This window comes from Lytechinus pictus, chromosome 7, assembly GCF_037042905.1.
Source record: "Lytechinus pictus isolate F3 Inbred chromosome 7, Lp3.0, whole genome shotgun sequence".
Taxonomy (NCBI): domain Eukaryota; kingdom Metazoa; phylum Echinodermata; class Echinoidea; order Temnopleuroida; family Toxopneustidae; genus Lytechinus; species Lytechinus pictus.
In genome coordinates, this window is record NC_087251.1 from 22,799,028 (window position 1) to 22,924,454 (window position 125,427).

At 35.8% G+C, this 125,427-nt stretch overlaps 5 protein-coding genes and 1 non-coding gene across 11 annotated transcripts in view; 4 read left to right on the forward strand and 2 right to left on the reverse strand.

Annotated features, from left to right (window-relative positions):
* LOC129264739 (uncharacterized) overlaps positions 1-11,086 on the forward strand; it is a 25,251-nt gene extending 14,165 nt beyond the window's left edge. For both annotated transcript variants that reach the window (XM_064102232.1, XM_064102231.1), the window contains exons 5-13: positions 875-993; positions 1,490-2,065; positions 2,649-2,778; positions 3,187-3,249; positions 3,696-3,792; positions 4,546-4,588; positions 6,693-6,772; positions 7,372-7,518; positions 8,811-11,086. In XM_064102232.1, the coding sequence (XP_063958302.1) occupies positions 875-993; positions 1,490-2,065; positions 2,649-2,778; positions 3,187-3,249; positions 3,696-3,792; positions 4,546-4,588; positions 6,693-6,772; positions 7,372-7,518; positions 8,811-8,921 (1,366 nt within the window). In that variant the 3' untranslated portion in view covers positions 8,922-11,086. The remainder of the gene's footprint in view (positions 1-874; positions 994-1,489; positions 2,066-2,648; positions 2,779-3,186; positions 3,250-3,695; positions 3,793-4,545; positions 4,589-6,692; positions 6,773-7,371; positions 7,519-8,810) is intronic.
* Positions 11,087-18,952: 7,866 nt separating this feature from the next.
* On the reverse strand, positions 18,953-19,041 carry TRNAY-GUA (transfer RNA tyrosine (anticodon GUA)). Its single transcript is given in 2 exon segments — positions 18,953-18,988; positions 19,005-19,041. It is a non-coding gene; the product is annotated as a tRNA-Tyr (tRNA).
* A 94-nt stretch (positions 19,042-19,135) lies between these two features.
* On the forward strand, positions 19,136-78,767 carry LOC129265385 (zinc finger FYVE domain-containing protein 26-like). 4 transcript variants are annotated; one of them, XM_064102236.1, is made up of 45 exons: positions 19,136-19,211; positions 24,171-24,439; positions 25,405-25,489; positions 26,534-26,620; positions 27,277-27,954; positions 28,763-28,930; positions 30,013-30,104; positions 30,464-30,633; positions 31,062-32,324; positions 33,991-34,071; positions 37,493-37,677; positions 38,079-39,210; positions 39,773-39,893; positions 40,527-40,768; positions 41,519-41,748; positions 42,580-42,749; positions 43,310-43,395; positions 43,986-44,086; positions 45,837-45,929; positions 46,445-46,673; positions 46,996-47,603; positions 48,499-48,723; positions 50,505-50,660; positions 52,138-52,371; positions 53,144-53,209; positions 54,079-54,258; positions 55,209-55,304; positions 55,906-56,068; positions 57,149-57,211; positions 61,178-61,437; positions 61,973-62,112; positions 62,903-62,955; positions 65,574-65,761; positions 66,214-66,374; positions 67,174-67,350; positions 67,734-67,899; positions 68,594-68,686; positions 68,987-69,049; positions 69,541-69,690; positions 70,538-70,735; positions 71,460-71,704; positions 72,421-72,640; positions 72,913-72,972; positions 73,352-73,585; positions 74,006-78,767. In XM_064102236.1, the coding sequence occupies exons 2-45, from the start codon at positions 24,195-24,197 to the stop codon at positions 74,234-74,236; spliced, it is 9,888 nt and encodes a 3,295-aa protein (XP_063958306.1). In that variant the 5' UTR covers positions 19,136-19,211; positions 24,171-24,194; the 3' UTR covers positions 74,237-78,767. The 4 variants fall into 4 exon arrangements, with proteins under 4 accessions (XP_063958306.1, XP_063958304.1, XP_063958307.1 ...); XM_064102234.1 differs by lacking the exon at positions 57,149-57,211 and adding an exon at positions 57,848-58,045; XM_064102237.1 differs by lacking the exon at positions 57,149-57,211.
* Positions 78,768-79,423: 656 nt separating this feature from the next.
* On the reverse strand, positions 79,424-97,487 carry LOC129264738 (galectin-8-like). Of its 2 annotated transcripts, XM_054902676.2 has the most exons (8): positions 97,313-97,399; positions 89,385-89,595; positions 88,520-88,648; positions 87,488-87,520; positions 86,567-86,593; positions 82,966-83,054; positions 82,253-82,430; positions 79,424-80,732 (listed from the first exon to the last, which is right to left on the reverse strand). In XM_054902676.2, the coding sequence occupies exons 1-8, from the start codon at positions 97,366-97,368 to the stop codon at positions 80,586-80,588; spliced, it is 870 nt and encodes a 289-aa protein (XP_054758651.2). In that variant the 5' UTR covers positions 97,369-97,399; the 3' UTR covers positions 79,424-80,585. The 2 variants fall into 2 exon arrangements, with proteins under 2 accessions (XP_054758651.2, XP_054758652.2); XM_054902677.2 differs by lacking the exon at positions 86,567-86,593 and having other exon boundaries at positions 97,313-97,487.
* A 4,504-nt stretch (positions 97,488-101,991) lies between these two features.
* LOC129261661 (V(D)J recombination-activating protein 1-like) lies at positions 101,992-103,092 on the forward strand. Its single transcript, XM_064102239.1, has one exon. It carries the CDS (start codon positions 102,085-102,087, stop codon positions 102,994-102,996), a length of 912 nt encoding a protein of 303 aa, XP_063958309.1. The 5' UTR covers positions 101,992-102,084; the 3' UTR covers positions 102,997-103,092.
* A 491-nt stretch (positions 103,093-103,583) lies between these two features.
* Positions 103,584-107,913, forward strand: LOC135154736 (uncharacterized). Its single transcript, XM_064102238.1, has 8 exons — positions 103,584-103,929; positions 104,737-104,943; positions 105,675-105,751; positions 105,872-106,056; positions 106,328-106,645; positions 106,790-106,939; positions 107,153-107,345; positions 107,541-107,913. The coding sequence occupies exons 1-8, from the start codon at positions 103,658-103,660 to the stop codon at positions 107,822-107,824; spliced, it is 1,686 nt and encodes a 561-aa protein (XP_063958308.1). The 5' UTR covers positions 103,584-103,657; the 3' UTR covers positions 107,825-107,913.
* Positions 107,914-125,427: the final 17,514 nt, after the last annotated feature.

Genomic DNA, 125,427 nt, shown 5'->3' on the forward strand with positions numbered 1-125,427 from the left:
TTTCTCACTTTATCGAGTAGCTCAATTAAGCATCTTACAAGCAAAATTTAGTTTTGCAGATATGTTGTAATTAAAAGGACACAAAATTTATATTGTTCTCGTACTCTATTTACATGCAAAAAAAGGCAGCAAGCATTATTTTGCAAGTAGTGAGATGCCAAATATATTTGGGTAGAAAATAAGTGAATAACTCTTTATTCTTAAACGTTTTACATTGTAGTGTGTTGTTAACAAATCTACAATTTTAAGAAATTATGTAACTGGCAGGAACCTCAAGTCAAACAAAAGATGCCAGATATTAAATTTTAGTTCATGACTGACACTTCAAGGACATTCTCAGCTTTAAATTACAAGTCTAATGGCATTGGAAGGTCCAGAGACATTATAGTCCCACATAATGTTTCTTTTCTTTGTTTAAAATTCAAAAGGTGCTTCAAATTTTGCAGGCTATTCAAGCACCCTGTGTAATGATGTATTGAGTGTAGATGACAAAAGGTAGATTAGTACTCAAAGGAACAAAACCTCTATGAAAGGATTATTTGACTGACCTTATATTTGACGCTGTAATGAGGCACATCCTGTTCATAACAACTTTTAATTGAATGGTTGTTCAAAGAGAGAGAAGGGTGAATGGTTGTGAAGACAAATGTAGTCTTTAAAAGGTTAGCTGAAAGATAACTTGTAGGGTACTTCCCTCTAAATAGTTTTTTAATAGAACAAAGCATATTCTGTCAATAAACCTAACATTTCTTCAATATTATTCTTTACCTCTTGAAAGTGTTGAAGGGCAATTGCTCAGAGTTTGGTTAGCATTGACAAAAAAAATGTGCGGCATTACTCCTTTGACAACTTTTTATCTTTGTGTCAACATTAGATCTTGGAAGATGGAAGGAGACTCATCGGGTTGGATGTTCAGTCGGACAGTGTCTAAGGGCAAAGGTCACTCACTTGATGAATTATGGAGTTATACACTAGTACAGTCATCTACAGAAGGTGCATATATTGGTATAATAATTAGTATTCACATTAAAAAGATTTATATAGCATATTTTTCGGAGAAGATGAGGTGCTGTTTAAGACTTGGGCAAATTAAGATTTCTTATACTGTATATAGTATGTATGTTTCAAGTGCTTTTTGAGTAGGTCAAGTGAGGTACTGTTGCATGAAAATCGGAGGGTGTTTGTTCCAAGATGTGGGGAAAGAGATGTTCTATTTGTAACTTCTGAAGGTTTCCATGGCAAAGACGAATTGTCTAGTTTGGGTCAGCCCACAAAAGTAAGGTGTATTGTGAAACTACTACTCTCGGGATGTTCTTTGTTGTTGGAAGAGTGAAGACTTGCATCGAGGAAATGTGGTTGATAGAGATTATTATTTAAGTGTGAACAATACCTAGTGATGAATTCTCTTAGAAAAAATAGTAAGTTTAATCCATCTCCTTTTCTGCTAGTGTGATTGCTTGTTTTGTTTTACTCCCAATATTCCCTCTAGATACCAATAAGAGTCTTATACATCACCTAGCCTGCACCATGCTATCAGATAAGAACGCTTCACACTCTGAGAAACCAGCCTCAAGACTATCTGCTCTCAAACAATACTTTGAGCTGAAGCATCTTAAAGTAGGCCCACTATGCCATTGCAGCCTTAAACATCTCACCAGCCACACTTTGCAATCCAAAGCCTGCATCAATGGCACCTCCAATAAATACTCTTTGAAGGAGTCACTTCCAGATAGTGTCATGCCTATATACAACGCATTGGATAGTCTGAGCAAGTCAGATAGTCAAGTGATGGAGAAACTGAGTTTGAGTTGGCCGAATGATACCAACAGGCCAAGAACTTCCAGTCTAGGTGTGTGGCAGGATAACTCTTCCAGTGATGATGCAGGGTTTTACAGCGAGAGGCAGTACAGGAGTCGTAGGCAGAGAGCCAAGAAGACTATGAGTGCCGATGTAACGGCAGGAGGCGAAGGGAGGAAGAGGAATTCCTTGGAGAAGAAGACAAGGTCATTGGATAGAACCACCAATGAGAAGGAATTAGGAGACATAGAAGACAGTGGCGTTGCAGGTAGCTATATCATTAAGCAGTTTTAATCATACCTGAGGCCTTTAACACAAAGCTTAATGATTGATAATTCAGTGTATTTTACAATGAATTTCACATAATAATCAGTTTAATCACTTGTAAATATCAGCGCTACATTCAAGTACTAGGCTTTCTGTTACTGGGTCTTATTCTCCCATTTGATAAAACTTAATATTGTCTGATCTATGCCCCATGGTGACTACCATGGTAACCAGGCTGAGCAGCCAATCAAGCTAAAAATTTCCATGGTAATTACAATTGTTAGCCGCACAGAACAGTAAGCCCAGTCACATCTTTCAGATTGTGAAATCAAAACATTTATTTCATTTTGTAAGTAATGCATTGTTGTAACATTAGGCATTGCTGGCACATTACCTGTTGTAACAGGGCCTCTGTAAGCACATTGTTAGCGCTAACAACGTTTCTGTGCGGTCAGTACATGTATATAATGATAATGATACCATAATTAATGTAAATCAGTCATTAAAATAGTATTTTGCTATCTCATATCATGCCTCAACGTTAACTGAATGATACCATATGCAATTTCATTTCTTGGTAATAGACAATATGGTTGAGTATCAAACATTAGCTGATCAAGGAGCAGAAGTGGTATTGGAGGAAAGTATCAAAGCAGCAAGAATCAATGTTAATGGTTCTGAGGATGATCAGATGCAGCAGACAGGTGGATGGTCGTAAGTCATCAATGTCTTGTCATTTTTTTTTTGTAAAATGGTTAGCCATACGTACTGTATTTGTTTCTTTAGCATCTGCAGGTTTTGAAGACTTCAATATGGTATTGAGATCTTAAATTAGTTATATGATATTGACAAAGATGATATATTTTAAGCACATATGTTTATAATTTCAGACTTTTCTTAGCAAGAGTGAATGTGATCTTAAACTAATTAAATACGTCAAATAATATTCCTTGAATATAATGATAAATGTGCAAGATCATTTGATATTACACTCTATAAAGTTCTTTCAAATTTCACTTTGTATTTTTAAAGTGAGTGTAAATGGTCACTTTTTACATACTGTATGTTTGTACATTGTAGGCTTCAAGTTTTCTTTCATATTGCATGATTTGGTCCTAACAGCTTTCATTGTCTTGAGAAGGATGTGGTAATACTGAAGAAACCAAAGAATGGAAAGTATTACAGGTAAAACTTCTCTTTTTTTTTCTTTAAAATTATCAATTTTTTAAATGAAGATGAAATCAAGTAAATATAATTGCCCCAAGCAAATTGAATATTAATCCTCTGTGTCAAGCATTTATTAGTATATAAATTTCAATACATACTGTAGCAAGACTTAAGTAATGCAAGTAAGTTGACCCAAAACAGGGAGATATATGTATCTGTATGGGGATTGTTTTCCTAATCATATTTCTTCTATATTACATTTTTCTTGAATTCAGTAGCAATCAAAGGGGTTCTTTTTACAATTGGGGCTAAGAAAAGTGCTCCATTTATTTTTTTCACTGATCTCTAACCAAGTTCATGAATATTATATGATTGATGATAGAGTTTTTTCTTTGCTTTCTGTTTCATCGCGTATGTTATCTTTGACTTAAAGTAAATAATGATTGTATACCTTTCATAATTAGCTACCTTGGAAAGGGAGTGATCAAAGCATCTCCTGCTGCTGTCTTCAAAGCCATTAGAAACCCAAGGACTAGATTCACCTATGATACAATGTTGAAGGTTGGTAGAATTATTGGATTGAGAAGGGGTTGAGTAGAGGGAGGGGCTTGGCGAGAGTGCAGGGTTGTGTTTCAAGCTGTTTATAGGTTACACATGACTTAAGACATGGTTAGTGTCCCTTTCTTGGATGCTAAATCAGATTCTCAATAATTTTTATTCCCATGAGCTTGAGTTGAAATCTTTGGATTGAGTTGAAGTATTTGGATGGTAATAAAAGTATATTTCAAAATTTTATTATGGTGATAGGAATTGCACTCTTATTATGTTAAAATGGGATAAATATTCAGGGATGTCATTCAGCAAAGGAAATCTTCAGTCCTGCATAAGTTTATGCAAAATTTGTAAATAGCTTTGTATCCATTCTGAAGTAGGAAAATAATACGAATTTCAACCATTATTAGCTGTAAAAATAAATATACATTTCTGAAACATATCCTTATGTTAATCATTTATTATTGGTCCCCATTTGTTTTTATTTGCCAGCTAAATAGGGGGTGAATCCTTTAGAAATCAATTCCATTTGAAGGGAGATAAACATTTTTCTTTTCCAGATTTGACTGGTCTACTGATTCTGCAATTTAGTTTTGTGAATTTCACCTTCCCCGATATGGCAGTGCTTTTATTGTACTATTCTGTATGTATATGTATGCACTTCAAGACACATGCATCCAGATAATGCAGGTACTGAGTAGACATCAAGGATGAACTTTTTGTAGGTTTGCAAACTATTTTCATTTCTTTCTCCTTTTGCAGAAAATGGACATTGTAAAAACCTTCTCAGATGATTTGTGTGTCTGTAAGTATTATTCATATCAAGATACCAGTATATAGTTTCATAGTTTCCCAATGGGGTTGAATATTTGCTGCTTTCTTTATAAATTTGCATTGAATTGGTTGTTCACTGTTCCCTTTGCAACATTTTAAAAGAGGGGTTATTATGTAGAGCTTTAAGGCCACCGCACACCTTACGACCCGACTGGTCGGCGACTGGCTTGCGACTGGGTGAGGGGAAATGAATCGCAAGGTAGTCATAAGCCTCGACACCGCACATCTTGCGATCCGATCTGCGACTCACGCATGCGCTTTTTGGCATAGCAACTGAGAAAGTGCACTTACTACTGTGTATGCGCGTTGTTTATCATATACGCGTTGTGCAACTCTACTGTCTGATTGGCTGGAAGTTGGATTGAGCTTGCGATCCAGTCATAAGGATTCGACATGTCAAATCCTTACGATTTTTCTTGCGACTTGTCTCTGACCGGTCTGCGACTCGAAGCTGACAAGAGCTGTGACGTCACATCTCCCCTCACCCAGTCGCAAGCCAGTCGGCGACTGGTCGGGTCGTAAGGTGTGCGGTGGCCTTTAGAGGTCTTGCAAATAGTCCACTGTCTTTAGTAACATGATTTGAAATAGTGCTGAACAATGATTTATTTATAAAAATATATAATAATTTGATACATATTTTTTAAAAGAGTTTCCAGTAAGACTATGAATTATAATATCATGTAATTCATAGTGTTCCTGATATAATCTTCCAGGCATTAGATTATTTTACAAGGTTTTGGAGCCCATTGCAGATCATGCTATCTTGTACAATACCATTTTAGGGACTGGATTGTTTGTGCACAATAGTTGTTCCATTAAAACTATTTTGTCTAAACTGGCTGGATCTGTGCCTGCATTGACATGCATGAGTTCGTATGGTAGAGGTTTTTTGTCTCACCTGCATAGCAGAGTGAGACTATAGGCGCCGCTTTTCCGACGGCGGCGGCGGCGTCGTCAACACCAAATCTTAACCTGAGGTTAAGTTTTTGAAATGACAGCATAACTTAGAAAGTATATGGACCTAGTTCATGAAACTTGGTCATAAGGTTAATCAAGTATTACTGAACATCCTGCCTGAGTTTCATGTCACATGACCAAGGTCAAAGGTCATTTAGGGTCAATGAACTTAGACCATGTTGGGGGAATCAACATCAAAATCTTAACCTAAGGTTAAGTTTTTGAAATGTCATCATAACTTAGAAAATATATGGACCTAGTTCATGAAACTTATACATAAGGTTAATCAAGTATCACTGAACATCCTGCATGAGTTTCACGTCACATGACCAAGGTCAAAGGTCATTTAGGGTCAATGAACTTTGGCCGAATTGGGGGTATCTGTTGAATTACCATCATAACTTTGAAAGTTTATGGATCTGATTCATGAAACTTGGACATAATAGTAATCAAGTATTACTGAACATCCTGTGCAAGTTTCAGGTCACATGATCAAGGTCAAAGGTCATTTAGGGTCAATGAACTTTGGCCAAATTGGGGTATTTGTTGAATTACAGCCATAAATTTGAAAGTGTGTTGGTCTAGTTCATAAAACTTGGACATAATAGTAATCAAGTATCACTGAACATCCTGTGCGAGTTTCAGGTCACATGATCAAGGTCAAAGGTCATGTAAGGTCAAAGAACTGTGGCCACGTTGGGGGTATTTGTTGAATTGCCATCATATCTCTATAAGTGTATTGGTCTAGTTCATAAAACGTGGAAATAAGAGTAACCAAGTATCACTGAACATCTTGTGCGAGTTATAGTAGTTTTCAAAATCAGCACTGCTGCTATATTGAATCGCGTGATGCAGGTGAGACGGCCAGAGGCATTCCACTTGTTTAATAGATGCACAGTCGAGCACTTTTCTTTTTTATTTAGTTCAGTACTGGGCTCCGTAGCATAAAGATTAGCGATCAATCAGCTTTAGACTCGTCTACCCTCCAGATTTCATGTACAGGCTATTATGAATAGCTTTATACTGCCCCCCTTTCATGGATACTATAGTGTGACTGTGATGAGTGCTCAGTTTAATAGTTATATCAGAATAATCATGTATTTATTCCTCTCTTGCAGATCACATGGTCCATGAAGTGCCTCAAATCTTGAAAAAGGAATCAAGAGATTTCTGTGTGCTACAAGTCTGTAAGACAGTGGTAAGTCTTCCCTTTTTACTGATTTTTTTTTTTAATGAAAGCAGAAGGTTAAAGAATTGTGATTTGCAGAAAGTCTCCCAAGGTCATGTATTCTATCTCTAAAAAAAGTATATATTTAAGTTATTCAGTTAAGTAGGGATCAGTTCTCTCTGTAACGGCTGATCCAATGTAAAATAGACAATGGACCGGGATGGAGGAGAGGAGGGTGTCCTAAACATTTAAACTCCTCTTTCATAGAGCCACATACACTTACAGAGACAGAGCATTTATATGTGGTCAGCCAATACTTTGAAATTTTCTCTTGTAGTGTCTACATGCCGTGACTGGCACTGAAGTTTTTAAGATCGTGCTGAAAAATGAACTTGGTTGAGTGTTTGTTCGAATGCTTTTCACTCTGTTGAACATCCTCTAGGGGCCCATGACACAAAGATTTGCCTTCAATCGCAAACTTCTAACAATGATTTTGATCGGTTGATATGGTGTCTGTTGAACAAAATTACATATCTAACTGAATATTTGATTGTCCATGATCAATCATTACTTTTGGGTTATTGATCCCAATTATGATATTGATACTGTTCTTTTTTATCCCATTGTAGGGTGAGCGTTACATTGTGGCTTGCCAATCCATTGATTGTAGAGACTGTCCAGAGGAAGGGTTGTTGGTCAGAGGTCATATATTACCCAGTGGATGGGTCATTGAACCAGTGGGAAACCAGTACTCAATGGTCACCTACTTTACTCATGTAAGTTATTATATTTCGTACTACAGTTGATTGCATAGTTAATTTCTCTTTATCTGTTTTCCCTCACATTTTTTAGAGTTCAACTTACATGTTAAAAATCAATAACATCAATATGATTTTGAAGGAGTTGTCAGGGTATTCCCCCTCTTTCAGATGAGTTTCAAGTAATTGCATCATATTTCAGTGTACTCCAGTTTCTTTTCCATTGTTTTCTAACATTTTTATTGAAATATTATTGAAATAATCTGACAAGATTGAAAAGAAAGGAAATGTTGAAAGTTCCCAACATTTCTTTCTGATCACTTTTAATGAAATCCATTACGGGGTACTCTCAAGAAAACATATTCAAGAAGACCAGTATAAGGAGACAAGCTAAAGCTTTTTTAATTGAAAACAAAAATAAATAAATCTGGGGCCGTATTCTGAAAATTGTCTTAAGAGAAATATTCTTGTATCTTTAGAGTTACAATAAAATCTGTATTCCAAAAATTCTTGTATCTTTTCTTGTAAATTTTCTTGTAACTTTCGCTGATCCCGTATGATGCCAGAGCTAGAATTATGCGTAAAGTTAAAAACGGCGCATAAATATCCCTTTGCACAAGATAACATATCGAGATAAAAGGTATTCCGAAAATTCTCTTATCTTTGCGTTCTGTAACTTCCTTGAAAAATACAAGAAAATTTACAAGAGGTAGGGGGCTATTGTAACTTATTGTTGCATGCAATATTTGTCCGTCTGCAATAATTATTTCTTGCTGCATCCCGCAAGAACATCATGTTTTACAAAAGGAGACATTCCAAAGACCTTATAACGACACATTGGTAGACTTTTCAGCAATTAAAAATTGGTGTTTGAGACGATGAATCTTTTCAGAGAAAATATATCTTTGAGAAGAGCCACGTGTATTTTTAGTACAGAAGCGCACAAGCATAAGCGTTGGGGGGGGCAAGGAAATTACGCCTCATATGCTATTGGTTGACCTAAGCATATAACAAGCTTAATGATTGGTTGATGATGAAATATTGGGCGTGTCAGAGATAAAATAGGGGACGTATTTACAGAGATAAGACAATTTTCAGAATACCAATTTAAGAGAATTTTAGCGAGCTGTTATCTTGCTGATTTACAAGAAAAGTGAATACAATTTTCAGAATACCACCCCAGGACTTTGTTTGTCACTGTTTCAGTTTCAGTTGAAAATTCCACTTGTTTCTTCTGACTTTCAGAATTGAACTACAGATGATGATTCTTGTTTACATATTGATTCTACAACTATTTTTCCACCAACTAGGTTGCCTTGTGTGGTAAAGATGTCCCAGTCGCCTTCAATCAGTTCCTATCTGTTCGCGTGCCACTCAGCATTGCTTACCTTCGTCTCTTCCTGGAAGCACAGCTGCCTTGATCACTCTATAATGCCTGTAATATCATGCCTTCAGACATTTCATCATTATGTTCGGAGAAACCAGCATAGAATGACAGGAATGGGACTATTGGAATTTCTTATACCTTTCATAAATGGTAACTGTACATAGTAAAATTTTCATGTACAGGTATTTTGCAGATTGTGATGATTGAACATTTTCATGCTTCCACCCACCAAGTGTGATTGCTGAGGTGTTGTGTATTTGGGTCGTCCCATTTTCGTGGACAGATCAACTTTAAACTTGGCTCATGTGTACATGGGGGATGGGTATCAAGGTCAAAGTTGAAAGGTTACAGGTAATTTTGTACCTGAAATGTGTTTTTTGGCGAGAACTAGAAGAGCATGTGATGGATCAAATTCATAAGTTGGCTCATGTATTTGTATTGCAGTGGTAATATTCTGATATGATATGAGGTTCAATCAGTGATCGAAGTATTGATGATGGACGAGACATACATTCTGACTATGTTAAGTCTAAAATTCTTTGAGGTTGAGTTGTTGGATTTTTTTAGTAATATATTATACGGCTGACTTTTGATGAGTGTGTTTTAACAGTCTTTACGATTACCCATCATGAACTTTAGTACTGTCGTGTAAATATTTCATCAGACAAAATGGCTGAACACTCTTCAATCGAAATGGAGAGTAGTTTTTCTTAAAGCATAAACATCTTGAGATTGAACTTGTTTGACAGAAACTGTATTTATTGAAAGCACTTAATTAAACCTAACTTAAAATATAAAAATTGAAACCTCTCTTGATGCACATCTCTTGTTATCAAATTCATATTTCCTGAATACAGGGTCTTTGAATAATACAGGATATCCTCAATTCTCTAGTTAGTTTCCCTTTGAGTTTTGGTATCAAGAATTTTGAGAAATAGATTATGAGAAAAGTTCATTCTAGAAGGAAAGGAATGAAACACAAAAGGGCGGAAGTAGACAGAAGAGCATTATCTTTCCTGCTTAACATGGTTTTGACTTTATTAACAACACTCAAAACTTGGTAATGTCTTGTCTTAGTCTTCTTCCTTCCCTGGGGTAAGGGATGTGGCCAGAAATTATTTTCAGCCAATTGAAATGACAACTACACATTTGTCACTGGTAACTCAATTTTTTTCTTGCGATATTATCAAGTTATTACCTATTCACTTGCAAATATACAGTCATAGGCAAGAATTACAATTGATTTTAGAACTTCCTTTAGGTTCACATTTTATTGTATGTTGCTTACAATATTCCCTTATTCAGTGATGTAATTACCTTCTGATTCTCTTCCACTTAAACATTTCTTTGTAGTATTTCACAGATATATTACAAGTATGCTTAATGCAATCAAAGTATTTATTATTTACATATTTCCCGCTGATAGTGAGTGATAAAGGCATATTATCTTGGGGGTATGTTTTTGTTCAGAGAGACATGCCCATAGTTGTATTTACTTTTTCAGGTGAAGTTTGGTTGAATTGACTTTAAATTTGATTCTACTGGGTTAGCAATGAAGATAAAAGTGGAAGGACACCATAGATTCATGAATGAATTATGTAGATTTCACTTCATTTCATGGTGTGTTATTCTCTGAAACTGATGCTAACAATCAGTAGGAAAAACAGAAACTTTACCAAATGACCCAAATGGGCAAGTATTTCTGGTAAACTGAAGGAGGAGGATTCATTATTCATTTTTAGATTAAAGTATAAATTGTCATGAATTTCATTTTTATGAATTTTGAGAAGTTGTTACTCCATGTTTGCCCTTAGAAAAAATGAAATTGCAAATGATTTCATTCTTCACATTTTTTGAAATAGTAATTTGTATACATTACCCCTAACTAGACTTTCTAGCTCCCCCTTTTTGACCTAGATAGGTCCAAATCGGCAAAAGATTTTGCCGCATCTCCTGACTTTTTTCTTTGAAGTCTGAGGCCAATTTGCGACACCCAGGTACGTGGTTCCAAAGAAATGTAACATGTTAATGCATGTCTGACCAAACATTGCTCAAAAACATTATTTCATGAACAAATCCAATGCAAGTTCTTTTTCTTGCCAAAATTCATAAATGTATCCTTATTTTTAGATTTTGTCTCGCCTGAATGAAGTTCGGCAGAGACCTAATAATTACTTTTCCTGTTGGTCCGTTGATCTGTTTTAAAATGTTAAAGCTTTTGTTCAACTTGCTTTTCTTTATTTTTGCATCAATTATGTTTGTACTTGGTACATATGATCCTTGGGTAATACCACATGTGACCCCATGAGAATGATGGGGTCAAAGGTCATCTAGGGGTCAAAAGGTCAAATTATATGAGGTCATGTTCATCCTTTTTTTGAAGTTTTTGTTCAACTTGCTCTCATTTCTTTATTTCTGCATAGATTTTGATCACACTTGGTTGAAATGATCATTGTGTTATACCACATGTGTGTTGTTAAGGAAGGTGGGGTCAAAGGTCTTCTAGGGGTCAAAAGGTCAAGTTTTTGTTCAACTTGGTCTCATTTCTTTATTTCTGCATCAATTATGTTCACACTTAGTGCAATGTTCACACTTAGTGCATGTGATCCTTGGGTAATACCACATGTGTGTACATGAGGATAATGGTGTCAAAGGACATCTAGGGGTTAAATGGTCAAATGATTTGAGGTCATGTCCATTCTTTTTTCAAGTTTTTTCAAATTCCTCTCATCTGCATCAATTGTGTTCATACTCAGTACAAATAATCTTTGGGTAATACCACACGTGTGTTCTTGAGGATGATAAGGTCAAAGGTCAAAAGATCATATTGCATGTTTTATTGATCGTGAAATCAGGCGAGACTCATGGTTCGGGAACCACCTTGTTTTACTTCTACTCATTTAAATCAATTAATTTCTATATCATTTATGATACAAATAGTGTAGGTGGCACTATCCATTGAAGAAAGAAAAAAAAAAGGAAAAAAAAAATGAAATTTATAACACAACAAAATAAATAAAAAATTACTTTTGATAACACAAACTTTTTCATATTAGAATAGAGTGTCTGACCCCAAATTATGATATATGGACCTTTATTTTGAGCAGAACCGTATTTCATGCATTAATTATGAATACATTAGCATAATCAATGGATGGAATCATTTTTTTTTTTCAAAAAAAGAACTACGCAATTTTGTTGATTATGCCATGGACAACATATGTGCCAATTATCGACAGGATCGCACAGTTGATGGCCAAGATCATGAGGAGGGCTTGTGAGGCCCCTCCCCAGCTTTATAAACTATGAAAATAACTTGGTGTAATTAGGGTTAAGACACTAATCATAATTGTATGTTTGTTTCAATTCATATTTAAAAAGTGATTTGCATGTCTTATTTCCTGTTGATATGCAATGTGATGATCTAGTTTGTACTTCGATAAGAAGCAAACAATTTTTATTGTATTTTGATTGAACTGAACACCTATTATACTGAAATATTATTTATACCAGAACTTGGTCATAACATTGTAATATTTTGCATGAGGCTTTGAGCTAAAACTAACTCCTTAAAATGTTTGTGTAAATGAGATGAATTTCTATGGTTTTGCATATAGTTGTTAACATGATACTTGTTATTTTTGCCTTGTTACGAAATTTCACAGTTATGTGAATGATGTACTAGTAATACATGATAATAGAATGTCCAGAGCTCGACATTAGCAGTGTCCCGATGGCCCGGGGCAACCAAAAATTAAGGTCAAGTCACCGAAATTCAGTAAAAGCCCACACTTGGTGGCCTGGTTGGGCTACCAAAGTTTTGATAAATTGTATTGTTTTCTATTTTAGGGCCACCAAATTTGCTTTGCAGGCCACACTATATAAGAAAGTACTGATTTTGGTGGACTAATCAGGCCACTATGAAAAAAAAGTTGGCGTGGAGCCTTGGAATATCATCTGAAATCTACCCCATCATGATCAATTTAGATCATGATGAATCTTTACAATAGTGTTATAGATATGGCATTAATAGCTTATAAGTTTATGGCGATGTGAACTTTTTTTTTTGCAAACCACACCATGAAATCACTTTTTGTTTGGAACTATTTTCTCCTACTTGTGTGTGATGTCTTGTGACAATAATTTTCATGTTTCAAGTTTGAAATATTTTGTTAGAAATGTTTAATCTTAACAATATTTTCATTCATTAATAAACAACAGTTTATGTTGACATTTGAAAGATAATCATTTAACTGGCTCTTATCAGTTGATTGCATGGGGCTGTGTTAAGTTTTAACCCAAACTTAAATTTAGCCATCCCATGTCAAGGTGGGTAGACCATTTTGGGAATATATTTGTGGTAATCTTCAAATGGCCATGTCCATTTAGTCAAAGCTTGTTTTAAAAATAATCAGGCAAATATAGGGTCTGGGGCCTGTTGCAGAAAGTGTTGTGTTTAAAGCAAGTCAAAATATCAAGCGCAAGTCCCGAATGCGGGTGCTTCATTGGCTGAAAATCAAGTTGCGCAAGATTTTTTGAGTTGCGTTTGATTGCAACTCTTTCTGCAACGGGCCCCAGGTCTTGTATCTCAGAAACATTTACTTTTGTGAAAACTGCCCCTTCATTTATGAACTTATGTAGCAAACATTTTTTTAAATAAATGGGGCTGTTTTCCCAAAAGGTCAGGTTTTGAGATTAAGTGACTGCTGGTTCAAAGTTTGTGCAGAAGGAAGACAAGATCTCTCTGCCGAAAGCGCATTTGAAACATTTTCTCCTGTGCGATCTTACAGTTTATATGTACATTTCTTTTGCCACATTTTGGACATCCTACATGTTCCCAAATACTTATTTGTATGTGCCATGTAAAAAAATACACCTGATTGTTTTCTGTAAGCTGTGTGGAGTGAGTTTGTACCCAGCGTTGGCTGCAACAAATTTTCTATAATTTCTATAATCTTTGAAGCACAAATATCTGCATTCTTCTATTTTGTTTTTTATTGTAAATTTATAAATGCTGCTTATGTTATTTTTTTTATATATTTTTTTTAATATCATTTTCTTACATGGCCATGCAATCTATTGTCTATGCATGTTCTGTACATAACACTCAAGTAAATCCTTTGTGTGTGCATTTTTTATTTCTCACCTATAAGGTAATACTCTCAAAATTTTATCGACAGATTTGAAGAACAAAATAAAACATCTCTTCATTCTATTTTACACTATTTTGTTGTAAAGTTAATGTAGAATTTCTGTAACTTGCAATAAGTTTTGAAATATTTTTTTTTGTATCTGTACAATGTGTATTGAATAGTTTTTAATACTGAAATAGCCACACACAAGAACACAAACGTTTTGCCATGTGTATCCCTTAAATTGTAATGTGTTCAATAACCAAGATTTCCATGAAAGGATTAAAAAGGTGCTCTTTTACATTCTTAATCAAAATATCAAGACATAATTTATTCATCAATTTACCATTGCAAATCATATATTTTGTTAAGCGTTTATGGAAACAGATTTACATGGTTTGTGTGCTTCATACATAATTTTGATGTTGATTAATTTTCTGTTACTCTTTTGACCAACCTGTACAGTAACTCATCTATATTTAGGTATTTGTAATGTTAATACCATCTCTATCTGTCATGCTATTCAAGGGGGAGGGGAGTTGGTGACATGAAAGGTCAGCTAAAATATTTAAACTCTTTTTTTTTAAACAGATATGGATCATATATTTCCCATGGCATCACTAATTTACGAGTGCTTAAGTTATAGCCCTGATAAATAATTTGTTTATTTGGTCTTTAATGATAGTAGCCATTATCATTTGATGTATTTTAAAATTAGTATCCTTGGGGTCATTTGGGTTAAACAATGGGGAAACTGTTATCTTGCAGTACTAAAGTGCAATAAAAATCAAACTTGTTGCATATAATAACAAAGTTTTTGTTTTACTCATTGCCTAGTGGATTTGCCTTGTTTTTGACGATTTGCAATTTGTTACTTTGCACCAGGTTAATGAGTGAGAGGGAGAGAGAGAGTAAAAGAGAGTTGGGTGAGATGGGGCAGAGAAGATGAATTTAAAGAAATGAGGGGTTCAACAGAGAGAGGGGGAGAGAGATGGTGGGGTACAAGAGGGGTGGGGGAATAGCAGACGAGAGAGATTTAATCATACATGAGATTTGTATAGCGCACTTTCCATCTTGATTAGATGGAAAGAGAAGGAAGGGGAGGAGGGAAACCCGAGAGAGAGAGAGACCAAAGTGAGAAAAGAGAGAGGGGAATACCTATGTATAGAATAACCATTATACCATGGCTATTGATGTAAACAGATATTCAGCATACAGGGAATAATCAAATCTGAAATAGTCATTTTTAATAAACCTAGACTTCGTGTAAGCCAAGTTAGCAATTTTGTTCATTCATTATTAGCCCAAGTTTCTCTTACTTCAGAATATCTTAGTCATCTGATTTGATTTTCACTCATTCATATCATTAGTCGAGATTAAAAAGCCTAATTTTTGCCTAACTTCCGAATCTCTGTAAGTCACCATGATATCATTCTCACTATTAGTCGAGATTATTAAGTATACAGTTCGCGATATTAAGCGCCTCGGATGTCGAGAATTTCATGGTTCACGACCGAACGGATTCCTTATATCTTATTACCAATAATGGGCAGGCACGTTCCAATCAGGGATCCAATACTAAAATATCCTAAATATTCAGAGTGCTCGTTACAGTGGAGCCTTGATGAAAAACGATACAATGCAACTTTGAAACAAGAAATCACTTTATACTACAAGCATCCCGGTGTATATGTACTGTATGTTATTTTTTGTTCGATGATTATTTAGCCAATATATTTTGAGTTTGAGACATGAGCTTTCAAATCGGAAACACCTATTTCATTTGTGCAACTTTACATGACGGCATTGAAGACAAACGTCGTAATCGTGAGCAACCTTCCATCTATTCTAATCGCTATCAGCGAGCCCTTCGGCTGAATGAGATGGAAAATGTTCGTTTGGAAGCTAGAATCAGGAATCTGGAACAACAACATCGTCAGAGTATTGATAAGTTGAGGGACGATAAAAAGGAAGTCCGACAGCTTTTCCGAAAGATAAGGACTAAGAAAGGCCATACTCGAGAGGAAAGGAAAATATTTTCTATGAGAATCAAGATTGGAAGTGATTCGTGTAGAGTCGAGGAGATTTCAAATGTTGGAAACAGTCGAAGTAAAGAAGAGACAAAGAAAGATGTGCTTAAATCACGTCGTGGCGCCAAACTGCATCATTTGTGGTGTTTAAAAAGCGAAGATCTCAAACAGAATCATCGTGAATCATGTGATAAAAGGGAAAGTGATAAATGTCATCCAAGTATCAGTGTACAAAAACATTTGACTCTGCCAACGCAAAACCCACTTCAGCCTCTGAGAAATCTTGATGGCAAACTTAGCGAGATCAAAAAAGAAGGTTCCGACCGATTCATCACTAGGGGTTTACCAACTCTCCTTAAAACACAGTTTGGTTTTAGCGATCCCGAGGTCGGATCTATCTCGCCACCTGAATCACCACTACCACTTCGAGGTCGACAAGCGAAGGACGCACAAGGAGTGACACGCATGATGATCGCAGAAGCGATGTCGTGGAATCAGCGAAGATGGAAGTTCAGAGTATATCATCAGTAATTTCATCACAGAATCAACGTGGAACAGGAATTGATACATCAAATTATAAGAAAATTATCAATTTCAAACAATATACAATAATTATATTAATCTGAGTCAGATATTTATGTGCATTAATTAGTTGATAATTAAAGCATGACCCTGTCAAAGGATGCGACTTGCCTTTATTGTCGGCATGATGATTTGAGCTCATAAAGAAAGGGGATTTTAGTTAGCGATGGGCATAAATATATAAAATGAAAATACCATATTTCAATACCATTTTATATAGGCACATTGTGTGTTATTACGTCTAATGACAATTTTATTTTCATTAATACAATGTATGATAACATAGCGCTGGAGGCCTGACATCATCAAGGGCTTATAGGCGTCATTTGGCCGACATCGAAACCCTAACTTTCATTGTCTCGCATGCCTTAGCCCACTCGTTCACGAAACCACCACTACGTCACCGAACTATTCAGATACCAGACAGAACTGATGTTGGCCAAGGATTCATGTGGGCAAAATACATTCATGTTGATTTAGCTTCTAGTAATCATGCGTGCATCCCCTTCCTTATAATGATTTTTTTTTCAATTCTAAATATCAGATTTTTAAAGAAATTTCATAATTGGATTGTTGACTTGTTTAATAAGTCATATTTAAAAACGAATCCAAAAACCATACACAGATACCAGTCTAATATTGAATTCGTAGTAAAATGTACACTGTCACGGTCCATTCAAATTTATTTTACAATCTTCGATATATTCAGAGTGTACAGACTGATTCTATGATAAAAAGGGATAGCACCGGGCCGGGGAATTCTAATGGGGGGGGGGGGGGGGCACGGGAGACAAATGGGACGTCTCCCTCTCGATCATAAATATATGAACACGGTGGTGTAGGTATTAGACACACCTCTCGTTTTCATTTCCCCATCCTTCCTCCCTCTTTCTCCTCATTCCCCCAACTATAAAATCACGGACGGCGGTCACAACAGCTCCCCTATAGCAATACCCCTGAAAAGGAATAAACGATTTGTTTATTATTTCAGTTCTTCTATTTGTGTCTTACGGACTGCTCTTTTTTTTTTAAGAAGAGTTTGATACCTGCATGTAGGCCTGTGCTTCGGTACTTTTCTGTTTACGTATTCTTTATTGTTCTGTCCGTTCTATGTACATTATTTGATTTCTTGAATGTTCACCACCTTTACTTTCCTATAGTTAACCACTTTTTCTTTGTCACAAAGTTTTCATATAAAATATGAGTATCTTTCAAACAATAAACAAAAGTGGGTCGACATATTAAAATATGGAGATGCCGACCCCCCTGAAAGCGAGTCGCTTTATTATCAGGCTATAGTTTATAAAAGGACAAAGCTAATATTATGAGAGAAGTGACAAAGCAGATAGGAGTGACAGAGAGTGTACAGAGGGAGAGACGGGTAATAGAGAGTCCGAGGGTGGGCAAAAAAGAGCGAGTGGGAAAGAGAGAGGGGGGGGGGGGAGAGAGGGGGGTTGGCATTGAAGGGAAATTCGGGATGGACGAAGTTTATCAAGAAAAACATCAAAATTTGGGATAACAAGAAAGTTATAGTTTTATAATTATGTTAATAAGAAAGTAAAAAAGGGGCCTAAGCTTTCGATCCTAGCAGAATCTTCGTCGGAGGCAAAATGACAAACATATAACACAGTAAAAATTCTGTTTATAACTTTTTATTCAACGCTGTTAATTATCAACCTTACAGTAGTTATTTTTTAAGTGTTTAAACCGGGGGATTAAATAAGTGTTTAAAATCTTAAAGGATATATTTTCTACATTATTTTAATTCTCAATAATTTAAGCATGCATGGTTGTTTCATCTGCTAAACAACTCAGATGCTCTTTTGAATTATAGCCTACTAGGCAAATAGACTGATAATTTATATAGGGGTCAAACAATAACATTTTAAAAGCACAAGCTTATTTATTTTCCAGAAACGGAATTCATAAAAATTCTTTATAAAATAACCCCACCCCCATGGCCTTGCAACTAAAGTGACGTTTGCTGCTGATATATGCTCACTCTCGCATCACGAATGAATCTTAATTCGCATAGAACTTATAGTAAATGAATGGAGCAGAATTTCTGCTAAATCAATTTGCTTAAAACTCGAGGGGTCGAAGGGCGGGGTCCCGGGTTTGCTTCTTTTTATCTGTTATGGATATCCTCGGTCCCTCGCCTTTACGTACACGATGCGGGTTATTACGGGTATTGTTCAGTATGGTATTTTTAGTCAGATTGTAATTATATTATCGTAATTATTTATTATTATTGTTGTCATTTATTTCTTAATAAATATATAAATAACATTCCAGTTTGATAGACCGAAAAAAAAAACACATCCACCGAGCCGGATTCGAACCAGCGACCTAAGGATAACAGTTTTCTTTCATCTACAGTCCTCCGCTCTACCAACTGAGCTATCGGTGGTTGCTTGTCAGAAGGGTGCAAGTAAAGTATATAATGGAATGATCGTTACATACGTCTATTATCGTCACGTGATCATGTTGTTATCACTAAATTTGCATAATTGAACAGTTTACACGGTCATGACGGTAATGGAAGTCGACTCAAAGCAGTACAAGGGCCACAATTTCAGGGTAATGTTACCAAATATCATGATTTATATGTCCTTTAATATACTTTATCGAGGTTGAAGTACAAAAATGTTGAGTTTTAGTTGTCCTGGGAGGCTAGGACCGAGAAATGGTGCAACATCAGTTTGGGATCAGTCCCATCCATGTCAATCTATGTTAGGCGCCGTTGGTACATCACTTCCACTCAAGCCTAACCCAGAGAGCTCCCGCCCGCACAGCGGGCGGGAGCCCAGAAGCTTACCGTGTATTTTACCATTGTCACCGGACTAGGGTGATTTATGGTCTAAATATTTCTCCAAATGAATTGTGAAAACGGAAAGTATACAATTACCACGATTATATGGATAAAGGTCTAACGAGTGGCAGATTCCTGACATCTGGGCACAGTCTGGAACCTCAAAAAACCGAAAAGTTCTCTCCTTCTACCCAGTCTCGATCGGCCATTTTGTTACGATTTTTAACAAAAATGGCCGATCGAGACGGGGTAGAAGGAGAGAACTTTTCGTTTTTTTGAGGTTCCAGACTGTGCCCAGATGTCAGGAATCTGCCACTCGTTAGACCTTCATCCATATAATCATGGTAATTGTATACTTTCTGTTTTCACAATTCATTTGGAGAAATATTTAGACCATAAATCACCCTAGTCCGGTGACAATGGTAAAATACACGGTAAGCTTCTGGGCTCCCGCCCGCTACGCGGGCGGGAGCTCTCTGGGTTAACTCAAGCCTAGCCTCATTACATTTACATGCCGACGCGCACAGAAAAATCAAGCCATAGAAGTCGTGTGTTGTGGACACCAGAAGTAGCCAGGAGGCGGAAAGAGTTCCATATGCACCCCCCACCAAAAATAACAAAAGATTGTTGAGACTTCCACTGTTCCAGTTCGTTCACTTCTTCAGATTTTTCTATCATTTTTTTTACTGCTGCTTACCTTAGTTCACTCACACTAATACGTAACCCAGAGAGCTCCCGCCCGCGCAGCGGGCGGGAGCCCAGAAGCTTACCGTGTATTTTACCATTGTCACCGGACTAGGGTGATTTATGGTCTAAATATTTCTCCAAATGAATTGTGAAAATGGAAAGTATACAATTACCACGATTATAAGGATGAAGGTCTAACGAGTGGCAGATTCCTGACATCTGGGCACAGTCTGGAACCTCAAAAAAACGAAAAGTTCTCTCCTTCTACCCAGTCTCGATCGGCCATTTTGTTACGATTTTTAACAAAAATGGCCGATCGAGACGGGGTAGAAGGAGAGAACTTTTCGTTTTTTTGAGGTTCCAGACTGTGCCCAGATGTCAGGAATCTGCCACTCGTTAGACCTTCATCCATATAATCGTGGTAATTGTATACTTTCTGTTTTCACAATTCATTTGGAGAAATATTTAGACCATAAATCACCCTAGTCCGGTGACAATGGTAAAATACACGGTAAGCTTCTGGGCTCCCGCCCGCGCAGCGGGCGGGAGCTCTCTGGGTTAACTAATACGAGGTTAGTATATATGTATATATATATACGAACCTCGTACACCGGACCGTGTTTGACCGTAGATTTCGAAGTAGTCGGCAAACATTGCTTCATTGCTGAAGTAATATTTGCCGAAACTCCTTCTCGCTACGCACCGGGGCTCTTTCCGGTAAGTAGCAATACATAAAAAAATAATACATATGATGTTTAACTAATTTCATTTAAAAAGAGCAAATTTCGCTTACCTCGGCCTAGCAAGTGACTTCGTTTGTCTCTTCTACGGAAATACAAGGAAGCCCGTTGGTGGCGCTAATAAATTTCACAACCTTGATTCAGCTCCTAGCTCGGTAATTTTATAACTGTGTCTAAATTCTTTGAATGCGCAATTCTTATGATTAATTTATTAATTATGGGCACCAATAAATAAAATACCTTCAAAAAATTAATTCAAGATTACTATTGGCGATGATAACACTTTTGTTGCAGTTAATTTAAAACGATGACTAATATTTAAAAAAAAATTAAATACACATGCCTGGAACGAAACCAGCAGTTCAAGCAGTATTAACGAACGTCACGGTATACCAGAGTCTATACAATGAAAAGATTGGACACTTCACGGACTTCGCGTAATGCCTTGCGTCGATTTGCGTGTAAAATAGTGTAGGTTCCTAATCTTTCCCTTGTCGTGTCTTTGATATGAATATAAATCGCGCGCCCTCTTTAGGCGAAAATTGATATCTACGCTGACCAAACTTTATCTCCGTGAAATCTTCACTAAAGATCAAGAAAATATACATATTTTTAAAAAGAAACTTCAAGGAGAAGTCACGGAAGGATCTAAATGATTCGGTAAGTGTCATAGCAGAATGTGAAATACCATCATTATTGGTGATATTTTATGTGGGCAAAAGCCCACTATCTTTTAGACTTGACGTGTGTGTCGCGTGCATATGACTGATATTCCTTCGCACTCGAGATGATATGAACCCATGGGTGACCTTAGTTAGACTAGTTGGGACTCGAACTCACCTCAGTTGATCTGCAGTCAAGACCTTTCCCGCTATGCTAGCGAGAAGCGCTGATACCGGAAAGGGTATTTTTACGATTATCAGCCGATAGTTCGACTAGTCTGGACTCGCAGACCCTTTACTGACTAAATTAGACACTTCAGCCGGGCGGGCGATCGCGCGGACACAGCGCTAGACGTAGATTTTTGCATTGCAGTGAATGGCGAGCGCATATCTAAAACACACAGTTCGCTCCGCTCGGCACTTTGGCCGAGCGCTGGAGTTGCATTCGGCATTGCTCGAAAAGACAGAGTCAGTTTCTTCCTTTATTCCGCTGATTTTGATTGGTCAAAAATTCCTGCGGTTGCTTCGTACATCTTCGGTAAACATCGGAAATATACAAGACGGAGTATCACTTACCTTCATGCGAGGGAAGGACCTAATATTCAGGTATTTATTTTTCTTTGCTTGAAATCACCTTCTTGTAATCATCGGATCTCTTGTAAACTCGGTCAGTAATAAAATTGTATATTTGAGAACATTTTGTTAAATTCTAATCAAATTTGGTCCGTAGAGAGCCTGCGGATATGAGCTTCAGTTTTTTAGTGTCATGAGGTGTTTGTGAATCTGACTCGGCCGATCGAGCAGGGTTGTTTTGAGCGTATACGAACAGCTGTGAGTAACATCATCCCCACTGCGTTGGGCCTGAGATTAGTCTTGGTATTCAGACACAGTATGTTTCAGCCGTTGTTTATTTTTTTTTAATTACGATTTGAGCTCTGTTAATTAAGAAAATCAAATTTTTATTTTGAAAATAATTTTGTAGAATTCGTGTGAAATAAGTATTAAGAGCAAAACTGCAAGTAAACTTCAAGAATTTTGTTTGATAAGTGATTTTTTTTGTTGGAATGCGTCTGAATGTCTAGAATATGGTATTGTTAATGAAAGTCGTATTTTTGAATGGCACAGAAAGCTCCTTTCATGAATTTAATTTAGAAATAGGTTTACATACATGAGATGTGTTTCATGAATTTGATATCTGATTTATGGACCTTTGTTAAGGTGTTAGTTATTATTTTGAAGATATTATGAAAAAATAAGAGAAGACAATAATGAGGCAACAGTGATGATGAGACATTAATAATATGAGACAATAAATATTGATACAATTATAATAATTATTATTACAATAATAATTATGATGATTATGATTATAATGATAACAATTATAATTATAATGATAATAATTATAATTGTAATAATTATTGAGACAATGTTAATGAGACATCAATTATCAATTATCGTCCAGGGGTAGTTGCCCTTGAACCAAAGAAATCATATGCCAATACATGTATGTCAAATCAATCTGAGTACTTAGATTTAAATAAAAAGCTTGTACAATTCCCCATAAGCTATGTATTATAAATGTGCCATGCCCAAAACAAAGAGAATAATAAGATTTCGCAATCTTCTTTTGTCCACAAAAAGCCCTGTTTTTTCATCACAAAGATGACAATAACTTGACTTCTAGATATCTGAATTTGAAAATTCAAACAGTTTTGTGAATCGTAGATATTGAGCCTCATTGTGAGCCTATAAAATATGCTGGAACAGCCTTTCCTAATTTTCACCTTAAGTGCCTAACTAAATAAACCGATGTCTATGGACAATTACACGCACAAGATCTCGCTCGAAATTTGACGGAATAAAGCCATATTTTGGTATGTATTTCCACTTCCCCATCATATATGTTCGATATTAGGGCTAGATATATTATTCTGAACCTTCTCCATGTTTTTATTTTCAATTTTAGTGGGGGGTGCATATGGAACTCTTACCCAGGAGGCTTCTAGAATGTAAAAATCATTTACTAACGTATGCTTACTCTCAACGAAGCCAGGTATTCCTTCCCATTCATCTCCACCAGTACTCATGTCCATGTACCGCCGCGCTGAAAAACCTGAAACTTTCGCCCCCAAGATTTCTACTTTCCTTCTAGAAGATCTAGCCCTAAATCATGTATGTACATGGGATAAATCTTCATTTCCGACTTTTCTACGCTCTCGGTTTTATTTTTAAACAAGAATTCATAAAAAAAATGAGAAAAATATTGTGAAAAGACGGAAGAGACTTGCCCGATGTTTACGCCGCCATCTTGTTTCTTATTGAGTATTGTACTTCCCCAACGTTACGGACGCGTGCGTCGCGTAACGTTGGTGAAGTACCACTCACACGTATTGCGAGGTTAGTATTAGTATACTAACCTCGCACCATGAACCGCGTTTGGCAGTGGATTTCTAACTAGTGGGTCGCGCGTGCTGGGATCTTACTTCTGGTGTCCACAACACGACTTCTATGGCTTGATATTTCTGTGCGCAGCTGCATGTAATGAACCCTTTGGTGGTGAAGTACAAAACATAATGCTGTCATTTATTAATGTGATGTGTTAAACTTTACAAACAATATATATTTCCTAATACAGATATAAATTCCTGAAAAGCTTTTCATGATGGCTACTTCTGGTCAGCATGTACCTGATTGTTCCAAGGGCTCTGGAGTTCATCCATTTGGACATGAAGTATCAGTCACACGGGATCAACTCCTCACTGCTTTCTTCAACCATCTATATCTTGGCCAATGGGAGTTAGCAAGTGCATGTGCTTCAAGCTTGGAAAACTTACAGGGAACTAAGGATCAAGTTGACATTAGAGCTGTACTCCGAGCTATCGTCAGACATCCGCACGGCATCAGGTATTTGGATTTCAATTGATTTAGTCTTTGTGGGCCTATTGCAGAAATGGTTGTGTTTAAAGGATACGTCCACCCCAACAAAAAGTTCATTTTAACAATAAGAGAAAGTTCCAACAAGCATAACACTGAAAAATTCATCAAAATTGGATGTGAAATAAGAAAGTTTTAACATTATAAATTTTTTTTTAATTTCACAAAACAGTTACATGCACATCCTAGTCGGTATGCAAAAGAGGGGACTGATGAAATCTCCCACTCAATATTTATTTTGTGTTTCAATATATAAAAAATATTTTGATTTTCTCATCATGTGAAACAAAGTTTTATTCTTCCCTAAATTACCATTGTTATAAAATGTTATTCTTCAGTCACGTTTTGTCCTTATTGTGAAATCTATGAAAATTGAAATATTGTATTTAATTCAAACAATAAAACGCAAAAGAAATAGTCAGTGAGGGACATCATTGACTCTCATTTGTATTATTTGAGTTGTGCATAAAATTATTTTGTGAAAAATAAGTGAAACTTTAAAATGTCATAACTTTTTTTATTTAACATACAATTTTGATGAAGTTTTTTTTCATTACAATTGCTTGTTGGATTTTTCTCTATTGTTTCAAGTCAACTTTTTTTTTCTGGAGAGGACATGACCTTTAAAGGCATCTAAGTCCCATATGCGTTCATCTGAAAATCGGGTTGTATTTGATATTTTGAGTTGTATGTCATTGCAACTTTTTAGGCAGCGTTCTTTTATGCTTGGGATAATCTTGACTTTGTGATTTTATGTTGTAGTTTTGGGATAGTTTTAATAATAAAAGATGCAATGGATTTCAACTTTGAACTTTAGAGACAGGTGTATTGTCTTATATGTACATAATCACTGAAAATAGCATCTCAGTATAATAAGAGGAATATTTACAATGGGTAATGGAAGTTTTTGTTCTATCTTAAATCTCTCTACGCAGTCTTGGTTTAGACAGTATTTCGTCTCCTCATCAACTGGCTTGGTTAGCATCACTTCATTTGAAACAAGATAACAAAAAGGAAGAGGTAAGAAAGAGGTATTTCTTGTATTAAAGAATTGTCTAGCAATCAGTTTTCATTGGAAATTTTGACACCTGGGGGCCCCGTCTTACAAAGGGTTACGATTGATCTGATCAGCCTCAACTATATGGAAATCCATTGATGTCGTAAATTTTTCTACAAGAAATTTGCACAATGTTCTTTGTAAACAATGATGAGAACACTGAACTTTCAAGAAAGCGATGGATGTATGAATATACATCATATCTAGAAAATGTTTTGAACAAACAAGCATTTGGGATGTTGATGTTGCTGGCTTTCCATAGTTGTGGTTGATCGGGTCTATCGCAACTCTTTGTAAGACAGGGCCCTGTATACCCATCAACATGTATTTTCATTTATTCTGAGTGGAGGATTCATTACCAATTTATGACCAATAGATATTGTGTAGTTGTATATATATTCTTCTCCTTGCCTAAAAATATGGTTAGTCATCTCAGATTACTACCCCAGTTCCACTATCCCTGAATCAAGCAAATGAATGTCTATGATTGGATCCAATGGTAAAGTTTAATTGGTTGAGCAAATTAGAGACTTTTCATGAAGCTTGATGTCAGCAAATGGAAGTTGACTTTGCATGAATTCTCTTTGTAGACTGACTACAACATAGACATTCAACAAATTTAAAATTCATTTTCTATTGCTAATGTGTAGCTCTAGGATACAATGTGTAGTTTGATTCATTTTTTTTAATGGTACATGTACATATAAGCAAAACTAATTATGATACCATTGAATTGTGACCAGTGAATGATGATATGGGAAAAGCATATAATGCATTTATTCTAAGAATTGTGTGATACAAATGTGTGTAATGCAGAACTTGCTTCTGTAACACGCTGAATACAATGATCAATAATATATTGTTTGGATTTTTTGTTGTTGCAAGTTTGATTTTTTTTTCTCATTTTGAATATATACTTTAAAAAAAATATGTTACTCAAGGTGAAGTGAGTGAAATGGTTGCTATTAAAAATCAAATAAACTACTATATTTACTTTTAATTTATAGGATTTATCTGCTGAGGATTACAGAGATGTTGAATTCAGACTGTTACTATACCTAGCACATTCTGATAGTGACCCAGCAGTTTTGCAGGTGAGATGTTTAAGATTTTTTTTGTCTCTCTGCTATGAGTGGCATTACAGCATTACATTGGTTAACTGTTGTTTTATCTGCTGTAATTAGAAAATAAATGCATTACCATGTAATGGTTAGCTTCAGACACCAATTCACATAAAAATTACATTTGTATTACATTTGTGTAAGTGTCCACTAAATAGCCACATATTTGTTTTTTGCTGTTTATAAAGTTGATGTATCTTTTATCAATGTACTTCATAATATTATGTTATAAGCCCAGATGTATTTGATGTTTAGTATTTATCATGATGGAAATGTCTACAATGTATGTTGTCATACCAGTGTATTCAAAGTATGGATTTCTAAACTATTGATGAAGTTTATTATGATTAAATTTTGCTGCTTTGATTAAAAAATTGCTTAAATTATGTATTATGAATAATTAACATACTCATGAAATAAGAAAAGTGACAGGAAATAATTTTCATCAATACCTTTTGTTTACCTGCTTGATAGAATACTTCATCCTGTCATTAATTGATTATGCATAATTGCTTATTACATAAAATTTCCAAGCATGTATTGAGCATTTTGTTTATAGGAGTGATTGCGAATAGATCTTTTTTCACTATTATTTTTGTTAATTGGTTTCTATCATAATTTTATTGCAGGAGGTATATATGTACTCAAAAGCTGTTCAGTTGCAACTCGATGCTGATCATCAAAAACTGGTTCAGAAGCAGACTTCGCTGCTGCCCCATCTTTCCAAAGACTGCCTCAAATTTCTGCTTTCAACTCTGAGCAAAGATGTCACACTGGGTCATACTATCATCCGGCGCCTCCTCCTCCCGACTCAAGACAAGATGGAAGAAAACAACTTAGCACTTCATCGGGTCTACGTCACTTGCCTAATGGAATGCGTGGTATCGTTAGAGTCCATAGATGACAGAGAGAGTGTTGTAGAAAAGGATCAAAAGGTGCAATCCATTTACAGTCTCTTAAATTATTTAGATCCTCCTGCGTCTCTACTACCTAGACTCCATATTGAGGAGCTGTTCACCAAGTTGCTTGGTCACCATCCAGGAATGTTGGATGAGGCTATGCTCACTGCGGTCTTTATGGGACGGGACTCAGACTTGTTGCTGCAAACCTTTCTGAAGGTTCAGTCTCGCATGAGATGGGAGTGTGTTGAGCAAGATGTGAGTAAGAGACATCCCCAGCTGAAGAGCATGTGTGCAGAGTTGAGGATCAACTATGCCATGTCAATGATGGATGATAGAGAAGCTGCCTGGAGGAACCTCCTGTATTGGGTGTTAGAAAATGATCAACACGTTCTGAGCAAGATTGTGGTGAGTCTTATCTCTTGTCTAAATAAAATACATTCAGTGTTACGTGTGCAGAAAAACATTTTTAGAACAAAATTATGTGAAAATTAATACTTTCATAATTAAAATAAAAAATGCACCCGCTCTACAGAGAAGAACACTAAAATATAATTCAAGATATTATTCAGAGATCACGACTACAGTTTCATTGCAAGACTAGTGAATATCAGTGAACTGTTTGCATGGGATAGCTGATAGACCATGAATTGCATGAAAGACCATTGAGAAACTGTTAAAAGATCAATGGTTTGTGAATGATCTTATAGGGGTCCTTTTACAGAGGCAAAGTTTTTATCTTGTCTTGGAGATGTCTGGGAGATCTTGCTATTTCAGGGGCTTTCATTGGTCTCTCAAAAGCCTCTGTTCTGTGGAATAGAGGCATTGAAGGACTTAATAGCAATGTTGAACACATTTGTAGCTATTCTTTGTAATCTCATAAGTTTTTTACTTATGGCAGGATACATGTTCAGGTATGGAAAATATAAATGTTGATTCATGCAAGTACCTGTTAGACGTATTATTGTGTATTAAAACTGTGAGATTTTTTTTTGGTAATGCTTGCCTCATCTCTATAGATGTTTTTATCATCACTGTTTGTGAGTTCGTTATATGTCATTCCTCTTCACTTTGATGTATTATCATTAGCTCTCTCAAACTCTCCCCCTTTTTTCTCTCAATCTCTCTCTCATTTTATCTATTCTTCCTTTCATATATTTTTTCAAAATTCTTCTCTCTCCTATTTCTTCACTCTGTATCTGCTTTTCTCCCACAGGAATTATCCTTGACCCTAATTCGAGAGAGGATGTATGATGAGCTTAATAGCCTTCTCCAGCCCAGTGAGTTTGCGCCCCTTAGACCCCTCATTTTACTGCTTGGATGGACTCATGTCGATGGCTGTTCAGCTGCTGAAAATCTCCTTCAGACACTATGGAAAAAAAAAGTAAGTACACAAGCCAATGACATATTTAATTTGGATTTATCATCTTTGAATACATAATATCCAACACACGCTTCATAGATTTGTGCCACATTTGGCTACTCTTTCTGAGACCACTGATTTTAAATCATGGTTTATCTTTGTAAACTCTTTAAAAAAAATTGTTATATTGATGATGTACAAGAGTTTTGTATAGGTAACCAATTCAGAGATTTATATCAAGATGAAAAAGTGCACAGGCAATGAATGTTTGAAGAACAGCCTCCTTTTTAATTTTTGTATCGCCTGCATAGCAGAGCGAGACTATAAGTGCCGCTTTTCTGACAGCGGCGTCAACATTGAAATTTTAACCAAGGTTAAGTATTTGAAATGTCATCATAACTTTGAAAGTTTATGGACTTAGTTCATGAAACTTGGACATATGGGTAATGGTGTATTTAATACTGAACATCCTGCCTGAGTTTCAGGTCATGTGACCAAGGTCATAGGTCATTTAGGGTCATCGAACTTTGGACATGTTGAGGGTATTTGTTGAATTGCCATCACAACTTTGAAATTTTATGGATCTAGTTCACTGATCGTTTTCTTCAGTCTTAGGTCACATAAACAAGGTCATTGAGAGTCAATTAACATACATGTAGTATTTTATTATCATATGAATGCTGTTTTTTGTGAATAATTATTCAATAGTTGTTTTCAAAGTCAGCACTGCTGGTATATTGAATCAAGTGATGCAAGCGAGACTGCCAGATGCATTCTACTTGTTGTTTAATACACAATGGCTGAGATGAAACATTTAATCTGTGCAAAATATGTAATGAATGTAACTTAAAAAAATATATCTAAAAATCTTGTGATTACTATCTATGGATTGTGTAATTTGAATTTTCAGCATGATGTTAAATACAGATGTAAACTAGTTTTGATAGTTAGGGTATAATGGTCTTGGATGTCAGAGAACGGAACCAGGCTAGGCAATCGTTTAAAAGAAATGAGTAACTTGTGTAACTTTTTAAAAGATAATTAACAAGATATGAATTAGTGTTTTGTATGTTTCAGGTTTCATTTACTATATTTTCTTACAGCCCATGTACAGTGAAGATGATGCATTGCAGCAGGCCTGCCATAGACTTCATCATGATGTACAACTTATCCAGTGGTGCTTGGACAAAGTCAAGTAAGTCTGTAACTTTCATGGGGATAATAATAAACAATTATTCTTCCTGGAGAAGTACATGTAAATACATGTATATTACTCAGTATGTTGTAGTTGTCTTCAGGTAAAATCTCTTACAAGCAAATGGTTGATATCAGGGTTTTAAACATTGAATAATAAACAATTAGCTAAGTTGTTCTTTTTTTTTAGGGGGGGGGGTGGGTGGGGATGAATAAAGCGCTGTTTTCTTGCATGTGTGGATTTTTATCAATAAATTGTGAAACTTGAAACTTGTTGGATATTAGACAAAATTTAAGTTATTGTCTTGTTACCTATTTTATTACCCATTTATCTTTTCTCAACCATTGATACTTTTGTAGGCCATTGATAGCCAAGTATGATGGTGATCTTTGCCTAGAGCAGAAAGCTACAGCCATGTTTCAAGGATCAGATTCTCATTCAGTACTGACGTTGCTTTATCACTTCACAAACCTCTCAAAGATAGATCACATGGAAGGGTTACAAATCTTGAACTCTACACCTCAGCTGGGTAAGTTTCCTCTTGTAATTTTAGATATTTTACAAGAGAAAAGATGAGATGGAGAAGAATATAGAAAGAAATGACTAGATAAAAAAGGAAGAGGAAGGGAAAGGCAAGTATAAAAGGAAAGTACAAAGAGTACACTGGTAGTATGTGCATCAATGTATTATTATCATTATGATTACACATATGACAATTATTTATTCAGAGGGGAAAAAATATATATTGGCAACAATCTGAACTGCATTTATTATTTTATTTATAAATTTAGATTTTGAAAATGGCTATCCCATAGAATTCACCCTTAGATTTCTACAGTAGGGATTAGATACACTCTAATTTAGATTTATTATTATTGCTGTTGTTGGTAATATTATATGTAATCTGTGTTAATGTGTATGAAAAATGTATTCTCTGTCATGACATTGCTTTTCCAGAATGGACACGGGGCAGCAATGGTGATGAAGCTAAGACTGTGAGGTTTGCTGACAGCAAGGAGCGTGTTGACCAAAAGCGAGATTGCACCATCTACAGGAGTTTCCTAGCGATGTGGAATGTTACGTTAGCATTACTGCACAGTGCTAATCCAATGAGTAATCACAAGGACCGTGCAGCCTCTAGTCCACCTGCGATATCTGTAGTGTCTCCTGAGGACCACCATCGATCGAGAACAGGAACTCCTGGAACAGTTAGGAATGGTCATTTGGGGTCTGCAGATAATGCCTCTTTGGAAACAGCAAAGTCTGTAGATATTGAAGATGATGATACGAGCTGGCAGACTTGTGTTGTTGGTAGGCTGAGATCAGCAAAGGAACAGATTGCAGAGATTATACCTCTGACATACAGGGTTGAAATTATAGAGAATCTCTTCTCTGTGTTGTTCGCAAGATATGAAGACATCCAAACTCTTGAGAGTGATGCCATGATGTCTGATAGCGGAGGAGAGGAGGGCCATGTGGATGAGGAGTGGAACAACATGAGCTTTAACACCAGTCTTGAAAGTGTGGAAAGCCCTCTCAAGGAAGGTTCACTCCTGACTGAGTTCACCTTCTCAACAATTCTTGAGAAAAGTTCGTCTGTTAGTGTCGACCAGCCTGTAATGAATGGCCAGATTAAAGACAGAACCCAAAATATCATTGAGGACACACTCACACCTACAATGATTGCTGACAGCAATGTGCTTAAAAATGCTGATATGCATCAGCTGAAATACGGAAAGAGGACCAGCTCTGAGACTACTAACAGTTTGCAGAGTTATCTGAATCACTTTGAGTCGTCAGTCAACAAGGTCGGTTTCATCACGAATCGAAGGTTCATGCAGGAACTCTTGACAATGCTCAAGGAATGTATTGAGGATGTGAATACTGCCAAACTTGCCAATATTGTGTCGAAGGGACAATCCAAAGGGTCATCTGACGAGACCCTCCAATCACATCTGTTGACATCGGTACCTCAGGCACATCTTGCCCAGCGTATTGCCCAGCTTACCAAGAGAATCAATGAAGCTCGTTGGCGTTTTCAATTGGTTTCCAGTCATCAAGCCAATGTCGATGATGAGGACAAGTTTGATGAGAAAGTAGAGGAGGAAGCAGTCATCAAATCTTTCTTTGAAGCCAGAAGCGATGAAAATGGGGAGGAAAAGAAGAAGAGAAAAAGAACTTCATCTAAACGAAATGGAAGTAGAAGCAGGAGTGCATCAGGTTTGAGATTTATTTCATATTTAACCACCAAAAATATTTTGGAGATATTTTTCTCAAAGAAATCAAAAGATCCTAAATATATTCATGGACTTACAAACAATTTGAACATATATTTGAATTTCATTATGGATATATGTGTATCTTAAGCCAGAGTATAGGATAAGCCAGGATATGGAGGGATCTATTAACTTTGGAACTCAATATTTGTGTATATATATACTAATATTATGCCCATTTAAATTGATATGCACATTTTGTTGATGTTCACATGAAATCAGTTAAAATTATACTCTAATCAATACGCCAGCTGAAGCTTATCAAGATAGCATTCCTCTGTTGGGGCAACCAAACATCTCTATCAAAGAGTTAGCTGCTCATGTTCAGCTTATTGAAAAGTCATGGTTGCCAGTGTCCCCTTAAATATAGTATGGTAACTTTATCTTTTTATATTTGGAGTTCAGATTTAGACAGGACAGATTATTTCAAAGAAAAAGTGATCTCCCCCCCAAAAAATTTGAATTTCAAAGATCTTGTAACACCAGTGATTATGTGTTATGCAGTATGATGTTCATTACTAGTTAATTAGGAATTATAAAAAATTTGCCAGCTTACTTAGATTTGTTGTGGCTAAAATAATCTTTGTATTCCACTTGAATACATGTATTTCACTTCCAGTAATTTCTTTGCCATTACTAATTTCTTGAAGTATATTTATTCATATGTCATCAGCATGCAAACTAACAAACATTACACATGACAGAGATGGTATATTACACTTATATTAGCCTCTGTCATAAGACAGTGCAATTAACTCTAATCAATAACCTCACCACATCTTTTTTTAAAGCAAATGAATGTTAAAATATTTTTTTTTATTTCTAACAGTATCACTTGTTCTAAATGCCTTGTCTTAAAAACCTCATACAATATTATTCTAGGTAAATTTTTATTTAAATGAAATGACTAATAAAATGCTAATTTAATTGGCTTATTTAATGTATATAGGTCTAAATTGATTGAATTCAAATAGGGCGAATAATAATGACATTCACCACAAAGACTTCATCTTTATGTGAATAGGATGTTCATCTAAAATATGTTATAGATTTAATACAAGGCCATATATTACATGTATATCCTTAGATTTGATAGTTGCATTAAAGGTCCAATCTTAAAGGCATAGACTTTGCCACGACTCATACAACAAACAAAAAACAAAACATGCTGGAAATGACTGTGATATCTTAAAAAAGAGGTATCTCAGACATGCCTAATTTGTGAAAGCAAAATAGATTAATTTGTCTCGTAAGTCATGGCAGCATATTTACCAATAATCTTGGGCCTTAATACTGCATTCATTTTTCATATTCATATAATTTGCATCGGTTATCTCACTCATAAATGCATGCCTACAATCTTTTTTATATGCAAACATGTCTCCACCAAATTAATATTCTATTAATTTTTTTTATGTTTTGTAATGTTCATCAATTACCACAGTCATGCGTGCACATCCCACAATTTCTTTCACACACACCCCTACATGTATATCACCCCTATCAATAAATGGCTTCTGCAAGTTATGTCATTTAGTTGTGTTCCCATGTACTGTTGAATGGACGCTGGAGAAGATTGGTATCACATTTGTCGTACGTCTTGCCTTTAGGCTGGAGTAGTTCTGAGCCGGGAAGTGGTAACATGTCAACGCAATCCCAGACACACCTGAGTGCAGGTCCGATGTCTGCAGGTTAGCCATATGTGTCCTGTCATGTCTTGTCTTGTCTTGTAAGAAGCTTTAGTGCAGTCACTGCTTGATAGTAACAATTAATTTCAATTTGGCCAAAATTCAAAGTTGATAGATTTGCAGCACTTAAATTTTATTTTAGTCTGTAGAATTAATTGATTTATATTAATTGGAATATAGAGTTTCATTTCTGCTTATTTAGTTTTTTGGTCTTACAGAAACAATTTGTTAACTGTAAAGTATACATGTATACATTGTATGTATATCTATGCCAATGTATCAAATATTTATCTGCAAAATGCTTTGGTATTTTTTAAAGGGAACATAATTTTGATCATGAATACATCACACTCTTGACACTATAGAGCCTTGCCTCTCTTTGGTACAGTATAGTTACATTTAGCATTCACACAAAAACAAGAAAATGTGGCAAAATAATTAATAAAGACCTGAACATTATTATGCCTTAGGTGAAGGGTGAGCTCATGATATATTTTTGTAAAGTAGTATACTTTACTAACCATGATATATACACAACAAAAAAAGTAAGTCCCCCCTTAACAAACAAACATCAATAATTTCCGAACCAATGCGATTTTTCAATATATTTTTACATGAGCGTATAGGTAATTTTATAAGCTACCCTCTGAGTAAATGTTATGGACATATTTTACGTCATGCTTCAGTGAGCACCGTCAGAAGGCAAAAATGTCATTTTTCAAAAGTCACAAGCCAAATATCATGACTTTGATTCCATTTTATTGGAACTAATTCTACATTCTCATCATGAAAAATAGTCAGAAGGCTTGTAAAAGGTACTTCATAAAAGACGATACAACTTTTTTGGCTAAATTTCACGGTTGAATAAACAGAAGTCCAAATTTGCTATGATTGGATTTTTTACACATTTTTATCAATAAAAATGATAGAATATGATGACAGTTATTTTGGGGAAGAGTATCTTCAACAATATTCATTGTTTCACGGTTCAATGAACATTTATTGAAAACCAAAAATACGACTTTCAAATATCATAGGCAAGTATTTTTTCATTTTGGTAACTGAAACTGATCTTTTATCAACTTTTTTGTTATGTTCATGACCAATTAACATGCTTCAATGATTCAAAGGCGTTTAATTAAACATTCACGCTTGAATGAACATGTATAATGTGATTAACTCTTTTTTTACGTTATTGGAAAAAATGCAATTTGTAACTATGGATATCTGTCACAAACCTCCTTGCATGGTTCATTTGATTTGATTTTTACAAAAATCCAGATGATTAATGCATCAGTGAGCACACAATATTAGAAAATTATGCAAGTGATAAGAAAGTTCAAGGCCTTGGCCCCACTCTGTGCCGTATCGAATTGTTATTTTGGTGTGCGCACCATTTGGATAGTGTTACTCCGAAGCCATGTGCGAAGTTTTATGAAATAACTGTTGGCAGAAGTAACAAAAACCGTCCATGAAACAAACCCTCATTTGTTAAAATTTTGACTTCCTCTCTCATAGACTTGTGTACATTATGGGTGCATATGTTTAAGAATAAGTAACCCCTTATTCAATATGGTGGAACTTTTTTTCAAGGCTGTCTTTAGCAATATCATTTGGCAGTTATGTTTATCAACCTATCGGCAGAATTCTGTGCAAAAATGAAATCGATTTGTTCATTTATGGATGAGTGAGCACGCATCAAAGTGGGAAAATGGGTATTTTCAATGTCACAGACTCATTTTAAAGGGTAATAAGGTGAATATTGGGGGCAACTTCGGTTTCAAATGTGACTTTAATTTCTGTTGCTTTATCATCCATCATTTCTATCACCACACACTTTCCGAACTTTTAACATTTTCATGGTTGAGCGAGCACATTCGAATGCTTAGGAATGAATACTCTTTATACTGCATAAATGTATTATTTTCCTAACAATTTCTCACGATCAGTTAGATTTATGTACAAATCAGTGGTGGATCCAGAATTTTAAAATGGGGGAGGGGCCTATAATAAGGGGAGCCACCAACATTTTCAAATTTTAATATGACCTAACAAGTTGTAGAGGATACTACCAAAAAACCTTATGATGATACGTCACAATACAGGGGCCGCGGAACGGTTTTCAAAGTGTGGGGGAGGGGCTGAGCCAAAAGTGGGGGAGGGGGCTGACCATGCAAAAAATTACAATTGTATGGTCATTTTTACATTTTTGTACATGCTTTTGGAAAAAAGTAGGGGCTGAGCCCCCCCCCCCCCCCACCCGCTTCCGCGGCCCCTGCAATATTGTGCCCACTCAACCATGAACATACGATATCAAAATTGTGTGTGGAGTGGCTAAATGATGGATAGTAAAACAGCATTAACACCATAAAATTCACCTAAAAACAACTTTTGCCCAACTTTGTATTTGCACAATCTGAAAAACGACTCTTGTGACTTTCAAAAATTGTCATTTTTAATTCAATCTTTAATTACTCATGCATGACTCAACCGATGAATCTCATTTTCCCCCAGGAGTTGCTTAATGAGTGCAGAAAACCACCTACGAAATATCATATCTCAAAATAATTCCGTTCAAAAGTTACAGCAGTTTGATTTAGGGGGGACTTACTTTTTTTGTTGTGTATAGATCAATCATCTCTGAGAGAAAGCAGAATATGAGAGAAGCAGAAAGGTCATATTCTGAAGTTTGAAGTAAAATGAAGTCAGAAAATCTTCGGCTGTCTGGCAGACTTGCCTCTTCTATAGTAATCATAATGCTATCCCCAAAATATTTTTTTTTTAAATGCTGAAAAAGAAACTTTGATTAGTAAAGAGAAAGGCACTATAAGAAACATTATCTTTTTCTCTGACTTTCTCACACTTTATTGGCCAAATGTGATTCTTTCACATGTATATTTGAAACGATTGTCAATAAAAATCCCACAAAAATTGAACTGATCATTCCCTTTTCCCATATTTTTCTGTTTCATACAAGTTCAACTAGATTACACGTAGATTCCTTTTAAGATATTGCCACTTTTAATAGTACATGTAGTTACATTCAAGTTAAAATTCAGCATTGCTTGTAGATGTAACAGTTTCATAGGAAATAGAATCCATTGCAAACATTTACCAAAGACAAGTGAATATTTTCTTTTTGTAAATGGTCTCAATTTGTTTAATTCATCATAAAAAAAGAAACAAAATGCAATAATCATCCATACCCTCATTCGATATCATTATTGATATATTTTTCAAACTGACTGAGCAATGTAAAATAGCTATAGCTGTAGAATAGTTATAACTTGAGTTGCTGATTATTATAAGATCCAAAATCCAAGTACATCCTCCGCCAGACTTGCCAGGACCTGTTGACATACATGTATTTTCAGTCATTGTTACTTGATGCTTGATTTCTGAATCATTATCATGGCTTTGTTAGGTAATAGCAGCGGCACCGAAAGAAGAAAAAGAAGGAAGCATAAGAAGTGTAGCTCCCATCGAGGATCCATCAGTCCTAAACCTTTTCTTCATCATGACAGCAGCATCGTGGCTCAGATGCTGGCCTCAGAGGATACCCTGCTTAGGATGTGCCTCAGAAGGGGAAACTTTGCACAGGCACAACAGGTTATGATAAAGATGATCCAACATTTTAATTTCAGCAGTAATTGCAACTTTCTTAGTTCCTTATCCAGAACATTGGTTTAAACCTATAACTATAGTCTTGTAAAATATGAAGTTTACCTATGGGTAGCCATATGCGACACAGTGGTAGATGTTCATTTTATCAGTACATTTGGCCATCAAACTATTAAGAATGTTTGGGAATGAAGACTACTTGATTTTTTATCTCTGTTTTGAAATGGGAAAATAGCCCAGTAAACTTAAGAAACATACAGTTAAGATATTTCGGAACGAAATTATACCGTGGATTATTAAGATAAGGGTTTTAGGGGATATATATCTGCTTTAAGTCCTTGAATATGTAAGATGAACGTTGTTAGTGTATATCCTTTGTTTTGTTGTAGGTCATCAAGATATTTGACATGAAGGACAAACCAGAGGTATCTGAAGTTCACTTTGCATCGCACTGGCAGCAGGCTGTTGGAAAACTCAAAATCCTGGATAAGTCCAAGAAAGGTTCCTCCTCCAGCAGCACTGTTACCTCTACACAGCAGCCTAAGACTGGAGGAATACTTGGAAGCATCGCATCAATTGCTGCTGCTGGTATTGCATCACTATCTTTGTCCGGTGTCATTGATGATCTACTGAACAGTTCAACCTTACCGATGCTACCTCAGATTGAAGACATCAGTGGAGGAGTGGTAGCAGGTGCTAGCCCTGGCTCAAGAGGTGGTAGCAGTATGCTGTGGCAACAACTCAATTCAATTAACATTTCTTCTATGATCATTTTTGATCTTGCATGCACTGCCAGCCATTCTTGGAAAACCTGCAGCGAGCTATTGGATGTGGCTATGAGTCGTCTCAACGTGGATTCTGTTCCAGAACATGGCAGTCCTGGACCTGAAGTGAAACTTACCAGTTCATCTCAGGTTGTGTCAAGCCCCAAATTGGATCAGTCGCAGTCTCTGCTTGGAATATCAGCATTCCTTGGACAGCTACATAACCTGATAAACCCAATCTCTTCCAGTTCAACCGCTTTAATTCGTCCTGAAGTCATGGAGTATTTCCAGCGATGTGCCTTGGATGCTCTCACAACTGTCTCTGCTCCCTTGGAGCCTTCAACCCTCCGTGCTCATGTTAACTTTGTTCTTGAAGTCCGTAGAGGACTAGAGCTTATGACCAAGGCCCTTCAAGCATACCAGGCGGATGAAGAGTGTGGCCTCGCTGAACTCTCTCTCAAGTTTGGAGATAGCCCCAAGCATACCAGTAGTCCTAAACGGGGTGCTCGCCACCCCAGCCCAAAGCAGAGTCCTACCAAGACTAAGACTAAGCAGAAGGTTTCTGATATTAATCATTCAGTACACCAGCTACTCATTGCTCTTGATAAGAATGTGATGCCTAGTTTTATGATGGCCTTTCCAAAGAATCGAAGATCTGATGATCAACCAGTTAACCCAGCTAACTATCTTCTGACTCTTTATAACCATCTCAATGTCTTGGCTTCTCTTGCTCAGGATGCACAAGGTTGGCAACCAGGTAAGACAGTGTTTGGACTGCTAGGGATATATAACAATGTATTTCCAACATTCAAAATGTGCATTCATGCCTTCAACAAAACATGAGAACCTAAGTTATTTAAACATAAAAAAAATATATTTATGGTGTCCATACTATATCAAGCCTGAAATGGCCACCTTATACAAAAAGTTAATAAATGAAATGATTACTTGTCTTAGAAGCTAAGTATAATTCATTCACTTATAAAATTGAAGTGATCAATCTAACTGTTTAACAGGTAATATTTGCTCCTGATTCATGAGAAGTTTATTTCTGACTCTGTTATGCCTATATGACACACATAGATTGTAGACTTATTGGAGTGTTAATATATATTCTTCATTTCAGTGATGTGTAAAATGGTTAAAGTGTTATTTTATTTTGTTAATTTTCATTAATGCGGTACATTCTCGCTCACTTTCATCAGATAAGCCTAATATATATATATACATTATTTATATGAAGGATTGATCAATTTCTTATACCGTCTCGGGAGACAAACCATTTATTTGTTTATCCAATATCATCCTTTATATTACAGGGAGTGAGAGGCAGTTAAAAGTGGAACGAGACCTGTGTCAAAACCCATTTAGTATCCTAGCAGAAAGTCCCAGTCTCTTACTTGGTCGGCTGATGTTTGCTAATCAGATTCCACCTGTCAGGTATGTACTTGAACTTGACCTTTTACACTTAGTTACATGTACATGTATTTCTATGTTTCTATGTGCAAAGTTAATTGAAAATCAAAGGTGAATATTTTAAGATACCATCTTTTGGATTTGTGTTATTTAGCTGTCCATCAAAATTATGTATGACCCTTCAAATAATTTTGATGTGAAGTAGAGTTCTTCTTACTTGTAAGTAAATGTTACTCTATTTGGTTTTCTAATAATTGCAATGTAATTGTGGCAGGAATAATTGTCGCATTTGAAATATGCACTTACAGGTTACAAAGTTATTTTGTGGGTAAGAATCTGTTTGGCTCTTCGAATTCAAATGGAAACTTAAACCTTACCTTGAAAATCATCACTAGTAGGTGTATAAAGGGTCAGTCTTTGCTGTTAAAATATAGGATGTGAATCATATGCCATGCAATTTTGCAGGTACTTTTAATTTATTCTTGTGTGACTTTTATCCTTGTGAATATTGATTAATTAGCATGATGACATTTTCTTTATCTCCTCTCTACTCCATCCCAAACCAATTCATAGCTTATACTTCTCTATTGTTTATGTTTGGATTACTGTGTTTTAAACAAACAATGTTTTACTCTGTTTCTCTGTATACACTTTCAGGTTAGAGAGTGTTGCTAGTGAATTGAGGTTAAACCTGATTCAAATCATCATGCAGAGCTGCTGTCCTGCCATCCCTATGATGCCCCACTCTTCTGTCATTGATACACCTGCCCCACCCCATACAGTAGATAATGTGACTGTACTCAATGAAGGGGGCGTGGCAGGGGAGTGGCCTCACCCTGTGAGGAGACCATGTGTGGTCGTTGAAGAGCTTCTCACCAAGATCATCTCTCTCATGATGAGTGAGTTACACATTTCTTCCAGTGTGTATTATTCATCTAAACTACCTTGAAGTGGTTTCATTCCATTCTTTTTAATTTGATTGAGTGATGGTAATAAATCTTCTACATCTCTCTGTCCTGTCCCATATTATTATCAGTTTGGGCAACATGCTTTTGCATTCAGTGATCCCACTCATGAATAATATTCTTCTACATATGTATCACTCCACTTCTCTCGAGTCCTTCATAGTACTTACTGAAAACAAAAGTTTGTATCCTTATTTGATGTTAGCTGTTTTTAGATTAGGATTTTTATGCCTTCGCCCATTGTAGTTAATTGTCAGAGGCATAATGAGTTATCCATTTATCTGCATGTCCATTTTCATTCACATAATAATTGAAGAACCCTGTTACAGATCTACTTCTTACTTGGCTTTTGTATCCATGGTGATCTGATTTAATTTGGGGTCATGTCAAAGGTCATGTTAAACCTGAAAATATCTTGTTGTTCTTGTTGTAATTAAATAACCATTTGACTCATCCATAGGGATTAATGATCTTATTACATTTTTGGCCCATTATGGTTAAAATTCATTTTGTAATGAAATTATCTTAGTCTCTTGATAAGTGAAGAACATGCTGAGGATTCAACTTCAGACTTGGCTCATGTATCCACATCCGTAATCTTCACAACAACTGTATTAAACACCTCCCTTGAGAATAATCCTTCTCTTCATAATTAATTTCTGAATTCCTCTCTCTTTCTTTCAGAGCATGTATCTGGTGAGGGATCAGATGCTGCCTTTGAGCTGAGTTCTGCTGCTGGTGCATGCTCTACCCCTGAGTACTGGGACATAGTCATGTCTACAAGGGAACTCAAGCATGTAGACATGGATCTCCTACAAACCAATGAAGATAAGCTGTGTTTCTTCACCAATCTCTTCAATCTCATGCTTGCCCATGCTGCTTTGCATCATGCCACACTTCAGATGAATGAAAAGGTAGGATATGTTATCACATAACTCATTATCATGGTTAGTAAGAAGGTATTGTTACAAGCTACTGAAGTAGGGGAATTATATTGGTTGAATATTGGTTGAGTGCACATTTGTTGTAGAATCCTATTAAATTGTATGATTCTTTATCAGGTGCCCTGTTATATAGAACTTGTTATCAATGGTTATTGTTAAGGGCTACTGAAATGGTACAATTTGATTGGTTGAGAGAGGATCATACGTTTGATTTAAAATTTAGTTTGTGTGCTTTATAGTGTGATCGAGCAGTGATATATACAGAAGCGCCATGGTGTAGCGGTTCTGACTCTCACCTTGTATCAGAGGGTCGTGTGTTCAAATTCCGCCATGGCCTAGCATCCTTTGGCAAGGCGTTAATCCACACTTTGCCACTCTCACCCAGGTGCTAATTGGGTACCGGTAGGAAACAACCGTCATTGTGGTTGGTTTAGCAAGTGTGCGCCTAACAGGCTGCTAGAAAGCTATGAATCCAGTGACAGGGTAATGATAATTGTGAAGCGCTTTGAGCAGTCGTAGATTGATAAAGCGCTATATAAAAGCCAATTATTATTATTATACCCAGGGGTGTTGTGCTGGCCTAGCCCCCTGGATTCCCATTTCCATTTAGACGTAGCACTGTATATTTTGATATTTTAACATACTTATTTTTATTCACATCAACTTTTTACAGGGACCATGTGGTTCAAGTTTGCAACAGTTCAATCATCATCAATTATATGTATTATTCTTCTTATTTAATGCAGTATATTATGAGTTTTTGCCAAAAGAGTATTATTTTTTATATCTCTTATGATTCAGGGCAATACCTTTACACTGGGTCATACGCGGCATTACTCTCTTGGGCGTGGGGCTACTAACCCTGGGTCTATCATGCTGACCTCCCCTGGTATCAATAGTGGAATGGTCCTTGACCAACTTAGTTATCTGTCTAGCATGGCTTATAGAGTTGGTCAAATGGGGGTCATCAGGTAAGTTTCTGAAAATATGCTTATGAATTCACCTACAAGTATGTCAAGATGTAGTTGAAAATAAATCTTGTTATGGAATAGAGTGAGGTTATTGGTGTTGACTGGGATATACCTACTTACTGCACAAGTCTATAGATATTTCAGAATTCAGTAGACAACAGATTAAGATTATGGAATGTTAGTATTAAGATTAGTATTGACTGAACACATTTGTTTTATGCATGTTTCATCCACTTCTATTTTCATTTGAATATTCTGTGAACATCTGTATGATCTAGACATTTCCAGCAAGTAAAAAATGGGTCAATGTCTTGTTTGATTGGTTTTGCAAATTCTCTTGAACACTGTCACTTGCATGAACAGGTAGTCTGTTGGAATGTATATTGATTGTTTTACGTATTGGTTGAAAGTTTACTTTTCACATGCTTGCCAAAAAGAATTTTAGGAGTTACATGTTCCAGTTGCATTTGTTCAGTGAAGACAACTGGTTTGTGTAATGCATGAATGATGTAGCCCTTATGGACATCTATTAAAATATCTATTTTCTCTGTATCTCACAGTGCATTTGATCTCCATTATGTCATTCTGCGATCATCATTACCTGTCCCTTTAGTCTTTGGAGATATCTTACAACATAGACTTCATGGTATGTCAATAGAAAATGTAATTGTCATGTCAATTTGAAAGTCTGCCCTGTATCTATTTCATTTAAATTTAGTAAATAGTTATATGTGCATTTTCCAAATCTTCACTTGTAAATTTGAAAAGCACCATAAATTATATGTAGCAGGGCAAAGGTCCTCTGACAAAGTAAACAAGTAAATACAATAAACTGAGATGAAAATAGGCAGAATATAAAAATATACAGAATGTGGTTTTGAAATGATGGTGATTTATATTTTAGTTATCCACACAAATGCTCAGATTTTAATCTAAACCAATATGCAGAAATTCTATATCTACTTATTCTCATTGACATTCAATCGTCTTTTGACAAAATATTTGTACTAAAGTGTTATGTCGCAATTATTCATCTTCATTCAAGATGTCCAAGTGTCTGTGATGACAGCAGTTTCTAACTCATAGCAACAGCTAGTTTTTAATCCCCAGCTCCAACCCACTGCTTTGGTCATGGATTTCTTGTTTGCATGCATCGTAATGATGTATGCGATGGCATTGTCACTGAGTAATCTATTCTTTTAGCATTACTAGTTTTAATACATGTTTCTTTTCTAGTATTGGGAGAGGATGATCCATGGTTGAAGTACATCCCATCCCCTGACTCTAGAATCACCTTTGTGTTTTGCAATGGGTCTGCCTCATCACCACGTCTCAGGGTTAGTTCATTGCATACTTTGTATTTATCCTCTTGTGATTTACTTAATATCTTACATGTGATAATGTATACCTTCCATTTATTTTATAAGAATAGATTTTAAATGCGACTTTCCATGTTCATCAAAAATTAACAAAGTGGTTAATTTTCGTGGAGTTTGGTTTTACTATTATTGTCTCGCCTGCATAGCAGAGCGAGACTATAGGCGCCGCTTTTCCGACGGCGGCGGCGGCGGCGGTGGCGGCGGCGGCGGCGACGGCGGCGGCGGCGGCGGCGTCAACATCAAATCTTAACCTAAGGTTAAGTTTTTGAAATGACATCATAACTTAGAAAGTATATGGACCTAGTTCATGAAAATTGGACATAAGGTTAATCAAGTATTACTGAACATCCTGCCTGAGTTTCAGGTCACATGACCAAGGTCAAAGGTCATTTAGGGTCAATGAACTTAGACCATGTTGGGAAAATTATTTTCAAAATCTTAACCGAAGGTTAAGTTTTTGAAATGACATCATAACTTAGAAAGTATATGGACCTAGTTCATGAAACTTGGGCATAAGGTTAATCAAGTATTAGTGAACATCCTGCTCGAGTTTCAGGTCACGTAACCAAGGTCAAAGGTCATTTAGGGTCAATGAACTTTGGTCAAGTTGGGGGTATTTGTTGAATTACTATCATAACTTTGAAAATTTATGGATCTAGTCCATGAAACTTGGACATAAGTTTAATCAAGTATTAGTGAACATCCTGCCTGAGTTTCAGGTCACATGACCAAGGTCGAATGTCATTTAGGGTCAATGAACTTTGGCCAAGTTGGGGGTATTTGTTGAATTACCATCATAACTTTGAAAATTTATGGATTTAGTTCATGAAACTTAGACATTAGGTTAATCAAGTACCACTGAATATCCTGTGCGAGTTTCAGGTCACATGACCTGATGACCATGGTCAATGGTCATTTAAGGTCAATGAACTTTGGCCGTGTTGGGGGTATATGTTAAATTACCATCCTAACTCTGAAAGTTTATGGATCTAGTTCATAAAACTTGGACATAAGAGTAATCAAGCATCACTGAACATCCCCTGTGAGTTTCAGGTCACAAAACCAAGTCAAAGGTCAGTTAAGGTCAATAAACTTAGGCCATGTTGGGGTAATTGTTGAAGTGCCATCATAACTTTGAAAGTTTATGGATAGAGTGAATGAAATGTGGACATGGGTGTAGTTGACAGTCTTAAGTCTCTGTTCAAATGTCATTTATGGTCAATGAACGTGGTATTATGTCATTATATGAATGATGTTTTTGTTAATGATTATTTTATAGTAGTTTTCAAAGTTAGCACTGCTGCTATATCAAATTGCGTAATGCAGGCGAGACTGCCAGAGGCGTTCCACTTGTTTTATAATTTGTTATATGTTATTATGTAAGATCATTAGTTTATTTTTTTTTTATTTTTTTTTTTAGAATAATAATCCTCAAAAGATTGTCACTGTCTCTCTCTTTTTTAATCCTTCCTTATGCAGTAATTGATTGCAAATATAATCTATATTATTTGTGTATCAGGCCTTTTCTGAATAATTGATGATTTAATTTGGAGAGTTTGTGTTTGTAAGATTAGAAATGGTTAGAATTTATTTGATGTATAGTTACTACTTTGATTATTTTCATCTCAAGACTCAAATATAAATAGAGTTCATAAATTAAATTAATTATTAAAGATTTAACTGTTGTCTCTTGATTGTATCCTTGTAGGTACTGAGAGTAGATGATTTGGATGAACAGTTGACTCTAGCAATGCAGAATCATCTTGAGGCTGGAGTAAGGGTGGATGAAAAACTGAATCAGGTATGAATTGATATTTGCCTCTTCTAAGAATTTAATGGTTCTGATAAGGTTTTATTGTTCAAAGTAATATGAGAATTATGTTAGGATTAAGGTAGGTTTTTTTGTTTTTTTGGGGGTGGGCATTATTTGTAATTTTCCAGGGGAGCAATTCTTGCTGAACCAATGATTTGGAATCTACATGTATATGATAAAACCTGACATACACCAATGTTCATGTTGAATTAAACAGAGGAGGTAAATAACAATGTTAAAGGATCTCAAGATCTTTTACAAGGTAATCCTGCTTTTGGAAATGAAGTAATTTTAAAGCTTCAAAGACATTTTACATTGTGATATTTCATAATCTTGAAATGAAGGCAACATTCACTTATATATTGCTTATGAAAGTAGGCCTGCTCATGATGAATAACTTTGCAACCCCTCTAAAGTGGTGAAATAATTCAGTCTATTTTTTAGAAGTAGTAATGTTGTATGCATTTTTTTAACTGATCATTCGTGTTTGTTTGTCTGCATAGATTATCATTCCTCAATCTCTTGAATGGTTCCGCAAGGACTTCACTGGTTCCACCCTACCAGTCAATGTAGATCATGGTAATATCTACATGGGTCTACTGAGGGTAATCACTCCTCATGTGTCTCAGTATCTAGGTGATAAGCTAGAGGATTATACCATGAAGTACCTACCAAGGCATATTGAACTTGAGAGCAAGGCAGAACTGGTCAATGGGGCTGAAGATGGAGCAGGTATTTGGCGAAGAATTTATCTAAACATTAGGTTTTCATTGTTCAGTAAGTCAGGGAAAAGTGATTTGTTTTAAGGAGCCTCAACAGGTTTAGTGTTATGTGCAGCACTTTGTAACCACAAAGGCACAAATTGTGATATAGTGGTTTTGACAGGTATGAAAATGACATTTAACCTTTTAAGATTGAGGAAAATTGTAACTGAAATTCATATAGATATTATATTATCTTGATAGATTATATATTTATGCGTTATTTATTTATTACTTTGATTGATTTCACTGTAATATTTTCTATGGTCTTTCTACTCAATATTTATTGACAGACTATCCTCCAAAAAAGAAACCTCCATTTCAGCGGTCTAACTCAATGAGGTTCAAGATAATGGTTACACCTTATGACCGAACCTTCAGGTATCGCTTCTATGGTCCATCCGATAACGCAGTACAACCTTTAACACTGAAACGTAGACTCTCTGTCCCAGATAACTTTGACTCCAGTGGACTTGGCTGGAGTTTGATAGATGCACCTGCAGCCGAACCTCCTTTCTCAATGACAGAGCCAACCTTGAAATACCTTCACTCAAAGTCCAAACTGGTGGCATCGCTGGCAGGCGTGGTCAGTGCAGGGATCGGTGAGAACACTGATGCCTTTGCCAAAGATAAATCCATTGATGAAGATATGCTGTCCTCTAGTGTTGGTAGTCCTGCAAGTCTTGTTTTTGAGGATACCTTTGGGAGTGATAGGACATACAATCCTAAGTTATCAACCATGACCAAAGTCCTCCAGCATTTGGCTGGGTATCCCATCATGCAATACTATGTTCAGTCATTCTTCTCAGAAGTGTTGTCCATAGCGGGTAGCTCAAAAGGCAATGACTGTTTAGATGAGAAGGAGGTCAGAGCGAGTCTTCTTGCCGATACACGCTCCAAGGTAACTTTAATCTTACAATCCACACAGTCTTTTGATCTGTTTTCATGTTCAAATTTATGAAATTCACCATTGATTTATCATTTATAAAATACTCATAGATAAGTGTAGCTTGTAGAAGCAAAGGTAAAGTAATGTGCACATGATCATTCCTATCATAGTTTATTATTTTTAGGCAAACTGGTAAATGCATTTGTTGATCCATCAATATATGGAATGTGTCTGCTTGAGGCAGCACTGCAGCAGAATATATTCAAAATTTCACTTCTTTGATATTGTATATGAAGTATAACTTTTGATATATGCAGTCAGAAAGAAGTCTTAGAACTCTTGTATTGCTTTGTCAAACATTTGGTTCACAGATTATTGGCCCTTAAATTACATTTTCTTCTTGTTATTTTTACATGCAATATTATTGAAATCAAGTGCCCTGGGTCTAAACGGAGTTAATTCCCTGGTGTCCTTAGGCAAGGCATTATCATCTATCATGATCCTTGAAGAAAACCAGGGCCCTGTCTTACAAAGAGTTATGATTGATCCAATCAACCGTAACTCTATTGAAATCCATCAGTGTCATAATTTTTTTAAAGGAAATTTGCACAGTGTCCTTTGTAAACAAAGAGAAGCACAATGAGTTTTCAAGAAAACAATGAATGCATGAATATACATCATAGCTGGAAAATATTTTGAACAAACATGCATAATAGATGTTGACGTTGCTGGCCATCCATAGTTGTGATTGATCGGATCAATCACAACTCTTTGTAAAACGGGCCCCTGAAGCCATCAAATCTCTGGTTGCTTTGATAACAAGGCGTCATGTTTTTTTTAACATTCAGGTGATAGTTACCACCTTTGAACCTCAAAATCCTTTTCTTTTTATGACATTTTTCTGAAGGAGGTTCTAGGTGTCCTGAAAGAAGCAGTAGAGTTGCTTGTATCCAGCTGCCAGTGGGAAGCAGTCATGAAGCTTGTGGATACTATACATTGCATTGGTGGGACTGAAAGCTACACTGTCATCAGGGACTTTGCTGCATACTGTGCTGGTAACCAGGTCAAGGCAGGTCAGATGACATCATGCTCCAAACCAACATGGCAGTGTTTGTTGACAGTCAGGAATAAGGTATGATTAAAGGTTTTGGTGGAAGTAATACTGGGATGAATTTATCATATTGGTTGGAAGATTTGATGTATTTTCCTGAGTTATTATTGGATCATGATTGTGGTTATTAGTTCTGTTCATCCGTTTTATGATATATTGTAACCATTTCTTGATTATTGGTGTAGTGACATAAAATAATAAATTATGAAAACAAGTCTGAAGTTTGAGACTATCAAACCAAGAAGATAATTTAAGCGCATTTTTGTTCCACAAAGAGGTAGAATTAATGTTCATTGGTCAGTACATAGAATATCTGCCTCACCAACAGGCTCTATCTATGAGTCAATCTCTGGTTGGTTAGTGACATCCAACCCACCTACATGTATAACTATGACCCCATTGGTGAAGACATGGGGCATGTATGCAAATCAATTTCCAGGTCTACTAATTCCAAGAAGTACGATGAAGTGCCAAGCACCAATATTGCTTGCATCAGAAAGAAAGAAGAAGTTTCACTGTTGAGAAAATATTCATACTGTAAGGATAGAAAATTAAAGGAGAATGAAACCCTTGAAACCAGCTGAATCCATATTAAAGAGAAAAATCAAAGAAACATATTGTTGAAAGTTTGAGGAAGATTGAATGAATAATAAGAAAGTTATGAGCATTTGAATATTGAGATCACTAATGCCATGTAGATCCTCCCATTGGCAATGCGACCAAGATCTGTGATGTCACACACGTACAACTCCCTCATTACTTTAGTACTTATTTCACTTATATTCTCAATTTTATAGAGTCTATCACAAGGTGAGGTGTTCTCTTTATGAGAGGACAAGTACAGAGGTTTCACAACATTATATCATTGATGAATCGTTTGTCATAAGATTAGAATGAGCAAAAAGAGATGTTTTGGGGTATATTTTCAGTGTCCAAAAGGGGAGAGTTGTTCATCTGTGACATCATAGATCTTGGTCGCATTGCCAATGGGAGGATCTCCATAGCATTAGTGATCTCGACATTCAAATGCTGATAACTCTTTTATTGCTAGTCCTATTTTACTCAAACTTTTGTTGATCTTATTCTTTGATTTTTCGGCTTTCGCAAAAGCTAACTTGCTCCAAGAGTTTCATTCTCCTTTAAAGAAAGTTGTGGAAATTAGGAGAGGTTAAACAATCGCAAACCACTCGCTCAACCACTTGTTCATTCACTCGCTCACTCACTTAATCAGTACTCTCAGCTTATGGTCCTCACTCAACTTATGATTATTTCTTACTGAATCACTTATTACCGCTCAACTTGGATATGGTGTTATTCTTATGAACGATTAATGTCACATTCCGCATTTATGTCAACAATATTTGTGAATATACTACGAGAGTGAAATAAACGAATGTTCATGTGTCATACAAAGGAGTGATTGATTGATTTATAACGGAGTGCGTTTCGATGTTGACTAACGTTTACCAAGTTTCTGTAGCTTAATCGTGCAAGAAGCTACAATGGGCTTTTTTACCACCAAGGAATCTTGCGATAATTGATCATCCCTACACTATTGATTTACTTTTTGATATCATTACATTACTGACTCAATGTTTGAATAACCCAAGTACTGTCAATCTGTTGCTAAAAACATCTCTGTTCAGCTGTTTGCCAAGCTGCCATCAAGATTACTTCTGCAAGGTGCATGAAATAAGGTCCAGAACCTGCCCTAGCTTGGACTATACCAAAATTCAAAACTAGTATTTTTATTATAGAACATGTATACCTATGTTGATTGTTTTCCTATTTTTTGTCATTAGATACTGAGAGACAGGGCAGTGCTTGCTTCCTTAGATAGTCTCCCTATTGAAGATGCCCTGGAGTTGCTAGAATGTTGTGTGTTGGACAATAGGAAAGACTCTCCCTTGAACAATATCCTGCACACAAAATTTCAGCAGCTGAAGATGTACAGAAAGGTAATTAGAACTTATTGTATTCATTAATGGCTATAATATTATTTTTTCATTCTGGTCAGTGGATTATATCAGTCTTACAAGCACACCAAGTATTCACCTTTCGCCATTTCCTGGGGGCTTTTCCTTTCTGTAATTAGATGTGGTTCCCATGATGGTGTTCAAACTATGATAATTTTTCATTATACCAGGCATCCATTCAACACTTGGGACCTGCTTCATAAACTTGTTACAAGAATAAATTTGCAATAATAGATAGCTATTGATATTGTTTGATTTTGATTGGCTGATTGTAAATTTTTAATACAAATTGTGCATTTGTTATTAATAACAAGTCTTTTTAAGTGGGACCTGGGTGAGAAATTGGCAAATATGCAATATTTTTTAGCCAACATTGCAAGAGACAGTCTCGGGACTTATAAAATGATAAATATAAATAATGATAAATCCATAATTTATTGTTCGAAATAGACATGAAATGAAATACTCCGAAAATTTGCTTTACCCACTTGATCGTGGGCCCGGCAGCCGCTGTGCAGCGCCAGATCGACGAGGCTCTATCCCTTTAATCGTTGAACGCCAAACAGGGTAGCAGCAACTCCCATCTTTTAACGTCTTTTGGTCTGACGTGGCCGGGGTTTGAACCCCCGACCTCCCGGTTGTGAGACGGACGCTCTACCAACTGAGCCAACACACCGGTTATCCACTGAGCCTCTTAATTTATGCTTCCTTGTGATTCTTTTAGTATTGTGTGACTACATGTTAATACATTGATTGAAAGAATTTCTAATGGGTGCGGAGGGGGAGACTGACCAATATTCACCGGTGTGTTGGCTCAGTTGTTAGAGTGTCCATCTCACAACCGGGAGGTCGGGAGTTCTAACCCTGGCCACATCAGAACAAGACGTAAAAAGATGGGAGTTGCTGCTGCCCTGTTTGGCATTCAACATTTAAGGGATAGAGCTTCGTCGATCTGACACTGCACAGTGCCTGCCGGGCCCATGATCAATTGAGCAAAATGAATTTGTGTAGTATTTCTATTTGAGATTTGTATTTTGAACAATAAAATATGGATTTTCGTTTCATTTTCATTGTTTTTTATTCTTTACAAAACTAAAACAATAGAATGAAAATTAATGAGTAAAGGGCTCTAAATTATACATGCTATTCTATTTTAGGGGGGGGGGGTGTAGGTTAGGTATGTTCTGTAAGGTTAATGTTATAATGGCCCTGTAGTATTAAAGATACAATTGATTGTTCATTTAGTATTATTGTCAGTTCATGTCAATCTTATTATCAAAGAGTTACAGTTGATTGAAATATCAATTGTATTTATTTTCATGCTACAACTCAAAGATCTAGTACTTGAACTTTGTGCCAATTGGCTTGAATGTAAGGGTTGGTGTACAATTTATTACCATAAATTTGCTTGATTTTTTTCTTATGTTATAATATGGTCACTAATTTGTTTACCCATTAGATCACATTCTATGCTATGCAATACTCTCCACCGCTCTCACTTGGAGTTCTTCAGGGAGGAAGTACTCCCTCTGACCTCTCGGAGGTCATTCGACCCCTATGTACATGGCAGGATGTCCAGGATGCTTCTAAAACCAGTCCTGATAGTGTTCTCAAGCTGCTGATGTCTGCTTCAGACTTTGATCTGGCCAAGGATTGGGCAGAGCTCCATGGAGTTATTGATGATTACCAGCAGGTATATAGGCATTTATGCAAATAAATCCTGTATTATTAGAAGGGGTATTTTAAATTTGATCGAGAGAAACACTGAGAAATCATAAATAAGCATTGGAATTGAAATGTATTTTGAAGATGATTATTTTTGCTTTGTGATTAAGAGTGGCATAAAAAACATGATTATCGCATTGGATAAGTAATATATTTTGGGGAGGAGAAGTTTAGTATCAATTTAGAGTGATATATATAAATGATAACTTAATAATTGAGTGATTAATAGTTTTGTGATGACTTCTTGTAAAGATATTATTTCCTGTGAGATCATGTGAAGAGGCTTGTGAGTGGATGAGTGGATGGAGCTATAAGGAAATTAGATTTTTTTTTCTTGACAACTTGTTGAGCATGTATATTAGTAAGTCATTTTGGAATTTCTGTGTGCAAGTGTATCTTACATCATTGAATGCTTTATTTTGTATTTGCTATAAGCCTGTAATGACTTTATGTTTCATAGGTAAAGACAAACATATATGATAGGGAAGGAAATGCAGACATATAACCCTGTCCTTTATATCATTGCCTTGGTGCAACAATGCCCTAAGTGCCAAATTTCTAGGAATCACATGATACATTAGCACCCTTACTCAGTTTTCTAATGTGTGGAGCCTAAGGATTCTTATTTCAATGTGTCAAATTGATATGTGGTGCCAATGGCATGCTTGCTCCATCACAATGTTACCATGCTTGTCTAACATCAATGACATGTGAATTTCTCTCTCTCTGACCTCTCCTAGACTATCCTAGTCAACCAGTTGGAACATTTATTATGCAACAGTTGTAACAACCTTCAGGTTTACCAGGTATGTTCACATTCCATCATTGGACAAGACAAAAACAGTACAGAAATATTGAAAGAATCACAATTTAAAAATTACAAGATAATGAAATCATAAAGAAGATTGAAAAGTTTATTATAACAGAATGGCAGACAAATATATATTGGCAAGAAGATAGAACTGCACCAGTGGATCTCCAGAGGATGGTGATGATGGTGACATCAATTTTAGTGATGTTCCTTAATTTTGGGGAAAATAGGTATAGGTATGTTGTTCAGCTGCTGCGGTAAATGCAACCCTGGCTGTTGACATTGATAGTTTATATCATTGAGTATCAGCTATATGCCATACAGAGAATGATGAATTAATGATATTCATATAAATAGAAATCCATTAAAAAAGTGCAGAACTGTTTACAAATATGTCTGAACCCATATACATGGTGCATTGCTTAAATTTGTTATCAAATTTATATGGCTTGAAATGTTGGTAATGTGAAGTAAAATTTGAGAAAGATGTGGGTTTAGAAGATTATAGAATTACCCAATTAGTCGCCATTTCAGAATTAAAGTACATTAATTGCATGTGGTACAGCTGTGAAAAGGTAATGCAGTCTTGACGTTGAGTTACCTCTCTTCACTTCAGCCTGCTACTAAAACCATCGCTACTCAAGCCATATTTAGCTCATCTCATCTGGTTTACAGATCTGGTTTACAGTCCTTCTCAGGACTTCACTCACTTTCAAGAAAAGAATACCTATAATTTCTCTTTTGCATCCTTTCTCGTCTTTCCATTTCAATTTTTCTGCCTGTATTTCCTGTCCCTTCATATTACACATGGTGAACCCTAAACCTTCTCCATGTAGTCTTGATATTGTTTTTATATCTTTTAAGATACTTGAGGATGTTTGTAGCAGTGAAGAAACAATCGCCATTTGTACTCAGTTGCTTGAGTCCCAGAAGATAGCTCTACCCAGTGTAGTCTTCTTGGTCCATTATCTCCTTCATAATTGCCTTGATGAGCTATCTCTGGAGAGGGCTGGAGGACTACATGATATCAGTATAGGTGCCAAGGTTAGTCTCCGTAATATTGTCGTCTTCCCACACAAAGGCCGTTAGTGCAGACTGCTTGTCGCCTTCCGGCATAAGGGCCGTTAGCGCGGACTGCGTGTTGCCTTCCCGCACAAATGCCGTTAGCGAGCACTGTTCACTGCACGCTAACAGACTTTCTGCAGGAAGGCAACGTGCAGAGTGCGCTAACAGCCTTTGTGCGGGAAGGCGACCGCTAACGGCCTTTGTGCGGGAAGGCGATGATATGTTTCTCACCAGCATTGGAAATACAAGCATGTTGGCAAGAGGGGGAACAGAGTTTCTTAAATGTTGGCACACTGAAAGTGGTGGGTGACCACAGAATTTCTCTCAACTCTCCAAAAAATATTATCCCTTTAAAAAAGGAAAGCACAGTGTATGAATTTTTGGCAAATGTTGTTGGGCACTCTCCCTCTGTGACCGCTGGATCTGCGTCTGTAAGTAGGAGCCAACACCAAAAAGTGAAATGGTGACTGGCTAACACAGGATTGATCTGTGCTTGTTTTTTTAATCATATGAAATTCATCTATTGCTGCTAGGGCCACGTGACCTTAAAAAGTTGATGGTGCAGAAGAGTGAAATGAGCCATGACTGTCATTTAATCCAGGGATAATCTTTTGTTGACATGACATGATGGTTTCATTCGTCAATTAATTCTACTGGAGTTCAGACATGGTGTTATCTGTCAAAAGATCTTGCTCCTTTCTTCCCAGCATGATATATGTTGTAGGGAATATCTTGTGTATACCTTGGAGGGAATGAATTTACCCCCTCACCTAAAAAAAATATCTAAATATATCTTCTTTTTTTTAGAATTGGAATGTGATGTAGCAGGTTGAGCTTGTCAAGAAAAGTGTTTAGGGGTAAATTTTGTCAGTAATTATAACTATCCTTATTTAGGTATTTATTTGTATGGTTTTATTTTGTTGATATAGGTTCTGCTTTGTTTACCTGAGAGAGTGAGGGGAGAGTATCAACATATCATGTCTAGACCAGACCTGTTGCTGGAACAGCTACTGATGAATCTCAAGGTTGGCTTTCTCTTAGGCTTCATATGTCAGTGAAACTTAAAGAATATTTGAAGACACTTAAATGCCAAGAAAATGGAGGGAGCCATCATTCTTGCTTCTTTTGATTATGTCTCATCTTGAAACTTTCACATGATTTGGAACATGAGTTGCAAAGTAATTTCTGTTTCTGGATAGGGGCTCAGTTACAGTATATTCTTATTAAATTACAAACCAATTGAAACTTAATTCAGAATCAATGAGGTTACATTTTGTTTGTTTTTCAAAGTTCATTCATCCTGTTTTTAAGCATTTTTACACTCTTCGTTCATGATATTTTTGACATGGCTATGCGATATTTGGTGCATGTTCAGAAATTATGTGGTGCGACACAAAGATAATTCTCCACCTCCTCCCCTCATCATCATCAGTACCACTGTTGTTGTTGCCATTGTCTTCATTATGTAAGTCATAGTCAATCATCACAGTCATCAAACCATCATCATCACCATCTTCACCACCACATTCTTTTCTTCATCACTCATCACCATCACCTTATATTCACATTCATGTTTCAAACATCCAGTTCACAAACATTATCCTAAAAATTTGTTATTTTGTTTAGATGAACCTTGCATCCGATGTGCAGGCGACACTCCAAGAAGAGCTCCAGTCATCGCGTTTCCCTTCTGCAAGTCTATCTGAAAACTCCATCAATGCTCTCATCTCCAAGTATGCCAGAGAAGCTATCCAGATCCCAGTTGCTCTTCTCAATACTTCTTTGTCAGGTGAGTGATGCACCATGAAGCTGATCGATTCTATGACACTTGCTCCCATTAAAAATATACACATCAAGCCTCACATAAACTGAACCTCAAACCAAACTCTTACCTTAATATTTACCCTCATTTTATTAAGAGCAAGAAAAGGAATTGATTTTAACTCAAACCTAACCCCATGTCTTTCAAGAAGTTATAACATTACATATTGTTTTGGGAGTAAGTGTCATGTGTCTTGCGTGCTTTGCTTATCCATAGCTCAAAATTAGCCCCCAAACCAGTTATTTCAGTTCTTAGTGTGTTGAAAGTATGCTTGATATCTGTTTTTTGCTGTCAGGTTCTTACTGAATTAGCCAAAGTTTGATTTGTACAGTGTCCTATATTACTGCCATGTAATAGACCAGTTTATGAACATATTCCAAGTCTGTGCATAATATTCAAATTATTCAAATTCTATGCATCACTAAATTTTCTGAGTGATATTCAGACTTAATATAAAATATATTGTGTGTCTCATCTTCGCCAGAAAGATGCATATACAAATTTGACTATGTTATAAACTTGGTTTATGTTATCCTGCTTGATTGTGCCACCCTGTAGTTGAGGTTTGTGTGTCCATTTGCAAAACGTCAATGAATTTTAATAAGACCAATTCCAACAGGTTTAGTTGTATTTTAAATGCTATATGGTTGTTTGATGCAAATTTGTCCCCGTATGGAGAGATTTAGTAGGATGCTTGTAAACTCACCAAAGAAATGTATGCCAAAATAGCTTGGATTATATTTCCATTTAAATTAGATTGTTTTCATGCAATATTGAAAATCGATAAGTTGTGGTGCTGGTCGTATATCATATTGCTTGTTTAGTTCATAATGCAAAGTGTGCTTTCTACAATATCAAAATTATTTTATCAATTTATGATATAAAAAAAGTTTGGTATCACTTAAAGTAGCATTTGATTATTAAGATACTAGGTATCGTATCATATTATCATATATTTTCTATACACATCATTAGAAATATCTATTTCATGTATAAAATGACATGATTATAATCCTGATTTATTTATTATTCCATCATTATTCTCAGACTTCGTTGTAGTAAATGATTCATGTTGTGAGATGGGTGATCTGCCAGAGTCTCATTATAAAGGTATTAATATATTTTTAACAGCTACACACAGATGCCTTTATAGGGATATCAATGGTATATAAAGAAAATCACCCAAAGGATATTCTATTGGCAGGAAGGAAAGCATGTAGCCACCTCCATTATAGATATTTAAGTAACATTTAGAGGACTCTAGTTGCATGACACTTTATCATCGATGTTAAGGTTGCCATCAGTGGTAGCTACCGTGGCAACAGGGCTTAGCAGCCAATGAAAATAAAGATTACCATGGTAGATACCATTTATGACAAGATTATCAATATTATCATGGATATCAAGTTTATTTATTTGGAATATAGATGGGCAATTCCATAATGTAAGTACGTCTGACCCCCGATATTTGGGAAATTCCTGAAATGATTTTAAAATTATCCTGGCTTGACCTGTTCATGAATTAAAGTAAAAATTGTTGAAAATTTGGGTCTTACATGTACATACAAAAAAATGTTGATTATTTTATGGAATTGCTCAGATGTGGTTTGCTTCATAATTTTTATTTTGTTCATCTATGAAATTCTCCCATGCATGCCTGCATTCAATATCCTCAACCCCGACACACCCACTTTCATTGCACAAAAAAATCCTTCTCTTCTGCCCACTCACCCACAACGCACGCAGACACCGACTCCGCCCTGAACCAAAGCTTCGCCCTAGCCTCGTATGCCTCGGCCCTGTCACCTCTTGGCCTGGTGTCTGCCTTGAAGGGACGTCAGTTCTTGGCATCAATGAGGGGTCGTGCCCCATCCCCTTCCCCCTCCTCTGTCTCCTCCTCTTCTTCTATACCGGTCCCTGAGAGGAGAAGGCAAAGCACCAGGGGTGAGTTGGTTTCATGTCCTTTAATGTTTCATGTCCCAGATATCTTGGTAGTGTTTCACAGACAGTTTAGTGTGGCTTAAAGTCATGCTTAAACACCAACGTGTTCATGACATTTAAAGCTGAAACTCGTTCATTAATTTACAGTAGCAGCTATTTCCTGACTATTATCTGGAGCCCCTAACACAAAGCTAAGCAATGATCGTAGAACAAATTTTCACGATTGATTGCATTGACTACAATGTACAATCAATCGTAAAAATCAAGCGTACGATCAATTGTCATGCTTTGTGTTACGGAGCCCTGGTCTGGTCTTATACAACTTGCAATTGGAAATTATGTGCAATTTTTAGTCACACTCAAATCTTTGTAAAACACCCCTGGTATCTTAAATATTTGGTGTCCTAGAATTTACCTGGTGAAATTTATGTGGTTTGTGTGGTAACCTTTTTTTGTTTGTTATGTGTCCTTTTAGTGTCAGTTATTACATTATGTCTGATCTCAATTTTCTGTCGTTTCAAGCTTATCACCTGTAATCTTTAGAATACTTGGACCGAATGGTGATTACTGTTGGGTTGCTATAAGATCAATGGCATCTTTTTGTAATCCTGAGCTCTGGGGTGTTCCACAAAGATGTAAATTGTGATTCAACATCTCACTTGATTTCCCATTTGCATGTGTTATATACTGCATTGCATCACTGCATTGGCCAGATCATGCACAGGAGGTTATGTTCTACTATCTATCCATCAATGAGATTTTGAGTTAAATAACATTGTACACATCATACTTCAATCTTTGTGGAACACCACCCAGGGATATCTTTCTAACTCTTGTCTACAGTCTTCACTATGCCATTATTGAATATTTATCAATTAATGAAAAACAAAGCAAGATGAAAAAGCTAACAATATTACCAAGTCACTGGAAGGTTGCCACAATAGTGTTTGCCATATTTTAGTGATTCCAGGTTAGATATTAGAAAGTATAATAATAATACTAATAATAATCATCAGCCAAATCGCACTTGTCCTATTGCTTCTGCACTAATCACTTTCATTATTAATGCAAATTGCCTTTTGAATCCTATTCAAACGATTCCTACAAAGTATCAAATTAACAGTGCTTCCTATTTGGTGTTTTAAAAAGACAGTATCTAGGTTAGGTACAACTCACCTCTGAACTTTCATGAAAGGGTAGTTTGTTGGGGATAAGTGGGGATAAAAATGTCATTTTGTTTTTACCTGTCCAAAGACTTAAATTGTTGATCGAACCATTCTTGTATTGTAATAACAGGAGGGTGTTTTATACAGTTATTTCAAAAGTTATGCATGTCTTCATAAATGAAGAAAATAATTCTAAACATGGTTGAGAAACCTACAAGAATTGCCATATTCCAGGTAGCTCACATCAGAGAGTCTAATTCTATTTGACAAGAAATAATTTTCAAGTCATTCAGCTTTTCATTAACTTTGAGTGACAGCCTGTATATTACACAGGAAATACTATAGGTGAAATCTACAAAAACAGGAGTAGATTTCATGACCAGCTGGTGATATGAACACTTGTTGAATTGAGTAATGTACATTAAATCAGCTAAACTGGAACTAACTGGCAAGACTTTGTGAACAAAGAGGAATGTAATTAACCATTAGCCAGTCTCCTTAATTAGCAATCCATAAGTGAAGACTTTCCAATATCCCTGCTTATATACACACTTGTAATACTGTCATGTTGCAATATTTGGACTGAGGCGTATATGAATTAAGGTCAGTCAAAATGCTTTAATCTACACAGGCAGTGTTTGTCATCTCACTAAAATAGAGCATCATTCATATACATCACATTGGAAGTGATTGCAAAACAATTAAAATGATTGCGCATAATGAGTGTGTATTATTGATAATTAAAAAAGCATGTAATGTATTGCATATATATGAGCAAGGTATGAGTTTGCTCTATATAAAATATGAAAAATAAACATCAAAGACAGGAAGCAAAATACTAATAAATTCATTGACCCCTGTTTATATACGATACATATGCTATCAAGAGGATTACGTCCTTTAAATAGACACACCATTTATTGCTTAATTTCTAGATAGCTTTTATACGACCAGGTTAATTGAAGCATATTTTTTCCAAATTAAATTGTTGTTATACCTTAATCTCCAAAAAGTGCATTTTCTTGCCTGTCATCAGTAAAGAGATAAAAATCATTAAAAAACACCAGGAACATTTAAAATGGTCTGTATTTAGGAATTAAGCAGAGATGAAATTATGAAAAGGTATGTGACACCTACATAGGCTTTCATATGAGAAGTATGAATTTTTATGAATAAAGTATAGAATGCATTTGATCACTTTTCTTTTAACAATGATTTCTGTCATTGCACTAAGTTGGGGTTTTCAACCACTTTTCTTCATTTTTGTCTGTATAGATTTGTTATGTATGATTTTAGAAAGATACATTATATTTCATTATTTTTTATTCTATGAATATGCATGGACTAATATAGACATTACAATAAGTGCTTATACATGGCATGGCTTTTATTTATTAATCTATTTACAGTAAGTATATGTTGTGTTTATTGTATTATTAACATTCTATGTTTTATGTTCATTACATTTACTGTATACAGGCTGTTAAGTAATTTTATTTGGTGCATTGTCGTTTAGTTATTTTAATTGTTTGATTTATTTATTTATATATTGATTTATATATTTACTTATATATTTGTTTGATTGTTTTATGTATAATCATTTTAATTATTCATTGAATTAATTAATATAGTCTTATATTTTTGTCATTTTTCATTTTATTTTTCTTATTTAATGATATTTTTTTAATTTCCTTGAAACTAATTTTAGTACTTGTGGAGCTCAGAAAATTAGATACGTATTTGTTTGAAATGGCTCTACTAAATAATATACAATAAACACAGAATTCAGTGGTCGGGATGTTTCAAGGTACTCTGATGAAATACACAAGTTTCAATAGTTAAATTTATGAATAAAAATATGACAGAATAAATCAGATATTAATTTAATTTGCTTCAAAACATTCACAATTTCTTATCTATCAAAGTGATGATGATATCTTATATTCAAAGATTTATTATCTCCGTATAGGTCAAAGTCCAGGACTAACAAGTCCTGGTTTAACCAGCCCACCATCCCGTCGGACAAGCCGAGATGGTCAGAACTCTGACCAGTTGGTATCGCCTCCTAGTTCTGCCACCAGACCCCCTCCTCTTCCAGAGGTACCAGAAAAGCCCCCGGGTGTGTCTGTAGAGGGGGGTGAGTTACCCGCTGTACCCCCTACTAGGGATCAATGGGTACCTGATGATAAGGTCTCAAACTGTATGGTGTGCCAGGATAGGTTTAGTATGGTGAGTGAATAACATGAATCACAGGTGAAAAAAAGTGAACTGGAACTTGAACTTGAATAGTAGTAAAGTTATGATTTGGTCTACTATTTATTTTAAAAATTTGTATGATTTTTTTCTTTCAAAGAAAGATTTTGTTCAAAATCAAATATGCACACAAAAAACAAAAAACTAATATTGCATTTTACAGATGTATCCTACACTCTACAAGCTCCACAAATTTATCAACCTCCCCCATCTTCAACCTCTTTCCATAATTCTGTCGTATGTATTTCTGGAACATTTGTGAATTTAAATGAAGTTTTAATAGTTTTGAGAAACAGCCCTTCGAGTAATATATATAATATAACCTTTTTATGAAAAATTAGGAAAAAGAATTGATAAAATCAATTAATTCATACATATATAAATATTGAGTAATTATGTTAGTAAAATAATTACTGTAAATACGTTGGCTAATATCACGGTGTTATCTTACCAAACAAAATAGATATCTATTGATTTTAAAATAGATTGTATCTATTCATATCTTGAACAGTTTAACAGAAGACATCATTGTCGACGCTGTGGACGTGTTGTATGTTGGAAGTGTTCACAGTTGCGTGCGGTGGTTGATGGATATGGAGATACGCCTGTCAGGATCTGTGATCAATGCTATGAACGTTTTATCGCTCCTAGGTAGGTCTTCCTCATCATTTATATTTAGTGTAAAAATAAAGAAAGAATCAGGAAAAAAAGAAACATTTCTTTCTTGAAAAAATTATTTTGAATGCCTTGATTAAAATCTATTTTATGTGTAACTGCACTGGAATTAGTGTGTCAGCTTGTTGGCATGTTAGTCTGTGCTGTGTCTTTCACAGCCCTTTTCTGCATTTCCCTTTGTTTTATATATCCCGACATGGAGAATTAGTATGGAAACGATGCTAATCAGGGCTCCTGCAGAAAAAAAATGGCTCAGACTTTGTTAGAGTCACCTTAATATGGCTCCAGCAATAATGTGATGAGTAGTAAGAATTAATGAAAGTGATTTTTACCTTGGCTATTTTCACAGAGTTATTGATATTCTGTTTTATCAAATGGGTGTCAATGTCGTATGAATGTTAGAATATTGTGTTATATATAGCAGAGTAATGAGTAATGATTTATTTTGGGCATGGGGCTATAGAAACTCTTGTTGGAATGCTCCCCAGGGAGTGGATAAAGTGCATTCATTGTGTGCAACCAAGCCAGGATCCAATGTCCAGGGTAGTAGTATATCTGGGCTTAGAGATTTTATTTAATAAAAGCAGAATATTATTATTATTAATGATTTGAAAACTAAATAATGAAACAGAATTTAAAAAATGCTAGAAGAAGATGAAAGGCCTCTGAGAAACTGGTTGTAGATATTGTTTATTAATTTATGCTACTGATTTGATTGATTGATCTTTTTAATTAAATTTGTAATTATATTTCATGTAATTTTAAGATCATATGGAACTCCTCAAGCACTAGAACAAAGAATGAAAGGCAAAATGTCAGGTAAGGTTCATTATCCTATTTATTTTGCTTTAAACATACTTATAAAAGTGTGCAAGGTTATATTTCAAAAAATGTAAAGAAAAATTATTCAATGGCAAAGACTGATGAAAAATGAAATGCACTTGATTTAGTGATCGATCCATACAATTTAATTCTTAATGCTCGTGGCATTAATGCTGTCACATGTCATTGGAAATATTTTGGTAATTAAAGGACAAGTCAACCCCAACAAAAATTTGATTTGAATAAAAAGAGAAAAATCCAACAAGCATAACACTGAAAATTTCATCAAAATCGGATGTAAAATAAAAAATTTATGACATTTTAAAGTTTTGCTTAACATCACAAAACAATTTTATGCACATCCTGGCTGGTATGCAAATGAGAAGACTATGACATCATCCACTCACTATTTCTTTTGTATTTTATTATATGAAATTTGAAATATTCTAATTTTCTCCTCATTGTCAAGTGATACAACGATTAATTCCTCCCTGAACATGTGGAATTAGCATTGTTAAATACTATATGGTATATTCAAGTTGGTCCTTATTGTCAAATCTATAAAAAATGAAATATTGTGTAATTCAAACAATAAAAAACAGAAGAAATAGTGAGTGATGGACATCATCGACTGACTCACCTAGTTGTGCATATCACTGTTTTGTGAAAAATAAGCGAAACTTTAAAATGTCATAACTCTCTTATTTTACATCCGATTTTGATGAAATTTTTAGCACTATGCAGTCAGACTGCAGGTCCCAAGAAAGTGGCTTCTTTCATCCAAGTGATATTCATGACTTGAGATGTTTTGCATATTTAATGAGCTTGATGCGGACCAAAACACCTCTTTTCATTCGGTCATTGCTGCTCTAATTATGCATCGAATTTCATGAATTTGGTACCATTGTAAAGAAGAAGAATCATTCTTTCAGGTCATGTGTTTGAATTTATTCAAGGATTTTGTAATATAGGTTAAAATTTTGATCTAAAATATGCTACAAAATAAATATTTTCACCTGACAAAAGCTGCTATTTTCACACTTTATTTTTGTTTGAGCCCAAATGATTTTTATATCATGATAAAGCTGAATATGTATGCTTTGAAATGATATAGGTTTCAAAATAAGAATTGGTTTAATCGGGTCAAGATCACACTTTTCATTTGCCAAGTACATAAAGCAGCTTGAAATCAAGTATACTGCACTCTGATTGGTCAAAAAGACCACACAATGGCAAATTCCAACGGTTCCAGTGCTTGGGTTCGTGGGAAGGTCACACTTCCCATGTGGTAATCTCCTCAAATACCCCGCGCCTGTTGTTCTGTGAACCTTATCCAGCCAATCAGAACTCTGGATTTCATGCAAGTACAAAATTTTAGAAATCTCGTCTTGTACCTTGGTGGGAAAAGTGTGATCTTGACCCGATTAAAAGGTGCCGCATATCAAGAGTGGCATTGTGAGAAAGTACAGAAGTTCAGCTTTATGGTGATATAGATATCATTGAGGCTCAAAATAAAAAGTTTTGCACAATTTGCCAAAGAAAACAGAGGAAGAAAACTCAGTTTTGAGGCACAATTTCAGGCCAGAAATTTACTTATTTAACAAAATATTGTATACAAAATAAATGACCAATATGAAAGGGTAACTTTTACTCTATCTGATGGTGCAATAATATTTCATTTAACTTGAGGTTAAAACAGGTAAATTCTTAGAGAAAGAAAATCTCACGAATCACGAGATTTTGCAAGGAGGAGGATTCAGCCACGAGATGATTTGGATGAATCTGGCCTTTTTGCTCATTAGCATAGGGACCTGCGGTCTGACTGTATGCTAGTTTGATTTTTCTCTATTTATTCAAGTCAGCATTTTCCTGGGGTGGACTTGACCTTTAAGAAGTTACAAGTACAATTTATCATTTGAATGCAAGAATACATATTAGATTATCTGATCTGTATTGTTTTGTTACTATTTCCATTCAATTTGTTTTATTACCTTATCCAGATATTGCATTTCAAGTTTGTAGATACCTTAATCTGTTTTAATTTTTTCTGTAATTAAAATTTTGAAATTTTTCCTTGAAATGTATGTAAAGTTTAACTGTTGAAAATTATGCTATCCCAAAACGTGCAACTATAGGGACCCATACATGGTATGTGACAGTACTGTGTCTAACATTAAGGAGTGCGTTTTCTCATTTCTCACACTTTATTTTGTTGAAAGTTAGGAATCAAAGTTCTAGGTATACAAGTCATACACCTTTTGGTTCCTTTTTTTTTTGGGGGGGAGGGGTGTTTATAATATATGCTTGTTTTTTGTCAATGAAAATAAGTGAATCGTATTTCCATATCTTACTGACTGGACATGGTGGCTCAGTGGTACAGCGTCCATCTCAAGAACAGGAACTCACGGGTTCGATCCCAGTCCAAGTCATACCACAGACTTTAAAAATGAGACCTTCTGCCGTCTTGACAGGCGCTCGACATAATGAATGTAGAAGTGAAATAATAACATTATGTTATGCAGGGCTCGCTGGGAGAACAGTTCATAAGAGCTAAAGTGCTACCCTGGGTAAATAGAATTATTATTATTACTGTAAAGATTCTTTTTTATATACAGGAGGAAGAGGATCTGGAGGATCGGGGACCATGCCATCAGTCTCACAATCCTTAACACCATCTCAGCCAACCCCTGAGCTAGGTATGGGAGGGGAGGGGTTGACAGAGTATGGTCCTGTCACTGATTGGAGATTATCATTGGATGAAGAATACTGTAGTATGGTCAGAGAAGATTTCTACTATGAACAGGTTTGCACTTTGCTTACAAACGGTTGATATTTGTAGATATGTTAGTAGAATGTATGTACTGTACACTCTGTATTATTAGAGGAATATCAAACTTGATGGACAATTTTGTACAAGGTAGGGAAGTTGGCATGGGTTTTATTTACATTTGATTCACTTTATTTAATTTATTGTTATATTTCTGTGTCACAATCTCCTTTATAATAATAATAATAATGGAACCCATGTCCCTCAGATTGAAAGACGAAAGTCATAACCACTAGACCACTATGCCTACACGTCATATCCACATACCTCACATATAGACAACCTATTGAAGTTGAAATGTTCACAAGGATCATCTTGCAAAATTCTTAAATTAAACTACTGTCTACCATTTGATGTCGTGTTTATCATACTAATTTGGATGGGAGTATACAGAATGAGATTAAAGTAAAAGTCTTTGTTCTTTGCAGGCTCCCAGTACATCCCTATGTCTATCCATCTTGGAGCTTCACTCTGACCCAGGGGCATGTGGTCACCTGATTCTTCTACTGTGTCAAAGGTTATCTGAGTATCTCAGACCGGTCAGACCAGGTGAACCAAACACTGAGGTGGACTATAGTCTTGTTCTCAGGTAAAGATTCTCTTCTACAAATGTTAATGTTCTGTCATTTTTTTTAAATCAAGAATATCCTGTTGAAAGAAAGGGTGGAGGTGGTGCAGAAAATGTTGTAGATAAAAGACAATTTTTGTAAAGTTATCTAAAACAGAGGGGAAAACCTTTGAACTTTATTCCAGGACAATTGAATAGTACCAAGCATTGTTGCTAAAGCATTACTGAACAAGAAATGATTGTTTGGAGTTATGGCACTTGTTGGTCTTGATACTATAATAGTACAGTAGGTTGCACCCCAAAAGTCTGAAACCGAGCCAAAATGAGTATTTTGTAGTTTTCCAGCTTTAGAGTGGTGTAGATTTGGCTAGATTACTTTGTAGGCTTTCTATATTAAAAGTGATTTGGTTAATGCTGGTTCGGGTGAATGATGTAAAGTGTATGGATCCGTCCATGGTTTAGAATTGGTCATTATAAAGAGTTTGCCACAGAGTAGATGCTTGCACACTAAATACAGTCTTGGTTAGCTTTAATGATTTATAAATAAAAAAGTGAAAATGGCTTGTTTATGTGTACTATTCAAATAAAGAATGTCCACACTAAATGAATGGCCATTCTGGTTAGCAAAACAATTACCATAACAGTTATTATGCAGTTGTTCTGCAAGTAGTTTAGTATGATTGGGGACATAGTTACCCTGACCATATGTATGTAGGCACCTTAATTGTTTCATTTCATTTCCAGTGTAGTGCTTTACACATAGGAAAAGACTACATTCCTTCATATGACTTTGACCATGTCTGATTCTTTTTTACTCCAGCATGATGCGTACTTTATTGCTGAACAGCAAGCTGAAGTTCTTAGGTTCAGGAGACAGTGCTAGCCTAGAGCTGTGTGATACCTATCTTGGTCATGTGGATCTTCTTAATATGTTTGTTTCAAGTAACTGCACGGATATACCAAGTATTCAACAACTCACACAGATAGATACTGCAAGGTATGAATGTGCATTTTATTGAAATTTATTCATCATTAATCATATTGATATATTGGTTTGTTTATAAATCTATTCATACTTTTAACTTTATTGTTGTTCTTTTTTCTTTATTCCTCTTGTATTGTTTGTTTTTGTTTTGTTTTGGGGGTGGAAGGGGTAGGGGTCAATATCAATAAAGAATCTTCAATTACTACATATCCTGATTGGGTGTCAAAGTTCATCTTGAGTTTATTAGTTTTATTTAAATGGAGATGTCTGGAAATTATGGATAGATACTGCAAGGTATGAATGTGCACTTTATTGAAATTTATTCATCATTAATCATATTGATATATTGGTTTATGCGGATCATATTTCAATTTTTCATTGATGTCACCCCCCAGACGTATCCGAGACAAGCTTGTCCTGTCAGAGCGTTTGTCCCTTGCCATGGAGGTCTCCACCAAGTGTGGGCTGGATCCTGGAGCTGTGTGGGCAGCCTGGGGACTCAGCTGCCTCCAGGCTGGAGATTATGAAGGAGCCAGGGAGAAACTCAGTAAAATACTGAAGGTAAAATATTCTGAGGCAAGGAATTTTTCAAATTTATGATGCACTTAATCAGTGGGAGGTAAATTATAGCCTGGTATCACTTGAATGTAGTATTTGTAAAGCTATTTGGATATCACTTTAATATGTAGTAAGTGCTGTATTAAATTGGATTAATTTATATCACTATCCTTATCTTCATCATAATTGTCATCATCATCACCATCATCATCATCATTACCATCAACATCATTGTCATCGTCATCATCATCATAATCATTATTATCATCATCATCATCATCATCTGCTTACTTCTCATCATCATTACCACCATCATAAACATAGTCATTAAAATGATTTAAAATATGATATATGGTACCAAACAGAAGATACTCATATCGTTTTTCATACTCTGTTATCATACCAATTACAGTACTTATGTTCTGATAACATCCTGCACTTTTTAAAAGGTTCAATGTATTTGATTAATAACATTGAAATTCATATATCCACTAAAAAAATAACAACAAATGCATATGTCATGAAAAACTCATGTTGAGCATAATGTCATTATGATTCCCCAGTAATAATCACTGACTATTAAATGTAACACAACAAGTTATCAGTTATCCCCAAATTATGTATTTAGAGTATACCTTGCCAATTTGAGATGTGTAATTATTATTTTTTTCAAATTTACTTTGTGTTGTGTTATTAGACCCCTACAGATAGGAACCAAACTCAGGGACCCAATAAACTGTTACAGGAAATCATCAAGATTTTGGAATCCTCAGCTGGTCAAACGATTAAGGTAATCCATTGCTCAGTTTATGGAATATTGTAAGTGTAGTTCTTGTATTCATTTCAATACCTAAATCAATTTGGATGTAGTTTTTGACAGGTGATTGGAAGGTATGAGTCAATAATTTTTCATTATGAAACTTGATAGCAAAAAGAGTAAGCAAATATTTGTATCTTTTCCAGATTGTATGATTTTTTATTTCAAAGAAATCCTCCCAACTAAAAGTATTCTAGCAGTCTTTTTTCTTTTTTTTTCACTCTGCCTTGAATTTCAAATGTGTATCATGTTACCCTTATTTGTGTTTTGTAGGTTCAAGACATCTTGACACTGTCTGCTAGTTCTATAAAGGACTTTATCTCACAGCCGTACAAGGTAATGATCCCGAACTGTATACTTTCCAAATGAAAATCAGAGAACATACATTATTTCTCCATTGCTTCAATGTATTAACATTTGTAAAATCCTAATATGCCTTCTCCCATAAGTGAGATGATACTACAAATATAATCAACTATGTCTTCAAGTAACTCTTAAGGAATCCTTGGCAAAAATTGTTATAGAGCTCTTCATATAACTGGCCACAACTCACTCTGATCTGTCTAGTTATATTTTATTGCAGTCAATTCAAAAGATTTTGTGCAATTTATTTGCCAGTGCATGAAATATGGAACCAGAATGTGTATATTTCCTTTACTACATTCTGAACAAGCAGGGTGTAACTTACATTTTTTTATATCGGTACACATAATGTATGGTTCCAAGAACATCTTTGGTGGAATATATTAAATATTCTTAGTAGATTTCTACTTGATTTAGTGGTCAAACATTGCATTTTTTTGCTCCTTTTCCTTTCCTTTTTACAGATTGTACCAGAGTCAGATAAGTTGACAGAGAATCGTGCTCTTAAAGAATGTGTATACTACATTGAGACATACAGTTCACACCTAACGGCTATTCAGTTCTATAAGAGACATGGGATGTTCCCAAAGGCTGTTATCTATATTCTCCAAGAGGTATCAAAATCATATAACTCCTTCTTTCAATATATGAATAGTGTGAGATGTTAGCATTGAAGTTTAAAGATCGTTAGGCATCATTCTTCGTGGAGAGTATGATACATGCAGTGTCTTTATCTATTTACAGATGTCCTTAATTCAGTGGAATTAAGTTTCACAACCAATAAATGTTGTGCAATTTTTTCTGGATAATTTTTGCTCTCCTCGCCTGAAAAAGTCATCATTTCCCCATCTCTTGACTGAAATTTGCCAAATCCAGGAAGGGGATATTTGAACAATTCAAATGTGAAGTATTATAGTTAAAATTTGGTATTTTCAAGTATTTGGGTATTTATGGTAGTGTAGAGATATAGATCCAGCAGATGAACTTCATACATGTATATCTAGTGCCCTAGTTGGTGTTTGTTTTACACCAATACAACACCTAATTTGAAATCAAGGATTGTTATTACATTAGGGCCTTTCCATATACAGGGTTATAGTTGGGTTGATTCAAATCAATCTCAAATTATTTTTTTTTAATGTATGTTGGTAATGTGTGATATGAATTGCATCTCTTTGTGAGATAATACTGTTAAGATTTGTCCTCTCCTTCAGAATTAAAACAAGAAATGAGCGGATGGGGGGGGGGGGATGTTTCAAGTTACATGTGTCTCAATATCAAGTTAGTATTATATTAAGAGTTGGGAGCAGGATGTAACACATCGTTGGATTTGCCAGATCTTGTTCATGGGAGGCACACTGCTGGGTCATCTCTAAATTAGATTATATTTCAAATATGTAAGCACATTTATATTGCTTTGTAGCATTCAGAATACAATGAATCTTGTATATATCCTTTCAGCAATGTTCTAATGAGGTATTCCTAGAGGGTTTGTTGGTGCCAAGCATAAAAGAAGGACAGTTTGGGCAACTGCAGGAAGGCATGCTGAGAGTAGATCCCTCGTTAGTTAAATGGCACCCTTACCTGACAGCATCCTGTCGTCATGTCAACCGTCTAGGCTGGAGCCACATCCTCTATCAGATGCAGCTCTTCATGAAGGCAAGTAACTAGATAGCTTGAATTAAGATTGTCTTAATGGAAGACTTATAAAGGCAAACATAAGTTCATGTCTGAGTAATTACTAGCTTACTAGTTCTGCTGCTGCTAATGGTGATGATCAATAATGAAGGGAATGTTGGGAATGATGATGATGGTGATGCTGGTGATGATGATGGTGATGATGATGATGATGGTGATGATGATGATGGTGATGATGGTGGTGATGATGGTGGTGATGATGGTGATGATGATGATGATGATGATGGTGATGAAGAAGATGGTGATGAAGATGATGGTGATGACGATGATGATGAGGGTGATGGTAATGGTGGTGATGACGATGCAGGGGTGTGAGTGGTCACAAATAAAAAGATCTGAAAAAAGCTGAAACTTGTAGAAAAGGTCTGAAATAGAAAGAGCTCCCATACTTTTTGTACAGAGGAAAGCCAAAAATAAGCTGAAATTAAGCTGAAAATCAAAACGAAAAAAATCTGAAATCAGATAAAAATCTGAACTCTCACACCCCTGAGTCGATGATGATTATGATTATTATGATCATTATTTCCAAAGTAAGCACTGCTGCTACATTGAATCCCATAATGCAGGTGAGACTGGCAGAGGCGTTCAACTTTGTATAGTATGGGCTCTCCAGTACATTTTTATATACATGTAGCACTTTTAAATAAAAATAATTTTTTCCTCTGTTGTTAATCCACACCCTTAGGACTTTGTACGAGCAGCCATGACATGTATCAAGTTCTTCCAGACCAGAGCTACCTCATATTCGGACCTCTTTGAGCGTCTTCATCATGTGAACAGGGCTAAAGATCACATGACTGCTGTGATGGATGATAAACAGTGGGGAAGCGTGCCCCGCCCTTCCCCTGGTAGCCCATCATCAAGAGGGTGGGGTGGAGCCACAGCAGAGACTAATATCAGACTCACTCTTACTCCGTCAGAACTTACTAAGTAAGGGTTGATAATTCAAATTCACTTTGTAATTAACTATGTGTTTTTGTTGGTCTCTTCATACCTGAAGGCATTTTAGAGATTGGTCTGTTTAATGTATTTATTCATTTTGGTTATTTATTTATCATTATTTAATTTGTTACCAATATTAGATTATGAAATCATACTCTCACTCTGTTAGGTTTTGTATTTTTAAAACAGAAAATGGCATCACTTATATAGACATTTACCGGTACATGTATTTAAGAATAAAAAACTATAGGCTTCTACTAAATGGGTGTGTCATGGTCTTGTGGTTCTGACTCTCGCCTTTCAAACAGAGGGTTGTGGGTTCGAATCCAAGCCATGGTGTGTTTTCCTTCAGCAAGAAATTTATTCACACTGTGCTGCACTCAACCCAGGTGATGTGAATGGGAACCCAGCAAGATAAATTCCTTGAATGCACTGTGCGCCGGTAATGGTAGCTCGAGCTAAAGCCTGGATAATAATAGCAAGCGCTTTGTATCCTCAGACAAAACACTCTATATAAATCCAGCTATTATTATTATTATTAAATGTGGCCAGTGAAGGTGATGAATAATAAAAGGTGAAAGAAAATTTTAAAAATTATTATGAATAAGCATTACATGATGATGATGAGCATATGTGTGATCGTGGGTTTTTTGTCTTTGCCATTCTTTGTATAAAACGTGAAGTATATGTCTTTATTTCCACAGGCATCTAAATACGATCAGCCTGCAGATAGAAGTCACTACATTCCTCCATCGTCATCTTGGAAAGAACAGTCTGGTTCCACCCATATCTCCCACTCAGACCTCCTCAACTCAACAAGCTGGTCTGACTAGAAAGCAGTCAGTGGTTGGGGGTGGGGTGCAGTTATCAGGGCTACCCACACTGTTTGGCAACAGCATGGAGAAAGCAGATGTCGTTCACAAGGTAAGATATAAACACGACTTCATTTCTTAAAGGTTTTTATCACTTTTTAGTTGTCATTGGCCGTCGTTTAAGTGCTTATCTGCCAATCAGAACCAATTACTTAATTGATGTTTGAAAACTTCAGAAGTTGGTGTGTAGTATTCTTTGTCTGGCAATGGTGTAGACATAATTTCAACTGTGTGCATTTTAGAAACCATTTTAGTTATTCATCTGTTCTCCATTTGCTTTCTATCTTTGCTCGTGTAAGAAACATCATGTTATTTAATTTTCAGGTTCTGTTAGCTGGTACAACAATACAAGAAGGGTTCCAACTGGCGTTTAAAATCATTCAGGTACAGTCTTCTTTCCTATGTTGATTTTATGTAAATTTATGCTAAGTATGTGACAAATTTGATTCGTCTTTAGGTGATTCTATTATTTTCATCCAGTTGTATGCTAGGTATCCTGTACAATTATTAAAAGTATAATTGTATTATACTGAAGTTCCTATTAATCAGGAGACATAAAGGTTAGAGAGTTTTGAGAGGTCAGGGAACTAGTAAATTTCTTTGTAAAATAAATAATCTTTTTTTTTTAAACATAAATTGTTATCCTGCAGATATAGGAATCTAGCTCAGGTTATCCCTGCTTTGCTCGATGCAAATATTGACAAATTATACATATTTACTTTTTCTGCTTGGAAATGTCAAAGAAAATTTCTTTCTTCAATAGGACTTCCGACTTGCCGAGACTAAGATCTACAGTCGGGCAGGACGTCGTCTCAGTCTCCTCAAGAAGTTCAACGAGGTCAAATTGCTTCTCAAGTGTCATAAGGACACTGGATTGGCTAGCAAGGAGTCATGTGATGAGATCCTTGATGCCAGTGTGAGGGCGCTCGTTGGAGACAAGACGCAGGTCAAAGGTGCAGAGGAGTTGATCAAGCTAATGCAAGGGGATACAAGCAAGGTGAGTTGTAATGCTAATTTCAGGGGAATTCTCTTCATAAAGTTGTTCATATTTGATTTTAGAAAAGCCTAAGTATTTTGTGCTAAGTGAGAATCTATTTGTATGAGAATGTATTTCCCATGATCTGAATGGAATTGTTCATTTTTTGGGGTAGCATTACTATTTATAATAAAATGATGTACATACATGTAGATCACCATTTAGTTTTAGCCAATATCATAAAGCATGAATGAAAAATTGCATTTGAATTGTGCAATTTAAAATATCCTGAAGTCTTTTAGAACTATATGAAATTCTTATGAAACAATTTTTACTGTATATGTTTGCAGACTAGCTGAACAGTGAAAATTGTTTCAAGATATGAGATAGTTATTCAGAATAGAATATGCAATTCATTCACTACTCTTATGTTTGTGACAGATCAATGCATACATTTTGATTGGACGACTGAGGCAGGCCTACTTATTGGCAGTGAAGGGAGAGAGGGAGGATGATGTCAGACGCATCGCCATGGCAGCAGAACAAGCCGAGGCATCAGGGGTTAAACTGAAAGCTATTTGTGACCAGTGGCTGAGGGATTACGAGGCTAAGAGGAGAAACGCTGAACAAACCAAGGAGGTGCTAGCAAGGAGTAGGGCAACCAGGTATTGAGGGAGAGTATCAGGATGCACCGTTGAAAACTCAAAGTTTGTGATCAATTTTTACTCAGGTGTTTCATGCAAAGCTTCAGAAGTCCCAAAGAGGAGTACCATTAGAGCTCACTATTCTTAACGTATATGCTTACTATCATCAAGCTGTGTGCTATTCAATCTAATGAAACAAATACGCAGGTCATGGGGGAAGTACATGTAACAAGGCAAGTGTGTATGTACAACTCGTCGTTGGCTGAGTTAAGGGATAGCTATATACCTCAACATCTCTTTATGTATTGGCATTAGTGGGTCGGTACAGTCTTATCCAGTCTCAATACTTTCCTACCAACACATTCCAAAAAAATCAGTAAACGTGACCAGAGTGGCTTAGTTGTAGGATGCCTGCCTCATTTAAGCCCGGCTCACACTATGCGATTCATTGCAATCCGATTTTCAAAGAAATCATAATAACATTTGACATGAACTTTCCACCAATAAAATCTTAGCGATCCGTGGTCAGAATAGTCGTAGGACTACTGAAATCAAAATTTAATGTAGTTCGAGCCTCAATGTAGGAATAAAAGCAAATTCAATTTCAAATCGTAATGACGTCATCATCAGCTGCGACTTGAAGCCAATTTGAAACTTTTAGGGCATTTTGAAATTTCTAGCTTTGTGTCCTCATCGAATAAATGTCAAATGGAAATGGGAAAAATTCTAAAATTTGAATTTTCAAGATTCGGAAAAGTTCTTTTTTACTCGTATTCCGATCTCATAACTTTGGATTTCATTCATTTTGAAAAACTGTGTTAACTATCCGGGTCTACCTCTTACCTCCAAACATGTTCAGAAAGGATTGAGAATAACATATTCAACAGTTGAGAATCATACACCACCCCCAAAAGAAATAAATGTTTTAAAATGATAGAACCCATCTATCCTACATTTTGAGCCATTTCAATTAAGTTTCAGTGGGCGCCAATTCTGAGGCTGTTGAAACAAGTTTAGACTGAATATGTGCTTAAATCCAAATATGGAAACGATCTTATTGATTTTCTTGAAAACTCCTGACGATCATAATTACATGACATTATAATTCAAAACTTTCTGATATTTTCACTTTATTTTTAAAAGATTTTCCTCTTTATTATCGTTTGTTCTCCATCTATAAAATGCTTGTATTTGGCTTGTATTGTGCACATTGAGTATTACCCATTTACATGTACATCTAGTCATATCTTTTCCTTTCCATTTGATGTAAACATGGAAAGAACACTATTATGTAAGTTTTCTCTTCAAATTACTGTCGGTATAACCTGGATTTTTAAATGCCTACACAACTCAAAAATACATGTCAAGTGTTTCTGATCAGGTTTATCCATGTGGTACAGTGTATATACATGTATAGCCTTGTGGTATTCTCAGCTGTGTATTTACGATTGAATAGAATACAAAGAACTAAATAGGATTCTGATATTTTTTTATTCAGAGGTTTAGAAAGAATGATCACTTGAGCAAATCTGACATTCTCCATATAACATGCATTTCATGGGGGATTTATACTTCATGCATAAAATCTTGCCAAATCAAACTCTCAAGAACAGTAATTTTATATTGATAGATCATGACCACCTTGGGGCATTGACTGCGCAAGTACCAGCACGTGTTTCATGGGATCATAAATTAAACACGACTAGGCCAGTATGCATACACTGTGTTTGTATGGCCTCATATGCAATTGAAAATACTACTAGTATCTTACCGTTTCCTTGTATGTTCATGGAATTGAAAGAGTTGTTGGAACTTAACATTCCCAGTACTAAAACTGACATTCTTGTCATATTTTCAAACTATTGTGAATGTATATTGTGAAGCTGAATATAGCAGCCGAGGAGTAAGAGGGCATTAATATCAGTTCTAATGAATTGAAATTATGTAACATATGTTAAAGTATTTAAATAATGAAAAAAAAAATCAACTCAAAGTGTTGACCTTGTGGAAATACACCAAACTAGGAGGGTGATGTGCCTTAGATTTTGTAATATTTGTAGCATTGATTTAGAATTTGATTTTATCGCTACCCAAGAAGTAAAATGCAATATCATCATGTATGCAATATTTGTATAATGTATGTCCAATGTATTGAGGGTAATGTGAAAATGTATGTGTATGTAGTTTTATTAGATGGCTTATTGCTCCCACTTATTGATGAAATTAATTGCCATATCATACAGCTGAAAACCCTGTTTCACAATTAGATTCTTAGTACATGTAACAAGTGCCATGCAAACTTATATACTCAGTATATGTTTGTTTTGTTCCAAAGTACGTAGTTTCTAACCATTAACAAATTAAAACTGGCATCAGAAGAATTGCTGTCACTTGGGCATTACGGAATATTATTACAAGATATTTGGCTGTGAAATGAAAATTGATAACAATGCATACTACTTTAAGTTTCAAACTTGAATGGACATTATTTGCCATATTGCCCCTTCCTTCTTTGTGTTATGACCATCTATGAAATAAGGCGGCGATGCTCTACCATATACCATCCTTTCTGTTCATGTTCTTGTGTAATAATATTGACCAAGATCTGTACATTTATTATTGACAATGGAGTATAACCTTTGTAATACAGTTTTGGTCACTATTTGTGATACCTATTAAGTTTAGCCTGAATATTCTATACATAATCATTTGTTGTAACTGCTTTAGAAATGCTGAATACTGAATCTGTAGAGAAAAGGTGCCATTTACTCAAATTATTTTTTTAAAGAAAAATTCAATGATAAGAAGTCAAGTAATATTCTTGCCCCCAAATGATATTATGGATATTATTGCAATTTGGGCTTATGTTATGTTTGTATGTTGAAATGAAAATGAAAATCCATATTTTATTATGAAAAATAGATATGAAATGAAATACTCCGAAGATTTGCTTTTCCCTATTGTGGGCCTGGCAGCCGCTGTGCAGCGCCAGATCGACGAGGCTCTATCCCTTTAATCGTTGAACGCCAAACAGGGTAGCAGCAATTTCCATCTTTTAACGTCTTTTGGTCTGACGCGGCCTGGGTTTAAACTCCCAACCTCCTGGTTGTGAGACGGACGCTCTGCCAAGTAAGCCAACACGCCGGTTATGTTACTGTATGTTTGTAAGATAACAAGGAAATCCACAATTATGTTATCCATTTTATACATAATTCATGATAAATCTGAAAAAGATTTGAATCATTGAAAATCAATATAGTCAATGTCACATGCATCGTATATAATAGGATGTTTGAAATATATCTGGCATGTCATCTAGACAAATTTGACTTAATATATGGGTCAAATAACACAACAGAACAGAATACCGGCTTCAAGTCATGTGATTTGAAAAAGCAATGGTTTTAGATATCAGGTGACCTTTAAAACTGAATTTATTTTAGAGATATTCAGTTGATAACTTCAGTGTATGATTTCGTCGATGATTGACTTTATTTTAAAGGTTTTAGCATAAAAAAATGACCAAAATATACTATCCTACCAAGGAGGCTCGTGTGATAATACTCAGCAAGGCATATACGGACCATGCGTAAGCTATTGTTGAAATTATTGTTGTGATTTTGAGACAAAATTTGGGATTATCATTAGTACGGGAAGCTAAAGAACATCAGCCGGGCCAGGCCGGGTACCAGCGGACTGAGGTGCTGCTGACATGGCTGGGCTCGAATCATGAGAATAGGAGACTATTTATTTCAAATGTCACATGTTCTTTCATTTTGCCAATAATGCCCAAATAATAAGGTGACGGTTTTGACTGTCCCAATTAATTCAGGGTTAAAGGGGTAGGGGTGCCTTGCCTTTTCTTAGCAAGCTATCAATATTTACTCGTTTCATGTCTAAATACCAAAATGTAAAAATGGTCATTCATAATCTTTGCATCATGGATGATTTAAGTACAGATACATGTAGCAGCCAAAACTAAAGTGAGCTTTAATTCAGGTTTTTATTGATTCATTAATCCAGAATGACTGCTTCTTGAAATGTTCTCTGGACCATTTTCTAACATGAAATAATCCATTGAATTGCAGCAACATTCACATAATTTTTCACATCTAACATATTTATTGTCTCTTGTTAACTGCACCATTTTAAATGCTGATAGTGTGTAATGGAGATATGATGTAATGTTTCCCGACTTTTTCAAATCGACAAGTCCATCTATAAACTGATTAGACATGTACTGTAGAACAGTCATATGTTGTGATATAGCCCATTGATTTTCAGTCATGTCGGATTTACAAGGCTATTCTGTGCAAATGCATCCAAAAGGTAATCAATAATTAAACTTATCAAATACTGGAATAAATCAGTATTATGAAGTATCATTTTGGATGTGTTATTTCCATTTGATTTCTTTCAAAGAATGTCTGGAATATGTCTTTCTTTTATTTGATTTATAAAGATATTTTACTTTTATATATTTATATAATGGCAAATTGTATATGAGAAAACATAGATATACAAGTATTATACAATAAATTTTTTTTATTAACATCTTATCACTTTTGTGACTAGCCCGTTTATATTTAATATTTTGTTTACCTACATTTTCATCTATCCATCCATCCGTCCTCCATCCATCCACCTATCTATCTATCTGTCTGTCTGTCCGTCTGTCTATCTATTACAGAAACTTTAAAGTGCCATTGACTTGTAGAGATGGCGAGATAACTTATCTTGCCAAGTCAACATAATTATGTCAACATTGCAAGATACATTTTCTTGCCTCGTGAATGTACAAAAAGTTTATTTTAATATGGAAAAATATGGTTTCTCATCAAGTTGACTTATGAAAAGTTGTAAGTTAACATGGCAAGATATGCTATCTCACCAAGTCGACATAAAAACAATTGTATGTCAACACGGCGGGATAAATTATCCCTCCATCTCTACAAGGCGATGGCACTTTAAAGCTTCTTCCTTCAATCCACCCACCTCACCCATCCATCCATGTATCTATCTATACATATATGTATTATTTACTGATTAAATTCCTTCCATGGGTGCTCCTTTTTACCAATATTAATAATAATAATAAGAGGGGCACCAATTGAAAATACGGAAATGGAGAAAGAGCAAAATAGTAATATGAAACTTAAGACAAACAATTAAGGACAAAGCCAGTAACAACATTTACATTAAAAAATGATAAGTGTTTCAGTGGTAAGTGAATTTATTGAAAAGATAAAATTGAATCAACTGCATATTAAATTAGCACAAAACATCTATAACTACATGTATAGAAATAAAGTTGATTATATAAAGCAAGATTATTAGAGATTATAAATCTATATGAAACATAAGTAATGCATTCAATATCAAATCACAACTGCAATTTGCATCATTGATTGTTCTATAAGTTCAGAGTAAGAATAAACTCAAACTACACATACTTTTAAAATTAATCATAGGCAAGATCAATAAAAAAAAAATGATTTGGCATAAATTGGCAGAATAGAAATCAACTTAAATATCATTTGTGCTTATCAATCCTGTAATGAAGATTTTGGAAAGCAGGAAAGGCTAATTTGATAGAAAAAAATAGGCTAAACTATTTGATATTTTGTTTTGATTTTATCACCAACGTCATTGTTATCTCAAATCTCATCAAAGTAAAAGCTGATGAAATGAAATACAACCATGCACTATATGTGGAGAGGGTTAAAGAGTACAAAGTATTACCCAATTATTGGCTGCTATGATGGGCAATTGTATGTACCCAGAGGTGATTTATTTAATCAGTGCTAGTAGACCCCAAGATTAATTCATGATGCGTAGTACTGATGAGAATCACAGAGAACAAATAGCACTACTATGAACTACTACTACTACAATCCCTTAATGCTTTGAATATCTCAACTGATTCTGAATATCTGTATATTTTTTGATAATATAAGTTCAACAATATAAAATAGTCACTTTCTAAGCATAGATTCTTAAACAGAAAACTATGAAATAAAAATCAGCAACATGATAAGTATACAATTTAAGTAATTATGGTCAATGAGAGATAGTACTTGATACAAAAGACATTACATTAAAAGGCACCAATGTTAGATGCAAGAATTTTTTTTGAAACACATGATTAATGACTACAAAGTTTTGCTGAAATGAGTCTTATCCCAGTTTAGTACTGCTTTATTTTCTATGATCAACTACATACTACATAAAATTTCTTCATATAAACATCTACAGAGTACAAAACCCTCTCTAAAATCATGTCAAATTATGCATTCATTGCATATTAAGAGACATTTCCTTGACCAATATTCACAGAGACTATCTCTCTCAAAGGGAATCATCTCACTTTTGTTGAACTACTGGAACCTGATCTGGTGGACATCAACGGCGCCATCGATGACCAGGGTGTTGACGTTCTGACATGCGATACGATGGGCATAATCCAAGTAGTGCTGGCCATTGACAGCAACCTTGTAACCATTTGCATCACACATGATGATAAGCTGAAGAAGTAGAAGAAAGAAACTGTAGCTCAAAACCAACTATTCACCAGCACTGGCTTTGTGCCAATACTGTGGTAACACATCCGCAGTCATCCAAATCGTTGTATCACACATATGACAGTGCAAACCCATTTTAGAGAAAATTGACTTAAAAGTTGACTATAATTTCTACACTTTGTTCCCCAGCCTTTTCAACATTTTCAATGATAGAAAAATACATGGTTGGAAAGACTTAGACAATTGATCAGCATTGGTATCTTTATTCTAACACAAATCCAGGATCAAAGAAAATATCGCAAAAGAGCTACATGCTTGTACTTTTGGTGTGAGCGATTTAGATTTTCCCTGTACAAAAACGCCATAGGGGAACAACCCTGACCGCGATTTCCATGCGTGCAATCAGTCAAAACGTCGCTTTTTCTCGTGCAAAGTCAAAGCAGTGCTGATACGATGGTTTGACTGACTGCACATTTGCTTATTAAGTGCATGCAGCTGTTGTTTGCTTCGCTACAGTACACGTTTCCTATTGGAATTGCGCATTTTATCAACAATTTGTATGGCATCGCCATGAAAATGCCCACATATCTCAGAAACTAAAATAAATTGCTGCCTAGAAATTTAAGTATGTATAGAATAGGACTTTTACTTTCATTTTTTAAAACCAATATTGACTGATACAATGGTTTGGATGAACGCCGACTATATGAACCATGTTACTTTATAAAGTATGATATAATAAAAGGAAAAAAATCTACAGGGCAAGGTTCTATTATCACACTGTAATGAACTTAAAGCCAATATATTTTTTAATTCAGTAATATATATACATATTTATTGTCCATACATATAATGTATATACTTAGTAGGCATCAATTTCATGCCTGTCTTCATTTTCTGATTATGAATGAAATTGAATTCCCTTTTTAGCTTGACAAGAGCCATATCATGATTATTTTTTTCATTATGTTTCCTTACATGAACAATAAGAGCTGACCAGACAATTGCATGTACTGAAATAAAATCTTATTTCTAGAATGAATTAGAATACTCAGTGTGGAGCGTTGTGGCCCAGTGGATTAGTCTTCTGACTTTGAAAACAGAGGGTCGTGGGTTTGAATCCCAGCCATGGCGTAATTTCCTTCAGCAAGAAATTTATCTACATTGTGCTGCACTCAACCCAGGTGAGATGAATAGGTACCTGGCAGGAATTTATTCCTTGAAATGCTACCGCGCTGTAAAAAAGGCTGGGGGGCTAAAGCCAGGGTAATTATGTCCAAGTCCTTCGGAAGCGCATAGGGACGTTATGACATGTGATATATGCTATACAAGAACTGCATTATTATTATTATTATTACAGGTCCTGAAAAGGGAATAAAAAGTAGCACAAGAGATAAATCATGCAAAGAATAGAAAGAGTGAGAAAAGAAAGAAAAAAAAATAGCATAAAAAAAAAATATCAAAAAGGAGAGAGCAAGATGAACAAAATTTCCCAACCGACAATGTACAGGAGTGATACATACCTCAAAGAATCCATTTGGAGCAAATGGGAAGTATGAGGCATTCCTCTCCTCGCTGCCCCAAGACTGACTCCTCAGTGTGTTGCGTACAACCGTCTGGGCTTGGAATCGAGGATTGAAGTGAAAGGCAATGTCTGGCCGAGGACTCACGCCTGCACCACACTGGAGGTTCACATGGAACCTGCGGTATTCATGAAATAAAATTGATTTCATACTTTTATACAACAAATTTAAGCAATGCATTAACAATGATCTGTTTTAGAATGTCATCAGCCATCAGATTGGTCAAAAGTGAAGTCGTGGATTGTAAAGCAATTGTAAAGCAATGAACTATGCTCATTACTATGAAACAATGGGCATAATAAAGAGGAAAGACACATGTTGTCCCAAATAAGGGGTAGAGTTAAGTTCTGCTGAGATGTCTATTTACTTTAATACATGTATGTACACAATCAGCTTTGTGCAATAAATGTGGAAATTGTTGGCTAAATTTACCATCAGACAACTTGTGTAAAGTTCTTGTGCAAACAAATTCACACCTGGATAATGGCTTACTGCCACAATGGATATCAAATAGAGCAGTAAATAAATTGAAATTCCAATCATTAGATAATGAATCTTTATCAATTGTAGAAGAGAGTGCAATATATTTCAGATCTGAAAATGGTGAAGGCATTTTCCATGTTACTTCAATTTTATCCTTATTCCCTTCTCACCTGTCTGGATTGGCTCGTACTTTTCCACTGATAAAGACGAGTCTACCTGGAGTCATTCCACCAACGATTGCTCCGGTATATGGCATCGGCTGTGACGAAAGGAAAAAGAAAATGTAATATTACTCTATACTTTGCGAAACATTCTTGCAGGCCTGTTGAAGTCTACTCTTGAGTTTTACTTCAAATCGGAATGGGTACACTATGCAACATGATTGCATTAAGATCTAATAGCAACAAGTTTCCAATCCCATCTCAGTGCAATCGCATTGCAGGCCAGTGCACACATTGCAACAGCTCTGTAGCGTGCTACATCTCACGGCGTCTCCTCTTTTGTACGTATATTGTTTGCATTGCAGCAGCGCAGCATATTGGCCATGACGTCATCATCTAGGGCAAATCTGATTAGCTGAAATTAGGTCTACAATCCTACTGCAACAAAGCGGGTCGCAGTTGCAGCGCGTTGTACGCTGCGCACACTCTGTGATTTTCTTGCAATCGCATCACATAGTGTGCGCTGGGCTTTACACACAAAAGATGCAAAAAACAATAAGTAGGAAATGCTTAAAAACTTTACACCCAAATTAGCAATCATATACTAAATCCATTCCCAACATTATTCATTTCAACTCACTCAATTAATGAAGTTCAGTTCATGGCGATAGAAAAAATACATGGTAGATACTGCTAAATTAAATATCCTCCACCACAAATTTTGTGAAATAAGCACTATTCATACCCTTGCCCCACAAGGGATTAACATTATTCGTTAGTGTTTAGTAACCATTTAATCTCCCCTTTTATACATTTCCATATGTTACATTTCACACTCTTATAATATCTTCCCTGACTTTCACTGGTTAGTATCAGTATTTGTCATCTTTATACTCTCTTACATGGTCATATACAGGGGGGTGGATCCCCCCCCCAGCTAGACACTTCAAAAACTCAAAAAGAATATTTAACTTAAAATTTTCACAAAATTAACCCAAATCCTTCAATTTGACTTTAGGAAATGCAAAAGCAGCCCTAAAATAGGGGTCAAAGAGTGTCAACAGAATGGCTAGAGAAAGTTCAACAGTAGAAAATACTTAAGAGATCAAAAATAAATAAATAAAACAAATTAAAAAGCAGGAGCCATATATTGCAACAGAATAGTAGCCAGAAGAAAGGGCTACATGTACATGGAAACGATAATGTTATTGTGGAGGTGCTGTGGGCGAGTGGTCCGCGTTGCCTGACTGGACATATGAATGTTCAGGATTCAACTTCCAGCCATGGAACCTTAGGCAAGGCATTTCTGTATACTGCCATTTATCATACATTGAATACATGAAAATGCAACAGGCACTTTAAACATAATGCTTATGTTTTTTTCTTATGTGATGACACATTGAGAATCAATAAAGGAAATGAAGGAAAGAAGAGTTGAAGGTTCAGAACAGGATTTTGTGTTTGATGTTCACTCATCATGGACTGTAGTAGGACTTCATAGGCATATATGAACAGAACCAAAAAAAAAGCATATTAGGAAGACCATCAACCAGCACTGAGCAACAGACTCTCCATTAATCCTCAGTTGCAATCATTTGTCTGCGCTGGGCAAAAAATCAGCAAGTACAAAAAGAAACAACAAATTAACCAAGCGTGGCAATTGTGACCGCTTACCTGAAAACCCGCAATGACTGGTGGGTGTTTCATAAAGCTGTTTGTAAGTTAATCGCGACTTTAAGAATGACTGGTGATCCTTTCTTGTGGTAAATGGTATATTGAATTGATGATTATTTAGTGCGTTAGAAGGGTTAACCAGTCGTTCTTAAAGTCGCTCTTAACTTGTGAACAGCTTTTATCAAACTGCCCCCTGGGCCATAACAAATTTGGCGAATGTATATAGCTTGAAAAAGACCAAAGTAAGTTTAAAATGATCTATATTTTTGATATTGATAATAATATTTCAGAAAATTGTAATTGTACAAGAATTTCAGAAATGGATTCAAAGAAGGAGAAAACAAAATTTGGAATTTGAGGTTCATTTAAGAATGATAATGATAATGTGCATACTGCACAAGACCTGTTGATAATCTGAGAAGTCAGAAAAAAATCTTTACAAATCTCTTGTTTATAATTATTTCAGATAAGCTAATTTCTAAATGCTTGGAATATATTATTTGAGCTTATTACAAAGAACCTTGCCTCATGACTTACTGTGGGTTTTGAGATGAAGGCTCACAGATGACATATAATAGCAATACAATTTGCACATAAACAATCATTAAATTTCCATGGTTTGTAGGCATATAATCTTAGCTTATCAAGGGTCCAGTCCACAACAAAAATTTGAATTGAATGAAGAGAAATCAAACAAGTATAACCCTGAAAGTGTATGGCGTAAAACTTTTAAAGAAAGTTTACATTTTCAAATTTCACTTACTTTCACAAAACAATGATTCATGTAAGCCTACTGAAAATGAGAAGTCATCAATAGATGTTTCATTGTGAATCAGTGAATAGTTTCTGTATCAAGAAACCCAGGACAAAACTCTATTGACACCAACTGAATTTGGGTTCCTTTCATGATATGGGTTTGATTTCAATTGGTCCAATTATTATTTTATTTGTTTAAATTGATGACCAGAACGTGTTAACTTCCCATTGGTCTAATATGATTTCAATGCCAATCTTAAGTACAATCCAATAGTTCAAAAGTTATAATTTTGTGATAAACTTTAATAGTAATATATTATCAATTATAAATTTCCAGGAAAAATCAGAATATCGCACCATGCTGTCGTGTGGCATATTTGGTCGCAGGGACCGTAACCAGCAACCGATGTAATCATGCTGTGAAAGCATTTTATCGGCGACCGATCCTTTTGGTAAAAAACGATCGGTCGCTGTGTACGGTCTGAGAAGTACTTCAGCGACCGATCGCGACCGATCAAAATGCAATGTCATACCCTATTCATCCTTTGTGACGTCAATGCACATAGCGTAGAATATGCGCAGATCATGATGCACACAAACTTACAGTGACCAATTGCTCTGGGCCTGACCAAATTTTTGCAGCGGTGTGAAAACACGTCCGATCAACCGCTGGGTATGGTCGCAGAGACCTTACCCAGCGACCGTTCCTTGGTGTGAAAGCAGTATTAAAAATGTCATAACTTTCTTATTTTACCTTTGATTTTTTTTTTTTTTCACTGTTATGCTTGCTTGATTTTTATCTATTTATTCAAATCAATTTGTCTTTGGGGCAGACTTGACCTTTAATACATTGAATAAACACCAACATAGAGCGCAAAAAAAAAACCTGCAAAAAATGAGTATCCTCATTAGCAAAGACATCCTATTCATGTTTTGTATATAAACCTGAAGCTTAGATAGGCAACGCCATGCACATTCAGTTATGATAACATGATTTGAAAATTCTCATCAAATGTATTTCAGAGTTGAATTAATAAAGAAAGAGTTTTGTTCATCTTTAATGTGTTAAAAAGTTGGCTTGGCATGGAAGAGTAGACAAAGCATGAATGAATTACTCATGAGGAATCTCATTTGAATAGGTATTTATGATACCACAAAACCATGTGCACAACATCTTCACCTGATTTGCAGTTGTTGACTTCATGTACTATAATTTTCCAAATCAAACAAAACAAAGAAAAAAAATCCAATATTTACATATATAAAACCCTTATATCAACTTTTCAATGCTGACAGCTTTCATGAAAGAGTACCCTGATCTGAATTAATGGCCAGAAAAGCAAGGTACAATTAAACAAATCAAAGAAAAAAAGAGAGAAAAAAATCATATAAATTGATTTAATATCAACTTAACAATTAACAAAATATAAAACAAATGTAAATGTATGCAATGATCAGAAATGACAAGATGTACGCACAAAAAAAGGACAGCCTATCAAATATATCCAAACTAAACTACATGGACTTAATTTGAGAACAAAATCACTTAAGTTCACAATCGACAGGCCAAGCTTAAAGTTATATCCTTTTAGAATTTCCAGTCTGATAACCCAAATCAAATTGAAAATGTCTATTTCTTAAAACAGTTTATGAACCAAAGGCCAACACCCATTATTACATAAACCCTTATCTGCATGGCTTTCAAAATCATAACTCTATTGACATTATTGATCTACATGTATTTCCTTTTCACCTTTAATATCTATTGAAAACAAACACCATTTTCCTTCCTATGATAAGGATATACCTTTAATAGACCAGGATATCCTATTGACAACTTTTCTCAGGACTTGAAGCATAAAATGTGAATTTATTACAACAAACAGAGTAATATAACTCACTGTGTCAGAAGTGTTAAAGCAAATTTTTGCATACCATTCCTGGACATGGCTATATTTGGTAATTGTAATTTAACATGCATTAAATTGGACTGGATAAAAGTGAGCACGTCACAAAAGATATCATAGAATGATGGTTCTCAAACAGTTTCTAATTCCCAATGATTAATTCCCTGGTAGGACTACAACATCTCTTTACTTACCGGGTTGACAGTGCTACCTGATCCATGGATGTACTGAAATTAAATTCAAGAAATGAAAACAAAATCATTATTGGGTGAAAAACTATAACTTTATTTGTAGGTTATCATCAAACATGTCAATACTCTGCATGGATATTAGATATTGATGCACGGATAAAAGTCCATGGATGTACAGAAATTAAAGTCAAGAAATGAAAAAAAATCAATATTAGGTGGAAAAATACAACTTAAAGGTTACATTAAAACATGTAAATACTCTGTATAAATATTAGACATTAGGGAGTTTTTGTAACAACTACATGTACGCAGACACTTTCTGGAACATGGAGAATCTATTGTCAATTGCCCTTCGTGACACACAAGTCTTTGTCAAAAATCGGTGAATCAAAACAGCAGTGTCATCCTGGGGAGTGTTTCATCAACATTTTCATCCAACAAGTTGTCAGATCTGACATCTTTCTCTGATGTTGATTGGATAAGAGGTACTGTTACTATGGTAACTGTCGGATAAAATGGGACTTGTCGGATAAAACGTCCGACAAGTCCTTTCATGAAACGCCCCCCTGAACTCTGGACAAACAACATATTTGTAATTTTTCATCAGCTCAGAATTTTACGACTGGTCATCAGCTGTCCTGGTTTACCAACTACCGACAAAGTGCTCTAAGCTGTTCATTCTGATTTGACATGCTTCTTCAATAGATTTACTATGTTGTAGAATCTGTACCCGTTGCAATTGTGAAAACTCGCTATTGATACTGATGCACAGATAAAAATCATTAATTTTAGTTTACTGGCAAATCATGGAATTTATAGTACACAGCATATGGGAGAGTAAATTGCCTGCAAATTACACCCCCCAAAAAAAAATCTCGGACAGTATCAAAAATTTCAATTCATTTCTCTCATTTTTTTTCCTGCTTTCATAAGAACCAACTTGTTGTATCAGGAAGGACTTTCTATTGAAGTGAAATTTTACTGTGAAACACCCCCCCCCCTTCATGAATCAAAATACATGTATAATGGACTTACCCCGGCAGCCTGTCCCTGGAACCGTACAGAGTGAATATTCACCTTACCATCAATGGCAATGGTATCGATGCGTTTTAGGTTCTTGACACGGTGGTTGTACTCAAGGAAATGCTGGCCATTCACAGCAACCTATAGGGAAAACAGTCCAAAGTGAAACGGGCCTTCAAAACTAACTTATTTCAGCAGATGTGTAGTAATTACCTTAATTGGATGAGCCTGCACCTACGAATATTTTGCTTTACAGAAATGCGGTGGATCATCAAATCACGGGGAAATGAAATAATGTGGGCATTGTACATGCATGGCTTGTTTTAATCATCCATCATCATACATTTGTCATGCATGCCACTTGGACTAATGCATTGAAGGTTCTAACAGCACAAATTTGAATGAACATGGGCTGTTCAACAGTTTCAGGTTCTCACATTTCTGCAGAATCATATTACATTCTATAGTTGGACCCTTAGCAGGTCTTATGACAGATAACCAACCAGCAGAAAAATCCTGTACATTGCTCACACATTTCAAAACAAGAAGATAATTTTGGTTGGTGAGTTTAGCTGATTAATCCATTACTCTCTCCCAGACATGTAGCTGAAATTCCTGAAAATGTAATACCATTCAAGCTCCGTTGGAGAGCTCTCTATTCAAATCATTTAGTTTGCTATGACAAGCTGATGGAAATCTCAATGTAATTTTCAGAACATATAGGGCAATTAATCTTGGTACATGATTAATATTAAACCACGGTGTAATTCAAGACGAATGAATGAATATTTTAATTGACCCATGCCATGATTTCAGTGAGTGAATTTTAATGAGCATATGCCAAAGACTGAATTTGGAACCCGGAATGTTATAATACCTTGAACTGGTTGGCTTCACAGAGGATGATGATCTCAAAGTTCTGGTTGAAAGCAAAAGGGAAGTGAGACTGGCCCCTCTCTTCTGCTCCCCACTGTTGATTCTTCAGGGTGTTTCGCACACACACGTTAGCCCCAAAGCGTGGGTTGAAGTGCAGGGCGATGTCTGATCGTGGATTCTTGCTGGTACCACACTGCAAGTTGATGTGGAATCTATTCAAAAAGAGAAGAAATATAGTTATTTGATAGTGCACTTTACCTTGTTGCCAGGAGACTATGATGCAGTAAATAAACTAATTACTAAATTCTAAGGCCCGTATTCTGAAGTCGGGTTTAAAGTTGTGGTTTAAGTATGGCGAGCCAATTGTTACATAAATCACTAACAGTAGAGATATCATACTTCAGCTCATTTGGCTCTCAAATCATTCATAATGGTCTAGGAAGAATAAAAAGATTATTGGTTCACCATCCATGAATCAGGAAAGAGCAAAGTAAACATAAGAAACATACAACTTAATAACAAATTTGATACTTTTGGCTTCCCATACTTAAACCACAACTTTAAACCTGAGTTTAACTTAAACCCGACTTCAGAATACGGGCCAATGTGATTCTCTTAAATATCTCCTTCATTCCATTTTTTTATGAAGAGAAACCAATTGAAAGTTATACTGTCTTACTTCAAGATAATATGCTTTTGATATTGTGCACATGTATACACTTTCAATTGCCTCTATGAAATGAGAGAATAGTAGGTCTTTAATAGCTGTATTCAAGAAATTCCACAAGATGACCAAGGATTTTATAAAAGAGGGACATACAAAGCTCTGAATTTTTTACATTCTATACAATATTTTTATGAAACAGAAACAGAAAAGAGGTGCAATTTATATACATAATGTTTGCAAGTAAAATAACAATGAAAAAAAGTAAATTTAGCACATCAAATATTTAAAAACAGTATATTTAAAAACAATTAAAAGGGACTTTGTACATGTAAGTTTTGTAACATTTGTTGGACAAGCAAACAAGCAAAAAAAATCCCATCAAGGAGTGGCACTTTGCATGACACACTGTTTAAAGGGGCATAATAGGCCTAATGTTGGGCCTAACTTATTAATTTAGATCTAACAGAATATTAGTTGTTCTGTTTAACTTTAGATCTTAACGTAGACTATTTTGGAGACTTAAGGTGGTTTCAGACCGCCTCGAAGTTCGCCAGTTCCAGGTATTCTCTGATCGGGAAATTTACCCCGATCAGAAAATACCAGGTATTTTGACGGTGTGAAAGCAAACTACGCGTAATATCCCCGAAAGAAAATACCCGATAAATAGTAGGTACTTGGCGAAATTACGAGAACTTTCGCGGGGATTTTTCCAAGGTCGTGGGTATTTTGGCGGTCTGAAAGCAAATTACGGGAACTTTTAGCCCAGCATGTCGTTGGGTGTGGCGCCATGCATGGGTTGCTGCTGGGCTAGTGATTTTGAATTTCGTGCCTTGCTGCTTATCAGACCATACTGCGCATGCTCGTAACTTCAGGAACTTATCCCGAAGGGTATGTTTCAGGGCGGTGTGAATGCAGGAATAATTAATGGGTATTTTTCAGCCTAAAAAAGTTCTCGTAATTTAACGGGGATTCTTGTGATCGAGGCGGTTTGAAACCACCTTTAGACATATTATTGATTAATGGCTGTTTCTTTCAGCAGTGCGCAGGGCACCGGCCAGATCATGACCTAAGGCATCGTCGCACTGCGGTCCCATTGAGCCTCTGGAAACAACCATGCCTCTCATAGCAGTCCATTTATACCCAAGTAAGATCTATTAATCCAATTTTATAGAAATGAAATGGCCATTGAATCTTTATACATCCACTGACTCTTTGTGCAATTTGGATTCTGAATTTATACATCTCGTACCTCTCTTTTGGTAATTACTTATAATACACACTTACATGCACATGTATCAGCTACAAGCACATCCTGAAATTTGCAACCCATTTCACACTTGAAAGTGGGAAAATATATAGACATTTTATTTTGATTATATACCCACAATGTAACCAACAAGACACATTTTCATTGTGTAACTTCACATTATATACACTGTACAGCATACACTTTCATGATCCTGTATTGAATGATAAACTGTGGGATATTTACCAAAAGCCCTGCCAAAACAATATATATACCAGACTTCCCATGCAATGTTCAATGAACAGGACACAAGAGATGTTATCAACTTTGGAAAGTGGCCCATAAGATAGTTCCTGCTTGGCATACTATGCCATGGGATATTCATTCTATAATTAAGGTTGACTGAACAAATTCATTTGGGACTTCCCACCTTCAAGTGCTTAATAAATTCTCAAGAGGATAAAATTATTTTAAGTGTTTTTTTCCTGAACATACATGTACTGTGATAAAATTCTCCCAGGAAGATTCATACACGTGTACATCTAATACTCCAGGGCTACATTTATTCAAAACCATCAAACCATGGAGTTATCATACCTCCATAATCAGACTATCAAACTTTGGACTTGAACATAAAGGGAGACAAACATTCCGTGTAGTTAGGATAGTACTTAAAAGAGAGAACGCAAACATCTTTCTTATGTAAAGACTGATGTATAATAACATATAAACACACCCCTCCTCTCTGTCTATAGACTAAGCAGGAAGAGGTTTATCAGACCTGTTGAGTCACTTATACTGGTATAAGTATGTGAATGCTCATTATAAGAAACAAGTTAAGAAAATGAAACAGAAAGTGCTTAGAGTCTTGACTGAAAAACAAGTGGTATCGTTTGATTATTATTTTTTTTCCTTTTCTTTTATTTTCTCTTTACGTCAAAATTGAAATCTTTACACTGGGCAAGCAAAAGCTGCCTTTAGTGTTCTAGCTACATGTATGTAGACCCATTTTAGTGGTGGTCGTTGTTTCACAGCATTTTACAAAGTTTTTTTCAGGCCAAGTTAGTGGTCTTAAAGCCAAAAGTGAAGGAATATCAATATAATAACAATCTGACATATAATAGCAAATCTTTGAAAATTAACTGATATTAATCAAATATAAGAATGTTTAATATAAATTATGCATATAAATAAAACAAGATTAAAGATGAGAATGAACAAGTGCAATTCCTCTTTGCAAGGACTTAGTTTTGAAACACTTTTCATTTGAAATTAGTGGTGAACAGAAAAGAGTGTTTTTCATGAGTGGTGGTCAGAAATCTTCTGTGCCAGTTGGGCCCCGACCACTGCCGTCCAATGAAGCTATATCACTGGCCAACTTGGTTTTCAGGTATAGAGGGAATTGGAGGTAAGTAGCAATACATGAACATGACACCCGGGGGGAGGGGGGAGAGAAGGGAGAGGGCATTCAAATTATATTTTGAAGGGGGTGTGTCTCACTAAACCCTGAAATTGGGGTCTAGTGAACGCACTACTAAGGTAAAATACAGGGTCTTGGGAACTAAATATATACTGGGTGGTGTGAAAAACAAGGTCTACGGAACAGGATCACGGTACAGTAGGTACGGTGCACATAAAAGCGCTGTGCATGTATATGTGGGCGCTGACGGTGCATGGAGCTGCTAACGGAAGGAGTTGTGAAGCTGTGCGTGCAGCTCTCGCATGCAGTGCCCGTGCTGGACAATTTTGGCAGGGCTAGGGAACTGAGACGTTTTAACATGGGTCTTCCGAGCGTGGCGGGTGGCTTCTGAATGGAACTTTTGTCATTTGGACTATCTAGAGAACTGAAAATTACGTCTGAAAAAGGGGGTCATCAAAGCGGCATGTCCCCGTTCCACCAATATATGTGAGTGCCCCCCCCCCCCCGGGACATGACACAGATTTGCTTTAATTGGTTTATCATACCAACTAAAAGCAGATGGTTCTACTTGAAACAAACTTGTCTTCATAATTCCAAATGAAAACAGTATTCTCTTGACCAGAAGAAAAGCCATCAGCTATTTTATTCTCTTCAAATTGAGCATAGACTCTGGAAATCTCTTGAAATCTGCGAAAACCCACAACCGGGCCATGTCTATGTACAAATGAAAATTGTCACCAACCTATTGTAGAAAGTGTGTGTTTCAGATCGTATACAAATAAACCTGCATTTCTATACAGTAACAAATTCAACAAATAATTGGGAATGATTTCTAAATATGTTCATGTATAAGAAACAGAAAGCTCCATTAAAGTTTCATGTTCTTCTTGACCAGAAAGAGACAAAAAAATTGCAAAAATCATATTGTTTGTAAACAGGAAATTCTATGGTTTAAAAAATGTTTTAAAGTTACCACATCTAAAATGTGAGTCGTTTATAGACATCTGCTTTGAAAAAGAAAACTATTTGGGCACAGACTGGATTTGTGGAATTTGCCTGGTGTAACAAATTGACCGCAGATGTCCCTTCTAATATTATTTTTATTCAGTCAGAGGAAAGCTGGAATCACCATCAATGAGGTGCATACTCTGAACAAGTGGAATGCCTCTGGCAGTCTCGCCTGCATTACGCAATTCAATGTAGCAGAAGTGCTGCCTCTGAAAACAGCTAATGAATAATAATTCATAGAAGAAAACACTAATATGATAATTGATATGTCCATTCACCCAAAATGACCTTTGACCATGGTCATGTGATCTAAGACATGTGCAAAACAATCATACTTGATTACCCTTATGTCGATGTTTTATGAGCTAGATCCATAAACTTTCTAAGTTATGATGTCAATTCAACACATACTCCAAACACGGCCAGAGGTCATTAACCTTGAAATGACCTTTGATCTTGGCCATGTTCCTGAAACGCGAAAAGGGTATTCAGGGATAAATTGCTGCTCTTATGTCCAAGTTTCATGAACTAGATCCATAAACTTAATAAAGTTATGATGACAATTCCACAAATACCCCCAACATTACCAAAGTTTGTTGACCCTAAATGACATTTGACCTTGGTCATATGACCTGAAACTCACACAGGATTTTCAAGGATACTCGATTGCTCTTATGTCCAAGTTTCATGAACTAGATCCATAAAATTTCAAAGTTATGATGACAATTCCTCAAATAACCCCAACATGGCTAAAGTTTGTTGACCCTAAGTGACCTTTGTCATGTGACCTGAAACTCGCACATGATATTCAGGGATACTTGATTGCTCTTATGTCCCAAGTTTCATGAACAAAATCAATAAAATTTCTAAGTTATGATGGCAATTCCTCAAATACCCCTAACATGGCTAAAGTTTGTTGACCCTAAGTGACCTTTGACCTTGGTCATGTGACCTGAAACGCACATATGATATTCAGGGATACATGGTTGCTCTTATGTCCTGGGGTGGTATCCTGAAAATTGTCTTAATTTTTCTTGTAACTTTTCTTGTAAGTCAGCAAGATAACAGCTCGCTAAAATTCTCTTAAATTGGTATTCTGAAAATTGTCTTACCTCTATAAGGACGTCCCCTATTTTATCTCTGACAAGCCCAATATTTCATCAACAACCAATCATTAAGCTTGCTATATGCTTAGGTCAACCAATAGAAGCGTCTCTTCTGAAAAATAATAAAGCACATTGTTGATATGAGGCGTAATTTCTTTGCGCCCCCGACGCTTATGCTTGTGCGCTTCTGTGCTAAAAATACACATGGCTCTTCTCAAAGACATATTTTCTCTGAAAAGATTCATCGTCTCGAACACTAATTTTTAATTGCTGAAAAGTCTACCAATCCGTCGTTATAAGGTCTTTGGAATGTCTTCTTTTGTAAAATATGATGTTCTTGCGGGATGCAGCAAGAAATAATTATTGCAGACGGACAAATATCGCATGCAACAATAAGTTACAATAGCCCCCTACCTCTTGTAAATTTTCTTGTATTTTGCAAGGAAGTTAACAGAACGCAAAGATAAGATAATTTTTAGAATACCTCGATTATATCTCGATATGTTATCTTGCGCAAAGGGATATTTATGCGCCGTTTTTAACTTTACACATAATTCTAGCTCTGACAACATACGCGCCTAGAGAAAGTTACAAGAAAAGATACAGGAATTTTCGGAATACGGAATTTATTGTAACTCTAAAGATACTGCAATATTTCTCTTAAGACAATTTTCAGAATACGGCCCCAAGTTTCATGAACTAGATCCAGAAACTTTTAAAGTTATGATGACAATTCCTCAAAAAAACCCAACATGGCCAAAGTTCATTGACCCTAAGTGAACTTTGACCTTAATCATGTGACCTGAAACTCGGGAAGGATCTTCAGTGATTCATTATTACCCTTATGTCTAAGTTTTATGAACTAGGTTCATATACTTTCGAAGTTATGACAACATTTCAAAAACTTAACCTTGGTTAAGATTTTGATATTGATTCCCCCAACATGGTCTAAGTTCATTGACCCTAAATGACCTTTGACCTTGGTCATGTGACCTGAAACTCAGGAAGGATGTTCAGTAATACTTGATTAACCTTATGTCCAAGTTTCATGAACTAGGCCCAATCGCAGTTTCACAGTTGTGTGTGCGGAAATGGTAGTTTGTTAACAGAAATCTACTCCCAACTCCCTGCGCTATGCAAGTAGTTTTTACGAACGCCATGCATGAGTCGTGTTTACTTTTTTGCACATGATTGCAACAACAGCGCTAATTGGCTGATTCCATGCCGTTAGTTTGGCTCAGTACTGTTGTACGTTTCGGAGGTACAGAGGAATTTCTCAAGATTAGTGGACCCCCTGCTGAGATTTTCCAGACATTCCATTTCCGTCCTGCTTGCGAAAGCCCGTAATCATCCTCTGAGTAGGTGGCAACAATGTTCTGGGCTGCGTAACACAAAGATTAGCGATCAATCGCTAAATGAACTGACCAATCAATATCAATGTTACACGCGCATTTGGTTTAAAATTCTGACCAGGAACCAATCAGTGTGGTGCTTTCATATTTGCAATTCATCGCAAACATTTGTTAGCCCAGATCTTAAGTTTTATTACTGCAAACTATTAGACTATCCCAATCATTTGGTATTAAACTATGATCAGTCATTATTTATGCATACAAGTGCATATTAAATGAATAGACATGTGTTTAATATCAATTATACATAAATGGGAGCTTTCTGTACCGACTTTTTCTCTGAATTTCTCTTATCAAATCTGCAGAGTAATGGTACTGTCTGTGATTTATTTTGAGTAAAGGCTTTGAAATTATGATTATCTATGTAAATCTAGTGTTAAAGCTTTGACAACGAGACATTATCATTAAAATCAGATGCTGTGAAATAATGGTATACAGACTGAAATCTGAGTATGGTGAAAATCACATGTAGACACAGTTAAGCACACATGGGTGATGGGTACAATGTACAGTGTAATTATACTGAAAAGATCAAACAGAATGTCCTGATTATTGTGCTCATTACATGATAATTACCAATTTTCTACTGCTACCATGCGGCACTTATGTTTTATTTATGCACGGCTGCACGCAAACACATTTAATGTTAAGTCTGTTTTCAAATTATCTTATGCCATATTACCATAAATTTAAACTTTCAGGATAAAATACAGATCTCTTCTGGTGAATTATTTCCAGAGAGTAACAAATAACACCACTTTCCCTGCATCCATTCAGGCCAAGTGTTATTGATTGTCATCTTCTTTTTTTGACAAATCAAATTTTAAAATGATAAAATGTGTTTCTAGTGCAAGACATGTGATTACTTTCAAAATGATGAATTTATCATACATTTTCCCCATGAGGAATTATTCATAGAAAATTGTATAGACCAGTACAGAGGGAAGATTTCAAATGAACTATTCATTGCACACGAGACAACGCAGCTCTGGGGAAAACCCACTATTCTCAGATGAGTGGGGAAAACCCAGTTGTCTCAGAGTAGTGGAAAAAATATACCCACTGATTACCTGTCTGCTCCTGCTGGTACAAATCCCTGGATGAAAATCATCTTCCCTGGGGCCATGGATCCTCCAAATATGGAGCTCACATAGGGAACAGCCTGGAGAGAGAAAGAAAGTCAGTAAGAGATAAAGGAAGAGAGATATAAAGAGAGAAAGAAAGAAAGAAAGAAAGAAAGAAAGAAAGAAAGAAAGAAAGAAAGAAAGAAAGAAAGAAAGAAAGAAAGAAAGAAAGAAAGGAAGAAAGAAAGGAAGAAAGAAAGAAAGAAAGAAAGAAAGAGAGAGAGAAAGAAAGAAAGAAAGAAAGAGAGAAAGAATAAAAGAAAGAAAGAAATTACAAATAAGGGTAACGTTGCTCTCATGTGATGTCACTGAATCAAAAAATTGAAAATTCATATCATACTTGTTTGTAATTTTCATAAAAAATTCATGGATTTGTATTTCTGATTGTATCTCAAGCTCTCGACATCAGGTTGGACTTCCCCTTTAAAAGGGTAGAGCGTCTGACCAATTAAACTGACCTCATGTTTTGCCCATCTTCCTCATTTGGCCATTACATACCATCTACAACCTTGCTAGCTATCTTAGAGCTATCTTTGCTTACTGGCTACCAGCTGTCTCTGACCCTCAGATTGTGAATGATGATCTCTAATTATAACATTGTCTGTCATCCAGAGGTCATATCTAAAAGGTCATTTTCCTAATGCAACAGTAATCCAACTGAAGCGTGTGCTTTTCTAAGTGCCTGGATCTCAGCCTAAATTATTTCATTCATTGATTTACAGGGGAATCCTAACCAAATAGAAAGTTTATTTTGATATGGAAATAAAAAGAAAAATGTCAGGGTTTACCAATGAAAAAAGATCCGACAAATAATAAGAAACTTGACATTAACATGGATTTCAAATTTGGTGCAAGTATAGGCCTTTGTATTTGATGGTACTGTGCTGTAGGTTAGGGATCAACTAAACTCCATTTTATCTAAAAATAAATCTTTTTCCAAAGTGTTACTCAGAAACTCAGAAATTTTTTGATTCTATGATCAGGTACATGTAACATACTTTGCTCCAATACTGTGGAGAGAAAGGGAAGGTGCTTGAAAGGAATTTACGAGAAAACCACAAATTCCTCAAAATCAAGTCGAAGAATTTCTTGCCCATTTTTTTCTCAAACTTTCACCATTGAAGATAATTTTCTATGTATTCTGCTTTCGCAAAGCAATTTAGCCAAGTTTGGATATATATATATAATATAATTATAATATATAAAAAGAAAACATGTTTGTTTTTTTGAAGCAATTTTAGTTTTATAATGTTCATTTATGGTTTCATACGTGTATGATTTCAATAGAATTTCCTGCATAAGTGAATTTTTACCCCCCAATAACTTGTTACTTTATATTGAAAGTACTGATTTTTCTGTCACAAATTTCGAGAAATAGTGCACTTTATTTCACACTCAACCCACTCAAAATTTCTGCCTCATTACACCATAAATGGGAATAGAAACTGCATGGATTGCTATAAATTCTATAGTTTTTATGATATACAAATACAATGATTCAAAACACTTTACCATTTACAAATGTAATAGTAGTAATTATCTAAATAAGCAATATTAACTCCTATACAGTATGTACCTTGTATGTAATAATCACTTGTCTCTTTTATAAAAACAGAAAACAAAGTGCAGCTACACATACATGTATGTACAGCCACTTGCAACATGCAGCACTCCGGTACCCACTTGTACCCCATGTATCTGATATACAATGTACAAAAAGCTGTATATGAAAAATCACCCAAGTTATATGTACATGTACATGTACATATAACTTGGGTGATTTTTCATACAGCTTTTTGTACATTATTCATGACTTAACTGCGGACTATTTCTTGTGTTAGTGACATTTCAACATTTTTTATTGTGATAAGCTCCTAACAGTTGAAATATGTGTGTGTGTTTTAAGCTTAGTAAAAATTTTCTGAGCAAAAGTCCTGAAATGATGTATTGATTTTAAATTTGCTTGTACAACCTGGCAAGAGCCTCAAACAAGTTACATCGCCATCTGGATAACACATGACTTTTTTTTCTTGTACACTGTACATGATTTTCTTATTTACAGTATACCCACACGATTGTTGCAGGTGCTGGGTTAAGTGTGGCAAATGTATGTACAATGAAGATAGGCCTATTTTTTTCTGAGGCATTATTTTATAGTGAGATTTGAAGCACCGACCCCATTGATCAGACTAGGGAGTTATTTGCCAATTCACTTTAAATAATTTTTTGGTACTTCCCAAACCAAAGGACAGAAAATCATAGGCCTAACTGTTTATAAAAGTATGAAGTAAAAGTTGAACTGAAAGGATTTTACTTCTTCGATATGGTACAACAGGCTTTAAAGATGATTGTGATGCATGCAGATCTGCAAATATCATAGCAGCAAAATAAAACTACTATCCTAAAGCAATCGACGTTGTCCCCAATTCCAGGACATTTTCCCACAATTCCAATTCCAAGCTCCAGTGAATGCTTTTATCATGCTCATATTCATGTGAAATTAATCAATGACTGTAGCCCTGTAATGCACGTAACATTTACTATGGCAGGCCTACTCTGTTGCAATGCATCAATTTAATTGCTCGCATGCACAAGCTTTAAAGGAGAATGAAACCCTTGGAGCAAGTTAGTTTAATAAGAAAGCAGAAAAATCAAAGAATAAGATTAACAAAAGTTGAGTAAAAATTCCAACAAGCAAGAAAAAGGTTTAATGAGCATTTTCTCATTTTAATGATTTTGTCGAACAATTCCTGTAAGGAATTCCAGTTCCTCTCATAAAAAAAGAACATTTCAATAGACTAGATCAAAGAGTATTTAAGAAAAGGGGAAGTTGCGTGTGTGTGACATCACATGGCTCAAGATTCAAGTACTCAAGTAACTTTCTTCCTATTCATTCAATCTTCAAACTTTCATTAACCTGTTTCTTTGATTGTTCTCTTTTATATGAATTCAACTGGTATGAAGGGTTTCATTCTCCTTTAATGCTAGTCTCCTACTGAACATCACACATTATGTATCCCGAGTAGGCAGTTCACCATGGATGTATCCAGAACAACAATAATTCCTCAGCTGATGCTTTGTACATTGTACATGTAGCATACAGTATACGTGCAATACTGATAGATATGCTAACCATCCATAATACAAAAAATTGTTAATTTAGACGGCAAGCATTTTGTGATGAGAGATGAATGTCATCCCCCACACATACATGTACACTTCTATGACCTTTTAATGCATGCATGGAGTGCTGCTTCATGTTTATGATTGCTGCATCCCTCTGATCGCTGATATGTACATGTTAATACTGGTCTGTTGTTAATTCAGTTTCAAGAAGATGCAAACTTTAAATGTGAAAGGGGTGCTCCAGCAATGAGTAAAATCAAGGAAGGAAAATGAAGGAAAATATATTACATGTATGTTCATCATAGTTGCCAACTCTACTGCTTCTTTGTTGAAAATAGTTTAAACCCCTTTGTAAATTTTCAGGAGTCCAAAAAGAAAGACATAGGGAGAAATGAAAAAGAGAGAGAGAAAAAAAACAAGTGGAATGCCTCTGGCCGTCTCACCTGCATCACGCGATTCAATATAGCAGCAGTGCTGATTTTGAAAACTACTATAACTCGCACAAGATGTTCAGTGATACTTGGTTACTCTTATTTCCACGTTTTATGAACTAGACCAATACACTTAAATAGAGATATGATGGCAATTCAACAAATACCCCCAACGTGGCCAAAGTTCTTTGACCTTACATGACCTTTGACCTTGATCATGTGACCTGAAACTCGCACAGGATGTTCAGTGATACTTGATTACTATTATGTCCAAGTTTTATGAACTAGACCAACACACTTTCAAATTTATGGCTGTAATTCAACAAATACCCCAATTTGGCCAAAGTTCATTGACCCTAAATGACCTTTGACCTTGATCATGTGACCTGAAACTTGCACAGGATGTTCAGTAATACTTGATTACTATTATGTCCAAGTTTCATGAATCAGATCCATAAACTTTCAAAGTTATGATGGTAATTCAACAGATACCCCCAATTCGGCCAAAGTTCATTGACCCTAAATGACCTTTGACCTTGGTCATGTGATGTGAAACTCATGCAGGATGTTCAGTGATACTTGATTAACCCACGTATGTGAATGCAGGTGCAAGCTCCCTAGCATATGTATAGCGTCTTGACCGAGAGAGGGCTCACTCATCTTTAAAATTTAAATACCCCCGCGAAACTCGAACTTGTTGCTACCGGGTTGCTACTGACGCTTTGCGCGATATTGCTCTCACATCTAGGTCATTTGGGGAAACCCCAGAGAGGTGGCCAACCTCATCTTGTAATGAAAATCAAATATATGATACACATACATTCGTAGAAAACAATGGTAACATTCAAAACAAGAAATCAAAACACCGGCAATCAATTTTGAATCAGCCGGCGGCAAGCGGGTGTGTCGGTCCCATATACTCGTAGGATATCACAGTAAATATTATCAGTATTTATGAGGTTTCTTTAAAAAAAAATATTACCAATCTACAATTTTTCATACCTTTGTTTTGGTTTTATATCAAAATTGACTGGTATTGTTTAAACTGTCTTTCATTTCTAGCTATCCTACAGTTTTTTGTGCACTCATCTTGTGTTGTTGGTTTTGACCTTGTGTGGTGGTTTTATTTGTTCTTACTGTACTGTACACACATTTAAATGCATGGAACAGCATATTAAGTGTTTGTCATTGTTGTGTCGATTTTGTGGGAGGAGGGTTATAACTGAATTGGGAAAGAAGGGGCATTCGTATAGTGTATCAACCTACCATCAGATAATTCTAGAGAAATTTAATATTGACATTTCAGAGGACACTTTAGATATACACCCAAACAAATTTTGCAGCACATGCTATTGCCATCTCACAATCAAGAAACCATTACATTGGACACCAAAAAAATGGGACACACATAGGAGAACATCACACTGTCATACATGTACACATTTTAAAGAAACACAAACACCAGGCAGACCAAAGAAAAGAAAAGCTGGTGGCCGCCCCCCTGCAACAACAACACCCCAGTCTCACTTTTCTCAATTAGGAGTATCACTATCAGGAACAACAGACAATCAAAAATACAACATCAATCAAGACACATTTCACATTGATAATTCACTACAATTCCTTTTGTGTTGTGTTTGTAGGTCTGTTGTGTCATGTCCTGTCGAGTCACCTTGTAACCACCTGTTTTGTCTTGACTGTATATCGTCTCTCTTTGTCAAAGTGTCTGTTAGCTGTCCTCTTTGTAACATTCAATTTCATTATTCTCAAACACACACACCAGCCGCATACATCATCACATTACTACAAAATCTTCATGTTCAGTGTTCACATTGTAAAACATCCCTTCACTACACCCAAACATCAGGCCATTCGTGTCATACTCGTGTAAACTGTGACCATACATACGCAAAATGTACGCAAATGGACCTCAACACCCAACAACGCCGGCAGATAGCCTCTGAATACCTCAAATGTCAGATGGCCAAGTCACATGATGGTATGTCAGCCAGCATAGGTTTAGCAGGTCGTGGAAAGGTAAATGCAAAAGTCTTATCTCCTAGCTACCGGTAGTTTAAAGTAACAATCATCATCACATATTTCAAACTTGCAGAAGATTTTGTGGAAGACGAACAAGTTAGGGTCTCAAAATATATCATTCTCTTTATCATTGTCAGTCAAATTTATTTCAGAAGTTTCAACATTTAAAAAAGTTATTTCAATAGTCCCAGTAGATTTGAATTATGCAAGGTTGATCAGGTTGAATTCACATATAAAGGCAAATGATTGGGTATATATTACCCAAGTAATATTAGTAAATATGTATTTTATTATATACATATTATATATATAATTTCAGTTTCATACATTTAAGTTTTCATACTGTAAAGAAATTAGCCATTAATGTATTTTAGTTCACAGTATTAGAAACAAATAAAATAATCATAATGGTGCATATATCATGTAAGTATAACAACAAAACTTTGCCCCCCCCCCACCAAACAAAACTAAAAATAACAAAAGAAAACATGGATTTCTAGAAAGTCATAGATATCATTTAATTGCTATAATTTAACTATTTTCTAGATACACAACCCTGTATGTTGAATCCTCATTAGATATACATGTATTCTAAAAGATTTTAATAATTTTACACCATTATCTTGAATAATATAATGTTATTTTGAAAATGAAACTTCAGCGGTAACTTGCCATCTATATATTCTTACAGCCTATGAGAGCTTTCAAAATTCCAAGCAGCATCGTACCAAGTACAACCTGTTCATCATCCACCCTCCGTAAAAGAACGTCAATAATACATCATGTAAGGCAAGAGGTTTCTGGTGGGAGAGAGGCAGCCGATACTCAACAGCAACATGAAGTTTCCCAATCTGCAAGCATCACAGGGATCTTGGGCCCACAACCCCTCCATATTCCATCAAGAGACATTATGGAGCTGAAAAGCTTCTTCAGCTTGAGTTGGAGAAAGCTACGACGTTTGAAGAGGTGACTTGAACAATCTTTGTTATGGACATTCATGTAATTACACCCCGGAAGAGGGTACTCAGATTTGGTTTGGACGGGGATCTGCAGCTGAAGAGTTCATACCCATACCTATTAAGTTAATGGGTCATTTAGTCAGAAAGGAATAATAATAATAACAATAATAATAATAATAACAATTATAATTATAATAATAATAATAATAATAATAATAATAACCTGCTCAACATTTGCATCACATGATACGTCTCTATGGACTTTTAAAGTACTTTGGATGTTCTTACCCCGGCTTTAGCCCCTGGAGCCTTTATACAGATCTCAGTGCATTCAAGGAATGAATCCTACCAGGTACCCACTTACAACACCTGGGTCGAGTGTGGCAAATGTAGATTAATATCTTGCTAAAGGACATTGGTACTGTGGTGGGATTTGAACCCCAGATCTCGTGGTTCACATTCCCTTGACTTATCCACAGCACCTTTACAGGGTACCAATTAAAAGGGATTTCATTTTTTTGTAAAGACCACTTTTGCATCTCGAATGATATTCTCAAACGACGAGAATATATACGGGCGAGAATATCATTCTTTAAATAAAGTTACCCATGTTTTGGAGGTTTTCTGGCACAAAACATTACCCCATGCTTTGGGATTTCTTTAAAAAAAGTGACCCATTAGAGTGGCACATATCCCCATATACCTTATAAGATGAGTATTCCCCCCCCCCCCCACCCCACCAGGAATTACACCTCATACTAGATTAAGTCATTAATACAATAAAAATACAATACCTAAATATATTTCTTAACAGCTGGCTAAAAGAACGGAGAATTTCTACAGGAAATGAGAGGGAAGTGAGGAGACTCCAAGATGATGTGGTAAAAAACAACATTACCGGGGAACTGTTGCCTCTCCAACAAGGCTCAAGTGAGACTGGCATGGAAATTAAGGAGACCCCGGTAGTAACAGTAAGCAGCCTCAGTGCCCTTGTCAAGGACTTACTAGAGGAATATGATCGGTGAGTTCTACCTGTGATAATGTAAACAAAACCATTAAAGCAAATCATTAACATAACAAAAGAAGAAAGATATTTTAAATATCATTAAAAATGATTACTGAATGCACCAATTACAAAAAAAAATGATAGGGATGAATTCACAAGAGAGTTTTAAACCTCCTTTGTGAATTTGGGCCATAGTGTTTCTGATATTGATATCTATTCCTTATCCTCAGAAGCATTATGATTTTATTCTGGTAATATAATTTTATTAATTAAACCCATTTAAATCAAATTAAATAGCCCTTTGAATAATGCAATAATATCCTATTTCTACATATCTACAGACTTGGAGAGCTCACCTGGCATGACGACCACATCCCCGAAGGAGAAATTTGGTTGAAAGTGGGAGGCGACAAAGGGGGAGGAACTTTCAAGCTAATGGTGCAATTGGCCAATGTGAAGCGACCCAATAGCCTCCACAACACCCGGGTGATCATGTTGTTCCCTGGATCTGACTCCACTTACAACCTCGATGTCTCTCTGGAGACCATTAGATGCCAAATTGCTGATTTGGAGTCAATGTCATGGCGGTGTGTTTTCTTCTTCTGTTGAATAAAATATTAATATCCATAAAAATCAAAAAGATTACCAGAACCTATAAAATTTCAATGAGTAAGATTTCTAATGTGAATGTAGTTATTTGGTATGTGAATTTTATTGTGTCTATCTCATATTTTGTCTTTATACAGAGGGAAAACCATGAAAGTCTTTGCCTTCGGCGACTATGAATATCTGACCCGCATGTATGGACTCACTGGCCCCAATGGTAAGCCTTACTTTCATAAACATTATATATACATATATATTACTTTGATTGAATAGAGGTAATTAAAAAAAAAAAATAATTTCTCTTGACTTGTATCCCCATTTTTTTTTTCTTCACCAGGCCGTCATTGCTGTCTCTACTGTGAGATGACCAAGAAGGAAATGGCTGACCCACCAATGGCTGTCCCCCGTCAGCGAAGCCTGCAGACCCTCAAGGAATCCCTGAACCACTTCAAAACCTGTGGCATCCCAAAGGAATCTAATAACGTCATCAGATCCCCATTCTTTGACATTCCAATAAATAGGGTAAGATATTTAAGAAAAAAATGATTTCAATAGCCAAATGCTTAATCAGTAGCCAGAATATAACTCTCACCAGGGGTGGGGTGGGTGTGTAATCGGATCTGTATCTTACCACAGACCTTTATGCTTATCGGGTTATAGCTACTTTAAACCCCTCAGGAAGACAAACATTCAGAACATTCAAAAGTGAAATCTTAATTTCATCTGCAATGATGACAATGAAAATTGTTATTAATACCTCTGATATTATAAGCCCTTTTCTCTTATTTATCAGGTCTGTCCTCCTGGGCTCCATATCTCCCTCGGGGTCTTCTTGAAGCACTTCAACTCGCTCTGCCAAGCATGTCACACTCTGGACCTGGAGATTGGCCAGTCCTTGGCAAAAAGTCCTACAGACCAACTGGAAGCAAAAGAGGCCTTCAAACAGCAGCTGAAGAAGCTGAGTCTCCAGTCAAGACTGAAGCTTGCTGAGGAAGAACTCCACGACCTCATGGACCAGCACATGATGGTTGGACTTCTTTACCCTGAAGCTGAACCGCCCACCCTCATCCTGGAAATGGCTGAAGAGAAGAAGAGAGAGAAAGTTACACTGGTTAGTATCTTGGATGTCACACTGGCAGTATTGTAAATACGAGTTGCATACGTTTTAATCTTAAATCATGTATAGATGTACCAAATGCATCTTTAACTAAAATTAATATAAAATTTAACATATAAAATCTTTTTTTATTTGTAGGAGAAGGAAATAGGCAAAATACCAGAAATGACAGTTCACTCTGGACCAACTAATGTTGGTCTAGAAGAAGCACTACAGCAGTTGAGAGTGAGCAGACAGGCGTACCATGGTCGTTCATTTGTAGGGAACCATGTACATAAATGTTTACAGGTGAGTAGAGTATATCATGAAAAGTAAGAACATTCCTGAAATATACTACTATATTTACACAAATTATAGTAATTCACATTGTCTTTCTTTTGAATAATACAAGAAAATATAAATTCTAGATGTTTGCTTCTTGCCTAATGTCCACTTTATTCTAATAGTAAATGTCACTATCCTTTTACTTTGAACCTATCTTCGTGTACCTTGTTCCAACAGCCTGAGAACACTGATCTGATCACTGCTGCTATATCAAAGAAGGTACAGTCACTCTGCCCCAACGACCGGGACCTCATCCAGAAGGCAGAAGATATCGCCAGCAAGTATAATACTTTGCTAAAGCTGTTCGGGGCATGCCACCGGGGTATAAACACGGGTACTTTCCTGGACGACTCAGTCATCGACAAGCTGGGTAAGAGTCTAAGAGATCATGATCATAAAGGTCAGCTGCAAAAAAAAAATGAAATGCAAGTAATTTTCATATCAAATAAATAAAGAGTGACAGAGCAAGAAAATATCAATTGACACTGAAGAAGCAAAAATATTACTAGAAAATAACATTTATAGATCTCTATTTTTGTTTTTTCTATCGTTTATTTACTGACAGACAAAGACATCAAAGAGTATATGTTGTTCTACCGTCAGAACTTCCCCACAGAGAGCGTGACCCCCAAACAGCATCTATTGCAGTATCATGTCATCCCCTGGTTCAGAGACTGGAGAGCAAGCCTTGGGATGATGGGTGAACAAGGGGGAGAGTCGGTCCACTGCCAACTCAACAACATTTCAAGAGATTTGAGGGGCTACAACGATGACCTCAAACTCAATATACAATGTGTAAAAAATCAGTGGATATTAAGTAGCCCCTCAAATTACAATAAGTTCAGTTAGATCCACTCTAAATACCCTCTCAATCTCGGAGTAGAGAAGTAGAGAAGTGTACACTGAATTCTATGTATACAGAGCTTGTGGGGTCTTTAATTTTTTTTATTCATCTTATTTTATTCTATTATTTTTTATATTTTTTATTTGCAATCTAAGAATATATTCTTGCCTTGGGAATTAAACTTAGAATTAAATAAGAGTGTATATAGCATTAAACAAAAAATTGATTCGAATGGCTTTACTGAAGTAGGTCACCTTTTTGTTCTCTGTAATAGACATGCAGTAGAGAATTATGTTGAAACTTTAATCTATGACTATATTTCAAAAACATTGTATAGAATAGAATGATTGATTAGAATGCATTATGTATTTACATATATAGTCTAATAAAGTCTGTTCTGCAATATCTGGAATCTGCAATATCAGCTAGATACCAGTATCCATTAGCGGATGAAGTACAGAGAATCAGAGATACATGTACTACTGCCAGTGTGTAGGATTTAGGATCAGTGGACAAGTATCCAGACTTATTATTATTATTATCATCATTATTATTATCATCATTAATTATTATTACTTTTATTTGTATCAATACATTTAACTTCATCAGGCTGTAGACATTTGTTTATGAACAAAAATCAGAAACATTTACGTCTGGTCACAAAGAGTGTACCAATATTTATGTCTGGATAACTTGTGCACTAGACTAATGTGCACATTATTGCATTTGACTTTGACAAGTTCGGTTGATATTGAGAATAGAGAGAGAATAAAAGAATAAATACATCAACTATGACAGAATTTGAGAAAACAGTGGCTGGAATAAGGTCTGTGATGTTAATTGTCTTTGTTAATGCAGATTTCTAAACATGATGGGTGATCATAATCATATGGATGTGATAACTGACAAGCTGTTTGGAATCACTTCTGGGTACATTTTTGTAGAAAAAGTCACAGAATTTTGACAGACATATATACATGTATACACAGTTGTAAATTTAGGAAACACAAGAGCTAGAGCCAACAGCCCACAGAAACTCCCCAACAGAGTAATATTTTCCCAAGGGATTATATTTTCCAAAAAGCCTGCAGTGCTCAGCTGAGGGAAAATATAGTCCGAGGGAAAAAATAAAAAATAAAATAACATACATGTAGCATTTCCATTGGAGATCCGCGTGCTCAAGTTGCTGCAGCTCTTATCCCCTCTAGGCTTTACTGTAGAAGATGTGATGGCATTTGGACGTTCATGTACCTCTACTCAGTATCTGTAATAGACCCAGGCGCGTAGCCAGGGGGGAGGGGGGGGGGGCGCTAGCCCCCCCCCCCCAAAAAAAAAAAACGCCAGCCAAAAAGAGAGAGAGAGAGAGAGAAAAAAAAAAGTAAGAGGACGTAAAATTATATAAAGAAAAAGCAGACAAAGAAACATTTTTTAATATTCAGACAAGGATTATAAGAGTCGAGAACGGTACAACGAATCATCTTCTTACTCGAATAATTTAATGAAATGTCAACACTCCCCCCCCCTGCACCCACACGCTTCGCGTGCTCACTACCGCCCCCCCCCCCCTAAAATAAAATCCTAGCTACGTGGGTGAATAGACCTATTAAATTTAATATAATACAACATTAATACTCAAAGACACTAATAAATTAAATAATACTAGGTCTAGACCTAATAATAATATATGCCTATTATAATATACCATTACCAATTACAATAACAATTACATTTCTATACTATAGTATAGGCCCTAGACAATACGCATTACCATTACATTAGCATTGACTCTCTACGCTTTAAATCAGCTGGAGTGGGCCCTACGGCCCCTACTCCCTTGCTCAAAATTATACCCGACCCGGAACATCTAGCATTCTGTAGACTCTACTTCTAGTTCTAACTTCTAGGACTAGGCCTATCATAAAAATAATACAATTGGGTCTATTATTATGTTAACAACACAATTGAAGTGCCTTGTTCAAGTTGTTCCACGATTTAGCCAAAAGTGTGATACAGCAACGCTGTTTCGTGTTAGGGCCGACTGTGTATACGCGTACCCCCGACCAAGTTGTCTCAGTCATCGAAGTGGGACTGGGAGTCTACGCCTACGCAAACGGCGGTGGAGCGTACACCGCGCCGCTGTAATCGAACATCTGCGGCTTTTGGCAAACAGCACATTGTATTTTACAGTAAGTTAGACAAGTAAACATACTTTGATCAAGATCACATTCAAATCAGACACTCTCAAACATTCATCTCCATTAAAATCACGATCTTAACCGACTACAGTGCTTGAATGGTGACGTCATGTTCAGACAGTGGCAATTTTTCAACCAAAAATCTTTAATATTTACCTAAAAGTAGCACCAACCCAAGGAGAAGTCTAGTTGATCAAAAAACTGTAGGATGGTCAAAAATGAGAAGAATGAGAAGTATATGTCCTCGTTCCCTATTATGCAAAAGCTAAAAATAGTAAAAATTATAGTTTTTCCTAAAACGCATATTTTGGGAAGGTTTAAAAATTGAAATTTTATTTAACAATTTTTTGGCAAAATAAGGTATTTTATCATAAAGGTATAATTCAAAAAATAGATACGATTGGTAATGATTGCTACCCTCGAAATAATAATATGAATACGTATTTCAGGGGTATGTTTTTGTTTCACATCATGTTTTAGTCATTTTTGATTGGTAGTTTGGCAAACATGTGGCAACTTTTGTTTACATTCTTCCTCGGTTCGCGACGATTCGACCTACTTTGTGGATGACGTCATAAGGCAAAATGGATGCGCACGTTACGCGCCCCTACAGTAAATTACGTGAACCTTATGTATAAGTTTCATGAACTAGGTCCATATATTTTCTAAGTTATGATGACATTTCAAAAACTTAACCTTAGGTTAAGATTTTGATGTTGATTCCCCCAACATGGTCTAAGTTCATTGACCCTAAATGACCTTTGACCTTGGTCATGTGACATGAAACTCAGGCAGGATGTTCAGTAATACTTGATTAACCTTATGATTAAGTTTCATGAACTAGGTCCATATACTTTCTAAGTTATGCTGTCATTTCAAAAACTTAACCTCAGGTTAAGATTTGGTGTTGACGCCGCCGCCGCCGTCGCCGCCGTCGGAAAAGCGGCGCCTATAGTCTCACTCTGCTATGCAGGTGAGACAAAAACCCTTAAAGAAATCAAATCCAAATAGACTAATTTTTTTCTACAATTCTTGGGCCAGATTTTGTGAGGTGAAAAGTATCCATCTACCAGAATACGGTCCCTCAGACCCAACATGGGGGAGGGGGGTAGTGCAGCATTCCAGTGCACCATGGATTCTGAAAATCTGTCACATTTCCTCCATTTGGAACTTTTTATGAAAAAAAAGAAGAAAATAGTCAATGAAGGTACACTGTAGTTTATAAAGGAAAATTTGACCAAAAAATGAAATAAAAGAAATTATGAGCTATGAATGTTATCAAGTTAATAATATTTATGAAGATAAAGATGCCAATGTCAATGTAACCCAGATGTATGATGTCACACAACTATCCCCCAATATGAAAACATTTCTTTAAACTTCTGTATTTACTCATTCTAATGCTAGTGTAAACTCTTCGTTCACAATATATTTGCAAAACCTAAATATTACATGGCCTCCCATATTGAAGAAGAATACCTGATCAACAGAAAGACTCTATATCTTGGCCCAAATGTACAATGATATCACACATCTTGCTACATGTAGCATTGCCAATATGACAATCTACAAAGCATGAGTGATTTATGCTCATGAATAATTTCCTTTATTCCATTTTGCTTAAACCTTTATTGATCTGATTCTTTGACTTTTAATTTATTTTTAATAATGGTTTTGTTTTAAATACCGGTACAATTTAACTGGTTTTAAGGTTTTCATTCTCTGAGAAAAGAGCACAACTGAGATTACTAGGAAACCATATGAATTTGAACTCAGCAAATTAAATAAGTCACAAAAATATTATGTACATGTAAACAGCAAACGTGTACCAAAAGGGATTCAGGGAGCAAGTGCATAGTGACAAGCATTCAAACAAATATATCTTAATAATAAATGACTACCTTTACTTCTCAAATTAATGAAAATAAATGCCATTTAATCCCTTTCTGCATTCTGGGCTCCCACAACCCAGAATCCATTTAGTAGCATTTCCGATGAAAATTGTTCATTCACCTGGAAAGCTATTTGAACGTTGATATTGATCTCACAGACGGAAGTGACATGTAACATTGACATGTGACCAGTGGCTATTCAACAAATGTAAATTTATACAAGCAACCTCCATGCATATCTTAATAAAATCTGTGTTTATCATTCTAATGCAAATTTGCTGATTACAAATCAAATACCGATATACATACAAGCTTGAAATACTTTTGAGAAGGTATACCTTGGATCACATGCTCTTTAGCTACATGTACCCTTTATGTGGTTATGAATCTACAATAAGATTTCAGGAGATATATTTTCCTTTGAAAATTCACCTTATATTCATTGAATGGAAAAAACTTGCATGTACTTGAAGGAAGAGACTTCTTGTTACTTTCTTTAAGAACATAATTTTTCTCCTATTCCAAAATAATTTATTTGGTATGTTTGATTGGCAAAAACGAATCATGCTAATCGTATCACATAACAATCAGCACTGATAACAATGCATAAATTAAACAACAACCTCCTAGGCATTGTTAAACATACATGTACATGTAATACACTATTCATGTAGTACAATAATCATCTATTCAATTGTTTACAAAAATATGACCGTACAAATGTTATTTAAAGAAATATCACTCTTTTTGTGTAATGACAATTGGGGTGTTTTTTAGATTTAAAAAAAAAAGAAATATTGCATAAAAATCTATCAACGACAAAATTAATGATTTAGAGTGCAAGGAGCGCCATATCGACCTTACAAAAAGGAAAATAAATAGGAAAGCTTATTAAGTAATAATCTAATCAAATTTGATATATCCATTTCAATACATTGATTAGGGAGTTTGTACCTCTTTTTTATAAATGCAGTATTCAAGTTGTGTATTGGTCGAAACATTCATATATATGGCCATAAAGGTGGGCCTGCATATAGGTGGTAGGCCTATCGTTACATTTGTGCGACTAGCACAGAAATGATTAAAGGAATACAATTTTAAATACATGTGCTACATGGGCTAATTTGGTATCATATTAAAGGGAGACTTTACTTTAAAGAAACAGCAATACCTGGGATCACTTCGTTTACCAATAATTAGCAATTAAATAACACCAGTTGGCCATTTTTGCACGGTGGTAAATGTAGGGGAGCATGACGAATTATGTGAACTTAGGTGATGACAGTGTAAGGTACTTACAGGATTCAGCACAAATGGAAGCTGTCCTCCAGCTTGTGGGTATGGATAAGCCATCTTGTCCGATCCTTAATGCTTGACAGTGGGAGAACAGACTGCGGAATATACAAAAGGCAATAATGTGTATCAAATGGTCTGTTTCAAACTTTGGGAAAAGGAAAAAGTTGTCATGCAGAAAACGTTCTCATAATTCTAATAAGAATAATTCTTAACTAAAAGTTTTTTTTCACTATCATTGTTTCGTTGCCATAATCTCAATTGATATTGCCCTAAATTATCTTCTTATCAGCATCATCTTCAGAACTTTTACAAATACTATTTGATTATTGACTAGATCCCTAACCCAAAACTTTTGGTGAAAATGTCACCCACTACATCAACAAAACTTTGTTGGAAGGAAAAAAAATATGACACATGGTATATCCATAATCTTCTAAACCTATTTCACAAAGAGCTACCTACAAAGTAGCTATATTTCTTGCTATCGATTAGGAATAATATAAATTCCTTGCTTAGCTATATTACTGTCAAAAAAAGGAGAGGAGATGTAGCAAAAAAAAGGGGGGAGAGAGAGAGATGAGATACTGCCTTAGCCCCATCACCTGAAAACTATGATAAAACAGCAATTATATTGATGGGTTAGGAAATAAATGCAAGCTATCAGTCAAAGGGTGCATATTACCTACTAACTTAAAGACTAGAGCATTAATAGAGAATTAAGAATAATTTGTCATAAATACAAGATCACACATGGATCATTGAGATGTGCATCCCTGTAAAAGACCCTTTTGATTTTTCAAAACAATAAACCTGAAAATAAATTCAATTTCAAAGATGACTCTAAAATCTAAATTAATAATTTAATAATGTAAGTCAGTCAACCAGTCGTCATTATGCCTATACCACAATTACGCAATCAAATCCACTAAACCAAATGAATGTTTTTCTCTTGTTGAATTTCCTTACAGAAAATGTTATCAGGTTTAATTTACTTAGTCTTACTCTTAGATCTAATTCCTTAATTTCAAAGAAAGTAAACAAATATATGTCTTTCGGGAATCTAGCAAAAACTATGGGTAATGAAGAGATATAAAATGGTAACTTTTTTACCGGGGGCTACTTTCTATTTTGATGGCCGTAATTTGATTAGAATTACATCTTCTGCATGATAATTCATAAATGAGAACTAATTTCACATATTAGTTCTCAGTACTGCCACGCTGGTAAGTCCGACTCTCAAATTGTGCAGCGCATGCAGCGCTGATATGCTGCACTGGGCACTCACTGCCTCAGACCGTTAATCTATACCGACTGCACCACGCCTGCGCACAGGTGAATACATCACACAGAACTCTGTGCTGGCGCGACCTGGATTGGATAGGGAAAATGACTATATCATGGCAACACCAATCACTTTTCTCGGGCTCTCAGCTTTTGTAGTGGAAACTATACTTTTAAGATGTGCTGTAAGATTTCAATGCAATAAACTCAATGTAAGGGACATAATAAAAGTTAAAATCTAATAATGCTAATAATTTTGAACTGAAATTTTTTATCAATGTTAGCCTCTTGGCTCTTCGGCATCACTCAGTCTCAGACCTCCAATTTTGAGTGTCCCCCCCAACCTGCCATGATTAAGTTATTTTTCCTATGGCAATTTCTTCTCGGCTTCAGAATAGGGTTTATTCCCCCTACGCTTCATGAATATTCATAAATGCTAAATTTTGTAAAAGCTACAGATGTACTGTAATTGGCAATGACTCTGGCAACTCGCCAGCATGGCGCAATGGGATAATTCTTGCGCTTGGTAAAATGAAAAGGTTGCGGGTTAGAATCATGAGGGGGGGAGCATTCGGATTTGGAAAGGGTACATGTAGGAAGGTGTGGACCCCAAAATCTGAAACCATACCCTAAAGAACGAAAGTTGCTTATGAAATGAGAGGCTTAGGAACTAACATGAACAACTTTTGCCTTCTGCAAATGGGGTGGTTTGGGAAATGGATAGATCTTTTGTGTTTTTTTTTTTTTGGGGGGGTTAATCTGGACTCCAGGAATCTCCAAATTCTGTGGAAGGATCAGCTCATAGAGTGAGTTGCATGCGACATGCCTTGATTTACCGTGCACGGCGGCAGTAATGCAACCATGGGTGACCCACGTGATGCCACTACGTCATTAAGAAAGAAGTTAATGACAGGTTCGGAGGTGTCATAAATATTTAGTCAGGTTGTTGTCCCCAATCTTGGCAAAGAGGGCTTTTTGAAATGGTTAGCGGACAAGTAGCTCACTATCTTCAATTTAGTCAAGAAGTTAGACTTATGACGGTGTTGAGAAACGGGCCCCTGGCCTGGGAGCCAGCTTCAGCCTTCATCGGCGACTAAACTCCTACTCCTAGCTCCTACGGGCCGACATGCGAGAACCCGCCGAGACGGATGGCCTGGCTGAACTTCCTGAACCGTCGACACAGACAGTAGAAGGTGCGGTAGTCTCATTGAATAAAATGGTCATTTTAATTATCAAACAAACACAAGGTGTAGTCTCACTATCACAATACGAAATTGATTGTCAATAATCTACTAATAAAGTAGATTTATCAAGTTTTACTTACAATTCGACTGCCGAACAGCACCGATCTGATTTTCAACGCAGAGTGACGTGGTGAGCCAGCTGCACTGTATGCATATGATAATGAAGTGACAAAAATGGAGCTAGCTAGCATAGCCAGCTAGCGCAGCTCTGCTAGCTGCTGCATGCATGCATATTGGGGGCGTGGTACATTATACTGAGAGTCTTTTGGGGGCGGGGCCGGGCTACATCTATCTATTTTCTTTTCGACTTTTATGGGTAAATATCCCGGGTAAATATATAGGCCTATCTCTTTGTTATGTTCTTCTTTCTTCTCCCTTCCATCTTCTCTCAGTCTCACTCATTCTTTGCTCTTTTTCCTTTTCAGAGAGCAGCCCCGCCCCGCCACATTAACTTGATGTACCGTATATAACTTGTTGTATATCTTCCCTATATCTTCTTCTTCTCCTCACCTTCTTCTTTTTCGTCTTCTATCTCCTTTTCGATCTCCTCCTCCTCAAATAGGCGTTAGAGGCGGGGCAGGGATGCACTCTGCCCCCTGGCGGACTTCGCCGGGAAAATTTTTAAAAGATGAAATAAAACGGGAACAATTAAGGGGGAAGAGAAAGGGAAAAGGGAAAGAAAAGGAAGGAAAATAGGAAAGAAAGGGGGGAAATGAAAAGAGACTAGAAAATGGGAATTCTAAGAACAGAAAGAGAAGAAAGGAAATTAAAACGAATGAAAGAGGGAGCGGAAGGAAAGAAGAACATGTGAGCAAGAATTACACATCATCTCGGAATACTTAGGCCTATATTTAATGATCGAGAAAATTGAAGAAAAAAAAATAAGGACTGCAAAATGGAACGGTAACTTGATAAAGGGAAAGTATAAAAAAAAATGAGACAAAAAGAAACAGGAAATGCCAAGGTAGAATTGCATAAGAACGGGCTAGGAGAAGTCTGAATTGGAAAATGAAAAAATTAAGGGAAAAGAAAACAAAATTTAAACACACGACAGGGCTGCCTAGGATAAAGAATAGAGGAATGGGGGCAGGGGTGTAACAGGGGTCAGTGACCGGGGAGGGGGGGTGCATGCAAGAGCCCTTTTCCCGGTCAATGAACACTGATGATTTTTATAATGATGATTTTTGTTTTAATGATGATTCTTTGATTTCACCGTATAACGTGTAGCAATCTAGTATGGGCTACCACGAACAATGCCAAAATAAATTATATTTATTTATTGCAACAAAAAGCCCTTTGAATTTGTATCGGTTCACAATATTTAATCTCACACCAGATCATTATTTTACCAACTAAAATCTCCGACAGTATTTAAAGATAAATTCCAGTTTTGGTAACGATCTAAAAATGACTTTTTACAGAATCTAATATAATGACCACCTAAGTGTCTGTTTGTATGAATAAAAAATATGTGCCAAAGGATTCTGGAAGAAATTGTGTAATTGCTGAGAAATAAGCAAAATAAGCGCGGATTCGGTCACTTCCGTCGGGTCTTTATTTTAGCAATAATAATACACTGTCCCACGTGTGCCTATCTGTGTTGGTGATCTTCAGTGTGAACATTTTTCAGCGTAGATTTCAAGATTTCACATAGTTTAGTTTATGTAACTGTACCAGATCTAGATCCTCGATGATATACTGACAATTAAGCCTTGTTTTACAGACTTTCTCATGAAATCAGTGTTTACTGCAAATACTGGAATTTCTCTTTAAAAACTTTAGGCCTACTCTTCATATTTAAGCATTTAATTGAAATGCTACCACTAAATAAAACCATTCATGATTACCTCACCCATGATTCTTCTAATTTATCAAAAACTACTTATTGACCAGAGATCCATAAGACACAATGGTCCTGACATTTGGAATCATCTCCCAGACTCAATTAAATCCTCTTGCTCCCTATATATTCATTTAAAGCTAGAGTTAAGGTCATGTGTCGGAATATGCAAAGTAAACTTTTTTAGTTATAATTTTCCCTATTCCTTTTTCACTATCAACACCACCACCATCATCATCAATCATCATTTCCATCATCACCATTACCATCATCATCATAATCACCATCATCATCATCATCGTCATCATCATCAAAGTAATGCCTCTTCGTAATCGACTTAAACCTACCGTGGTCAGATATATCTGCCGCATAGAGCTTCGTGCTGATGCGCACTAGGTTTGCGCTATGCGCACAATCAAATCTTTACTTAAAGGTCAAGTCCACCCCAGAAAAATTTTGATTTGAATATTTAAAGAAAAATTAAACAAGCATAAAGCTGAAAATTTCATCAAAATCGAATCAAAATCGGATGTAAAATAAGAAAGTTATGGCATTTCAAAGTTATGCACAATTCAGTGACATGCAAATGAGTCAGTCGATGATGTCCATCACTCACTATTTCTTTTGTTTTCTATTGTTTGAATTATACAATATTTCAATTTTTACAGATTTGACAATAAGGACCAACTTGACTGAACCATATAGTATTAAACAATGCTAATTCCACATGTTCAGGGAGGAATTAATCGTTGTTTCACTTGACAATGAGGAGAAAATTAGAATATTTCATATTATAATAAAATACAAAAGAAATAGTGAGTGGATGACGTCATCAGTTTCCTCATTTGCATACCGATCAGGATGTGCATATAACTGTTTTGTGAAATTAAGCAAAACTTTAAAATGTCATAACTTTCTTATTTTACATCTGATTTTGATGAAATTTTCATTGATATGCTTGTTGGATTTTTCTCTTTTTATTTAAATCAACTTTTTGTTGGGATGGACTTGTCCTTTAATTACTGGGAAAATTATGGCTCTTGCCCAACCCCCGACCACTGACCCCTGTACCCCCCCCCCTGCCTCGATCATTTATTCTCTATCGTCGGCAATTTTTTTTTCTTTTCCCTTTTTTTTCTCCAATTTAGCTTTTCTGCTAGCCCATTCTCATGCAATACTGCCTTCATTTCCTGTTTCTTTTTGCCCCCTTTTTACCTTATCACTTTCCCTCCCTCACAGAAAGCGTACATGCAAAACAAACGGAAAAACAAACAATATCTCCCAGCTTCTTCTTCTTATGTTGGTTTTAGTGGCGATTAGTCATATTTGACTATTGTCGCCATTGACTTTATTCTATAAAATCTCACTTCTCACATAATGATATTATCCATATATATTTGATATATTTTTCTTGTGCATCTTTCTAATATGAAAAAAAGGGATACATTATAGTATATACACAGAGCGTCGGGCTCTGTGTCATCCAAGTATGGTAGCATGTAGCATTCCTAATTTGTTATGAATAGAGAACAAAACTAACCCACCAATTAACTTTTGTCGTACTCGTACATGATTTAAAGGCTTCCAAAAATTACAAATTAAAAAAATTCAGCGATGGAGCTCGAGAACGTTGTATAACAGTTTCCATGATGGTAACTTTGTCATCCGATGTTAAACCTGCATGGAATCCTTGATTCTGATTGGCTGTAGATCATCGTTACCATGGTAGTTACCATTGGATGGCGAAGTTACCATAATATAGAGCAACTTTTATGCAATGGAGCAATGGAGCCATGCAGGGGCCGATTGCACGAAAGGGTCTTTCCAAGGACCGTCTTTCGTGTCGCCCATCTTTTATGATGCGCTATAAGCGGGGTGATTCTGAAATTTATGATAAACAAATAAAATTCGTAAGCTAGCTTTTAAATCAAATTTTATACAATTTCATGAGATATCACATCATTTTATAAAAAAATATTTTTGTTTATTCAACGGACAAATAAAATATATTTGCAGATAATTTACTTGAAATGCGTTTCACATGGCGTATCATAAAAGATGGGCGACACGAAAGACGGTCCTTGCAAAGACCCTTTCGTGCAATCGGCCCTTTTTTTCATTCTTTATTTGTTCTGTTGACGGTGTAGTAGCTACATGATACATGACACGTATAGGACGTGGCAATAGTAGGACGTGCAACTCACTTTTCTCTGAAAATATCAGGAAAATTCTATAAATTACCAATACCGCGTTGTTAGACTAAATATTGTGCATTTGGAACATCCTTCCTATATGGTCAAGTGACAGGGTAAGCGAACATTTGTGGGCTTTTTAAGCACTTCACACTTACTTTATGTCGTAGGTCGCACCTATATACGTACCGTACTAACATTCAAATTTCCCGCCCTTTTACCAAAGGCCAATCATGGCGACTGGGCCGGCGGCATCCGAGCCGGACCATACAATAACGAGTACGGATGAAGATATTTGGATGATACAAAGACCACGTCGAAAAAAAAGCATTTCGTACCAACCAGAAAAAAGAAAAAGAGAAAAGAGTGACGATATTACAATTGAAAATATTAATCAAAACGCATCGTCAGACTCTGACTCGAATACATCATATCGTACTCCAGGTTTTTCCTCGACCAAAAGATTGTCTGATTTCAAGCTATTTATAGCACCTATAGATAGACAGAAGAAATTGAACTTAAGGAATATTGATCCCTTAAAAGTAAAAAAAAGCGATCAGAGATGTGAGTTCACAACCAGTAGAGTTTATCAAACCAATTAGCACTGGGTTGCTGGTAAAATGTATCAACCTAAAGCAGATGAAATCCATCTCACAGATTCAAAACATAGGTAATATACCAGTAAAGGTCACGGAAAGTAGGTCGGGAACTAAAGGAGTGATATATGGTGTCCCAACTGAAACATCAGAAGAGGATATTCTTGAAGAATTGAGAGACCAGAAAGTGACAGCAGTAAAAAGAATAGTAAAGAAAGACCAGAGAAACAAAAATGACAAAGAAAGAGAAGGTGTTGATAACAATCAGCCTACTTTTATTCCCTTGAGGAGTGTGATTCTTACTCGGGCAGACCTCCCTCAGAATGTCAATCTAGGCTACCAGATGTTTACAGTAAAACCATATATCCCACCTGTATCTAGATGTTTTAAGTGTCAAAGGTATGGTCACACTGCTGATATATGCAGATCTCAGATTAGATGTGTTAGATGTGGAGATCATCATAATTTTGATCAATGCCCGAAGAAATTGACACCAATATGTGCCAATTGTGGAGGTGAACACTCCGCTGCATTTAAAGGATGCCAGCAGGCAAAAAAAGCAAAAGAAGTACAAGAAATAAAGATAACAAGAAAGCTAACATATGCTGAAGCATCCCAGGTCTGGAAAACAAAAAGTGAAAAAAATGTCACACAGACAGTCACTGGAGATGCGAAAGAATTTTCCCAATCAGTACCTAAGTTAAGAGTAAAAACCTATGTAACAGATAACCAGAGTAAAGTTACAAATCCACAGGTAGCAACGGTTCCAAGCGAACTACCTATGGAGACTAACCTTCCTGACAACACCCAACAAAGGGATACACCACTATCTGCTGTTAAAGACCAGGCTACCAGGTCAGCCGATACATCGGCAAAGAACACCACACCTAATTTTATAAGTCTAGCTAGTGATGAGCAAATTGTTGTTTTTATATGTCAATTAATTATGTCATTAACTGAAGGGAGAGAAGAGAAGAAATAAATGCTTTAATTTTAACTGCTGCAAGAAGATTGCGGCAACAAAAAAAGGAGATCATAACTCAACAACGCAGGAACTAACGCTTTCTTTGCCCTACTTTCCATTCTTCAATGGAATTCTCAGGGCTTATTAGGGCACGGACAAGAGCTACTTAATCATCTAAAAACAAATAAAGAATATGATTTAATTTGTGTTCAAGAAACGTGGTTTTATGATAATAGTTCACTTTGTATTCCAAATTATACATGCCTCCCAAGAAATAGGGAAGGTCAACGAAGAGGGGGTTGTGCAATATATATTCACGATTGGATTAAGTACGAAGATCCAATCAATGATTCAAGTCTAGAATTACAACAAGTTAACATATATGTCACCAATAAAAAAATATCTATCATCAACTTTTATAATCCATGCAAAAGATTAAACGAATCAATTCTAAACACATTGTTGAAGAATGTTAATAAAACAGATAACCTAATAATCTTAGGTGATTTCAACGCTCATAGTACCCTCTGGGGCAGTGACAAAACCGACAGAAACGGACAAGCCATTGAGCAATTTATATATGAGAATAACTTAATAGTATTGAATGATAAAACAGGAACTAGACTTGATCCTTGTACTGGAAAGCTTTCGTGCTTAGATCTATGTATGTCCTCCCCATCACTGGCCGGTAAGGCGATATGGAAGGTTATGGAAGATTCGGGGAGCGATCATTTTCCAATTATTATTCAAATAACACTTGGAAAGAAAGGAAAAAATCATGAAAATCTAAGTAATCAGGCCAAAGATAACATGTCTCATGAACATATCTCTTTCAAGAATGTTAACTGGCCCATATTTGCATACAAATGTGAAAATATCATAAAAAATGAAATAATTAAATCTGAAGATGGTATTAAGAACATTTTTTATTCATTTATGGAACGCTTGAAGGAATGTATTCATGAAGCAATCCCGAAAAAAAGAAAGACGGGAAAAAATCCTGTCCCATGGTGGAACAAGGAATGTACTGAAAAGATTAAAGAAAGAAATAGAATAAGAAACCATCTATCAAGAAAAATCACACTTGATAGAATTAACGAATACAAAAAAAAGAAGGCAGAAGCCCAACGAGTTCTCCGGAAAGCGGAAAGAGAATATTGGCAAGCTTTTTGCAGAAGACTAGACAGATTCATGCCAGAGACAAAGATATGGTCATGTATAAAACGTTTAAATGGTGTACCTGTCAAAAAATCACAAAATATGCCTATTTTGATGGAGAAAGGTAAAGCCATTACGTCCTTAACAGAGAGAGTAGAGATTTTTGGAACTTATTTCCAATCCTTAGGACAGAAAAAAAAAGATTCCAATAAAACATTAACCAAGGAAGTACAAAATTCTTTCTACCAAAATGAACATGTTATTAATGAACCTTTCTCGAAGAATGAATTTGAGAAAGCAGTTATATCTACTAAATTTGCTGCTCCAGGAAAAGATAATATTCCATACATTGTATACGAAAATATGCCAAAAAGCACAAAAGAAATTATGTTGAACATTATTAATAGAATATGGGAATCCGGGGATATCCCGAGTTCTCTAAAACACTCAATTTTAGTGCCAATCTTGAAATCTGGTAAGGACTCAAAAAATGTTATCTCCTACAGACCAATATCACTTACATCTTGTTTTGCCAAAGTTATAGAGCGTATGATAAAAGATAGATTGCAATGGTACATAGATAAAAATAACTTATTGCCTAATTTCATCAGCGGTTTTAGAAAAGGTCGTAGTACTACTGACAATATTGTTTTATTAGAAAATGACATTCAAAAATCTATCAATTGCAGTGAGCACACTCTTGCAGTATTTTTGGATGTCGAAAAGGCTTATGACAGTCTTTGGATTGATGGATTACTGTACAAACTCACTCAATGTGGTATAGGAGGAAATATGTTACATTTTTTAGAAAATTATCTAACAGAACGTACCTTTCAGGTAAGAGTTACAAATACTGAATCCAGAACATTCCAAGTCCATAACGGACTCCCCCAGGGGAGTGTTCTGAGTCCCCTTTTATATAATGTCATGATGAGAGATATTCCAATTGATCCTGAAGTGACAATATCCACATATGCTGATGATTGTGCAGTATGGTTTTCTGGGAAAAATGTAGAGAATATTAGATTAAGGATACAAACTTATCTAGATGTATTATGTACCTGGTTTAAAGACTGGGGCTTCAATTTTTCTATTGAGAAGACTGTTCCGGTATTTTTCACTAAGCTCACAAACGTTACTCCTCCAACAGTCAAGTTTGAAGGGAGTATACTCACTTATAAAAATAATCACCGTTTCCTAGGAATGATATTTGATAGTAAATTGTCTTGGCATCCCCATATAGAGAACGTAGTTTCAAGAAGTAAAAGGAAATTAAATATATTGCGAAGTTTAACAGGAACTAAATGGGGAAGTTCATCTAAGTCCTTACTTATGGTTTACAGGGCAATTATTAGATTAATTTTTGATTATGGTTGTCAAGCTTATGATAGTGCTCCAGTATCTACAAAAAAATTGTTAGACTCGGTGCAATATCAAGCACTCAGAATATGTGCTGGTGGGCTGCCATTAACATCGCTAGTTTCACTGCAGGTGGAAATGGGAGAACCCCCTTTAGATTTAAGAAGGCAAATGTTATCAAGCAAGTATAGACAAAATATAGAAAGACATAATAATCACCCATTAATAACACGTATCAAACCATGCTGGCAGTTCGATTATCTTAAAGGTAAGAATGTTAGTAAACCGTTTGGTTATAGGCTCCAATCCAAGATAGGAAAAGAAATTAGTATCGAAAATGTTATTTCTCCATCCTTTCCCCCTTGGTTATTTTGTCCACCAGTTGTATCTACTGAATTGAGTTCACAAATCAAGAAATCGGATCATCCAATACAATTACAACAATTGAGTTTGGAATTGATACATACAAAATGGTCACACCAACTCCATATATACACTGATGGATCCAAAGCCCCTGAAAAGGGGATTAGCTCAGCTGCTTTTTATGTACCTTATTTTTCCTTCTACCAAGGCAAAAGACTATCGAATTTCACCTCCTCCTATAGGGCGGAATTAATTGCGATTGTTCTTGCACTGGAATGGATAGAAGATTTAGATATATATACAGGTGTTGTTATTTTCAGTGATGCATTAAGTGCACTTTTATCTTTACAGAATCGGAAAGACGATCCTATTATCACAGAAATTCTAACTATTAGTACAAGACTCAAATATAAAGGTATAGAGATATACCTGGAGTGGATCCCTGGTCACTGTGGAATAAAAGGAAATGAAATAGCAGACTCCTGCGCAAAAAAAGCTTTATCAAATAAAATAGAAATTCATAATCAAATAACATTATCAGAAATTATGCAACTTATTTCAAAAAGTTGTAAGATAATTTGGCAAGAAAGATGGAATAAAACTAACTCAGCACTGAAAGAACTGCAACCATCAGTGCTATCCACATATAAATGCAATCTAGGGAGACAGGAAACTGTACTCCATCGTCTCCGTTTTGGAGTCGCTGGTCTTAACCAAGATCTACTAAGATTAGGGATCCATCCAACAGGGTTTTGTGATAGATGTCCTGAGGTAGAAACTGTCAGACATTATCTTTTACATTGTCCAAAATATATAATTGAAAGATCAATGCTCCTTGTAGAATTGAATGAATCACAGCCAGGACAAATAATGGAGTATTTAAAAAAAGATGACCCAGGGATACAGAAAGCATTTTTACGTTTCGTTTCAAGAACGAAACGTTTTAGTAAGGAGTGATATGTGCTATTATTATATTGTATTGTTTATAAGAAATATGAAAGGATATGCTTGTACAAGTCTAATGTGAAAAGAATATATATATATATATATATATATATATACATAATAATGTATGATATAATATATACAAAATGATATTTTCTGCACATATAACTAACAAAGCCCACAAGTGTTTTCGCCTTGTTGTTGTTGTTGTTGTTTAAAAAAAAAAGAAACAAATTATTTTAATGTTTAACCCATCTGTAAGCACAGGTACACTAGCGCCCCC

What these genes read in the sequence shown, in the direction of transcription:
- LOC129265385 (XM_064102234.1), top strand. Translation starts at nt 24,195, where the DNA reads ATGATGGCTACTTCTGGTCAGCATGTACCTGATTGTTCCAAGGGCTCT. An exon ending in GCCAGGATAGGTTTAGTATG is followed by an intron (nt 61,438 to 61,972) that starts GTGAGTGAATAA and finishes TATCTTGAACAG; the next exon opens with TTTAACAGAAGACATCATTG. An exon ending in TGGCGTTTAAAATCATTCAG is followed by an intron (nt 72,973 to 73,351) that starts GTACAGTCTTCT and finishes TTTCTTCAATAG; the next exon opens with GACTTCCGACTTGCCGAGAC.
- LOC129264738 (XM_054902676.2), bottom strand. Translation starts at nt 97,368, where the DNA reads ATGGCCCCAGGGAAGATGATTTTCATCCAGGGATTTGTACCAGCAGGA. An exon ending in TCCAGGGACAGGCTGCCGGG is followed by an intron (nt 87,521 to 88,519) that starts GTAAGTCCATTA and finishes ATTTAATTTCAG; the next exon opens with TACATCCATGGATCAGGTAG. An exon ending in CTCCAAATGGATTCTTTGAG is followed by an intron (nt 80,733 to 82,252) that starts GTATGTATCACT and finishes CTACTTCTTCAG; the next exon opens with CTTATCATCATGTGTGATGC.
- LOC129261661 (XM_064102239.1), top strand. Translation starts at nt 102,085, where the DNA reads ATGGAACAGCATATTAAGTGTTTGTCATTGTTGTGTCGATTTTGTGGG.
- LOC135154736 (XM_064102238.1), top strand. Translation starts at nt 103,658, where the DNA reads ATGAGAGCTTTCAAAATTCCAAGCAGCATCGTACCAAGTACAACCTGT. An exon ending in TTGACATTCCAATAAATAGG is followed by an intron (nt 106,057 to 106,327) that starts GTAAGATATTTA and finishes CTTATTTATCAG; the next exon opens with GTCTGTCCTCCTGGGCTCCA. An exon ending in CTCAGTCATCGACAAGCTGG is followed by an intron (nt 107,346 to 107,540) that starts GTAAGAGTCTAA and finishes ATTTACTGACAG; the next exon opens with ACAAAGACATCAAAGAGTAT.